Genomic DNA, 144,179 nt, shown 5'->3' on the forward strand with positions numbered 1-144,179 from the left:
TTATCTCATGTACCTTAAGCCAAAATTTTTTAACCTTTCCACATGTCCACCACATATGTAGTAGTGTTCCTCCACATTTCCCACATCTCCAGCATTTTATTTCTGGTAATTTATAAATTTTCTTGATTTTTGCTGGTGTGAGATACCACCTGTTTGAGATTTTGAAAAAATTTTCTTTGAGAGCTTGGGAGGCAGTGAAGTTATTTGTTCTCTCCCACGTTTTTAACCATTCCTCATATGCTATATTATGTCCTATGTCTTGCGCCCACCTTATCATGTTTTCTTTTATTATTTCTTTTTCCAAATCTCTTTTTAGCAAAATTTTATAAAATCTTGTTATTTTCTTTTTTTGTGGTTTCCACCAAACTTCATCCAGTTCGTTTATTATCGTTTCTATTCCCCTGGTCTTGGTATCTTCCTTAAATTTTAATTTAATCTGTGCATATTCCAACCAATTTAAATTGTGTCCCTCCTTACGTAACTCATCTCTTTCTTTTAGTATTAATTTTCTCTTTTTATCCATCTTTGTTATAATTCCATATGTGAGCCATTTCGACTCTGAATTTCTTTTTGTAAAAAAAGCTTCCTGTGTCGAGGTCCATAAGGGCAGCTTGTTGTAAAATTTCTCCTTAATTTTTCCCCAAGTTGATATTAAAACCCTCCTTATATAATGACTTCGAAATTCCTTATCTAGCTTCTGGTCTTTATATAATAGATAGGCATGCCATCCTCGTTTTAAGCCCTCACCTTCTAGCGCCAGCAAATCCACGTCTTCCAATTTAATCCATTCCTGGATCCAGTTTAATTTGCAGGCCCACATGTACAATTTAAGATCAGGTAGTGCAACCCCACCCCTCTCTTTACTATCCTTAAGGACCTGCCATTTTATTCTTGGTTTCCCCCCATTCCAAATAAACTTTCTTATCTCTTTAATCATTTGATTTAAGGGTTCTTCCTTAGTAATAATTGGTAGATTATAGAGCAAAAACAAAAGTTTAGGCAATAGAGTCATTTTTATAAGGGAGATTTTCCCCAAAATTGATAACCTTAATTTATTCCAATTCAAAAGATCCCTGCGTAGTTCCGTCCATTTCTCTTTATAGTTGTTTTTATAAAGTTCCCTATTATTGTTGGTAAACCAAATACCCAAGTATTTGGTTTTCTTTGATATTATGCATCCTGTTTTCTTACCTAGTTTTTCCTCTTCTTTCTTTTCAATATTTTTAGTGAGTAAATGTGTTTTTTCTTTGTTAACTTTAAAACCGGCAAATTTGCCAAATTCTCTAAATTCACACATTAGGTGTTCAATTCCTTTTGACGGCTCCTCTAAAATTGCTACCAAATCATCTGCATATGCGAGTATTTTCCTCTCTTTTCCTTTTATTTTGTTGCCTTTTATTTTTGTATTCTCCCTTATTGCATTAATTAGAACCTCTATCGAACTAATAAACAACAATGGAGAAAGGGGGCAACCCTGTCTAGTGCCCTTATAGATATTAAAGGGCTCTGATTTTTCCCCGTTAATTTTTATCTGAGCAGATTGATAAAGATATATTTGCTTAATGTTATCTATGAACTTTTCTCCCATTTCCATTCTTTTTAACACTTCAAACATAAAAGACCATTTTATATTGTCGAATGCCTTTTCGGCATCAACAAAAAGCAAAGCGAGCTTCTTTTGCTTGTTTATGTTGTAGTGTTCCAAAATATTTATTAGTACTCTGATGTTCTCCTTAGCCTGTCTCCCTGGTAGAAAACCATTTTGTTCCTTTTTAATTACCTTAGTCAAAACATTTTTGAACCTCTCCGCTAGTATCGTAGTAAAGATTTTATAATCAGTGTTCAGGAGAGATATTGGTCTGTAATTTTTCACTGAAAGTCTATCTTTACCTTCTTTAGGTATAACCACAATTGTTGCGTTATTCCATGAGGCTGGAATTCCTTTCTTTGCTATGGAATTTAGTAACTTATGTAGCGGATTCAATAACTCTTCCTTAAATATTTTGTAGAACTTAGGGCTATAACCGTCTGGCCCAGGTGACTTCCCATCTTTCAGTTTCTTGATTGCGCATAAGATTTCTTCTTTACTTATTGGTAGATTTAAGTTATCTCTATATTTTTCAGGTATTTTTCCTATTTTTCTTTTATCTAGATAGCTTTTCCTTTCTTTGTTATTTTCCTTTAAAGGGTCGTCCTCTTTATATAACTCCTGATAATATTCTTGAAAGGCTTTTCTTATTGTATTTTGTTCATGTGTAACCTGCTCCTTATATTTAATTTCATCTATTGTTTTATTTTTCTTATCTTTTCTTATTTTTATCGCCAGCCATCTACCTATCTTATTTGCAGATTCAAAATGTTTTTGTTTCACTTTCTTTAGTTCATTTGCAATTTCTTCTGTGATTTTTGAACTTAATTGTTGCTGAAGCAATTTGATTTTGTTTAGGGTTGTCTTATTTTGCGGATGTAATTTTAAAAATTCTTCATTCTTTTTTATTTCATCTAATATTATATTATATCTCCTTTGTTTTTCTTTCCTTATTTCATATGATCTTTGAATTAATAACCCTCTCATTGTTACCTTCCCCGCGTCCCAAATCGTTTTTATTGGCATATTATCCTTGTCATTTTCTTCAAAGAAAAGCCTAATTTCTTTTTTCATTTTTTTTACAAAAGACTCATTTAGTAACAGCTCATCTTTTAGCTTCCATTCATAGCTCCTCTTATCCCATTCTTGTAAATATAATTCAATAAGATTATGATCAGAAAAGGATCTTGACGCTATTTCCATCCTATTAACTTTAGGCATCAGCCCTCTGGAAACCCAAAACATATCAATTCTTGAGTGTGATAGATGACAATCAGAAAAAAAAGTGAAGCCCTGTTTATCTCCATATAATTTTGGCCAAATATCTATTAAATCCTGATTTTCTATTAGGTCCTTTCCACTTTTTGGAAGTTTCCCTTGATTCTGATCAATTTTTTTGTTTGATTTTCTATCTCTCATTGGCTTAATGACACCATTGAAATCTCCTACAACAATAATATTGTCTTTATTTACTTCACATAGATAATTATTCAATGTACAGAAAAAATTATCTTTCTTCTCAAATGGGGCGTACACATTGATTATTATTATTCTTTTCCCCCCAATCAGGACTTCTGTTACCAGAATTCTCCCCTCTGAATCTTTATGTATTAGTTTTGCTTGATATTTTTTATTTATGAAAGTTGCTACCCCCTTTTTTGGTTTTTTAAAACATGAACAAAATCCTTTCCCTAAACTCTGTTCCTTTAGTAACAAATCCTCATCGTTTTCTCTTATCCTAGTCTCTTGTAAACATAAAATATCAAAATTGTTCTTTGCAAGTAGGTGAAATATTTGCCTTCTTTTTTTCCTTAGATTTAACCCTTTCACATTCCAAGAGCCTATCTTTATAGTCATGGTGATTTAGTACTTTACAGATCCTCTTTTTGAGATTTCTCCCTCTAATCTATGCTAGATCGCCTTTCTTCTCTTTTTTCGTCTGGGGCCTGCGATTTTTCCTCCGTATTTTGTCCCCTTTTAGCTTCCTCTCTTGTTCTTTCCTCTGTCTTTACTTTGTTATACAATTCCCTTGCTTTCTCCACTGTATTGATAAAGTATCTTTTTTGCTTGTAAAAGGTTATAATACCTTCTACTTTATCCCATTTATATCTGATGTATTTTTCCTGTAATAAGTTAGTAAGGAATTTGTATTCTTGTCTCTTCTTTAAAGTAAGTGCTGACAAATCTCTGTAGATCTCTATTATATTTTCTTCTATAAACAATTTTTCTTTAAAGCTCTTTTGTATTATATCCTCTTTTATTCTTATATTTGCAAAGCATATCAATATATCCCTTGGCAATTTTCTCTCTCTAGCTACCCTCGAGTTTATCCTGAAGATTCTTTCTATTTGTGTATCCAGATACTCCTCCTCAACATCTATGTATTTTGCCAAGTAAGGTACAATTTTCTCAGTAAGCTTTTCTTCTACTTCTTCCGGTACATTTCTTAACTTCATACATTTCTCTCTATATCTATTTTCGTAGAAAAGAATCGTTTGTTCATTCTGCCTTATGTTTGTCTCTAATGACTCTATTTTTTGTTCCAGTTTGTTTGTCTTTGAGGAAATTCCTTTCATCTCAGATTTGACCCCCTCTACCTCTTTGCTCACTTTTTCGATTTTTCCAATCAGTGATTCTAATTCACTATGTATATCTCTTTGAATTTCTGCTCTATTTTCTTTTAATTCTTCCTTTATCTCTAATTTAAATGATTTCTTAAATTCCCTTAATTCATATAATATTGTAGCATTCAAATCCTCCTGTGTGCCTATTGGGTCGGATGTATCGCTGTGGGGACTATCCATTCTCTGTGATTTTACTATATTCTTTTTCTTAGGCATTCTTGATATTCAACTTACAAGCACCTTTCCTTTCTTCTTTTGATAATATGCCTTCCACAGTAGTATAAAAATCTTACGTTCAAAGAGTCAAGAAGAGAAAAAAAAAGAAAGAAGCTATTTCCTTTTCATTTCTACTAAGTCAGAAAAGGGACTAGTTCCCAAATGGGAGTACCAAAACACTGTCGGGCTGCTCTTGGGATCCAGAGGACCCAATCTGAGCCCCCCCTATGGACTCACCTTCAAGGAGTGAGTCTCGTCTCCCAATATCCCCCCCCAAAGAAGGTTGGGAGAAAAAAACAGTGTTAGGAATGGTATTGGTGGTAGCTACCAATACCTGTTGTCCCCGCCTCCCAGTTTAGTACAGTTGTAAGGCGATGGCACAGTTTTTACTCTTTTGTCTCAACTAGTTCTGTCTTTAAATCTGCTAGTTCTGTCGCTACTGCTGCTGCGCCGCCGCCTCAGGAGTGCCGGTGTTGGTCCTGGGCTTTTTGGCCCCTGGCCTCGCTCCTCCCTCGGTCGCGCCTCCTCTGCTGCTGCTGCGCCGCCGCCTCAGGAGTGCCGGCGTTGGTCCTGGGCTTTTTAGCCCCTGGCCTCGCTCCTCCCTCGGTCGCGCCTCCTCTGCTGCTGCTGCGCCGCCGCCTCAGGAGTGCCGGCGTTGGTCCTGGGCTTTTTAGCCCCTGGCCTCGCTCCTCCCTCGGTCGCGCCTCCTCTGCTGCTGCTGCGCCGCCGCCTCAGGAGTGCCGGCGTTGGTCCTGGGCTTTTTGGCCCCTGGCCTCGCTCCTCCCTCGGTCGCGCCTCCTCTGCTGCTGCTGCGCCGCCGCCTCAGGAGTGCCGGCGTTGGTCCTGGGCTTTTTAGCCCCTGGCCTCGCTCCTCCCTCGGTCGCGCCTCCTCTGCTGCTGCTGCGCCGCCGCCTCAGGAGTGCCGGCGTTGGTCCTGGGCTTTTTAGCCCCTGGCCTCGCTCCTCCCTCGGTCGCGCCTCCTCTGCTGCTGCTGCGCCGCCGCCTCAATCTGGTTTCTTTTTCTATCAAGGAAGAGCACTGTGCCAGTAGAAGCGCTCATGCCAAATAACAGCCTTTTATGCAAGAGCTCCAGCTTTCAAGCTGGTGTACGGTGGGCTGGTATACAACCAAAGTGCTGTCTATTGTTGAGGTATGACTGAATTGCCAGATATCCTTTACACAAACTGTAAGTCTTAGAAGAACCTGCCAATTTTAAGGAAACATTTTATGTTTTAGGATACCATATCAGAACAGAAAGGAATTAGATCATGGCATTCCAGCTCTATCAAAGAAGACATGACCCAAGAGTGCCATAATTCAGAATTTTGAGGTGGTACGCCCAAACCTTGCCCACTTTTTTGTTGCAGGAAACAGCTGTGTAGCAAGCAGGTTTTTTTTAATAGCAATGGATTCCACTGCATCTTCCTTCCTTATGAGCAGTTTATAACTCTTAGTTGAGGGTTCATTCACACACATTTTCAAAGACTCTACAGGTATATCTCAGTTAACAAAGCGGATGTGTTCATGGACATTTGGCACCATAAGCAGAAATAATGTGGAAAGAATAGTGATAGGTTTTTGCAACAACATAAGAGAAGATCAATTTAATATTTTTAGCCAACTCTTTATCCAGAACAAACAGTACACACATGTGCAACAAAATAACCAGATCAGGTGAACCTTAAATATTTTGAACCTTCTAGACATCACTAGGAGAGCCAGTGTGGCATAGTGGTTTGAGCGTTGGAGTCCCAGGTTGGCCATGAAACCTATGTGGGCAAGTCACATGCTCTCAGCCTCAGGGGAAAGCAATGGCAAACCTCCTCTGAACAAATTTTGCCAAGAAAACTCTATGATTGGTTCACCTTAGGGTTACCATATGTTGGAAATAAGTTGAAGGCACACAACAACAATAACAACAAAACACTTGCAGGCTTCTTCCAAAATGTATTCTGGTATTTTTCTTTCACTAGCTTACACTTTCTTTATGATTTACATTTTGGTGGACAGACTTTCAGATTGATGTGTTTTTAACATGCTAGTGGCAGCTAGAGAGACAGGCTCATCTGCTTTCATTGTTTCTCTCTGTTTTGCTATTTATATACAGTATAGCATTCTAGATTCTAGAAAAAGTTGCTGATTACCGTACCTTATCTGTTGTAGGCAGGCATATATGATTATGGTCAGATTATTATTATTATTATTATTATTATTATTATTATTTTATTCACTTATATTCTGCCTTACTCCCACTACAGGGCCTCAAGGGGGCAATTAGGTTAGAGTCTTTGTCAGCTCAAGCTTTTATTGCATTGTTGAATGCAAATATGCTGCTGCAACCCAATGAAGGTCTGCATTTCTCCAGCCCTCCTTCACCATCCTCCCAATGTCAGAGCTGCTAAAAAACCTCCAACTAGACAGAGGACAGAGAGGAAAGGGGGGCTGGGGGAAGTAAAAGGACAATGTAAAAAAAAGAGCTTCTGTGTCAGAGGCTGTCTTAAGTTACTGAGGTGTGCCTGTACTTTAAAGTGCAGTGAAAATCCTGTCTGCATCTCCTTGACCACAGACAGGCTCAGCTTCTTATTTACCATACTACTGCAAAAATACGGATTCAGTTGAAAATTTCAGATGCTGCCACACTACAGAATTAATGCAGTTTGACACCACTTTATCTGTCATGGCTCCGCCCTTTGGATTCCTGGGATTTGTATCTTCTTGTGGCACCTGAGCTCTCTGGCAGAGAAAGCTAAATATCTCATAAAACTACAAATCCCAGAAGTCCAAAGCATTGAGCCATGGCAGTTAAAGCAGTGCCAAACTGCATTAATTCTGCTGTGTAGATGCAGCCTTCATCCCATCACTTTTATATTGAAATTAAAGGAAAAACCATTGTCAATAGAAAAGTGCTAAACATGGCTGTGCAGACTAGTCCTATGGTAATAATAATAGAAAAAATCTTATCAAGCATTTCTATTTCTCTGAATCAATTGTATACCTGAGTGGAAAACAGAAACTATAAGGACAATAGAAGAAGTTTAGAGTTTTGGTACAGTTTTTTCACAAGGATATTAATGAGTATGGAGAAATTGTGGAGCAGGGTGTATACATTTTATCCTATTTTGTGATATATGTTGTAATAGATATAATGCAGGGGTGAGACTGTCCAGTCAAAATTGGTGAACATAAAAAAAAATGGGAGGAATCATGTGCTAGAATTTGCTACATGTTTCAGAAACAACAAAAATAAATTGAGTGGGTGTTCTTATATTTCTCAGTGGGACTTCATGACTATGCAAGCTATTGATAAAAGCATATGTGCGAGTTTGTTCCAGGAATGAAATCACTACTATTTCATATCTCTCGCTATGTATCCAGTTAAAATATTGGACATTTGGTACCTCTGCAGCACAGGTTTGATTAGCCAACCAAGGAAAAGGAACATAGCAGACAAAATATGAGCAACAGCAGTGGTAAAATTATGTGTGAATACAACTATCATGTATCAGCATAGTCCAGAATTGTGACAGGTTGTGACAAGGCCATTGTGCCCTGACACAATGAGTACAAGTATATATGTGTGTTGCTCCAGTGTGCAGATTCTACGGTGTGGATAATTAGAAAAGAACAGAAAATAAAATTATGAATATCTTATTGTTCTTGCAGGGACGTAGCCAGGATTTTGGGAAGGGAGGGGTCCAGACTAAGTGCCTCTGTTATAATGGGGCTTGGGCACGGTGGTGCGGCGGCACTCACCATTCATTGTATCTAATGGAAGGGGGGGTCCAGACCCCATGCCCCTCCCCCCTTGGCTACATCCCTGGTTCTTGGACAAATCCATGGCTCAACCACTTCTGAAATACAATATTGTGTATAATTCTGGTCACAAAATCTGAAATAGAATATTATTAACCTGGAAAAAGTACAGAATAGGGAAACCAAAATGATCATGGGATTAGAGCACTTCTCCCTAGAAGGAAATGCTACAACAGCTGGGGCCATTCTGCTTTGAAAAAAAGACAAGGCAAAACATGATAGAGGCTTATAAAATTATGCATGCTGTGAAGAAAGTGGCTAGGAAAAAAAGCACTGAGGGAAGATTAGAAAATCTCTTCCTTTTTGCATCATACCAGTACTCTGGGCAATTTCCTGAAGTATATTCAGGATGTATAAAATGGTCTTCATCACGTTGTGCATAGTTAAACTGTGTAATTCACTGCCAAAAGATATAGTGATGGCTGCCAACTTTGTCAGCATGGAAAGCGACTTAGATAAATTAATGGGCTTGGGAGAATACTACAGGCGGATTTTAAACCACAATTAGACCCAGAAAAAAAAAGCAGCTTTAGTGATACTTATTGCAGGACAACACCTCTGACCTGAAGCTGCTGTGTCCCCCATGGTGGTGATGGTTGTTAACTGCCCTCAAGTTGTCCCCAACTCATGGCGACCCTATGGATGAGACATCTCCAAGACCCCTTATCCTCTACTGCTCTGTTTAAATCTTGTAGGATCATGTCCATGGTCTCCCTAATTGAATATATCCATCTGGCATGTGGTCTCCCTGTCTTTCTACTGCCTTCTAGCTTCCTTAGCATTATTGTCTTTTCTATTGAGTCATGCCTTCCCATGATGTGGCCAAAGTACAATAGCCTCAGTTTGGTCATCTTGGCTTCCTGGGAAATTTCTGGCTCTTTTCTGCTCAAGAACCCACTTGTCATTTTTGGGATGACCATGGTATCCTCAGCACTCTTCTCCAGCATCACTTTTTCAGTATCACATCTTTTTATCTCCTTTCTTCACTGTCCAGCTGTCATATCCATACAGGTTGATGGGGAAAACAATGGCTTGGACAAACCTCACTTTAGTATTCAGAGTTATATCATTACACATAGGAATCTTGTCTCGTACTTTCATAGCTGCTCCTTCTAATTCCTAGTCTTCTTCTGATTTCTTGACTTCAGTCTCCATCCTGATCAATGTTCGATTCAAAGTATAAGAACTCTTTAATTATTTCAATTTCTTCATTGTCGAGGTTTAATTGGTGTAGTTCCTCTGTGGTCATTACTTTTGCTTTTCTTTATGTCCAACATGAAGCCTGCCTTTGCACTTTCTTCGTTTTCCTTCCTTAGTAATTGTTCCAAGTCTGTGATGTTTTCCACTAGGTGTTACCTGCATATCTTAGATTGTTGATGTCCCTTCGTCCTGTCTTCATTCCTCCTTTTTCTCACGATACTGTCTTCATATGATATTTTTTGCATACAAGGAGGATGATAATACACAGCCTTATTTGACCACTTTATCAACTGGGAACGATTTTCTTTCTCCACATTCTAACAGTAAAGATTTTTCATCAGGACTATCAGATGTGTTGGCACTCCCATGTCTTTAAGGGTCACTCATAGTTTTTCATGATTTTGTGATCAATCATGCTTAGGGCATCTCTTTTTATTGACAAGGAGAAACCCATCAACAACCTCCCAATGGCCTGTAGTCCCATGTGCAAAACATCACTGCCAAGGCAGTTGTGATATTGGCAGTCATTTAGTATTCTCCCCTTCCTCCTCTCTCTTGCTATTCCCAAGCAAGTTGATTGCTGTTTCATCCTGGCTTTCATAGTAGTGCTCTGGAATTGCATGAAAAAGTTAAAATAAATACAGTAACAATAAAATAAACTCTAGGTAGGGCATAGGGTAGGGAGGCAAGGAGGTAAAGGGGGAATCAGGAAGAGAGCACAATGGTGGCAATAGCAGCCCCCAGCTGTGCCATTGCAAAGACATGTAATGATGGCTATTATATAGACAGGCACAATTCCATTTTCATCGACAAGAGCAATTGCAGCAAGAAAGGGACATGTGCAGTAATGTCCTTAAGCCCACTAGTGTTAATTGGCTGACTGGCTATATAGCACCTCCAGTCTCAGAGGCATTGGTGGGGAATATGTAATGGAGGCTGAAGTTGCCCTCATTCCTACTAGAAAGCATCCCATGGTTGGCACTTGTGTCAACACACTACCAAACTAGATGGGGCTTTAGTCATGGCACTTCTTTCCTAAAGGATACGTTTCACAGAGGAGTTTATCAGACAAGGGAAATCGGAAGTATAATCCAATGGCAATCTGAATGCAATCATGGGGTTTAACGTTATTGTGTGTGATTTCGTATCAATTGCGTTTAGTGACTAAGATTTAAAGCTGTAAGCTGGGTCTGTGGTTTAAACCTTCCCACAACTATGAACATATCATGTAGCTCTAAGCAAATCAGTGCCCTTCTGCTTCTGTTCTCCTTGCTTAATGCAATTAGTGCTCCGTATCCACAGATTTGTTTTTAATCCACGGATGGTTTGAAAATATTTCAAAAACGTATACATTCCAAACAACAACTCTTGATTTTGCTATTTTATATTAGGGACACAATTTTACTATGCTATTGTATTTAATGGGACTTGAGCATCCAGAGATTTTTTTACCCAAAGGGGGTCCTGGACCCAAACCCCAGTGGATACCAAGGGCCCACTGTATAGAAATAATGTATTTGTGTCCTTGCAGATTACTGGAATGAGTACAGTGACCTACATCACATTGAAATGAAAGAAATGCTACAAAATGAAATGACTGACATAAACCCTTTGTTTTTGTTGTTGTTGTTGTGAGCCTTCAGGTTGTTTCCAACATGGTGATTCTAAGGTGAACCTATCATGGGGTTTTCTTGGCAAGATTTGTTCAGAGGAGGCTTGCCATTGCCTTCGTCTGAGGCTGAGAGAGTGTGACTTGCCCAAGGTCACCCAGTCGGTTTCATGGCCAAACTGGGAATTGAACCCTGGTCTCCAGAGCCCTGGTCCAACACTCAAACCACTACACCACACTTGCTCTCACATAAACCCTACCTGTAATATATGTGAAGTGACTGGAATCCTTGTGATCAGTAGTAAATGTACAATGATTCAATTGAGGAGAATAAAGGAGAATGGCAAAGATGTACTAAGAAAAGAAATGACAGTGAATAGTAGTAGTAGTATATGGGTGCAAAGAAAATGATATGCTGGCAGCCTTTTCAAATGGTCTTTAAATGTTTTAATTAAACAGAAGCCCTAAAGACATAAAAGTGAATAATAATAATAATAATAATAATAATAATTTGTTTTATTTATATACCGCTATTCCAAAGATCATAGTAATAGTAACACACAGGTGGATTACTAGTGGTAGTGGTAGTAATAATAAACAGGTGCAAAGAAAATGCTTTGTTAGCAGCCTTTTGAGTGTACAGTAGTTTAAACCTTCATTTTCTTTTTAACCTGTTCTTTTTCTTCTTCTTTGAACATTCACAGTTTTTGTAAACTCTCTGGAAACCGTTTTTTTATAACAGTATTTAAATAATTATTAATATTTTAAGACATAAAAGACATGGTAGTAGTAACACACAGGTCCATAGCTAGTAGTGGCAGTAGTAATAAATAGGCGCAAAAATGCAGTCTTTTAAATGTAGTTTAAGCATTTATTTTCTTTTTTCCACCTGTTCTTTTACTTCTTCTTTTTGACATTTCCTTGATTTTGTAAATTCCCTGGAAGATCTCTTGAGTATCTAAATATTTTTAAAATAGAAGCCCTAAAGATCCAGTTCGAGGCCACTTTATGTCCTGGTTCAGTGCTGCTGTGGAATCCTGGGAATTGTAGTTTATTGTGGCACCAGAATTCTCTGACAGAGAAGGCTAAGTGTCTCACAAAACTACAGTTCCCAGAATTCCCTGACACTGAGCAAGGGAAAGCAGTTTCAGATTGGATCATCGCTGCAGTGTGTTTGGGACCTTTACAGTAGTTGTTACTGAGGAGGGAAGGGCTCGACCCCTCTCCCAACAGTCAGCCTGAGAGAAGAAGAGGAAGCACCACCATTTCCTTCGCCTTCCCTCATGCAAAGAGAGACTAAAGCCGCCTTTTCCCCGCCCCCTTCTCTCTGGCTCAACCAATCACAGCGAGCCTTCGGTAGACCGAGGCAGTCTCCTGAGGGAGAAGAAGCCGGCTTTTCCCCGCCCCCTTCTCGCCATCTCAACCAATCACGTTCGCATATCGGATCCTTGACAAAGATACAGTACTTTCAGTCGGATTCCAAAGAAAGTAGCCGCCTTCTCCCCGCCTCCTTTTCGCCGTTTCAACCAATCACGTTCGCATTTCGGAACTTTGACAGCCAAGCCTGAGGCGGACGCCAGAGCGAGTAGCCACCTTCTCCCCGCCCTCTCTCTCCGGCTCAACCAATCACTAACGCGGGTGTGAGAGTGTGACTGGCAAGTTGACCAATCACGAACGGAATTGGTTAAACCGGAGAGAGGGAGGCGGGGAGAAGGCGGCTGTCAAGGCATCGACATGCGGCGGTGAGTAGGCGGGGCTTGACGCAGTCACGTGAGCCGGGTGCCGGACAAAATGGCGAAGGTGTCGGAGATGTACGATGTGACCTGGGAAGGTAAAGCGCTTCTCCGGAGGGAAGGAGGGAGGTTGCTTGTGTGTGGCTGAGGGGAGATACCCCTTACTTCGAGGAGCCCTGTCAGCCAGCCGCCTTTCTCGGGCCTCCGGCTGTTTCCGTTTCCTTCATTTGTATGCCGCCTTTCTCCAGAAGGGACCCGAGGCGGCTGACAGACAACCCTCCCCCGCAACCGAAGCAACTGAGCTTTAAGTGGCGTTCTCCAGGCTCCGTTAATTCGGAGACCAGGGTTCAAGTCCTGCCTCGGCCGTTTAAACCCAGTGGGTGACCTTGGGCAAGTCACACTCTCTCAGCCTCAGAGGAAGGCCAGGGCAGGAAACCTGCCCAGAAAACCCCATGATGGGCTCGCTTCAGGGTCGCCATGGGCAAGTCCCGCTCCCTCAGCCTCAGGGAAAGGCAATGGCTCATACATCTCTTATGGCATTAAAAAGTTATTTTAGGTTCTTTTGACCCTTTTGCAGGTCTGCGAAACAGCATTTCCGCAAAGTGACCCGAAGCAGCTTTATTTTGGCCTGTCTGTTTGCGCCCTTAGCGTAGATCTACACACTCTCCACAGTAAAGCCTCAGGAAAGGAGATTAAAGGGCTAAACAACACTTGGGAATTTATCAAATTAAAGACCTCTTTAAGAATAATAACCTCAAATCAATTGAAGATCCCTTAGCATCAGCTCTAGACCCATCACTGATCTCGTGGTTTCAGTTTAAGCAAATGAAAACTTTTTTCCTCTAGCTCACTTAAGAAAGAGGAAAGATTGAGATCTAGGACTCCCTTCGAAATTTCATGCAGTGATCCTCTTGGAAATAGTAAAGGTTCAGTCTCCCAAATGTATCATCTCATTTTGCCGGATTCATATCGAGAGACCATATAAGTCAAAGCATTGTGGGGAAGTGAACTAAACATACCAATTCCAGAAAAGACTGGTGTGCTGTTTGGTCATCTTCTGCCTTGAAGTCAAGATCAGCTTTAACCAGAGAGAACTTTCTAAAGCTAGTACATAAATGGTATCTGACCCCTGTTAGGAAATCACAGATGATAGAATCTGTATCACCTTTGTGTTGGAGAGTTGTCCAGTCTTAGGGACTTATATCCATCTGTGGCTACACTGTTCCAAAATTACCCACTTCTGGCACGATGTGGTCAACCAAATTGCTTCAAGAACATGGCCACAGAGTCCGAAAACCCCACAAAAAACTATGGATGCCGGCCATGAAAGCCTTCGACTTCAGATTGCTTCAATTACAAAATAAAAAACAATTTTTTGCCCAGCTCTTTTGTTACTTTCAGTATACACAAAAGGTAATAAACCTTTAAAAAACAGAAAGTTGATATCTTTTTGGCTGACAGCAGCTCGTCTAGAAGTGGCTAATAATTGGAAAACAGGCCTTGTATCCCTGGATAGCTGATGGAAGAGAGTTTGGGATCAATGGCTTATGGAGAAATTAACATATAATATGAAATATAACTCAAAACAACAAAATCAAAGACCTGTTCAGGAAAAATGGTCTCCTCTTATGGATTACATTAATACAAATTTTACATCCGTTTCTCCTCCATCTCACCACTGCTCTTTATGGTCAGATTTATTTTAAACGAATTGAATTGTGTAAAATTTTAATAAGGAAAGTTTTTAATGACATGAAACTTTTTTATACCATTGTTTTATGATTGTAAGATTTTGTATGATATATTTTGAATTGAATTAGAAAAAAAAAAGGAAAGCAATGGCAAACCTCCTTTGAAGAAACATGCCAAGAAAACCCCATGATAGGTTGGCTTTAGGGTTGCTGTGGGCAAGTCACACTTTCTCAGCCTCCAGGGAAGGCCAGGGCAAACTCCCCTCTGGAGAAACTTGTAAGAAAAACCCTTGGTAGTGTCAGTATAAGTCGGGAACGACTTGAAGACGCACAACAAACAAACAACAATAACCCCACAAAACCCTTGGAACCATGACTTCCTTCTGACTGTGTTGTTCTTGTTGTTGTTTCCAAATTAGGTCAACTCTATCATAGGGTTTTCTTGGCGGGTTTCTTCAGAAGGGTTTGCCATTGGCCATCCTCTGAGGCTGAGAGAGTGTGACTTGCCCAAGGCCACCCAGTGGGTTTGACATGGCTGAGCCAGGATTCGAACTGTAGTCACCAGAGCCCAGTGCTCAACCCACTGCACCATATTGTTTCCTGTCATATTATGGGTTCATGTGCACTGTAGAAACAAAGCAGTTTGCCACAACTTTTAAATGTCATCTTGTGGAATCCTGGGATTTGTAGTTTCGTGAGGTCTTTAGTCTCTGGTGCCTCAAAACACTAAAAATTCCAGGGATTCTGTAGGATGGATCCAAGGCAGTCAAAGTGGATTATTAAACTGCATTATTTCTACAGTGTAGAGATGCACCTGTAGTTGCACTTTGAGAAGTAAAAGGGTGAACTGAAAACTCAGCTTTATTGAGGGCTTGGTTTTCCAACAAATGTTCCAATAAACCATTATTATAAGGAGTGTTTCTCATTTGAGGGATGGAAAGCTTGTACTTTATAGGACTGGTAGATGCCCCTCATTAAAAAGGATGTTCTCTCTTTGACATTTGAGAAGGTTTCACGTTTATATAGACTGAACAGGATGGCAAATCAATCAGTCATTCCTGTATTTTTGACTCTGGGCCCTTCAAAAAGACAGAAATGTGTACATTGTGTCTTTTATGAATGTGGACAGTATGTTAATTTTACAGAGGATACATGAGTGAGGTCCAAAACACACTGCAGAAATAATCGAGTCTGAGGCTGCTTTAACTGCTCTAGCTCAATGCTAGGGAATTCTGGGAACTGTAGTTTTGTGAGGCCTTTAGCCTTTTCTCTCAGAGAGCTCTGGTGTCACAATAAACTACAGTTCCCAGGATTCCCTAGCACTGAGCCAGGGCAGTTAAAGCGGCTGCAGACTGGATTATTCCTGCATTCTGTTTTGGACCTAAGTTAACTGACATCAGTACTTTAAACTGGTATTTCAGTAGAACACAAGCTTGTTAAAAGCTGCTTCCTTATTGTCAGTATTTTGACTGTCCCTTATTGCTATTTAGAAAATGTAAAAGCACTGTACTACTTTTTGAACACATTGAGTGTTGAACCTGGAAGTGTGAAGGGCCTTTTGTCCACATACCTTTGCTTGTTTGTTTTTACACACTTTCCTGAATGCTTTTTCTGAAAAGAATATGGTTTAATTGTTTCATCCCATCCTCAGCTTTATAAACAAGTCAAAGTATTTAAAACACTGAATGTTCACATTCATTTCTAGCTCCCTGTGTCTTCTTTTGCCTTAGTATGTCACTCTCATTGTTTGGATTGTAAGTTCTTTGGGACAGGGAACTCTCTCCTTTCCTAATTAAACTTGTAAAGTATTAGGTATGGTTATAAGGCTGTATAGGAAATATTATTGTAGCAATAAAATAATTCATTGCAGCACTCAGTGGTGTAATTTTTTGTTTTGTACAGTTGTCCATTTTGTACATTTGTGGCTTTGACTTTTCCGGATTTGATTATTTGTGGTTTGATTCATATGTTCTTTCTAGGAGTGACATTAGACTGTTAAAGTTAAGAAGGTTGGATTGGTCTTCGGACTAAATTTCCAAGAAAGAGTAAAGAAAGTAGAAATTAGTAAGTGAAAGAATGTAAAGAGAAAGTCTATCAGTGTATGAGAAAGTAAAGGAAATAAGGAGGGAAGAAAGAAAGAAACAAAGAATAAAAAGGCATGAAGATATTTAAGAAGTAAGAGAAGGCAAGAGAAAGAGCAGGGAGAAAGTAAGAGAAAGTAAATTTGAAGGAGAAAGAGTAGGTTTGAAGAATATAAAGAAGGTCAAGAGGAATGGGATAGTAGGTTAGAAATAAGAAATTTGAAAGAAAGATATTGGGAATGATCCGAAAGTTAAACCGACCAAATAGTATGTTTTAGTCATTAGTCGTTTTATTTTTATAAATTAGAGTAGGGATATATTATAGTATGAATTTGAAAGTGTTTAGTATGTTTTTCCCTTTTTGTTTTTGGTATGCTTATTGTTATTGTTTATGCTAATTTGAGGATGTTGTAATGGTTGTTATTGTTTTTTGTATGTTATGGAAATTTATTTTATATATATATATATATATACACACACACACACACACAAATATGTTCTCTCTATTAATCTCTTGGTCCTCCTGTGCAACTCTGCCAGACGTTGACCATAGAGTTATGCTGGAAAACCTAGACGTTCCTAAAAAAACGTCTTTTCTAGGCATTTGTAGGTCCTCCAGCATTGGCAGATGTTGACAGTAGAGTTGAACTGGAGGAAGTGTGGTGGAGTCTCCATCTTTGAAGGTCTTTAAACAGAGGCTGGATAGCCCTCTATAGGGGGTGCTTTGATTGTGAGTTCCTGCATTGCAGGGGGTTTGACTGGATGGCCCTTGGGGTCTCTTCCAACTCTGTGATTCGATGACCTGGTAATTCCTGGAGAGGTATTCTCTTAGGTAAAAAGAAAGTTTTTTTATTTGCAGTTTTTCCATATTCACAGGGGTCCTTCCCCCTCAACCCCAGTGGAAATGGAGGAACTACTGTATACCAATGTGTTCTGTCTATAAATGTTTTTGGAGAGTCTCTCATTGTTAATTGTCTCTTGTTTGCTTTTATTTGATGCACATGTTTGATGCATGCTGAAGTTCCAATAAAGCAGTTTGAAATTTCATACTTTCAGTATTCGTTTTTGTGGATGCAATATCCTTGTGTAGAGAGCATAACCAGATCACTAAATGTTGCTCAGATATTCCTTAATAATTGTATTACTAAATTCAGAGCAATTTAGCAGACAATTACTACAGATGCAGTTATTCCAAGCCTATCTGAGTGTTAGGGAATTAGTAAATATGATTTATATCATATGATTCAATTCTATGATTCATATCCTAATCTACAAGAGGAGTAGGGAATAGTGGCAATCTAGATATCGAAAGACTACTAACGGCTTTAGCTGGTCTTTCCAGTGGTGAAGAATGATGAATTGCATCGTTTAGAGGGCCACAGGGTCACCACCCTTGATCTAGAATGGCTCTCTTGCTTATTGTTTAAGGTAGATGTGCTGAGCTTAATACATGTTTATTAGTTGCAGTCATATCCCACCTTTCCCCCAGTGAGCTGAGGAAGTTGCTCATGGCTCTCTTCCGCCCCACTTTATCTCACAACTATCCTATGAAGTTGGTCAGCCTGAGAAACAAGAAAGGCCCAAGGGCACCCAATGAGTTTCTTGGCTCCTTTTGGGACCTGAGCCCAGATCTTATAAATCTTGCTCGAGAGAGAGAGATGGACTTATTATCTGTCTTTTATGTTTGTGTCTTTTTCTCCCAAACAAGAATCGTGTTGGGTAGAATGAACCAACATTATACTTAAAACAACCCTATGAGTAATGTTAGGGTATGAGCATATGTGTAAATGAGTTAGCAGGAGACTGATAGTTGCCTAAATCCTGTTGTTGGTCCTGACTAGAGTAGACCCATTTCCTTGGTATGATTTACATATGAGTTAATTCATCATTCAACAGTTGATTGAATTCAGCTGGGACTAAGCAACAGGATGCCAGGCAGCATGTGTGCTTGATCCAGATCACTCAGTCAGTATGAAGATCTGAAGTGGAAGTCCAGTGTAGTCCTGTTCATATGTGTGCAGAAAGCTCTCTTGTTCAGATTTATTTCTCTGTCCATGAAAAGTGCAACAGAATTGGAGACAGAGAGGTAGTGCACTCCCTCTTTACAATTGATTTTGCTTTCAAAACAAGTAAATAGGACTGTTATGTCCACTACCCCACAGCAGTACTTTCTAATAGTTATTTTCAGATGCTATGCTTTGCATGAAGGCCAGCATAGTGTAGTGCAGGGGTCGGCAACCCCCGGCCCGCAGGCCGGATGCGACCCACGGAGGCGGCAGGACCAGCCCCAGCCCGGTCCTGCCGCCGCCGCCTCCACCTCCTCCTGGGCCGCGCGACCGCGCTGCCCTCCTCCTCCTCCACCGGGCGGAGGAGGAAGAGGAGGGCCGCACGGCCTGGGGCAGAGGAGGCAAAGGGGGAAGCCCCGTGCTGCCCTCCCTGCCTCCCCGCGTGGGCCCACGCCACCCACCTGCTTCTCCTCTGCCTCCCCCGCCCCCAGGCTGTGCGGTGCATGGAGGAGGGGGGAGGAGGAAGAGGAGGAAGGGGAGGAGGAGAAGAAAGAAGAGGAGGAAGAGGAGGGGGAGCAGAAGGAGGAGGAGGAAGAGGAGGAGGGGGGAGCAGAAGGAGGAGGAGGAAGAGGAAGAGGAGGAGGGGAGAGCAGAAGGAGGAGGGGAGGAGGAGGAGAAGAAAGAAGAGGAAGAGGAGGAGGGGGAGCAGAAGGAAGAAAAGGAGGAAGAGGAGGAGGGAGGAGCAGAAGGAGGAGGAGGAAGAGGAGGAGGGGGAGGAGGAGGAGAAGAAAGAAGAGGAGGAAGAGGAGGAGGGGGAGCAGAAGGAAGAGGAGGAAGGAAGAGGTGGTGAGTGGCCAGAGGCTTCAAGGTTTTTTAAATTTTTATTTTGGGTGCTTTTAATGCTAACAAGTCTTCCTTGTTTTGACAGTGATAGGGCGGTGGTGGTGGTGGTGGTGGTGGTGGTGATGATGATGATATGAGTCAGCTTGAGAGGCATGGACGCACTGTTTCTGAAGCCAAGAGAGTGTGACTTTCCAAAGTGCCTTTTCTGTGTGTTTTTGGTTCTTTAATGGTGATATTGATATCAGAAAGCCTCTGAGGCAAGGCCAATGTAAATTGCTGTGATTTTTACAAACTGATGCGCAGTGAAGAAAAACCAAAGTCCCTTGACCAAGTACACACTTCTGAGAAGTACACTTGGTGCAAGAACTGTGAAACCACCTTGACATGTTCAATATGCATAGCCATGTGAATCCATGTTCAGTCTGAAACCCAAAGAGTTTGGTTATGCAATAAGCCTCTGAAATATGCAAGAGGCCATCTTAAGTAAAGCCATATTCAATGCCCAAATATGCTGTTTGGAATGGAGGGGGGGGGGGGTTGGCCAGAAAGGGAAGTCCATTTCTGCCATCTGTCTAGGAATAATGCCCAAATGTCCTCCATTTTGATCATGCCTAAGAAACATGCATTTATATTAACATTTTTTAAAAATCATCAAAAAATTTTTGCATGTCCTCCATGTTTAAAAAATGTGTCCTACATTTGAAGATGTTGTCCTATATTATTTAATTATTTAATTATTTATTTTTTGGCTCCCCCCCCCCCCCCGGTTGTCTGGGGGACACCAACCCGGCCCCAGGCTCAAAAAGGTTGCCTACCCCTGGTGTAGTGGTTTGAGCATTGGACTAAGACTCTTGAGACCAGGATTCAATTCCTGCATAAGTATAAAAACCCACTGGGTGACCTTGGGCAAGTCACACTCTCTCAGCCTCAGAGGATGGCAATGGCAACCCCCCTCTGAAGAAACATGCCAAAAAAATCCTAAGTTAGGGTCACTTGGAGGCACACAAATGACATGGAGGCACACAAGAACAACATCAACTAATGCTGTGCTTTTTTTTTTTACTGTTGGTTGAAAGTTAATTGAATAGATACATGGCAAGACAATGAAACTATATTGAATTTTAAGGCCCTTGCATATTTAATTGAAAGTAGTGTTGCCAATTTCCAGGGAATTCCCTGGAATCTGGGGAATTTAATTAATTTCTGGGGATTTTGACTGAATATTCCAGTAAATATTGGGGAATTCCAGGGATTTGGGGTTTTGGTAAAACATTCCGGGAAATATCTTCGAGGCTTCTTGGCAACACTGACAAGCCTGCAGTTTTAATATTTTGTTTCCTTTGTGTGTGTGATCATTGCCCTCCACTTTCCCAGTTTTTTCTCCCAAAGAATGGTTTGCACTTCATAATGGAAAATTCTAACTAGATTGTATGGCCAGTGTTTACTCTTTAAAAAGCTAAGATAGACTTGTAAATAGTTGTGTGTCTGATTGCTAGAAATGAATCAATCTTCTGCAGATGATCAATAATAGAAACCTTGGTTCTTCCTCTGTTGCCACTTTAGCCAGGCTTGCCCAGTATGGGACTCATAAAATGCATACCATCTTTATATGACAGGAGCCCACAAAAGTTCATTCAATTCAGCTGTCTGTCTGGGGCTGCAGAAACAGAACCTTATCAGTCATCAGACTTACCAAAATACTGTACTTGGCTAGCGGGTTGTATTTGGCTCCATGTATCACAAGTTCTACAGGCTGGTTCTGGTCTGAAAGCTTAGTATGGCCCGTTGTGCACGGGCGGAAAGTACATGTGCGGCACGTACCAGGGTTAGAAAGGGGCGTCCTTTCCGGACGCCCCTAACCCTAGTACGCGCCAAGTGCGTACAAAATGGTGGTGCCCATTCTACATGGACGCCGCCATTTTGACGTTGAGACGCCTAGCGTCTGCACGTCACGTGGCGGAAATCATGCCGCGAGTGCGCCATTGGCGCTTTGCAGCGCCATTTCCGCACTGCAAAAAGAAGCCACTTTTTGCGGCTTCTTTTTGCTGCACGAAGGAGCCGTGCGGTTTGTTTGCTGCGGCTCCTTCGTGCAGCAATCACGGGCGCCGGCAGAGCGCCCTTTTTGGGTGCTCTGATATGTGTATGTAGATGAGTATGGTTTTATTTTTTTTAAAATCTGGTAACTTTTTGAATTTGCAATAGTCCCTCGACATTTGCTGGGGTTGGGGTGAAGGACCCCCACGAATGTGGAAAAAACGCAAATAAAAATATTCTTTTTACCTTAAGAGAACATCTCTATAGGAATTTCCAGAAATTCCAGTGCAACTCTGTGTCAATACTTGCCACAGGTTGAGCATAGAATCATGTTGGAAGAACCTACAAATGACCAGAGAAGTGTTTTCTTTAGGAACTTGTAGGTTCTCCAGCATAACTCTATGGTTAACGTCTGACAGAGTTGAGCTGAAGGTCCTAGAGATTGCTAGAGAAAAAAGATTTATCAAAACTGCAAATAATCAAATCTGCAAGAGTCAAAGCTGCAAATGTGGAGGGCCAGCTGTATTTGTAAGCTCATCTACCTAGATTTGCTTATTTGTATATCTGTCAATTTCTGAAAGCAACTAACTACTCTAAAGGCACTGGATCTCTCCTGGAAACAAAGCAGGGTCAGCTGTGGTTAGTACTTGGAGACTGTAGGCTATATTTCAGAGGAAGGAACTGGCAAAATCATGGGGTTGCCATAAATTCATAGGCGACTTGAAGGCACATAGACACACACACACAATTTCCCAACTTAATAATTAGCATCTTGTCCTATATTGTCTCAGAATAAGGAAGTAACGTAGAATTAATTGTCATACATTAACTATGGTCTAATATTTAAATACGATTTTACAGTTGCTTCATGTTTTAGAACTTTATATGGCAAAGTCTTCATGCATTTTATCTTCTGGTTGTAATTATAATACAAAACCATACCACTATATAGGAGGTTCAAAAGGCTGACAGTTCAGCTCCTTGCGTAAGACAGCTGCCAGTTCCCTCTGTGTAAACAGAGCACCAATTACTATGATACCTGAGCAGAGTGGAAATTGTTTCCACATGGCTGTTTTTCAACTTGGTTTCTGATATAGGAAGCAGTATAGTGGACTGAGCAAATGAGGTCCTCTGTCCCACATCAGTTTTCCCAGACCCTAGGGAACTGCAGTACTTTTGTGGAAGGGAGGCTTCATTGCCATAAAACCAGTTTGTCTTGTTCAGAAGAGCTACTGGAAGCACATCTTATGAATAAAGTATGCTAGCAGCTGTAAGTGTACCTGTAGTTGCTTTCTGACAATACAGTCAGCCCTTCTTATACAGGGATTTTTTACACACACACACACACACACACACACACACACACACCCGACTTTTTTCAGGCAAAGCATTCTCTGAAGATGCCAGCCACAAATGCTGGTGAAACATCAGGAAGAAACTTTTCTGGAACATGGCCACATAGCCCGAAAAACCCACAAAAAACTATTTTTATACACAGATTCAAGCATACACAGTTTGAAAATGTTAAAAAAAAGTATAAATTTCAAATATCAGACCTTGATTTTCCATTTTTATAAGGGACATCATTTTGCTATGTCATTATATTTAATGGGACTTGAGCATACATGGATTTTGTTATATATGGGGGATCTTGGAACCAACCCCCAGCGTATAACAAGGGTCCACTGTATAATGCTCATGTCGAACAAAGTGTCTGTGAGCAAATAGGCTGTTCCATGAATTAGGGAAAAATAAGTTGTTGACTGGCAAGTTATATGAATTAACAAATATCTTCTATTTGTGGGTCACCAGAGAGACAGCAATATAAGTTCTGTTTCACCACCCTGTGTATAGATAACACCTACTGGTTGTACATAGCATTTCACCAAAGGTTCTCCTTCACTTTCTACTCAGTTCCTTAACACAACTGAGAACTGTTTCATTTCAGCAATAATTGGCTTGTTTTATCTACTGTTTTATGCTTTCAGAATTTTGACAGCATGCTTTTAAAAGTATTTTGTCTCATATAGATTTTTTTATGAGCCAACTTAGTTATGATAAGGCACATGGGATGCAAATTTTGAAACTAAAATGGTATTGGCCATTTTTTTTATGAAAACCTGCTGATTACTTCATCAGTGTCCAGCTGCTTTTGCTCAGACATTTACAATTGTGTAGGAGATAGAAAATAAATTTAGTTTATTTTAAAATATGTGTAAATTTACAAATGTGACTATGGTCCAAAACACACTGCAGAAATAATCCAGTTTGAGAGTGGTTTACCTGCCCTAGCTCAATGTTAGGGAATTCTGGAAACTGTAGTTTTGTGAGACATTTAGGCCCATTACAGACGGTCCTATAGTACAGACTGGGTCCGTACTAGGGTTAGAAAGGGGCGTCAATTCCTGACGCCCCTAACCCTAATACGGACCAAGTCCGTACAAAATGGTGGCGCCTGTTCCACACGGGGGCCACCATTGCTACGTCACCACCGCGCCGCCTCCAAACGAGGCGGTGCAGTTGTGACGTACTGGTGCCGCACCAGGGCGCATAGAGCGCCATTTCCGCGGCGCCAGAAGGAACTCCGAAACGGAGCTCCTTCCGGGATTTGCGTCGCTGGTGCAGCCTTTAAACATGCTGTCCTTGGGGCATGATGCCTCAAGGACACCCTTTACAGCCCGCGGGGAAGCAGCCTTTTGCCGCTTCCCCGCGGCCTGGAAAGTGGCAGATCGGGGCCCCAGAGGCTGCCATTCTGGCGGGGAAAGGAGTGCCTACAGGCCGCCCCAAAGGGGCGGTCTGTAACGCGCCTTAGCCTTCTCTGTCCGAGAGCTCAGGTGCCACAACAAATTACAATTACCATGATTCCCTAGCACTGAGCCAGGGCAATTAAAGTGGTCTCAAACTGGATTATTTCTGCAGTGTGTTTTGTCCCTGTGACATTGTTGCTCACTTTATATTGTTATAGTATTCATGTTTTCAGAAATCACTCCTAACTTGGTTTGTGCAAACCAGGGGTGGGAATCATGCAGCTCTCCAGGGGTTGTTAGAATTCTACTTCCAGAAACTCTACCTAGCATTGCCAATAGGAAGGAATGCTGGCAGTTGCAGTCCAGCTAAACTTGGAAGGCCACAGGATTCTCACCCAGTTCACTTTGCAACATTACAAAAGCTCTCTGTCTCTCCTCTCTGTATTAATGAAGTTATTAATAGTGGCCTAAGTTACAGGATTGAACAGCTTACCAACGTTCGAAATGCTCTGAAGTTTCAACACTCTGTGAGGCAAAAAAATATACAGTCGGCCCTCCTTATACGTGGATTTGCCATTTGCGGATTTGAGCATACGCGCATGGCAAACCCGGACGTTGTTCCCAGTGGTGGTGCGCGTGCACGCGCGCCACCATTAGAAACAAAGTCCCCCTCCTCCCCTCCTCTTTTCCCCCTCCTTCCTAACTTCCCTCCCTCCCTCCCTCCCTCCCTCCATACCTGGGTTGCCGCGCCGCCGCCACGTTCTCGCTGCTGCTGCCGCCGCCGCGGCAAAATCCAGGTGCTGCTCCTGGAGGCCAAGAGACCTCCAGGCTGCACCCGGCCCTTTCATAGTGGCAGCGGCGGTGAGGAGGACGAAGGTTGACCTCGTCCACCTCGCTGCTGCTGTAAAAGGCCCGGATGCAGCCTGGAGGTCTCTTGGCCTCCAGGAGCAGCACCTGGCCATTTTGCGGCGGTGGAAGCCAAGGCCGCGAGGAGGACGAGGCCAAGCCTCTTCTCCCTCGCGACCTCGGCCTCTGCCGCCGCAAAATGGCCGGGTGCTGCTCCTGGAGGCCAAGGGGCCTCCATGCTACACCCGGCTCTTCTTCAGCGGCGGCGGCAAGGAGGACGGGGCCAGGCTTCGCCCTCCTCACCGATGCTGCCACCACAAAATAGTTGGGTGTAGTTTGGAGGCCAAGGTGCCTCCAGGCTACACCCGGCTCTTCTTCAGCGGCAGTAGCAAGGAGGACGGGGCCAGGCTTCGCTATCCTCGCCGCTGCCGCCGCTGCAAAATAGCCGGGTGTAGCTTGGAGGCCAAGGGGCCTCCAGGCTACACCCGGCTCTTCTTCAGCGGCGGTGGCAAGGAGGACGGGGCAAGGTTTCACCATCCTCGCCGCCGCCGCCGCAAAATAGCCGGGTGTAGTTTGGAGGCCAAGGGGCCTCCAGGCTACACCTGGCTCTTCTTTGGCGGCGGTGGCAAGGAAGACAGGGCCAGGCTTTGCCCTCCTCGCCGCCGCCACTGTTAAAGGGCCGGGTGCAGCTTGGAGGCCTCTCGGCCTCCAGGAGCAGCACCTGGCCATTTTGCGGCGGCGGAGGCCAAGGCCGCGAGGAGGACGAGGCCAAGCCTCTTCTCCCTCGTGGCCTTGGCCTCTGCCGCCACAAAACGGCTGGGTGCTCCTCCTGGAGGCCAAGAGACCTCCAGGCTGCATCTGGGCCTTTTACAGCGGCGGCAGTGGCGGCGAGGAGGATGAGGTCAACCTTCGTCCTCCTCGCTGCCGCTGCCACCATGAAAGGGCCGGGTGCAGCCTGGAGGTCTCTTGGCCTCCAGGAGCAGCACCCGGATTTTGCCGTGGCAGCGGTGGCACCAGCGAGAACGCGGCGGCGGTGCGGCGACCCAGGTAAGGAGGGAGGGAGGGAAGGTAGGTAGGTTATAGGAGGGAGGGAGGGAGGGAGGAAAGAGGAGGGGTACTTTTCTGTCCAATGGCGGCACGCGTACACGCGCTCTGCCATTGGACAGAATGGGACTTGAGCATATGCGGATTTTGGAATACGTGGGGGGTCCGGAACGGATCCCCCGCGTATACCAAGGACCCTCTGTATATCTTTACCAGATCCTGTGAAAACCTTTACAGCTTTCTCTCAGGCAAAGGATCATGGAGTGTGTTTTTCCAAATAGATGTGGTGGGAGAAGACTAGATGATGGGATAATTGGAAGGAGAGGAGGTAAGACTAGACCTTTTAACTAAAGCCAATAAGCAGCAGGAAAAAGTGTTTCTTCCTCGGAGAAGTTGGGGGAAGACATTTATATCCTCTCCCCTGCCCTTCACCCCCACTGATCCTGTAAAATTGGAAGTGAAGGGGCAAAACAAGGTAGTAGCCTCTTCTCCTCAGAGAGAACATGACATGGAGTGAAGACTTGGCTTTGTAAAAACTTCCATGGCATTGTGATTGTGGTAATGCAGGGAAGGTGAGGTGCTCTCCTCTCATCTTCCTAAGTAACGCTGGGAAATAAGATATTTATTGTTTCCATCTTCCTCCAGTGTGCTCTAAGTTGTTTACATGATGTCCTCTCTACTTTGTCATTACAACATGTCTGTGAGGTAACAGATCATCCAGGCTCCTCTCCAAAAAAGAATTAGTAAAACGATATATGGAAATGGATCTTCTGTTTTATAGTTGTATAGGAGTGCATTTAAAAAGTGTGGGAGTCAGATATCATCAGCAAAGAATACAGAAAATAATGACACTAAATGTGATCCAACAAATGAGGTCTAATTTATATCTTAGAACAGGTATTCCCATAATCTGCCCATAAATCTTATTTATTTATTTAAGGTGTACTGTCTGTGTCCCAATCAAGGCCAAGGATGACTTACAAAAAAATTAAAAACTAGTTTTATAAAAGGAAATTTGGGTAAGTTGCAGTGAACGCTTTCTTCCCATTCACAAATGTTCTACCTGTTAAGTATTTTCTAGTAAGAAAGAACAGGAGGGAGGACCCTTTTAGAAGGAAGAAAACATTCTCCCTGTTAGTACATTCAGACATGTCAACACATTCATCACAATTTGGCAATATACAATGACATATTCCACATCAAGTGTTCAGTGATGAATATAGTTTTTGAGTACTTACCCACCTAAAAGCCAGTTGGCAAGTAAAACTTAATGTATTTGGGAAACTATTCTTGCCAGCATACTTCATATTACTTTTAGTTTTCTAGTAGCAATTATTTATTTTAATGTAGGCAAAAAAAATAATGGCCACAGAAGATCCACAAGAATTCATCCTAGATAATGGGAAAATTGAAATATTCAAAGAGCTCCTATACCTTGGGTCAAATATTGTTAAGAATGGTGACTGCAGTCAAGAAATTAGAAGAAGACTAGGGTTGGGAAGGACAAGCCATGAAAGAACTGGACAAGATCCTAAGGTGTAAAGATAACAATCCGATCACCAATGTGAGGATCGTCTTAGCCATCATATTTCTCCTCACCGTGTACGGAAGTGAGAGCTGAATAGTGAAGAAAGCCGAAAGAAAGAACATAAACTCATCTGAGATGTGGTGTTAGAGAAGAGTGCTGAGGATACCATGGACGGCCAAGAAGAGAAACAAATGGGCTCTAGAACAGATCAAGCTCAAAGTCTCCCTGGAAGCTAAGATGATTAAATTGAGGCTACATCGTGAGAAAACATGAATCAGTGGAAAAGATGACAGTGCTAGGAAAGGTAGAGGGCAATAGAAAGAGAGCAAGACCACATGCCAGATTTTTAGACACAGTCAAAGAGGCCACAGGCCTGAGGCTGCAGGACTTGAGCAGAGCGCGGAGGACAAGGGGGTCTTGGAGAGGTCTCATCCATGGGGTCGGCATGAGTCAAGGTCGACTTGATGACAATACGAAACAATATAATTCCTCGCTGACAATCTGTTGTAACATCTCAAGATTCTGCTATCTCATTTCTAATGACATTTGTAACATGGCCTTCCAGTATTGGAAGTCTCGCTAAGGATTGGGGTAGAGAAGGAGATGGTGGAATAGGCCTGTATCTTAATAGGCCTGTATCTGAGAGAGGGGGTGAAATCTGGGTTGTATTTTCCCCTCTATGTTGAGAGGTATTTCTATGGAGGGATTGTATAAAGAGGAAAAACATCCACCTTACTCTCCATGAAAAACATGCCTCAGCTTTGGGTCCAGAAAAAAAGGAGAGATTGCAAACATATTGTTGGACATTAATACCTTTCCTGTCCGCACAGCTTTGAAGATATCCTCTCAAATACTATGGCACATCATTGTTCATTTCTGATTCTAAGCTAGATGTTTTATATTTTATGTTAAGACTCCACACCTGTACATATGTTAAGTGCATGCAGTTGGATGCAGTTGGGGTTACTTCCAAGTAACTGTTTATAGTTAATACCACTGGTGTTATAAAGTAATAGCTTGTAGCAATCTGATGCATGGTTATTCAGGTACCATCTGTTGAGGTTAATGGGACCAGTTGATGGCCTGCAAAAGAGCCTAGGATTTGCTTATATTGTTAGCATAGTAATCATCACCATCACTACATTGTTGTTCATGGATTTAGCAGCCTTCTTTCAGACTCAGTCCTCCAAAAGAGCAAAAGAAAATAAATAGCCAGAAAGTTCACAACCATATTCTGGAAAGAGGTTGGTCATTTTGAAGGGAAAGTGTCCAAATCTAAGAGGAACAATAAAAGTTAATAGAGATAAATTGCCCAAGCAAGTTTTTTCTCCCTCAATGATTGCTTTGAATAGAAGGTTCGAAACAACATGTTTGCTGCTATTATTGATATGACAGGTGTTGGGGATGTCCGTTTCACAGACTCACTGGCAGAGTGGGGTGCTTTCTCTCTGAAAATTTTCAGGGAACCAACCACATTGGAGTCAGGGAAGTCAGTTCAGATTCCTTCTGTGATAGTCTGTTTTGATATTTTTGAGTAAGTGGTTCCTATTGGCCCTCTCTTTATCTTTTTCCATTGTACTTCTGCCTGCCTCTTATTGGCTGTTTTCTATCCCTAGGTGAGTGGATAGATGGATGGATACACTGAAGGCAGGGGTTGACTCCCATAACTGTAGAGACATCAAAGCAAAATTAGAACTTGCAAAAATGCAACTCGGAGAACAGCAAATAATAATAATAATAATAATAATAATAATAATAAATTATTTGTATTTTCCTGCCTTTCCCAGGTGGATTGAGGCGGGATCACAATCTAATTTAAAAACAATACAGAATAACACACAGCACTTCAATAAATAACAGTTAAAAATTAAACAAGATATCACTGGCAACACTAGAGTTCAGGGAGGTGGATTCGTGTCTTACAAAAGATCAGGTGGGTATGCTTGCCGGAAGAGCTCCGTCTTAACTGTCCCCCTGAAGGTTTCCAGGGAGGTAGTAAGATGGATCTCCTCCGGGAGACTATTCCACAATCTAGGGGCAGTTATCGTAAAAGCTCTTTGGGAAGTTGAAGCTTATTTGGTTGTTGTTACTTCCAACGAGTTCTTCCCAGTCGATCTAAGAGTGCTGCTGTTGCTGACTATGCCCTGGTACATTGCACCTCCTTTATGGCTGTTCCCTCTTCCTGAATATTGATACAATAAAACCTACTTAGGGCCAAAACAGACTGGCCCAAAGGGACAGGTGATGCCTCCCCTTTAAGCACCAGATTGGGGCTGCTGCAACTGCATGCCATGGCCCTGTTTTGGCTTTTTTGAAGCTCAGAAAGAAGCAGCAAATTTCCACTCCTTTTTGCACTGGGAAAAAGGGTTCCCTTACTGCTGCTGCAGGGCCTTTTTGATACTCCTGTGGTGTGCGCCATCTAAAAGCCTCACTGATGGAGTGCCAAAAAGCTGCTGTCATGTAAACGGCCAGGTGGCTTCACGGTGGCTTCCTGCCGGTTTGGGGCATGCGTCTTGCATATGTCATGTCCCCAAGCTGCCTGGAAGCCAGCATATTTTGCTGGTCTCTTCTGGCCTTAGATTATGTATATTCTTATCAATACCAAGTGATTAATGATATAACTGTTAAAATACAATTCATAGGATAAGATCCCAATTGTAGTGTTTAGGATAACTGGTTTCAGCAGGTATAATACCGTACTTTGCGGATGAGCATAATGATCAGCAGACAGAATTGAAGCCTAAGATACAACAGATTCTTCTGCTTTTGTGTTCCTTCACAAGTGATGAAATAAAATAAATAAACTCTTATCAGCATGTAAACTGTGTTCCAAAACAAACCACAGAAATAATCCAGTTTGATATTGCTTTAACTGCCTTGGCTCAATGCTAGGGAGTTCTGGGAGCTGTAGCTTTGTGAGACATTTAGCCTTCTCTGTCAGAGAGCTCTGATGCCACACTAAACTGCAATTCCCAGGATTCCCTAGCACTAAGCCAGGGCAGTTAATGCGGTCTCGAACTGGATTATTTCTGAAGCGTGTTTTGATGTATGCTCCAAGTTTCATCACTGGACTAGTAGGGCCATAGTTATTGTAGATCTGTAGGCCTTGTATCAGTTATAGCATCAAAATCAGAATTGAACTGAACAATTTTATATGGAAAATGATGTTCAAATAGTTTGCAAGGGACTGTTGTGTGGCCTGCATTCTATTCTTGTGAGCCAGGTCATAATAGGCTTCTGACTATTTGAAGTGTGACAGCTCTTTGCAGATTCAGTTGTGCGAGAGAGAGAAAAAATTCTTGCTATCTATACTACCATGGACTCAAAAGAGTCTGTGTCCTATCAGTCTTATTATGAGTCTTCTGCCTATATTGCTTCAGTCACTGTCTCACTCATTGCATCACTGCCAGTATGCTACTGGCAAACTGAGTACTGGAGGTACTATTCAGAATTGTGACTATTCTGTGCAGATACAAGGAAAAATATGGAGTTTCATGCAGGGTAAAGGAATTATCTTCATGCAAATTTCATCATTGATCTCAGTAGCTTTAAACTGAGTGCTTAGTGAACTGAACTATTTTTTACTGATCATCTTTAGATGCAAACTGGTTTGATCTTGATACTGCACAGAAATAATTATTTTTATTTAACTGAAGTTATTTACAGTCATGTGGAAGTAATCCCCACTGAAATGGGAGTAACTTCTTTCTAAATATATACCTCCAATTGAATGTATAGCATTTTAATCTGCTCATTTTCTTACTTAATGACCAAGTGACAAAATATGGCCTGTCTCCCCCCAGTTTTATTAGATATTATATAGCTTATACAGTCGTCCCTCCTTATCCACGGATTTTTTATCCACGGATTCAAGCATCCACCGCTTGAAGATATTAAAAAAAAGTATGAATTCCAAATAGCAAACCTTGATTTTCCATTTTATATCAGAGACACCATTTTCCGCATCGACAGATTTTGTTATCCACGGGGGGAGGGGGGTGTCCTTGAACCAAACCCTGGCAGATGACAAGAGCACACTGTTTATCAATACAGAATCATTAATGCCTTTGAAAGTTGCATTAAAGACTTGTCATAGTAGCCAAGTAAATTAGTGAAGAAAACTTTCATTTATCTGTGAACGTTTAGAGTCTAGACTTCGGACTGTTAGTTTCTCTCTAATATGTTTGATATTCATTTCCATTTTTGTCCAGTTTTTAATTTCAGAGGTCGTCTTAAGTCAAGAGCCATTTAGTTTTATTCAGGCATATGAAATGTAACCCTGTGGTGGTTTTGGTTGACTTTCAAAATAAAATATAGCACAGTAACAGGGTGGTTTCTTTCCCCCCAAAGAGAGATCTGAGATCATTATTTGTGGATAGAAGCATATGTGGGGTGGGAACTCCAGAAAAAAATGTTTAACCTAAAACTGTCAGTTAGCTGGGGTGTTTTAAAATGTCAGGAAGACCAACAGATTAAGAGTTGTGTGTTTTTATTTAAATATATCATTTAAAAATAATAATGTAAGCCATTTTGTAAATAGCATGCATATAATAAATAGAATACAAAGGTGTTTGCAAGCATTGTGAATTGGGTCCCCCCCCCTTCATTATAGTTGCTGTTGCTTATCTTTTTGGTCATACATCTGCTAGTCTGGGAGGAAAAAGCCCTCCTGCTTCAGGATCTTGTCCATCTATTAAGAATGAAGAGGACATGTATGGTTTTTTAAACCCTGTTGGATAGCTTTCAGTATCTTGTCCATAATAAAAAATACTTTTTTATCTTAAATATTTTCATGCATGCTAATGGTGTATACTGGTTATTAGTATATTTAAACAAGCACTTTTGCAATTTAGTTTTCTGTATTCTTCCCAATTATAATACTGTACTTTTGTTGTATTTAATATTTTTAATATTTTGAATTCTTTTATAAATTTGATGAGTGTTTAAAATGGTCTTCTTTCTTATAATAGTTGGTGTAACATTAATAGTAAAATGACCAATAAAAATAATAAAATGACCTTTAAAAATTGATGGAATATGTTGTCATATTGTTGTCATATTGATTTTAGTGGAAATATTACTGTAAATTTCTGTTTTCTCCCTTAGTTTATGCTTATACAGTTGGTCCTTATACACAGATTTTTTTATACACAGATTCAAGCATACACTGTTTGAAAATGTTCAAAAAAAGTATAAATCTCAAATATCAAACCTTGATTTTCCATTTTTTATAAGGGACACCATTTTGCTATGTCATTATATTTAATGGGACCTGAGCATACATGGATTTTGTTATACATGGGGGATCTTGGAACCAAATCCCCAGCGTATAACAAGGGCCCACTGTATATTAGTTGAGGGAATAATAGGAATAGAATCTTCATAAATTGCTATTATAGTTTTACAGTTGTAACTAGAATAAAAAGAGAGGGAAACCAATGGCAAGTGAATAATCTGTAGTTTGTCGGCATATTGAAAAAAATCTGAGAATTCCTAGTTGAAGCTGTAGTGACAAATGGAGGGTGTTCTGTCTCATGTTATTGTAGCTGATAAAGTGAAACAATTAAGCATTGAGCCATTTTAAGGTGAAATTGCCCCAGACTCAACGTTCAATTTAGTTGCATGTTTGCATTAGGAAGAACTTTCCAAAGTGACAATAAAATGCAACCAGTTCTTTAACGGAGGGTTTAAGGAACAATAGCTTATCAATAATATGATAAATGCACTGTAATTAGATAATACAGAAATTTGGAAGTTCAGCTTGTTTATACAAAAAGAGACTTTGGCATAGATACACTGTGCTGCTACCAGAGTGGAAAACTGCATTAGCACTGTATTTAGCTAGTATGCAAGAGTGTGCACATACAATATTATGCAGCTGGTTCCATGAGAAAAACTTTGCTGGACTGAGCTAAATCTAAAAATTCACTTCTGCTAGTGCAGTGTTAAATTCAAGCCTTCATACTAAAGATTATTTTTGACACTTCAAAAGAGTTTTATTCAGAACTAGCAACACAGAATCAGGAGTACTGTAAATCAGTTGCCGTAGTCATGCATTGATGTAATGGAAGATAATAACAACAGAATTTGAATAGAGGTGATCTTGAGCAGGATCAGAAGCTTTCAGTTTCTCAATTTTCTCCATAGCAAGTACAAAAGTAGTTACCTGGCTGTGTGTATATACTTGTTAGCTAAGTGTGAACAATATTCCCTATTCTAACAGAAGCAGACACCTGTTGTCAACCTCATGGTTTTAGTCTTTATTTAAGTGGTTCTGAATAGTTAAAGAAACAGAGATAGATATGGTTGTAAACAAATGATTTTATTGGAAGGAAAACAGGCATCAGTATCAGCCCAGGCATATGTCTATCTACTATCTATCAACCAGATTGGTTATTGGTACATCTAGGAGTGATCACATTACACCAATATTAAAATCATTCCACTGACCATTAGTTAGTTTCTGGGCAAAGTATGACGTGATGGTTGTTACATTTAAAGCCCTACTGGTTTGGGTCAAGCTACATACAGGATTGCTTCATCCCAAATAATCTGCCCCACACACTAATACAATGTCCTCTGGAAGACATTTACTCCATCAGCAAGGACTGGGTTGGCAATGGTCACCCAGATGACTCTTCAGCTCCCCCTAGACTGTAGAACGACCTGCCAGAAGAGATTCAGTAGCTGAATATGTTTTTTTAAATCTGAAGCAGCATTAAAGACTAGTCTTTTCTGGCAGGCCTGTCCAGGTGATTTTCAAATTATGAATTTGAAAGTATAAATTTTAAAGTGTGGACTGGTTGTTTTAATATGTATTGGTCTTTTATGTTCTTTTAAACTGATGTTAAATGTTTTTAACTGGATTATGTGTTTTTGACTGATGTAATGTGTTGTATTTTAATCTGTTGTTATTCCCCACCTCAATCCATAGGGAGCAGCAGCAGCAGCAACCACTGATATAACCACCTAATAGGCACCTTACATGATGGGTCATCTCATAGACAGAGAGAAAGTGTTGCTATGAAGCTATCTCTCTGGTGCCAGAATGTTCATCTCTATACAGAGACAAGATTCCCATCTTGTAAACACAATTTCATCTGCATCTTACACTTCAGTGCTAGCTGAAATATTTTGTATTAAGAAATATTGGTTGATGTGTTAGGGTTCAGGTTACATTACATAAGTGATGGGTTTGTTGGCTACTACTAGCAAATATACAAATCCAATTAGCTTAGTTTCGCTTTTACAAGTTGCACCAAACATGGTTTTAAAGCTTCAGGTTTGGAATTACTAAAAAGTTATGCATCATTTTAGCAGGGAGAATTACACATTTCTGTCTATTCTAGATATATTTTTTCAGCCTGCATATTCAACTGAGATTTGCATTTAATTTGCTTTGTCTTTCAGAAATGCGAGATAAAATGAGAAAATGGAGGGAAGAGAACTATCGGAACAGTGAACAAATAGTAGAAGTTGGTGAAGAGTTAATTAATGAATATGCAGCTAAGCTTGGTGATGACAGTAGGTCAAATCTCTTTTATGTCTGTAACATTCTTTATTTTATCCATCTGGCTTTTTATCTCTTTGATTATTGTTACACTCACTGGAATATTTTACTTCTGCTCTGCAGTTCTGGTGCATTTTGATGTATGGTATGCCCATAACTTTTGTAACCTCAGTATCTGCTAGTATTTTTCAGTCTTGATCTGCTTTCCAACTGAAGGGTGTGGGCAGGATATATACCTAATAGGATGTATGTCTGGCCACCAGTCAGGCAAATTCTTTTGAGAGAGTCCTTGGCCAAGCACCTTTGGACAAATTTCACCCAATGGTTGTCTTCACTCTGGAGTGATGGCTGGAGTTTTAAATGCAGAAGGAAGGTTTGTCCTGAAATTAAACATAGCTTTAGCAACATGGAATCAGTATAAGGGTTGCTTTTATTATATTTTTGGGCATGGGAGACTAGGGTGTGCCTGGATTTTCATTACATACAGTCTCCCTGAACAATTCAGGGATATTGTGAGTGTGGAGTACTGATCTTTTCTAGACAGAAACTTGGCACATGATATCATATACCAGAAGGGATTTGTTTAAAAGAAAGTCACAATAATGCAATACTTCTTTATATATATGCACAGGATAAAGAATCTGAGTGTTTTATGGCAAGAAAACTTTATAAGGTTGACTAAGGCTCTTATTTAGGCAGGAAGGGAATAAGTTTCAGTGATTTGTTTTTAATGAGCTCATTCTACTTTCTATTTCTTTCCTTTCTATAATTCAGTTAACTTAATTCAGACGGCATGAGGAGTTTATTTCTGGCAAAGGCCTCCAAGATCAGAACGGGTGTACCCTTTATTTAATTTTAGGAAGTTTTGGTCTTACTAACACTAAAGAGACTCAAAAAGAAAAGAGCAATATTTCTGAAATAAGTTCATTTGTTTGAACTTGAGCCAGAAGACCATACCCTCTGGGATAATGCCAGAGGTTGTCACTAATATATCAGATAATGGGTGTTAGAATTGCCCCTCCCTAAAACAGTGTGGATAATACACACATGAATCTTACATATAAGAACAGATCACAGTCACTTCTTTATTTCCTTCTTTATTTCATAGTTTTGCAGGTGAAAGTTGGAAGTCCTGATTAAAATTTGGTTATATGTCCTTCCTTCCAAACCAAATGTAATATGTGGGTGGTGAAAAGGACAGCAATCTCAACATGTTGAGTGTGTTCACCTCTGGGGCTTCACTTTGTAAATTATAATGTGGATTCATAATAGCTTTCTGATACTAAATAGATAATTAAGTTCAGTATTTTTTCCTTCTTAATAAACACAGGCCTGGTACAGACTGCCCAAAAAGGGAGGTCTGTTGGCGCCTAGTTTTGCTCCGCGGGGAATCCGCAGCCTCCAGAACGCAAAAAGCGGGTTCTTCTTGCGGTGCGATTATGACACCGCAGTGCGCCAATGACGTGCAGATGCTAGGCGTCCTACAAGTAACAATGGCGGCACCCATCTGTACAGGGCACCGCCATTGTTACGCCTTCATCATGTGCTAGGGTTGAGCGCCCTCGGCCAACCCCTAGCACATGACAAGGGTGCCCAGTAGTCCCGACTGTACCAAGCCACAGCCAGTATTTGTTTCCCCTGATTAACAGTGTGCACTTAAGTTATATATTGGTACTTTGGTAGTCTGCAACCTTTTTTTTTTGTGTGTGTGGATATTTTGTGCTGCCACATCCATATCTGTTCTTACAGACTTTGCAGTGTATGCCTTAGTTCATCATAGAAGATAACCTGATTTTAGTCCAGGATATTATAGAGATTGTCGGTCCATATATTCCCAGAAATTGTGAAAGCATAAATATGTATTCATGCTTTCCCCCATTTCTTCCCTCTTCATTGTTTTACACCCTCATGATAACAAGAAGTGTTGAAAGTAAATGGACTAGATTTGGTCATTTTGGGGTGGTGAAGTACTTTAAGAAAGCATATGTGCAACAAAGCACGAACACAATATTGGCAAGGATTTGTATGTATGCTTTAGCCTGGGATTAATAATGAGCTGGACCACAATCCAGTGAACAACTTTCTTACTTTGTCTTTTTCTGACTTGTTTCCCGGTGAGAAGCTGTCTCCACAAAACTTAATATTAATTTCTAATAATAAACTAGTGAACCATTAGTGAAATGGTTATTTAAAATAAATGAAGAATAGCACACCAACATTTTTTTAAAAAAAACCCAAAACTTCTAGTACTGTTCTACCAAGTCTTAGCCTGCTTTTTTTATTAGGGTGATTTTGAATCATTGCCATACTTTATTTGGTATCAAAAAAATCTGTTCAGGTTTAACATTTCAGTATTTATGGAAGTACATATACAGCACAGCATTTAAAAACATTTTGAGAAGTACATATTAACTTGGACAGCATGTGACAAGCACAGAAGAAAATGTAACTGATTGTATTTCATAAAATTCTAGAGTTGGAACAGACCCCAAGAGCCACCCAGTGCAATCCCTTGCCACGCAATCAAAGCACTCCCAACAGATGGCCATCCAGCCTCTGTTTAAAATACTCCAAAGAAGGAGACTCCACCAGTCTCTGAGGCAGCATGTTCCACTGTCAAACCTTCAGGATCTTCCTAATGTTTAGGTGGAATCTTTTTTCCTGTAGCTTGAATTCATTGCTCCATGTTCTAGTCTTTGGAGCAGTAGAAAGCAATCTTGCTCCATCCTCAATATGACTTTCAAATCTTTAAATATGACTATCATGTCATCTCTAAACCTTCTCTTCTCCAGGCAAAACATACCCAGCTCCCTAAGCTGCTTCTTATAGGCCATGGTTTCCAGACTTTTCACCATTTTGGTCACTCTCCTCTGGACACACTCCAGCTTATCAGCATCCTTTTTGAATTGGTGGTGCCCAGAACTGGACACAGTATTTCAAGTGAGGTCTAACCAAAGCAGAACTGAGTGGTACTATTACTTCCCTTGAACTAATATATTTCTATTAATGCAGCCTAGATTTGCACATCAGATCGTTGACTCATGTTCAGTCTGTTGTCCACTAAGACTCCATATCCTTTTTGCATGTCCTGCTGTCAAGCCAGGTGCCACCCAGCCTGTATCTATGCATTTCATATTTGTTGTCCAAGTGTAGTGTACTATATTTCTCCCTTGAAATTCTCCCCCGATTGAAATTCATTTTGTTAGTTTTTGCCTACCTTTCTAATCTATTAAGGTATTTGAATTCTGATCCTGTCCTCTGGGGTATTAGCAACCCTTCCTAATTCAGTGTTACCTGCAAATTTGATAAGTATGCCCTGTATTCCATCACTCAAGTTATTGATAAAGATGTTGAATAACATGTGGCACCTGGCTGGTCACTGCTTTCTAGAGAAAGAAGGAGCCCTTGTTGAGTACCCTTTAGGATCAGTCAGTCAGTCAATTACAAATCCACCTAACAGTTAGACCGTTTAGCCCACATTTTACTAGGTTTTTTTGCAAGAATATAATGGGGGAGCTTGTCAGAGGCCTTACTGAAATCAAGATACACTACATCCACAGCATTCCCTTCATCAACCAAGCTTGTGACTCTATAAAAAACCCCAAATAAGATTATCCTGACTTGTTCTGTTTTTGAGAAACCCATGCTGACTTTAAGTGAAAAAGGCATTCCTTTCTAAATGCATACACACTCTCTGTTTAATGATCTGCTCTAGAATCTTTCCTGGTATTGATGTCAGGCTAACTGGGCAATAATTATTTGGGTCCTCCTTTTTTGCTTTTTTGAAGATGCGGACAACATTTGCTCTTCTCCAGTCTGCTGGGACCTCTCATGTTCTGGAATTCTCAAAGATTATTGACAGTGGTTCTGAGATTACTTCTGCCAATTCTTTTCATACCCTAGGATGTAGTTCACCTGGCCCTCGTGACTTGAATTTGTTTAAAGTATTTCTGTACTACCTCTTTACTTATTTGTATTCCCCCTACTGCCTCATCGGTTCCTTTTCCCCCAGGGTGAGCATTGTTCTCCTTTAAAAGACCAAAGCAAAGGAGGTATTGAGTAGTCTTACCTTTTCTCTGTTCGCTGTTAGCATTTCATCATCTTCTTCACATAGTAACCCTATCATTTCCTTGTTTTTCCTTTTGTTATAGGCATAACCGAAACAGCCCCTTTTAATGGTTTTTAACCTCTCTGGCAATTCTGAGCTTATTCTCTGCTTTAGCTTTTTATGACTTTCTCCCTACTTGACCTGGCTATTTATTTGAATTCTTTTCTGGTGATTTCCCACTTTTCACATTTCTTTTGAGGCTTAGCACAGTTGAAAGTTCTTTGGACATCCATCCTGGTTTCTTTAGACGCCTCCCATTTTTCCTCCTAATTGGAATTGTTTGAAATTGTGCCTTTAATATGTCACTTTTGAGGAACTCCCATTCGTCAAGAACCCCCTCCTCTATTAGTATTCCTGGTCATGGAATCACCACCAGTATTTCCCTAAGTTTACTGAAATCAGCTTTCTTAAAGTCTAGAATGCATTTCTGACTACACTTGGCTTCCCCTTTCTGCTGTATAACAGACTCCAGGAGTACATGGTGACTCCCACCTGAGGACCCTGCCACTTCCACCCCGTTAACCAGATCATCACTGTTGGTTAGGATCAGATCTAAAGTAGCTGATCCCCTAGTTGTATATTCCAACTTCTGGACTATGAAATAGTCTGCAAGGCAAGTGAGGAATTGGTTGTACCTTAAATTTTTGGCAGAGTTTGACTTCCAAGAAATATCAGGATCGTGGAAATCCCCCAATACCACTATATCTCTCCTTTATGAATGTGTGGCCATCTGTTCCAGGAAGGCATCATCAAAGTCCCCAGTTTGGCCTGAAGAGCTGTAGGATACCCCCCCCCCCCACACACACACACCACATCCTTCTTGTTTCTCTCTGTCTTAAGTTTTACCCAGAATCTCTCAACTTGGCTTCCAGGATTTAAGTCATGTATTTGTTCACAAGTGTACACATCCTTAATGTATTATGCTACTCCACCTCCCTTTCTGTTTGGTCTTTTCTCTGAAATAGGTTATATCCCTCTATTACTACATTCCAGTCATGAGACTCATCCCACCAGGTTTCAGTGATGCCTATTATATCATATTTGTTTTGCTGTGCTAAGAGATCAAGTTCATTCTGTTTAATTCCTATGCTGAGTACATTAGTGTAGAGACATCTAAGACGATGAGCGATTCCCCCTGTCTGACTTTTAAAGATGTTTTCCTCCCACTGTTGGGTTCCTGTGCTGTTTGCCTTGTTCCCTGTATAATGTTTGGCCTATTATCTCCAGCACTTGAACTCCTGCCCTCAAGAATACTGTCTCCCTCCCCCACATGACTGATTTTAAAGCTCTCTTGATCCAGTCTTTCAGACTCTTAGCAAAAAGAGTAAAAAGAAAAAAAAATGATCTGTATGTGTTAGCAATTGTTTAGAAAAGTCAGTTACCTGTATTTCTGATTGGTATATTTTCTGTTGTCTAGTTTGGATAATATATGAACAGGTGATGATTGCTGCCCTGGACTGTAGCCGGGATGACTTGGCACTGGTAAGTGTTCCATATGACTTTTATAAAATCTCAATGTCTTGAAGCACTGTTTGCATACCAAGGCATTCTGCTAATCTTCCTTGCACTATATCTCTCATTTACTATTCTGAAAAATAGTTCTTCATGATAGGTGAGTTTTCTGGAATAACATGGAATGTAGTGTCATGGACATCATTCAGGAGAAGAACTGATAGAAATTGGAGTGGCTGTCCTTTTTAATATGAAATTTGGCTGGTCAGTTAGGTGATGGCAGGGAAGGATCTACTTCATTCTTCCAGATTTAAAACTTCAAAATATTATTGCCGCAGGAACTATCTTGTTCTTCCAGAGTTCAAAACACCTGATAAGTGAGGAAAAGCCAAGATAAAAAGAAAGTTTTTCAGTAAATCATTCCCAGTAGATGGTTTTATAGCTTTTTCTTGAAAGGTCCAGTGAGGAAGAGCTCCCCTCACCCTGCTGGACACTTTAAAGCACAAAATGTACAGTTAAAAGCACATTTTGGAACATAAAAGGAAAAAAAAACCACCCTGTTATTTCACTATTATCATATTTTCCATTTGGGTTTCCAAGTATATGGCTCACTCTAACATTATCCCCAATCTATGAACCCTACACACAAACACCTGAAACTTCCGTGCTTGCCCACCACTCTGTCTTACCTAGACTGAATTTTACCTTTTTGGCTGCCATCCAGCCCACAGCTGATTGGAGGCAGTGATTTAGCATTTCCACAGCTTCACCTGAATTTGATGAAACAAGGAAATATTGCTAGATGTAATTAATATTTTGATAACACTAAAAAAACCAGATATTAAATAACATGAGGACAAGAGACAGCACTTGAAAAGCTACCATAGAGCAGAACAGTAATTTTGTAATACCATTTGGAACCACCTGATGAGATACAGCTTCTCACTTCCAATCCCAGACAGTTTGTCCAGGGGGATACCATGGTCTGGAATCATCCCACTCAGCTCCCCTTCCCAAAGTCGGTCACGATGATTAAAATGTTTTGTACAAAATCCTGGAGGTGGGTTTTGTTTTTGTTTTTTTATAAAAAAACAAGTGCTAAAACAATAAGGAAATGTATTGCTTTCACACCTCTGTATTAGACCAGCTACTTGAAAGGCCTGGATCGTCTTGTACAACCTTTTGACGATTTAAGGCCAGAGTCACACCTTGCATGTTTCTGAACCATTACCTGCAATTAGCAGTGGTCTGGATGGGAGCCAAAATATTCTATTGGCCTAAATACCCTAAAGGCACTTGGTCCTGTATGATCTTGGAAGCAAAGCACAGTCAGTCCTGGTTCGTACTTGAATGGGAGACCACCAACAAATATCAGGGGCTGTAGGCAATATTTCAGAAGAAGGAACTGACAAAACCACCTCTGAGTATTCCTAGCCTAAGAAAACCCTATGAAATTCATGGAGTCACCATAGTTTGACAAGTGGCTTGAAGGCACATACACACATTATATTTCCCAGCAGAGAGGGTCCTGTCCTCCTGCAATCTGAGTTTAGCTCCTCCTATTTGCTCCTGTAGGCAGGGACTGTAAACAAAAGACCGGCCCCTATATAGGGAGGAGCTAGCCCCCCTGAGCCTCAGTCTTGTTCCTGCCTATGCTCCTAGCAGGATGTGTCTCTTCGAGCCAGCAAGGTTTTTCCTTCTCCGAAAGCGGTTTGAGAGTTTTCTTGGCCTTCCCTTCTCCTCTCTCCTGCCTTTCCCCCCTTCTTTGGTGGTGGCTATGGCAGAGGACCCCAAGAGCACTGGCTAAGGGTCATCCTTAGCTCAGGCTTCCCTAGCTCAGGGTCTGCCAGCTCAACAGAAGGAGCTGGCTTCAGAGAGAGACCCATTGGGATAGGTTTGCTGTTGCTCTGCAGCTTCTTCACTATTGCCACTCCAGTCCTTTTATTCTCTTCATTTCTCTTGCTGCCTTGGGAGCATGAAGAAGGACTTAACATGGCAAGGGCTCCCAGGATTGGAGAAGGGTCTTGGCTTTGCCAATGACTCTCCCTCTCCTCCAAGCTGCCCCCTCTCATGGTGGGAGCACAGGAGATTTCTGCAAACAGCATTGCAGCACATGGGAGCCGTGGGAACAGATGGTGAGGGGTTTCCCCTCCATGTCTCTGTTTCTCCACATCACCTCTGCCCAGCCTGTTTAAGGCCAGGGATCAGTGAGGAAACTGGCCAGAAGTCATGGAAACTTCCCTCCTCAGCATCTCTGCCCAGCCAGAGTTCAGAGGACAGGCCAGCCAAAGCCATGGCAAAGGATTTCTCTGCATCACCTCTGCCCAGCCTGTTTAAGGCCAGGGATCAGTGAGGAAACTGGCCGGAAGTTATGGAAACTTCCCTTCTCAACATCGCTGCTCAGTCCATTTGGGGCCAGAGTACAGGGGACAGGCCAGCCAAAAGCCATGGCAAGGGTTTTCTCTGCATCACCTCTGCACAGCCTGAAACAGGGCCAACGCCAGGGAGTCAAGCCAGCCAGAAGACACAGGATAAAGGTGAGTACCAGGGGCCCTCTCTCTCTAGCCACCATATATCCGTTGCCAGATCTAATGCCCTCGCTCGGGGCAGGCATGGCCATGAAGCCTCTGCCATGGCCATTGCAGGCACCATGCCTAGCATAAGGTTTGGGACTCTGCCAGGAGGGCAGATGGGGACATAAACCCTTGGTCTCCCCCTGCCTTCCCTTCTCTGGCCCCAATAGCACCCAGGACCCCAACAGGTGTGGGGATCCTTTTGCAGACTGCTAAGCACATAGTGGTGTTGCCAGGGCTCCTGCACTTTCATTTTGAATTCTTATAATGTGATGGTGTGTAAGGAGGCAGAGGATTCCTCTTCTATGTTGTACAGCTGTAAAGGAAGCTGGACTTGGCCCACCAGGAGCTGAAGCTTCCAACTCTAAAATGGTCTTTTTTGGCTGCCACAGACCATCCCACAATAAAGCACAATATGGCTTCATGTCCTCCACAGAGAGAGCATGGCCTCTGCCACCCACTTCTAAACATAGGCTGGAGGGCCATCTATCGGTTATGCTTTGATTGAGAGTTCCTGCATGGCAGAATGGGGTTGGACTGGATGACCCTTGGGGTCTCTTCCAACCCAAGGATACTATGTGAGAGCACATGGATACAAATCCTCCTGTGTTCCCTCCCAAAAAATTACAACAACAAAAAGGGTTAAACCACTTGTGGATATCATGGGTGGAGAGTTCCCTTCACCCCCAATTGTGTTTGGCTGCCCCAAACTAGGGCACTCTTGAGAGAGCAGCTTGAGCGCTTGGCCTCTCCTGTCCATCAGAGATTACCCTTTCTCAGGATACAGACATACCTCAGATAAATGGGGGGCCATGTCCCACAGCAGCCCCTCTGCCCTTCCCAGCTACCTATGCAAGTGGGAAGGGAGTTGACGACCAAGCCAGCTTCTATCATGCAGCCAGGTTACTAAAGCCTGCCTGAGATAATAAGGGCTAAGCTTGTAAACCCCAGCTTGAAGTTGGGGCTGTTTCAAACATAAATAAAACAAAGTGCCCTGTGAGTATCAGGGCTACACTACAGGCCATATGCAGCTATCTACCCATGTTTAGCAATGCTCTTCAGTCACTGCTAACCCAGGAGCAGTTTCCTCAGTGCCTGGAAGAGGCTACTGCCCAGGCAGCCTCCCTTGATGGGACAAATAAAGGAGGGGAGAGCCCCTAGACCAACAGGTCTGGGGGGTTCAGATTTACAAGAGATACTGGTTAGCTTTTTCTGGTGTTCATTTTATTACTGTTAGCCCATGAAGTTTGAGTTGTGCTGTTTCTGCTCACCCCCCTCTCCTTTTTCCAGGCCAGAGAAGATGCCTGGAAACTAATTCAACAAGGGAAGGGGCTAGCCATAAGCCAACATGATGATTTTTCTTCCTTCCTCATGGGCCTCCATCTCTGTCTCCATTGGGGCCAGAGCCCCTTTTGCTTTTGCTGGAACAGCCTAAGACATAAGATGAGCACATGGTTCTACCTCCTTTGTGCAAACTGTTATCAGCCATAGCACTTCTCATTAAGAGCATAAGCTTTAACAATTCAGATTCATTTAAATGCTAATAGACAGGGTGACTCAAGCAAGGAGAAGGCCTCTGGTCACTCAGCAGACCTCTAATGCTTACATGCATTGAGGATCTTTGGTAAAACATTTCATATGAGGTGATAGATATATTGGATTAAGGTGACCAACCAAGCTCCACTTTATTGTCATAAGGGTTATGTTCCTGTTATAAAACACAGGGAACCTCAGTCAGCTATCCTCAGGAGAGGTGGCTTCCCTTGCCTTCCCTTCTTTCTTGGAGAGATGTCTGTTAAAGGGAAGAAACTAAAAAAATACAGTTTCTTCCATGAGATGGTTCTCACTAATACAGGGGGTTAAGAAAAACTCTTATCAAAAACAAACAGACAAACAGACTCCTCTCCATGGGGGGAGAACCCCCCCCCCCTTCCTCCATGAGTGTTTTAAAACAATATAGTCAGTTTTTTCTGCTAAGAGGTTGCTTCAAATCCTATTCAGACATCCTACAGAGCCCTGAGGAGTCTGCCACAAAGACCACAATTGCCTCTTACCTTGTCTAGATAGTTACATTTTAAATAAGAATGCCTGCTGATGGGCTTGCCATTCAACTGCTTCCTGACTTGGATAGGCCTATTGTACAAGGTCTATCTTGCATATGATTAATTGGGCTCAAGGCCATGAAGGTTCATGCTGCCAATCTCTTTCTTTTAGTGGTCTCAGGAAGCTACAAAATTCCTTTGCATATTGTTGGGCATGCTTTGATTGTGATTTCCTGCATGGCAGGGGGTTGGACTTGATGGTCCTTGTGGTCTCATCCAACTCCATGAGTCTATGGTTTTATGGTTATAAGGTTAGCTGATGTGTGGGTGAGTGTCTTATCCCTGGCTGGGTTTCATGCCAAGGTCTGGCCCAAACAACACCATTGTCCACTGCCTTCTGAGGCTGGGAAAATGGACTTCCCAGTGCCTATGCCTTGTTTTTCTGCTAGCACAGCTTGTAATATATATATATATATATATTCCAAAAAACAAACAAACTGTGATTTTACTATTTTATACAGGAGACTCCGTTTTACTATGCCATTATATTTTCTGTGACTTCAACTTCCATGGATCTGGTATCCATGCAAAGTCCTAAATCCAACTCCAGTACATATCGAGGGCCCACTATACTATTTAAAATTTAGGTTTGTGTTCCTTTGACAGAACCTTTTTGTGGAGAAGATTCTCTCCTCGAAATTAGATACCAGAGGGCTATCCTTGCCAAGCCCTCTGTTCCCATTTCGTGACTCCTTAATCAGCAGTTCATTCAGCCGGGAGACCCCTCAGCCTTCATACAGGTTGATGATAGCCTGCTACATGGAGTTGGGGTGATTTTTGAAGTCTCTAGACTAGTTCATCCTCAGATGAAATCAGACTTAATTCTGACCACATGCCCTGTTAACACAGAGTGCATCTATGCTTCTGCATGGATTCACCAATGTCTGTGAGATAAAGATTAATCCAGTGTCTTCTTTGCCTAACCATGGGATTAGTCTTATTTTACACAGGTTCACAGATGTTCCAGTAAAGAACTGCACATTGTTTTGAAATTTTAATTGGAGGTCAGACATTAACATTCCTCTTTCAGAGTGGTAAGTCTTAATTACTGCAAATGAAATCACCTTAATATCACCTTCATTGCTATAACCAGTTGACAAGGTGATCAGTGATAGACTGGAAGCTGCCATAGGTCCAGATTAGATCAGGTTCTATTCTGATTGATCACATAATCCACTGCTTAGGCAAGTTCTCATCAACTGCTTCAGGTTTTCAGTGGCTGACCTGCTATAGTCCATCCAAGATGACATTAAGAAAGGACTTGACCCAACTTGGTTATAAGGCAGGTGTCTGCCATCACGTCGTTTCTGCTCCATACGAGAGCAGCTAGAATGGCAGCCATCCTCACATTAAGAGGCTGTTGAGGGGAGTTTTCCAACAGGGCCAGCCCACCAGACATCGTTTTCCATCTTGGGATGTGAACACGGTCTTAAAGGCTCTGACGATTGGGCCGAGCAAGTCCCTTCGGGAGGCCTTCCTCAAACACCTCTCCCTCAAGGTCATCTTCCTCACGGCCATTCCCTCCGCCAGATGGGTGTCAGAGCTGGGGCCCTGTCGGTACGTAATGACTTATATATTTTAGGCTGGTCTCAGTGTGCCTTCGTCCAGATCCTACCTTTGTGCCTAGGGTGAACTCAGCCTTTCAGGTGTCACAGGACATTCTCTTGCCTTCATTCTGCCCCAGTCCTAAGAAGGACTTGGAAAAGACCTGGCACACATTGGCTGTGCGCAGAGCCCTCAAAATCTACATCAAGAGGACTTCAACCTTAAGGTCATCTGAAATGTTGTTCGTTTCCTTTTTTCCAGGCTCTTTGGGATACAAGTTATCTGCCTCAACTCGGTGGATCAGGTCTTGTATTCAAGAGAGCTACCGAACTCTTGATCTCTCTCCACCCGAGGGGGTGATGGCGCACTCAACCAGAAGTGCATCTACCTCTGCGGCCCTGGCCACTAGCGCCTCCCTGTCAGACATTGCAGGGCGGCCACATGGAAGTCACCTTCGACCTTCATAAGACATTACAAACTGGACATGTCTCAGTCCGCTGAGGCGTCATTTGGAAGGAGGGTACTCCAACAGATTGTGTCGGGGCCCACAGTCTCCTAGCAGCACCTCCCTCCCAGTTCGAGAGGGCTTTTGTAAATCCCAGATTGCAGGAGGACAGGACCCTCTCTGCTGGGAAAAGGAACGTTGGGTACTTACCGTGACACGTTCATTTGCTGCAGAGAAGGGTCCTGGCATCCTGCCCACCCGGGTGCTGCCTGCGGCCTCCGACCCTGCCTGCCTGTTGGTGGACCTGCCTTGTTCTTCTTGTTGTTGCTGGATTGGTTTTCTGAATTCTTGTTTGTTCTTGGACTAGTTTTTTCTAAGGTGTTCTAGTTAACCCTTAGCTGATGATACTAAAGTTCAGTTCCTTGATTTACCTTGCTACTCACTTGGCTTGTTATTGACTGAGGCTCAGGGGGGCTAGCTCCTCCCTATATAGGGGCCGGTCTTTTGTTTATAGTCCCTGCGTACAGGAGCAAATAGGAGGAGCTAAACCCAGATTGCAGGATGCCAGGACCCTTCTCTGCAGGAAATGAACGTGTCACGGTAAGTACCCAACGTTCCTTTCTCTTGCATTCAAATGCTATTCCTAAAACTGTGTAATTGCTTAAATAATAATAAATAATAATAATAAAATTTATTTATATACCGCTATTCCATTTGATCACAGCAGTGTACAAAAACTGCAGTAATGATACAATACAAGATAAAAATTGCAATAATTAAAACTTACAAAACAGTGCACAGTATACATAAAATAAACATTAAACCAAGCCAGCAATATACTCGAAGATGTTAATCATATAGGGGGGGGCACACATATCATGGAACATCAGGGAAGGCTTGGTGAAACAAAAAGGTCTTCAGTCTCTTTTTAAAGAGATCCAGGGAGGTGGCGATGCAGAGCTCCTCGGGATGGGTGTTCCAGATCCCAGGGGCCGAGATGGAAAATGCCCTTTGAGAGGTTGACCTATATCTTGTAGAAGGGATCCCCAATAAACTCTTCCCAGAGTGTGTGGGGCGGATTATATGGGGAGAGGCGGTCCTCCAAGTACCCTGGGCCCAAGCCATTTAGGGCTTTATAGGTTATAACCAACACTTTGTATTGTGCCCGGAAGCATACAGGCAGCCAATGGAGATCATACAAAATTGGTGTTATATGGTCGGCCCTGGAGCGTCCAGTGACCAGCCTAGCTGCCATATTCTGTACAAACTGAAGCTTCCGCGTTTGGTACAAGGGTTGCCCCATGTAGAGCGCATTACAGAAATCCAACCGAGAGGTTACCAGGGCATGTACCACTGTTTCAAGGTCCCGCCGGCCTAGGTAGGGTCGCAGCTGGCGTATCAGCCGAAGCTGATGGCAGGTGCTTCTGACCGTCGCATCCACCTGAGAAGTCAGCTGGAGCGACGAGTCCAAAAGCACCCTCAGACTGCGAACTGAGTCCTTCAGGGAGAGCGTGACCCCGTTCAGGACAGGTGGACAAATATTCCCCCCCCCCCCCCCCCCGGGCCGGGAGAACCTATCACTAGCACTTCCGTTTTCTCTGGATTCAAACTGAGTTTGTTTTCCCTCATCCAGCCCATTACCGACTTCAAGCAGGCATTTAGAGGAGAGATGCCATCCCTAGTCACTGCATCAGTCGGAGACACAGAGAAACATATTTGGGTGTCATCAGCATACTGATAACACCGCGCCCCGTGTCTCTGGATGATCTCTCCCAGCGGTTTCATGTAAATGTTGAATAGCATGGGGGACAGAATGGCTCCTTGAGGGACACCAGATGTAAGTGCCCTCTTATCGGAGCAGACGTCCCCCAGCTGCACCATCTGGAATCTACCCGAGAGGTAGGAACGGAACCACTGGAGCGCAGTGCCCCCGATACCTAACTCCCTCAGGTGATCCAGAAGAATACCATGGTCAATGGTATCGAAAGCAGCTGAAATGTCCAAAAGCAGTAACAGGGACACGCTTCCCCCGTCCATGCCCAGACGGAGATCATCGACTAAGGCGACCATGGCAGTCTCAACTCCATAGCCCGCCCGGAAGCCGGTTTGAAATGGGTCTAGAAAATCTGTTTCTTCCAAGATCCCCTGAAGCTGGAAAGCAACCGCTCTCTCGATCACCTTCCCCAGAAACGCCCATGGCTCTGGTAATATTGTACTACATAAGTAAATCTGAAGAAGTGAATTGATATCCATAAAACCTGATGCTCAAATAAATAAGTTAGCCTTCATAGTACTTTTCTTCCTTCTCCCCTTCCTCCCTTTTTATGTTTAAATCTGTATCATGCAAAAGTGGCTAAAATGATATGACTACAGCATGGTGGGATACTCTTCCCACAAAACTTTCTTTGTTTGTTGGATTATATCCTCCCTTTTTCCCAAAATGGGATTCACCAGTATCACCTGCCTCAGGAATGGTAGCTCATATGTCTCTTTTAAAAATACAGCTAGGAGAATCTCAACACAGAGACCAGCCCAGACCAGCTCAGCCCACTAGGTGTAATACATTAAGACAGGGGTAGGCAACCTTTTTGAGCCGGGGGCCGGGTTGCTGTCCCTCAGACAACTGGGGGGCCGAAGCTGGGGGGGTGGAGCTTCCACCCCCCCAGGGGGCGGGGGCTGCATGCTGTGGGTGGAGCCTCCACCCTCTGGGGCAGAGCCTCCACCCTCTGGGGCGGAGCCTCCACCCTCTGGGGGTGGAGCTCCCACCCCTGGGGGCGGAGCTTCCAACCCCCAGGGGCCAGGCCACCTCCTCTTTGCCGGCCCCTGACAGGGCCCCAGGCCCTGTCAGAGGCCGGGAAAGAGCCGGCGGGGACCGCCAGCGCTGGAGGCCTCCTCCTCTTTGCTGGCCCCTGACGCCAGAGGCCCGCTGCCACCGCCGGAGCCCTCCTGGAGGGCCCCTGCGATGGCAACTGGCCTCCTAGGGGCCCGCTGCTGCCGTCGGAGCCCTCCTGGAGGACCCCAGCAAAGGCAATGGGCCTCTGGGAGGCCCACTGCTGTCGCAGGCGCCCTCTTGGAGGGCCCCAGCGGAGGCAACGGGCCTCCCAGTGGCCCGCTGCCGCCGCCGAAGCCCTCTTGGAGGACCCCAGCGAAGGCAACGGGCCTCTGGGAGGCCCACTGCTGTCACAGGAGCCCTACTAGAGGGCCCCAGCGACGGCAACTGGCCTCCCAGGGGCCCACTGCCACCGTCGGAGCCCTCCTGGAGGGCCCCAGCGACGGCAGCTGGCCTCCCAGGGGCCCGCTGCCGCCGTCGGAGCCATCCTGGAGGGCCCCTGCGACGGCAACTGGCCTCCCAGGGGCCCGCTGCCACCGTCGGAGCCCTCCTGGAGGGCCCCTGTGACAGCAACGGGCCTCGCAGGGGCCCGCTGCCGCTGTCAGAGCCCTGGGCGCCGCCATTTTGGGGGGGAAATGGCGGCGAAATCTCGCGCGACCTTCACCGCCATTTTTTGCCCAAAACGGCGGCGCCCAGAGCGGCGAAAAGCCGCAACCAGCGGTGGCGGCGGCGGCGGCAGGAGCAGCCAGGGGCTGGCTCAAAGGCCTCCGCGGGCCGCATCCGGCCCACGGGCCGGATGTTGCCGACCCCTGCGTCAAGACCTGCAAGGGCTGAAGATAGAGGAATTTACTCTAAAGGTGCTGCTGAAAGTATGACTCCTAAATATCTTGGAAGGCCCTCCCTCATTTTCTTTTACATTGGAGGGCCTGTGAGAATGTTAGGAGAGAAAAAGTTACAATGCACTTCGGTATTATGCTGCTGCTGCTAATACTGTAATATTGCAGAAACAATGAAAATTTGTCATGTCTGAACAACAACATTGATAGTGCATGCATATTGATACAAATACATGGAAGTTCTCTACATCAACATTTTCTTTCACTGTAAATGGTTTTTAACCAACAAATTCATACTTGTGACTTTTCTTTTCTTTAAACTAATAATTGCAACAACAGTTTTAAGCTTGAACTTCTGGCCCCAAAGTGTCCTATAAGAAACTCAGCATGATTCAAGTGGTATAACTGTTTGGTCTCCACACAGAAAACAGTTTAAAGGCTTAATGAAAACTTTAGATTTTTATTGGTCCTCATACTTGAGAGGACATTCAAAATAACCATAATTCTGACTGGCTTTTTGCCACAGCTGCAGACACCAGATTCCAATACAATGTTTGTGATCAAACCTCCTGGCTTTAGAAACCTCAACAAATGAATGGCCTGTGTTGTGAAGCAATAGTGCCGTCATATCCACAGATAGACGTTTTAGACCTTCATTTGCCTGTTCACCTGAACGTTTGGCCCCTTAGGGCTGTTTTCTTCCACTGCGGAACATCTGTTTACGTGATTTAGGTTTTTATTTTCCAGCTCCAAGTCTTTCTCATGTACATGTGCATATGCAAATAGTGTATGAATTTGGTGAGATCACTTGGTTTTTGGCAGCCATCTGTAGTACTTGCATGTCAGAAATTGGAATCTGGCTTGTTTAAAGAAACCCTTTTAGCAGTTTCCTTTCTGTATTTAAAAATTATCAATTTTCTTCAGCTACCTCAAAATAGAAAAAAAGGCAAGAAATGAAGGGTAGGGAAGGAGGTAAGCTGTCACATGTGCAAATTAATTACATTCAGTATGTATACAATCTACAGTGCCATACTACTTGGACTAACTGAGGTCTACTACCTATTCTTCCTAATCATACTTCCCTTCCTTGTGGCTTTTGTTTTGAGATCTGGTTTTTCTTCTTCCATGATCTCTTTGAAATACAGAACGTCCTTTTATAATTGTATTTTTTTCTCTATTCTTTCATTTCATTTCTTTTCTTCCATGCTTTCTTTTACATATTGAAACTTACATATTTCTGGCTCAAGTCACCCTCTGTCTTGATTGCCTTTCCAAAATATATTGTTATTGAGATTCTTCCATTTAACCTTTTTCTAATTACATCTTGGATCAAATTTCAACAAACAGTTCAGCACAGTTAGTTTCCAATTTAAAAATGCCTGCTGATGCCTTTAATACCTGTTACAGACTTATCTCATAAGTAGTTGTTTGACCTTAATCAAAAGTCACAACCTAGATTGTACAGTTGTAGTGTAATCCTACATATGTCTCCTCAGAAGCCCCATTGAGTACATTGGGATTTAATATCACATAAATGCGTATAAAACAACACCCTTAATTTAGGTCTTTAGATCAAATCTAGAGTTAAGCCTGGTTATTGTAAACCCGGGGAGGCGTTACAAACCACTGCTTTGCGGCGGTCTCCCGGCCATGCTGTTTGCTCTGCGAGGGAGCCGCTGCAGCCAAACCGCGCGGCTCCCTTACGGAGCAAAAAAGAAGCTCCAAAATGGAGCTTCTTCTGGCGGCATGCTAATGACGCCGCAAGGAGCCAATGGCGCACTCGCGACGTCATTAGCGCCGCGTGACTGCGGACACACAGCGTCCGTTACGTCAAGATGGCAGCGGCCATGTGGAACGGCTGCCGCCATTTGTTACGGACAGAGTCCATAACAGGAATAGGGGTGTCTGGAAGAGGCGCCCCTTTTTTAAACTGGGACATCCTGAGGATGTCCCAAGTGGCGGTTTGTAACCCGCCATCAAGATGAATAAAATGTAGTCACATTTTTTATGGATGTCAATAATTACTCTAGGTGGAACTAACATTTTAGTCCTTTTTTGTTCTGATTTTCTTGCATTGCATAACTGTTCATAGGAATGCAAATTGTGGTATATGCTTGAAACATCCAAAATAGTTTTATCTGTAAAGTGTAGTTTTGTTTCTCATATATATATATATATATATATATATATATAAATTGACTACAGGATATTTTCGTTGTCTGGGTTTTGTCTGTCATGGTGTCTCAAACTTTCCTAGAAAATTGTTGGTATGCTACTTTGGCTAGTACTAAGAGGCCACTGCCAGAGGATCATCTCTGTTACTGTACTCAGATAAACCACACTTGATTGTTAGTTTCTGACTTTAGAGAAAAAGGTTCCTTACCTCCTGCTTTCATATGTGTGGTGTTTTTCAAAACACAGTTTTGTCTTCAAGAACTAAGACGGCAATTCCCTGGGAGCCACAGAGTTAAGCGGTTAACTGGCATGAGATTTGAAGCCATGGAAAGGTAACTTTGTTTTTGAAAAAATATTTTCCAACAACTGATGGTTGTATTTGTCTGTCTGGCTGTCTGTAATCCAGAAGCAAAATTCCAGGAAGGGAGCAATTTTTGTATAGTTGGTAATAGATGATCATCAGTTGTATAAAAACAGACTTTAACTAGCATGGATATAACTAAAAGAAATGTTATTTCAAGGTCCAGTTACTAAAAGTTGTCAACCACCTCTTAGATGTCAGTAGCAAAGTCCAACTCTTTCAAAGGTGCTTCTGTGATTCATATAGGGTGCTATATCTGCTATCCTAGTAAGAGTTACAAATCAAATGTGGAATTTGAAATCTTGAGCATTTATGTTTCTTTCTAAAGGAGATTTTTAACTTCTGTTTTGAGATACAGTTTTAGAAAATCAATCCCACATCACAGAAATCAAAATTATTTGGAACTCTGCCCTTACACTTTTCATAAATATGTACTCAGCATATTAAAGCAGTTGTCTAATTTGGGGTTACAGCATCAATTGAAAATTGAAGTATGAGAGAGATGTATTTTTCAATGTGTTAAAGCCCCCTCCCCCCAATTATCTCCATCAGAAAGTCATATATGGATGGGGTAGAAGAGGATACCAATTGACGATGTGCATTTGGGCTAGTTGCTTCATAACAAACTGAGTGCCCCTTACCCCTGTTCTGGCTGTTACCTGGGTTCCAATTATAGCTAGAATACCCATTTGAAAAAGTTTGAAACTGTGGGAAGCAATCAAATTTATTTATTTATTTTAGAATTTCATATCTCAGCAACTTATGATAGCTTACAGTAAAAGAAGAAGAAAAAAGCCACCCACACATGTTCAATAAAAAAGATGAACACAGTATACTGTCTAGGTAAATTCACACACACACAAAAAGCAAGCAGTCCCAGTTGCATCAGAATATACATTCAATTAGTTTCATGAACCAGATGCAGATTCATGCAGATGCAGATGCCTTCAGCAACTGTGTCCCTGTGTGTCTTGCATTGTTGAGGTGAAAGAATATGGAATTATACCTAGTTACTGGCTAAGTACTGGAAACCGGAAAGAATACCCAGCATAGAGGAATGGATAGGGAAATTGGTAGAATTAAAAGAGATGGACAAAATAACGTTTTGGAATAATAGAAAGTCAACAGATTATTGGGGAAAAGAATGGAAATGGCTGATAAAGTATTTAAATAATTCATGGGGATTAAAAGGTAACATGTAAAGATACTTAAAATATTTAGCATATATAAATAATACTTTATTCTGTATTAAGATATATGGGAGGGGGAATGATCAATAAGAGGCAGGGCAAATATGGAAGTTAAGAAGGTTTATGTACAGATGTATGTACAGATATAAAGAAATAATATTGAGATGTTAATTTGATGTATTTTGTACATGATGAAAAAATCAATAAAAAGAGGGGGGAAAGAGAAAGAATATGGAATTGCTAGAGCTATGTTGAATTTACCTGCATGTTTTTGTTCATGCATTATGCTAGATATGATGATGCAATCCAGCTGTATGATCGGATTTTACAAGAAGATTCAACTAATACTGTAAGTTGAATTGAAAAGTAACCTTAGAGCTATATATTTTGTGCTAAAATTCTAAAATTCCTAGTTTAAAATTCCAAAGTATAAAACATGAAATATAATTAATTTAGGATAAGAACACACTGACATAAAAAGCTGGCTTCCAGCTGCCTTGGGGGCATGGTGTCCACATGGTGCACACCTCCAAGAGGCCTGGAAGCTGGCTTCATGCTGCCTGGATGCCCAGCTTCTGGGCACTCCGGCAGTGTGGTGTTTAGACCTTAAAGCCAGCTTCTGGCTGCAGCAGGGCTGAAAAGCTAGCTTTTTGCCAGCCCAAAAAGAGTGGCTGTTTGCCACTTCTTTTTTGGCTGGCAAAAAGGCAGATTGGGACCACGGCATGCTGCTGCTACAGCCCCGATCTGGCTTTGTCAGGAGCGACTTCAAGTCGCCCCTTCAGGACGCTCTGTTTTGCCCTTCTGTCAGCTTTCCCAGATGTTGATACCTTTCTCTCTCTGCCTTTCTTAGCTATTTAAGACTTAGTGCTTTTAGCCTGTGCTGCAGTGCTTGAACTAGTTCTTAGTAAGCATATACAGCAGACCCTTGTTATACGCTGGGGTTTGGTTCCAAGATCTCCTGTGTATAACAAAATCCATGTATGCTCAAGTCCCATTAAATATAATCACATAACAAAATGGTGTCCCTTATAAAAAATGGAAAATCAAGGTTTGATGTTTGAAATTTATACTTTTTTTTGAATATTTTCAAACTGTGGATGTTTGCATCAGTGTATAAAAAATCCGTGTATAAGAAGGGCTGACTGTAATACTAATGTCCATAAATGTTCTCATTTCCAGAAGGCAGATCAAAAGAACAATATATTTTGATGCACTTTCCAATAGTCTAGTTTTGAATTTATTATATCTTATAAGAGAGGCAAGTAGCATATAGCAAATTAATGCATGTGTTTTACAGAATGCCTCCAAAATGCATTTTAAGAATATTTACAAAAATGTCAGTTTACTAAGAATGGAGTGAATGTAGCTTTGGGGGAAATGGGAACTTGAGCAAAATCAAGTTTAACAGATTTGCCCATTCCTATTTACAGGAGTTTCTAGTCATACTGGAGTCTCATAAGATCACAAAAACACTGGGTTAAAAAACCTGAATTCCTGAACCATCCCCATGGCCTGGGCTCTTGAATCACAGAGGCAGCCACTAGTCAAGAAAACTCTTTAATATAACTTTTCTTCTGCAATAGAAAAGAAGACCAATTGTCTGAAGCTGCAGTAGCAATAGAGCTATAGTGACATCAGAGAAAAATGTCTCCGATTGTTTAAAGAAGTACATTTCCCTATCTTTGGAGTTAAGATATGAAAATCTTGGCCCTCATTTCCCCAGGATTGGTAACTAAGCTTGTGAACCCTGAATTAGAGTTCTGAGGAAGTCTTTAAAAGGCATTGTTCATGTTCACTGATGTTCCCTTTCCCACTCATTTTATGGGTGTGATAAAGGGTAAGTGAGACTGCTTTATGCCTCGATACTTCTCAGGTGAGAGGCACCTTGCTAAAATATATCAGGAAGTTGTTTCAAATCCCATTGTTTGACACCTCCATTTCATCCTGGGACCTTTCATCCTTGGTCTCATCCTTACTGTATTCAAAGAAGGGAGAAGAGTGCCCACAAAGGCAAAGGAAATCTTGGCTGCAGTCCTCCAGGAAATTTGAAACAGGGTATTCACTGGTTATTAGAAGTGGCTAGCCTTAGGCATGTCATCATCTGCCAGAATTTTTGCAAAAACCATAGTGATTCTGGTGACCTATCTGCATATATTCACATTTGTCCTTGCTTGGATGCTCTTCTGATCTCGTCCACGTCCTAAGACATGGATGAATGGTCAGTTTTGAGGATGGTATGGCCCACAGTATTTATTTATTATTATTCACAGTAATTGAATTGCATTACTTTATTGTAGCCGAGTTATTAGAATCATTGAACCCCAGCTTTGGTAATTCTAGTAGCTCGGTGGTGGCTCAGGAAATCATGGTTCTTGAATCAGATCAATTTCTGTTGCCGTTCATACAGATCTCTTGTGTGATGGTATAGTCGACCACTCGGATCTGAGCTGACTCCCAGCTTCATACCTGGATATTGAATTATCATTGCTGGTACAGATTCTATCAGTAGAGTCTTCAGATCTTCTAGAGGGCATTTGTCGGTTGTTGCCAACAACAACCAACAAAGTTGGGAAAACATTTCAACATATCCAGGGCCACCTCCACATTTCTTCAGTTTCTTCAAGAGGTTCTGGAGAAAGGGATTTAAATTTAAAAGGTAGTCCTCTCCTCTGCCTGTCTTCAGCCAGTAAGGTCTTTGGGGAAAGAATGACATAAAGTGGATATCAAGAGAGCCTAGAAGACAAAATGTATCAGACAATGCAAATAAATATGTCAAATACCAAATAAATAATAAGGACAAGCTTTCTGAACACATTTTTAGTAATATGATGTTGCTGTCCCCTTTGCTGTTTGTGCATTCTTTTTCTTACAAATAAGCCCTGCTTCTAATGGTTGCAGTTCAAATCATTGTGCGCAAACATCCTAAAATTGTCAGGTAATAATATTCGAAATAGTAGTACTGTGTAATGAAATAACAGAACAATTCATTTTTTTACATTTCTTACCCTTCTTAAAATCTGGGCAAAATTGAGCAAATGCCTTTTCTTTAGACAAGTGTGGCTAATTTGATTTTTCTGTGTTAAAGAATGAAGGTTAAGTAGAAAGTTTTGATAAATTGTCAGGTATTGGAGTTGTTTATATGTCATCTACCTGTTAATTATTTCCATGTGCACATATGGCTGCTGTAGGAAAATGAATGCTTCATGGTTTTAAACTGAAACTATTGCTGAGTTTGTCTTGGCACTAACTTGAGTTTAAAGCAGTCTCTTCTGGTGTGCTGACACATGGAGTTGCTTAGATATATTAAACATTTTCTCTTGTTTGGCAAGTGAGACATAGACTTTTGTTCACATAAGTCATGTAAAAATCACGCATTGCAGGAGCTGACAGTTTCAAACAGGAAAGATAGGGGCTGCCTAAGGATTAAAAACAACTTTAATATCCATCAGCTTTTTCCATTAGGGTACTGAAAGCTGTAAACTTTCGCTTATGTAATAGAAAAGTGCATCTTAGTGCCAGTCATTGTTACATACTGAAGCTGTGAAATGTGGAAAGGGACATACATTTTAATGTTCAAAAGAGATGTTAAATTAGATTTGGGTTGTTGTTGTTTTTCTAAAAAAAATCATATAAAAAAGGAATACTTGAAACACTAAATTAAAAATGGGGCATGTAAAAATCATAGTCCATGTACTATGTAATATAGCCTTGACGTGAGGTGAAAAGCAGTTCTCAGCAATGTGTCTTATGCATGGCCAGATTCTGTTATAGTCCATTAGCCCCAGCAGTTGAATCCTTGAACAGGAATTCATCTCCTTCTCCAGCCTCTTGATGTGTGCCTCATAGATTTCTACTTCGAATCTTCACTTGGGTTTAAAGCCTTCTCCAGAAAATAATTCTGAGTTGCTGGAAGAGAGCAGATGAAGTTTGGTTATGAAAGTGAATCATATCATGGGAAACTGAGCGTACAAGAGGAAATGTGCCTTGCATTTGTCTTTATAAATTTCAGAATCAAGTCATTATATAGGTACCACAACAATCCTACCTCTCCAAACAGTCTGAGGTTGTTTTAAAAACAAATAACTGTCTTGCTGTTAGCGCAAGACCTTGGGGCTTAATGAGTACAGATTTTCTAGCAGAAGAAGAATGTGTGTGTGAATTGCGCAGAAGCTTTGTTCTGACTTTTTGAAATGTTATCTACCAATTGATATAAAATCTGTACCTTCCCAGAATAAAGGGCAGTCCATTTCTGTAATGAAGAAGAGGTCCTTTTACATGTGTGTAACTAAAACAAAATGTCTAAATTTAGTAGGAACTTGTATTCCAGTGAAGGGCATCTGTGTGTACCTCTTCTCGAACTATTTGATATAATTCACTTTTCATGACTAACAGGCATATCCTGCAGTTCATTTTTAATTACGGTATCAGAAATTATGAATTGAATTTTGGCAAACAAGAGAGAGTTTCTAGAATCTTCCTTTATCAGGCAACCTCCAAATCCCATATAAAATATAATAGTAATAATAAATAATTAATAATTTGTTTTATTTATATACCGCTATTCCAAAGATCATAGCGGTGAACAGCAAGTAAGCTAATTAGCAAGTAAGCTAATTTGCCCCCAATAGTCTGGGTACTCATTTTAGCGACCTCGGAAGGATGCAAGCCTGAGTCGAGCTTGGGCCCTTTTGCTGGTCTTGAACTCGCAACCTTGTGGTTTTGAGTGAATGGCTGCAGTACAGGCATTTAACCACTGCGCCACCAGGGCACCAGGCAGGCAGGCATACAGGGCACAACCACCAATGCAGGAAAGTCAATAATGACTCCTAATGTGCACTGATAGTCCAGTATACTGGAGTACCTGGGTTTTGATATTGCAACTTGCTAAACCTTTAGGATCTTGCCATAATGATATAAGATCTCCACTAGGAACCACGATTTTGGAGAAGTTTTTTTTAAAAAAAAACAAAACAATAATCATGTACTTACAGACTATTTACTAGTTTTTTTAACCAGTTCTCTAAAGAAAACTGGGTCCAAAGTGTTGGAAGATTTTTCTTAATGATGGAGTCATCAACTCCTTAAAACTTCTGCTAAAAATTTCCTCCCCCACAAACCATGTCTCAGTCTGTGTTGCTAATGAAATTCAGAAATTGACACATGTTCAAATCTACTTTGAGTCTACTTAAGCTAATTTTTTTAAAAAAATCATAACAAATGAAGGATTAGTTCTTGAGCCAAATTGGGATTACTAGCCCATTTAAGAGGTATAGCTTGGAACAGTTCATTGTTTAATAAAGAAACGTGGAGCATGCTAAAGTACTTCGGCTCATTTGATACCGATTATACCATAAGTGTTTCTTTAAGATGACCTATATCTTTCCATTAAGAATGATGGCTTTACAGAGCCAGCTAATAATCTCTGTAGAGTTTTGTTCTGAATGCTGGGAAATGGATAGGGGGGAAATTCCGTGTCACCAGTTCTGCATGGTCAAGCAAAACGGATCTGATTGCAGACACATTTTGACCAGGATCCGAAATACTTTTGCATTGAAAAGGGAAAAATTCCTCTTGTACGTCAAGCTAGTTCTCAAGAATCTCTTGTTTTGAGAATAATTCCAAACACTTTTATAGACCCTTTCTACCCTAGCATTGAAGTAAATTTCTTACCTATTTATCAGAAGAAGGCTACTTTATCTGCTAAGTTACAGTTCCATAAATCAGTTGGTATGAATAGAGACAAGCTTCTGTCTTGCATCATTTTTGACTTTAAACATATTTTTCTACATTTCTTACATCCAGTAATGAAAGAGATTGTTTCATAGAACCAGAAGGATTAAAACTTTATCTTGAAAGCATTTCATGATAGATTTGATCCCACAATACCTTACGTAAATTGCAAAATGGATGTGACTCTCAAGTTTTCTATTTTTCACTTAGCTTGAAAAGAATATAGTCATGGAAGGCTGGTGCAAGACTATTTAATATGTTGTTTAACATCAAGATCTTTTTGTTTTAAATTGTTTCTTCTAAAGTTTACCATTTAATTGCAGCCATGATGTTGTATAAAAGATGATAGTTCAGTTACTAAACTTTTAGTCTGGAATGCTAGCTGAAGGTTGACTTAAAAATTATTTCCCATACAGCTAGCTTAGACTCATTGTACTTATAACATAGTAACAGTTGTACGTGTTTTCTTAGAACCATGGGGATACTTGCATAGCCCTGTACCTTCAGCAGATTTCACATGTTTATACCACTTAGAACTTTTCCAACATGATGATTTGCTTTTCCTATTAGAAAATCAGAGTACCGTGTGACTTTGATTATCTAAATCTGTCAGTCAGTATTTAAAAGTATTGTGGAACTGCCTCTTCCAATTACAAAACCAAATTGGTCTGGAACAGAACTGCACAGTCTGAATTGCTTCAGACTGGTCTGGAGAGAAAAAATTGTTGGTGGTGATGGTTTTAAAGAAAAGCAAACAGTTTACCTTTGAACTGCACCATATAGGAAAAACTTCATGGTGAAGAGGACGCTGCCCATAGTCAGCTCTGGCTTCCAGTAAGGGACATGAAGCTTTCTAGCACTCTACATTCACAATGCTGGGAGGAAAAATGGTATGTGATCACTGAACATTATATATTCAGTTCTTTTATGCAGGTTCTTGTGCTTTTGCTAGGCTGAGCTGGTAGCTAACCTGATGACAGAAATGGTGGGACATCAGGTTGTGCTGAAGCGCAAGAAAGTGATGTGGTAGCCAGCTGAGGAAACTCAGTGAAATTTCTTGATTACATCAGTGCAGTTTAACCAAGTTTAAACATTCAGATAGATAAAACTTGGGTTTTTTCCTCCCAGTACTGAACTTATAAATTGACAGTGTCAGTTAAAATATATCTATTGATACTTAGAAGTAATGTTTGTTTTTTTTAAAAAAATAGTTAGCAATAGTGTTGTTTTGCAATTTTTTCAAAGCCCTGTAATTCTCCCCCCCCCCCCCCATTTTTTTTAAAATTGCATTAAAGAAGTGATGGACATTTTAGATGCCTGGAATTCAAGAAAGTTGATTGTAGAGCAATGAATTCTATGCACTGCTTAATACAGGTGACCTTAGAATCAGGTATTACTCCCTCTCCACCAGCTTTGTAGCCCTCTGATCAAATGTCTGGTAGGGGTTAGTGCCAGATAATGATCAGTTGATACATGTGCTCTAGAAAAGGATATAATGTTTCCCTTAGTAGGAGGCTTAGGGCTCTGAATAGCTTCTGTTGTGTGGGAATACGGCGGTTTACAAATAGAGCAGCAGCCGCTGGAAACTCTAAATCCAAACCATTTGAGGAGGCCCTCCTTGTGTATTTCTGAAGGAATGGCATTCAGAAGTGGAAAGAAAGAGTCCCTGTCATGGTGATGAACTATCTGTTCTGTTGCAGCAATTGCAGTTTGTTTGTGCGTATGTGTTTTTTTAAGCAGGATCAGTTAGCTCAGTAAATTTCGCTGGCAATTTATGCATGCTCCCAAACTAAAATTCATAAGGTCTATCTTTTAATTTATTTTCCCATTATGAAGTTGTTAATTTGGTGGAACAGATGCCAGACAACTTACTGTGTTAGAAACTGAAATTTTCCTAAAGCTTGCTACTGCCAGGAGTCATTTGCACAGCATTTGCCCATCTTTTCGTATGGTCAGTGCCACACATGGAAGAGGCTGCTTTAGAAAACCCTGATTTCTGTTTCTGACAGTTTTGCAATACTGCTCTTAGAAGTTTTCCCTTAATGCAGAAAAAGATCTTGGAAACATGGGTGGGGTATCTGGATTTCCTATACTACTCCAGTGACTGACTGGCTGACTGACTGACTGTGAGATAGAAAATGGGAGGCCATATGAATGCTACACTGGTAGATGCTGGACTAGATGAAAACCAGAATCCCCACTGCTTTGTAATTATCAGAATCTGGACAGACACTTATTTGGATGAAGTGATGCATACAGTTTGCACATAAAAAGTAAAAAAAAAGTAATGCAACAGCAAGAAGACTTTTTAAATCACTCAGCAGGATGTCAGAGGGTACATTTATAAACTCCAGCTGAGTTGTTGCTCAGCAGTAGAATGGTTCTGGCACTGAGATAATAATTTGCACAGCCAAAATGCCTTTTTTACCAAAAAAAAAATAAAAATTATGAGCACATAATCCTCTGTTAATTTCAACTCACAGGCAGCAAGAAAACGCAAAATTGCCATTCGAAAAGCCCAAGGGAAAAATGCAGAAGCCATCCGAGAGCTGAATGAGTATTTGGAACAGTGAGTATTTTATAAGAATGCATACTGTGTTTTGTACTCCTAATAAATCTTTTTTTAATTAAATTGGAATTTACATTTGATTTATTTCTTTGCCTTCATGCTATTCATTTTACAGAATCCTTTGTTGTTGTTGTTGTTTTAAAAACATCAACCTCTCTTTCTCTGATTAGATTTGTTGGTGACCAAGAAGCCTGGCATGAACTTGCAGAACTTTACATCAATGAACATGAGTAAGTTATTTACAGAGTCTACTTCACAAAGGAAGGTTGGGATTAGTTATGTTTTTACATGCGATAAAGGCCCTCACAACTGTTTTCTTAAAGCTTTTATTGGTAAATGCCCAATTGTATTTTACCAGGACAAACAATATGCATATAAGTATTTCATTCTGTCTGTCCGATTTAGTCCTTGAATGTTTTTTTAAAAAATGAAATGAGTGAAATTTTATTTTTAAACTGCTTGTAGGAATACAATCTTATTTTTAAAAGTTTATTTAAACAGATATATTTTGAACAAACTGGTTGCCAGCATTACTTGGTTTATTATGCTAGATGCAAGTACAAGTGGTCTTAATTTAAGAAACACCATCTATAAATTGCATTTAAAGTTTAAGATTTGTCTTCTGTGAGGAAGCAATACTACACTTGATCTTAGACAAAAAGCAGAGAAGTGATGTGGGGAAGCATACTAAAGACCCGATTTGGATGTATATATTAAGAAAATAGTAAAGAAAAAAAATTAAAAGCCTTTACAATAAGGCTGTATGGTCTCCAGGGCAAAAGACAGTGTTGTGACAAGAATGCTGAGTGTTGTAGGAACTTTCTTATTGGATATTTAATGTTTTTGTTAGCTTTTTATTGCTTTAGTGACAAGAGGAAATCCCAGTGTGAGTGGATTAGTTCAAAGCTTTGGTTTGAGTTTTCTAATATCATGGTATTAATTCTAATCTTCATTCCAGGGCCAATTTTTGTAAGCTTTTCCCACTCCTGCCTTTATTTTTTGAACCAGGCCTAAATTATACTAGGTTGTTTCCTTCCTTCCTTCTTTCCTTCCTGTCCTTTCAGATAAAATAATGAGATTCTTAGGAGAAGGCACTCATTCCCAATGGAGACCCCATAGAAGGGTGGGGGGTCTCCTTCTCACAGAGAAGAAATATTGTGAGCTTGTATTGGCCATTTATTTTAAAAGATAATTTCATCTTCTAGATTTTTAGAGAAAAAAATGTTCATTAATAGTATAAAGGAGTTATTTAGTTCCAAAGCATATTAATTAATTGTTATAGCAACATGTAGTAATGCAAAATGTGTGTCTTGATTTAAATAGAACTTCCTTGAACATGTAGGCAAGGAATTTAAATTTCCATGGTTTCTGTCATATCAAGATCAATCTACCTTGCCATAATACCATTAAGTGGAAGAAGTAGCAGTGTGTCCGTACATATATTTGTAGGACCTAGAGACTGAATCTGATCTTGGTCCCAACTAGAGTTAAAGTCATTGAAAGGAATAAGATTTATTAGTCATCCCTTTTAATAGTGTCATTGATTTCATTATGTCTGTTACCGTTGGGATTAATGTTGAATTTAGCCCAGAGAGAGAGAGAGAGAGAGAGAGTGTATGGTGAACTAATCACAACAATATTTGGAAGTGATTGTACATGTTTACTCCTTATGCTAACAAAGAAGAGGCATTAAATTTCTCTATTAGAAATAATTAATAATAATTTGTTTTATTTATATACCGCTGTTCCAAAGATCATAGCGGTGAACAGCAAGTAAGCTAATTAGCAAGTAAGCTAATAATGTCTTCAATTAATACTAAAAATATTGGAAATCTTTCCAGGCTTCCAAAAATACTATGTATAGTTTAGTGATGTTTTCTATATGGAACTTTTCTGACTTTAATAATTACTTATATGACTCTCAAAGAAATTAAACATTTACAAAAATTGAAACAGTACAAGCCCTTTGTGCAGGCTTATGCTCTTTGTATAGTATAAAACAGAAATGAGCACTGGGATGTTAAAAATGTGTTCAGTACAATTTGAATCATGTTTTAAAACCCCTCTTTTAATTTTGTACAAAATGTATAAGAAATAGTTGAGCAATTGCATAAGACTAAATATAATTCACCTGAAACATATAGCAAAAAAAGATTTTTTAAAAATGAAAATATATTTAGAAATAAACCTACAGATACATTCCAATTCTGTTTTCAGTAATAAATGATCAATTATTTTCTATGTTGTTATACTGGAGTGTTTTGATACTAATCACTCGTGTTTCTGAATGCATTCCACACTCATATTTTGATCATTTGGATTAGCTGAATAATTCATACTAGATTTCTAATGTAAGTGAATAAGTCAATAATATTGTATAAGGGGAAATATAGATAGATAGATATTCCAGTAATGTAGTTCTGTTCTTAATTAAAATCTCATTTTCACAAAGGAGTGTTAATATTAGACCTGCAAATTTGGGCAGCTGGTGATTTGATTTTTCAGACTCTGACATATGCACAAGAAAAATTCTTCCCCAAACTGGCACCCCCTTTATGTTTTGTTCTGTAGTGCCCACCAGATCTTGCAATAGGCCCTACTGCCTGTTAAGGAGGAGATGGATTCTGCTGTAAAATATCTGCATGACATCAGATTTTACAAGGTTTCTCTTTGGGATTCAAGGGTTCATTGTCTGCATTGAGACTCAGAATTGATTCAGAAAAATTGAACTACATGTTTCAAGATAGATAGGAGTTTTCTAATCTGATTTCCATGCCCATGCCCCATACTGCTAAAGCCAGTTATTGTCTATGTAATTTCCAAAAGAGTGGTTTCCCTGTTCCTCATCTATTGATTTTCCCTATGCAAATTATTCCTTTATATACCATATATACTTGACTATAAGTCGACCTCATGTATAAGTCAAGGGCAGGTTTTGGGGCTAAAATTATGGATTTTGATATGACCCATGGATAAGTCGAGGGGGTAAAACTTAGGGGCATGTAACAGAGGATGTAAAGGATGATGCTAAGGAAAATAATAAATAATAAATAAATAAATGATGTGAAAGAAGTTAGAAAATTCTGCCAGGCATAATTTGTGCCCATCCTAAAGGCTGGATGGATGAGAGGGATCCATGCTTCTTTTGGTGCTCCCAGGATGGGCTAAGCTTTCGCCTTTTACCACTTTATTCAGAGAAAGAAGATGACTCATATATATATATATATATATATATATATATATATATGAGTTAAAACACAGTAATTACATTGATCCATGGATAAGTCAACCCAGTTTTTTGGGGTCAATTTTTTGACTAAAATTGTTAGACTTATACATGAGTATATACAGTAGCTTCCAAGTCCAGAAGTAAAGCAAGAGAGCTGGGATGAGAAGAATTTTCAGAGAAGAATCTGTGAGTGTAGCAGACAGGTTAGGCACTTGGTCCTTCCACATACTGCTTATATCCTAAAACATTAATATCCACAAATAAAACTCTTCTGCATGTTGGTGGCCACTGCCATCAAGTTAATTCCAGCCACCAGCAAGGCTTTCAGAGTGGTGGCTCTGGAATTATGAGTTCTTTGCTCTTGAAGAAACATCTGTTTTTAAGTGAGTTTTGGAAAGATAGGATTAAATATGGTTTTGATAATAAAGGTGAAGGATTTTGTACATTGCTTTGTTTTTTAAGTATTTTGCTTTGACTTTCACCGCTAGTATTTTATTCACTGTGGGCTTTAGCATCACTTTGAATAGTTTTTAACATGCTAATTTTATGTAAGCTGTGTTGGACATCATGGCTTAAATACAGTTGTGTGCTTTCATTTGCAGTAGGGCTTTTGATTCAGCAGACACTTCTGCTAGTGGAAGAGGAAGCAGAATGGGATTTTGCTAATAAGCTTCTTTTCAGTGCAAGCCCTCTGGAACTACTGTATATGGTGGATAGCTGAGGGAACTGGATCAAAATCCCTTCCAAAAGCATAACCTAATTTTTGTTGGGGGGGGGGGGACATAACGTAAAAATGTGTTAATTGGTAAACTGGGAAATGCAAGTCCAAGAAGACATTGTTGCTGAGATAATGCTCATTTATTTTGTGGCAGAATATGTCTTTATTTTGTTCTTTTAGAAATGAATAGTATTTGCCTGAAAACCTTTTTTGAAAACTAGATGTCTTCTGTTGATTTCTGGTTTTGGATAGAGACTCATCCAATAATTTTCAAATTATGTTTGCCACACCTGTAGGGGTGTCCGTCTTCTAGTTTAACATTTGTTGGTTAAATTTTAAATTTTTAAAAAAGAACAACCGAAAATATATATACTTAAAGCCAATTCTAGATGCAAGTCAACTGCTTTTTTGCATACCTTGCTATACCTTACCATTCAGCTGTTCAGGGATGTAAGGTCATACTGAGAACTATTGTGAAATCATCTGCACATGGGAATGAATGTCTGTCAGCAGCTTTTCAGTCAATGTATCCCTTCTTCAACTGCAATATTTATAGGAATCAGTGCTCACTGTCTTTGCTTAGACTAGTTTACACTGACTCTTTCTTCACTGTTTTAAAGAGGTAGCCATGTCACTCTGTTTTCACTGTAACTGACACACACACACACAGATGCCATTGTTAAAATTAACAGCTTCTTTTGGCATAAGCTTTCATAGATTTTATGGAAATGATTGTAATTCTCAAGAGCTCATGCTAAATGCTAAAATAAACCTATTAAGTTTTAAAAAGTGCCAGAAGACACCCTTGTAATTTTACTCCACAAGGTATTTTAACCATGTGTGTTTGTGAAGAGGGGGTGAGCTTTCTGAGAAGGCTTACATTTCATTAGTCCTTTTCCCCCTTCTCCTGTAATATGAAGAATGGGACTTGTGAATCTCATCTTCAGTGGAATTGTTGAACCCCAGGTGGCCCCTGGAGCCATGTATTATGTTTGTGGTTGAGTTTGCTAGTCTCTCTTTGCATATTAACAGCAGGAGACTGGTAGGCAGAAGCCTGGCTATTTGTACTTTTGCTTTCTCTCTTTCTTGCAATAAACACACACCTGCACGCGTACACACATTTTTTTGATGTAGGAATTCTGGTGAGAGCCAGATTCTATAGTGGTTGGTGCGTTGGACTATGACTGGAAGCCAGGGTTTGAATCCCTGCTCAGCTATGGAAACCCACTGGGGGACCTTGGGCAAGTCATACTCTCTTATCCTCAGAGGAGGGCAAAGGCAAACCCCGCTGAACAAATCTTGCCAAGAAAAGCCTTATGGTCACCCTAAATTGGGAATGACTTGAAGGCACACGATAACAACAGAAATTCTGACAATGGATCTTGATGCTAAAATTAAAAAAAGACATCTGTGGAGAGCGAGTGTGGTGTAGTGGCTTGAGTGTTGGACTAGAACACGGAGACAGGGTTCGAATTATTGCTCAGCCCTGGAAATGCACTTGGTGACCTTGGGTAAGTCACCCACTCTCAGCGTCAGAGGAAGGTGAGAGCAAACCCACTCGGAACAAATTCTGCTAAGAAAATACTGTGCCTTAAGGTCACCATAAGCCAGAAATTATCTGAAGGCATTGAACAACAAAACAACAACAGTTAATCAGATCAGGGAAGGCCTGTGCTTTTGCTTTTTCCTCTCTTTTAAGTGTTGCTTTCTTATTTGTTTTTCAGCTATGCAAAGGCAGCATTTTGCTTGGAGGAACTCATGATGACTAACCCCCACAACCACTTATATTGCCAACAGTTTGCAGAGGTGAGTGTTTCAGAACATTTTGGGCAGCTAGCAGATGTTCTGGCTGAGTAACAAGTTGGCAAGTTGTGTTGTTTCTACCATCTGCCCACTTCTTGGTCCTATAGCTACCACTAATATTTCTTTGCCACACTTGAATCAACCTTCCTCCCCCTGTTAAATCTGGCTATGTTTTCTTTTCTTACTCAGAACTTGTCTTTCAATATGTATATCTCAAGAGAGTTAGTTCTTTTTGGGATGGAAGGAATGCTTGAATTATGTATCAAATATCTCACATATTTTTAAAAACAATTCAAGCTGTATTAGACTGGTACAATTTTCATTAAGGAGGCAAAATACAACTGTTTCAGTTCCTGAGATTTTTGATAATGATATCAGAACTTTTCACATTGTCATGGTAGAAAGGTATGTTAAAGTAAAACTTACTTATCAGTCAAAAATTTATAACAGGTTAAATATACACAAGGAGGTCTTGAAAACCTTGAATTATCAAGAAAATACTTTGCACAGGCATTGAAGCTGAACAATCGAAACATGAGAGCATTATTTGGACTTTACATGGTAAGTCTGAAGGTGTTTTAGTTTTTATCCTAAAATAATTGAATGTTATATTGAAACTTGGGAAAATAATGGAGGGTGTGTTTTGAAAAGGAGAAGTTTACTAAGCTCATGGGGGAGATTAATGAATCTATGTCACGAATTTCTCCCTTGCTATGTGATAGACTTACTTAATGTCAGCAAATTCATCTTTCCTGCCCCCTGTTTTTGCAGTTAATTATGCCTTACTTTCAGCTTTTCCAGTCTTGATTGGGTGCAATAAACGACTGTGTGATATTATATTTCTGATGTAAAAATTATTGTGAAGCATGAAAGTGCCTAATTATACCTATTACGGTAAATAAATTGTTCTGTAGCTTATTGCAGATTTTCAGTGATTAGACCTAAAAATTATCTTTTAGAAAAACAGATCTATTTTGATTCCCAATACTTACTTTTAAAGTGATGAAAGAACTAACTCAGCTTACATAGATGGCTCTAATATAGAGAGAAAGTATACTCTTTCATATAATGAGCATGGACCGCCCTTGTTTCATCAAAGCAAAATAAATTTGTGCTTGTGGTTTAAGTACAGTTTTCCTGCACTGAAATCTGTATAAGAAATTATCATAGGTAACCTCTAATTGTGACAAAACTTGTGAAGATAGAGAAATAAAGCCAGAAAAATTAGGACCAGAGGCAGGGCAAGTGCAGAGGAGTACATGTACTGAGAACTTTCCTGCCCAGCATTACATTTAAATGCCTCTTGTCATGAATCAGTTTTCTTCTGCTGTTGCTTCTTAGTTCCCATGCTGAGAATGGAGGGGATATATAGAAGCCTTTCTTTGACTCTTTCATCCAGAATAATTTGTTAGCAAGAAATTATATAAGAGCTGATTACTGAAAAGCACTAAGACCAGGACTTAATTGGGTATATGTGGTGATGGAAGAAGTATATTAACAGACCTAGGAGGAGGTGATTTCTCTCCCCATGTTAGAGACAGTGCACTCAATACAGGACCCTCTCCCTTTTTCCATGCTACCTATATCATTCACAGCTTTACTTTGGTTTCCCACTCGTTTGGAAAGATGCTGAGGGTGAGGTGTGTCTCTCTAGATGCAAGTTCCTAGTGAATGTATCCAGTTAGGTCTGGTTTAAATGTCTGGGTGAGAAAATTAGACCTCTTTGCTGTTATTGGAGAAACACCAAGGAACTTCTTTCTAGATCAAGGCTTTTAAGACATTCTTAGGTTTATCACCCATGCAAAAGCAGATCTGGTGTAGCTGCCTTGTTTTATCAGTGTTGTACTTGTTCTGCACTGCTAAAAAAGACTCATAGAGTTGATAGATTGCAAAGATCACATTAAAAAGCTTTGAAATAATTCTAGTTGTTACTTGCAAATAGAATAGACTTATTGATTCAGGGGGAACCTGGAGAGTCAGCTCTTATGTAAAATCCATTGATTCAGTAGGCCTACTTTAGTTGAACTAATGTATGGCTTGGGTCCAGCCTACGCTATATGCCTTGGGTCCAGCCTACTTAAGGGAACACCTTCTTCCTTATAATCCATCCCACACGCTTAGGTCCTCTGGGAAGAACCTATTACAGCCTACTAAAACAAGATTGGCCATGGTCACCCAGAGGACCTTCTCATTCGCCGCTCCTAACTTATAGAATGGCCTGTCAGAGGAGATTCGTCAAATTACATATCTTGACAGCTTCAAAAAGGCTGTCAAGACGGATCTCTTCTGATGGGCCTTTCCTGACTGACTGTCCCGCACATATGTTTTAGAATTAATGCTGTGGTTTGCCCTTTTTATACCCCATGAAGCCCTGTCATGAATTGTATAAATGGTTTTATAGATTTTATAGATTTTTAAATTTTTAATGTTATTATGTTAAATTGTATATTTAGTTTTGGATTGGTTGGGATAAGGGGAAAGGGGTTTTTAATTGTATGTTATTAGTTATTTTATTAATATTATGTTATATATTCCATGTATGTAAGCCACCTCAATCCACTGGGGGAGGCGGGGTATAAATAAACTTATTATTATTATTATTATTATTATTATTATTATTATTACATGTAGTTAAAATTTGTTTTTAAGAATCTTTTAAAATAATGTGTTTTGGGGATTTGGATTCCTGATTTCCAGCTTTTTAAAATAGTGCTACAAATTTCTGCTAACACTTCATAAATTTCAGTGTTCTGGAACAGTATACTTTTATTGATGGCAGTAGAAGAGGATCAATTATTGACCAGTAATTCCATGAAATTTTATGGTAGCTGACAAAACCTTTTTGCTCTTAGGGTTATTTGTGACTCTTGTGTTACTATCTGTTGACAAGATTTGAGATTTCGTACATGCTTCCAAATCAAATAAAAATTCCCTTAGAACCAGCAGTCAGGACATGCTGTCTAAATATTAGCATTTTCTAGAAACATGATCATTCCTGCTCTGTATATGTTAAAAGCAATTCTGCTTTTGAAGTTGTCCTAACATCTTGTATTTAAGAACTTGTAACTGAAATAACATGATTTTTATGCAGTCAGGCCTTCATTTTCAAATATATTGCCTCCAGGGTTCCTGAATTGTTACTATAGCAATGACTGCTATCCAAAGTAGCTGCTTGAGGTATCCCGTGAGGCTTACAGAAGATCCCTCTCCATTATTGCAAAGAGACTTAGAAATTCCCTGGAGTTTCACAAATGCTTTGCCATATGACATTAGGAAATGCAAGGTGTGAAGCACAAATACAGAGATATGCAGGACTTAGTTGCTAATTCCTGGTGGAAACGTTCATTACCATACGTACCAAGTTACTCCCATTTAATGGGAAGAAATCTTCCATTTCTAAAAAAAATAGAATCTTACTGAAAAGAGCTTGCAGTTTTTGGTTTAAGACAGTTGAGAAGGTGATACTTTATTTTAATCATTCTGTTTAGAAGGTTCTCTGTGTGTGTGCACAACATTTTACTGTGTATGATTCAATTGCAGTCTTTTTTCCTATCCTAGTCTGCCAGCCATATTGCTTCTAATTCCAAAGCAAGTGCAAAAATGAAAAAGGACAATATGAAGTATGCTAGTTGGGCTGCAAACCAAATCAACAGAGCTTACCAGGTGAGCACTGAACTAAACCCTGCAGTGCATTACTCTAACCTATATGTGTTGGTCTTTTAAACTTGTATATGTGCTGCAGAAGCAGGAATTTGTCTGAGCAGAGTCAGAAAGACACTATGCATATGCAGATCTAATAATCCAAGATACATAATAATAATAATAATAATAATAATAATAATAATAATTTATTTCTATACCGCTGTTCCAAGGATCACATGGATTACTACAGAAGGCCGGGGACAGTATTGTTTCACTTTGAAAAATCTCTTGAATGGAGGGAATGCAAATAACATTCTTTATGTAGTTTTGACTGTTGAACACTAATGAATCCTTGTGCATTCATAGGTTCAGTGCTTATTCAGCTATAAATATAATTAATTGCTGTCCTTGTTACCATGTTCGATCCTGGCAGTTTGACCTGAAAGCCAGTATGTTTACCTTTCTTTTACAAATAGGACTATTATTTATGGGATAATTGGTTGGATTAAGTTCAGTCTTTAATCACTGTTGACATTTTAAAGTTTTAAACCAACTCTCTGGCCCTTACAGAACAGAATAGCTGTGTAATAGCTAGCAGCTTGAAGAGAAAACCATCATATCTTTTACTATCCTATTATCACAAAAATGACTTTCTTTTTCAAAATAATTATTACTAAGTGATTACCACTCATTTTTTAAAAAGAGTTTATATACAGCAATTTAATAACCTGTGTAATAATTGGATCTGCCTAAAAGAAAGGTTTTGTAAGAAAAACAAAAAAAAACACACCAACAGGTATGTTTAAAATGCATAAAATTTTAAATGAGTGACTGATTTTAATTTGAAAACATACTGCTGTGAGATCTCAGTTGTGTATGAACTCAAGCAGACTGTCATATATGCTTTATCTCTGAGCATAACAGAATGAATTAGAAAATTCCATTTGCATTTTTGTACGTTTATAATCAGGTTCCATAGCTATTGTGAAGTTATGTTGGAGTTGGATCAAAACAATTGTAAACTGGCCCCTCTCTCTGTTGATACTTACCAGAACAGTTCACATTTTTACACAACTAAAATATATTTAAAACAAATGTCAGAACTTCTTTGTGACTTCATATGTTTGCGATGCATCGCATACTTCAGCTGTATTTTAGAGAAAAAGTGACAAATACCATATCTAGCTGAAAACTGCAAGGGGAATTTGAATATGCAGGATAAAATTACATTAGAAAAATTAGAAGTTGGCCAGAACCTCAAGTTTACACCCTACTCTGCAAAAAGCTCTATAAGAATTTTTACTGACTGAAGATGAAACCTTGCTTGACATGTGTGTGCTTGTATGACTAGTCTCTGTTCATATATCTACATTTAAAATCAGCAGAGAACCTGAAGTCTCCAGTGAATAGACTCTGAGAACTTGGTAGCTGACAAGTGAACTTGTCAGCGTGAATATTCTGTGCTGCTAAAGGTTGCCATCTTGTGAGAATAACAGTGAAGTGTTGATGTGACAAATGATCCTTTCTTTTAAGAGAAGGCGTATGACATGGAACAAAAGCTCCTGAAATGAAATAAGAAGAGTCAGTGTTGGATCAGGCTTCTCTAGCCCCAAATTCTGTTCTCACAGTAGCCAATCGGTTGCCCTTGGGGAGCCTGCCTGTAATGAGTGTAAAAAGACACTTCATCTCATACTCCCAAGCACCTGACATGCAGCACCATACTGCTTGCAATACTGGAAGAAACATATAGTCATTTTGTCTAGTAGCCATCGATGATCCCATTGTCCATGCATTTATCCAGTCCCTTCATAAAGCTGACCAAGTTGGGCTCTATCATTACTGCTTCTGGCAATGGTTTCTGTAACTATGTGCTGTGAAAAGTACTTCCTTTTACCTGTCCTGAATCTCCCAACATTAAGTAAAAGTAGAGGGCAGCTCTGAAAGAATTAGACTGTCATCTTCTGGCCTATGAGGGAGTTGACCAGGCAAGCCCTGCTCCATCAGGGCTAGCCTGGAAGAAGAGACTCCTCCTTCCATAACCACCATCCTCCGGCCTGCGAGGGAGTTGACCAGGCAGGCCCAGCTCCATCAGGGCTAGCCTGGAAGAAGAGACTCCTCCCTCCATAACTGTCATCTTCCAGCCTGCGAGGGAGTTGACCAGGCAGGCCCAGCTCCATCAGGGCTAGCCTGGAAGTAGAGACTCCTCCCTCCATAACTGTCATCTTCCAGCCTATGAGGGAGTTGACCGGGCAGGCCCAGCTCCATCAGGGCTAGCCTGAAGAAGAAGAGCCCTCCCTCCAGTCCATCTGCCTTGGTCCAGGCCTCAGAGGGAGAGAACAATGCTGGACCTGATCCCCTCCCCCCACCATTCCCTTCTCCTTTTGTGTTGTGTCTTTTAAATTGTAAGCCTGAGGGCAGGGAAGCATCTGTTCCCTCTGTTGTAAGCCGCCTGGATTCCCAGTGATTGGGCGGCATATAAATAAATCCTATTATTATTATTAAACAAGAACCTAAAGAGTAAATATATACAACTGAACACCAAAATTAGAATTGTCCAAGCCATTGTATTCCCTATTACCATGTATGGATGTGAGAGCTGGACAGTGAAGAAGGCATTTGAGATGTGGTGCTGGAGAAGAGTGCTGAGGATACCATGGACAGCCAAAAAGACAAACAAATGGGTCCTCAAACAGATCAAGCCTGAACTCTACCTGGAAGCCAAAATGATGAAACTTGAGGCTGTCATACTTTGGTCACATTATGAGAAGACATGACTCCTTAGAAAAGGCAATAATTCTAGGAAAGGTAGAGGGAAGGAAAAAGGGGGGAAGACCGGATGCCAGATAGATACACTCAATCAGAGAGGTCACAGGCCTAATTTTACAGGACCTAAACAGAGCAGTGGAGGATAGGGGGTCTTGGAGATGTCTGATCCATAGGGTCACCATGAGTTGGAGTCAACTCAAGGACAGTTAACAACAATTACAACAACAACAACAAAGAGCCCCACACCCAATAGTCCCTTGCATATCCCTGAGCAATCCATAGTCTGTATTGGAACTGTGCAGATCATTTTTCTGTTTTTAGTACCACTTTTCACTGTGTTAGATACATTGCTTTGTAGAATCCACTGACTGTAAACATAACTGTATTTTAGAGTGGAGGGGAGACTGAGACAGTGTTATTAAGGAGAGTCATTCCTTAAGTTAACAGGATGCATTTTTTTCTTCAGTATTTTAGGTCAGGTCAGATTGATTCTAAATGTGCCTAAAACTGAATATACAAACTACTTATTTTGAGTTCTATATTCCTGCACAGCTGTGGAGTAGTACCTTTCAGCAAATTGCTTAAATTTTTATTAAAAACACTTTTTAAATGATAGGATTTTTCTGTAACCAGTATCTTCAGAGGCAAGACCTCCCCATCTCTCTAGCATTATTCCTGGGTGTCCCCCCCCCCTTTCTTTTTCTTTGAAAACTTTGTGTGCAGAGATAAAATTCCTCAGATTTGAATGTAGTCCAAGAGGGCCAAAAGAAGGTTAACAATTCCTGTATCTTGTTTCAGCTGGGCTATTACTTGTCTGATCACAAAATTTTGTCAACAGCTCATGATACGTTTACTAAATTCAGTTAATTACAAGAAAAGAGGAACACATTATAAATCAAGAAATCTAGTGTGCAAGACAGCACAGTGCATGGCAGAAGGGGAAAAATCATTAAACTGGAAATTTATTGGGTGCTTAGATGTTTGAGAATAGGCTGTTCTCATAAATGAAAAAAAATAATAACTTGCAATCAGGTACACCAAAGATTATAGTGTGTGTGTTTTCCGCTACACTAAAATTCAGGACAGATGGTACAGATCGAATTATTCGTCAGGAACTTCTGTTTCACAAACCTATCCAGGGTAGATAGAGTATGGTTAAACACCCTCCTCTTATTCCTGTTTACACCTACAAGAAGTGTTCTGGGTAGATGTATCCTTGGATGATAAACTAGCTGTCAAGAATCAGACTGAGTGATAGACATAGTACTACAGTTAACTGAGGAACAATCACTGGGTTTTTCTAGGTGAATCATTTGAAATAAGTGTTCAACAGCATTCTTGCTCTATAGCCAGTGGTCCTAAAACGTTCCCACTGACTTGTGTTCCTAGATATAATATGGAAGAGTTAGCAAATTTCCACCAGGATAGATTGATTTAAATCACTGAAATTGAATAAATCAGTTGAAATCATTCATAAAGCAGGTTTTTCATTCATCGTAAAGCAGGTTTTTTATTTCCTAAACTGTGCCAAATTTATTATTTATTTTATATTGTTGCCATCCTGAGAAATATTAGTATTATGTAATTGCATTTAATTGTTAAATGTTGCTATTTCAAATATTGAAATTGTTTCCCATTTTCAGGTAACATGATGTTGATGTCTTAAAATGTAACATATTAACTTTCTTTTTAGCACTCATTTTTACTTCAAAGATTTTAACCTACACTATGTATTCAGATGAAGTTGTTTTGTCTTTTTTCACATTGTGTATTAGCTGACATGGTGCTAAATAACATACTATGACGGAGACATTGTTCATGATTTTGAAAAATGTTTAAAAAGGTGTGAGAAATGTGGAGGCTTCTAGATGTTGCTTAAACTACAGTTCCCAGCATGCCTCACAGATGAACATGCTGACTAGGGCTGCTGGGAGTTGAAGTCCAACAAGAACTATGGGTTCAAAGGAGTGGTTTTCTATGTTGCCTTGTATGAAGGTTTTGGTGTGAATCTGTAAAATGGATATTGTAGGTACATGGGTCCAATACAGTGCATACTGGCATTGGTTTTATATCAGTTCTCCTGTCACCTTGTATAGGATCAGACTAGAAGATACATTAAATGTGTAGCATCTAGCTTTGAGTTGGTTTCTGTAAGTGGTCGGATTCACCAGGTTCAAGTAAATCTTTTCATCAGCCAGTTTTTCAAACAAAATGTCCTCCTTTATGGAGGAAGGGAAGAATTTTTTTCTTTAGTTCCATAGGGATGGGGTGTGGGTACGTTTAACCTTTAGCTGTAGGCTATATTACAGTAGGAGGAACTGGAAGAGCCACCTCTGAGTATTCCTTGCTTAAGAAAACCCAACAAAATTCATGGGGTAACCATAAGTTGACAGGGGCCTTGAAGAACCATACACATACGAACTTGTAATGGACCTATACTAGTAGGGTTCCTGCATGATTAAATAATCCCTGGTTCTCAGATCTTCCAGTTGCTTCTGAAAGCTTGTGGCCATGTGGTTATTACCACCAGGGATTTTAAAGTATGTTTCTTCGTTTCTCCTTAGTATGCTGGTCGCAGTAAGAAGGAGACCAAGTACTCTTTGAAAGCTGTAGAAGACATGTTGGAGGCCCTGCAGATCACCCAGTCTTAAGCCATAACAAAACTGCCCAGAAGTAGATTTCTTTTTCTAGCTCTGTGTCCAACCTCCAGTCATAAAAAAGTTATGTTAATTTTAAATTGTGAGCTGTGTTAACAGTGGATTCATGTAAGTGAAAGTGACTATCTTAAATAATGTGTTTTATAAGATATGATTCCTATTTATTGCCACTGTGATGAATAGCCACTGAAATAAATAAAATGAGTGAATTTTATTGAACATCAGTCGCTTCAGATCTTGTATGTACAGTAAATGCTTAAGCCCATAACCTGATGTAGAAATAAACTTAAGTGATGATAAAGCAGAATGATTTATTGTACATAAGTAGGAGTGCTGGAAACCTGCACATAAAAATGAATGCCATATGGTGGATAACATTTTCAAAACAGAGCAGTTGATGCAGCAGTACTAAAACTATACATGTGCTAAATAGAGGCATTAACCTATTACTGTTTCTGTACATTCTTTATTGCAAAGTAATATGAATTGTTAGTGCTATTTTTATGTCCTTCTGCAGTATGAAAATAAGTGTGTCCATACAGTTGATCAGACAAGACATAAGTACTAAGTTTAAGTTATGTCCCCACAGTGTGAGAGGAACTGGTTCTATGGTTATTTTCAAGCTGTTACTAAAGAAACGTTTAAAAATCTTTCTACCCATATTATTTTCATGATTCCAGTCTGCAGTGGCTGCTCCGTTTGAAAAGAGTGGTTTCCAAATTAAGGTGGAGTCCAAAAACAAATACATGTGTGTCAAAGGAAAAGGATCCAGTTCCAGTAAGTGATAAATTACTGCTTTGGAGACCAGTGAGCAATGGTGAAGAGAAGGTAGTCAAAGGCCACTGGCAATGTGAAAATATGGAGTCCAAAAGCTTGGAAGACCAGTATAGCTTGGAAGAAGCCTCAATGCTAAAGCTTGAATGAAAATTTAAAATGGAGCTTTGTCAATGGCTGATGACCTTAGGCCTTGCAAGTTTTTGTCCAGTTACAAGATATTAAAATACTATATTGCTGAACCTGAAGAAGCTTCACTGCGCGAAAACAGAAAATTGCCAGTATTCAAGCCCCCTTGACTTGAATGGCAGTGAATGCCCCATATTGTCCCCTCCATTTGCTGCCCACAAATGGGTGATGGATGCGGATTCAAAGTCCACAAAAACGGAGGGGCGACTGTATTAGTCTTGTATTTTATTTTTCAAGAGTTTAAACAACAAACAATTTGTAAAGTTAAAAATATTAAAAATTTAAAAAAATGTATTTAAAAACTATATACAAACCTGAATTATTTGCAATGGTAATAGATATATTAGCGAATGTTATAAAGGAAGATCACAGTTTAGAAGGAGTAGGATGGAAAACAAAACATAAAATTAGTTTATTTGCTGATGACACATTATTAACCATTAAAGATTTAATGACTAGATTGGGGAAAATAAAAGAACATTTAAATGTATTTGGTGAGATGACAGAGTTACAGATTAATTGGGGGAAATGATATTATTTAATTGCACTAAAGAAGAGGAATGTGAATTGTAAGAAAAGTTTAGAGATAAAAAGTAGTATAAAATATTTAGGAATAAATATAACAAAAGATTTAAAGGAAATGGAAGATAAAAATCTGATAGTATTAAGGAAAGAAGTGGAAAAAAATTAGAACACTAGAACATTCAACAATTGTGTTTTGGAAGAATAGCATTAATTAAGATGAAAATATTACCAAAATTAATTCTTTTATTTAGAATGCTACCATTAAAAGTTTCGGAAACCGAACTGAATAAATGGCAACAAATATTGAATACATATTGTAATAGAGGGAAAAGAACCAGACTAAATGTACAACTTTGGTATAAATCACAAAAAGAGGTAGTATTGGGACTTCCCAAATTAAGAGAATATTATGAGGCTAATCAACGGAGATATGTGATAGAAGGCATGTTAGGTGTGGGAGACTTAGAATGGTTAGACTTAGATACAGAGAAAGTAGATACAGTATGAAAGTATGGAGCATTTTTAAGGCAATTTACTAAGAAATAAATTAAGATAACTGGAAACCCATTTATGAAAAATATATTAGAAATATGATTTTAATATTAAAAAAGTTAATCACTGAAGATTTAATAATAACATCAATAATAATGGAAAGAAAATTTCCCAAAAACTTGAGAGGATAGTTAGATAAGGAGTTAAAGAAGTGGAAAATAGAAAAAATGAAGATGCCAGCCACAAATGCTGGGGAAACGTCAGGAAGAAAATCTTCTGGAACATGGCTACATAGCCTGAAAAACCCACAAAAAACAATCCAATTTTGGTTTCCATTCTTAACCTGGGCTTCATTCTGTTTTAAACTAATTAGTCCTACATTTTAATGCATCTGAAAGCATAGGGAAAATTAACTTTCTAAAGAGTCAGATGGGATAGTCTAGTTATGTATTTGTTACTCTGACTGCACTTTCAGATTTCTGCTATATAAGGCTAGTACACTTCTGAGTATTCCTTGCCTAAGAAAACCCTATGAAATTCATGGCGTCCCCATAAGTCGATAGGCAACTTGACGGTACATACAAATAAACTGGTTGTTTACTGGGCTTCTCGTATAAAAGCACTACAGGGAGAATAAGTAAAGCTTTTTCTTCTAGTGTTAGATATTCATTTAGAACAGGCCTCATACAAGTTCTCCAGGACCAGGAGCATTTCCAGGTCTAAATACAGCACCAGAGCAAACTGTTGGAATTCAGTATGAACACAACCTTTGTGTGCAAGGTCCCAAGTTCATGCCAGCAAAAGAGCACAGCTTGTTGTTTTCCTTGGAGCTATGGCATAAATGAGCAGAAATTCACAGCATTTTTCCTCTGTGGTGTGGGCATGGGGTTAACGTTTTCCCCAGGAGACAGAGGTGGAGGTGATGGCATGCAGGAGAGGAGGGTCTTTAATAGGATGCAGTTACAGTTTTAGGTGAAGCTAAGAGTCACGCACATATTGAAAGAAATATTGTGAATTGTTTGGGCAGTGTTATTCCTTGAGAAATGTAGAACAGCAAGGGATTGGTTCATAGCTTTTATGTCCTCTTGAGGTAGGAATATCACGGTATGCCAAAGTGTAGATGTGAGTAAGCTTTTAAAGAATCCCAGACATCCCCTTCTCAGTTTGCAGCTAACCATAGATTCATGGTTTTTGCTACATCAGCAATTTTCACTGCAAAGGTTACATAGTCTAACAAAGGGCCTGAACAGACGGACCAAAATAAAGCTTCTTCGGGTCACTTTGGAGGTATGCTGTTTAAATGATGCATGCGTCCTAAGAGGCCGAAAGCCGCACCAAAGCCATGCTCCAGTCCTAAGGACTGGAGCACATCTTTGGTGCAGCTTCTGGCCTCTTAAGATGCGTGTGTCATTTAAACAGCATACCTCCAAAGTGACCTGAAGCAGCTTTATTTTGGTCCGTCTGTTCAGGCCCATAGTTTCCAGGCCTTTTTTCCAGTGCAAGTGCAAATCAAATTGTAACTGACCCATTTTGCTTCGCTGGTTGAAACAGTAAATTCATAGTTGGTTCCAACCTGGGACAAACAGAATTACAAGGTGAAAGAAAATGCTGGGAGGTAATGGAGGACATAGATAGTACGGAAATCAAATACATTGTTGGGGTTAAGGGGCACAAGACCCCATGGAAGTGGGAAAACCGCAAATTAAAAATTACTACTTTTTTAACATGTGAGAATGCCTGTCTAGGAATCTTTAGGTCCTCCAGCACAACTCTGTGGTCAAGATGTGCCAGAAGTTAAGCACAGAATTTTCCTGGAGGACCTGCATATGCCTAGAGAAGTGTTCTGTCTAGGAACATCTAGGTTCTTCAACACAACTTCTGGTGGATGTTGACCACAGAGTTGTGCTGAAGAATCTAGAGATTCCTAGAGAGAACATGTTGATCAAATAATAATAATAATAATAATAATAATAATAATAATAATAATAATAATAATATCTGAATAATCAAATCCTCAAAAGTCAAAGCCGCAAATGTGGAGGGTGGGCAGTACTGGCAAATTGATTTTAGAGTCGTGTTTGAATTAATACACTCTTTGGTGCAGTTTCTTATATACTCAGCAGTCCTGACAACATAATCCTTTGAGAGACAAGATAGTGTAAATTTGAGTCAAAATGTAGGTGATTACAGGAGTGAATGAAAAAGTACAGGTTGTTTGTTTTTTTTAAATTAAGATGGTTTTATAGCTCCCTTCAAGCATTAAAAAATACTGAACAAATCAGATCTGCACCAGCAAAGGTGAGCACTTCCCAGCAGAACTATGCAGACACAATGCCTGTTACTATGCAAAATCAGGAACTGTGAAGTACCTGGAAGGCCACAAATATATTGTTTATACCTCATCCTCTTGTATGAAACTTGTTGATTTATCAGAATCCATACACAGATTGACAAGTGCACTTATCAACAGGAAGTTTTGTTTTAAATCTTATCTAGGGGTGGGGGATGGGGCAAATGGACAACTGGGTTTTTTTAAAGTCGTTCAGCTGCATTACCGCATGCCCATACAATTTTTTAATCTTCAGATTTACCAAGCAAGGTGGTTAAAAGTGAGTATGGGAAGAGATCTTGTAGCACCTACAAGATCTCTTTCCATATTGATTTTACAGACGAACACGGCTATATCTTTGAATTCTAATCTTGGTTGAAAGTGAGGTGATAGTGTCAGTTTCATGTGTCCAGAGCTGCCTCAGTTTTCCCCAAAGGCAGGTAGGTGTGTGTATGTGTAACATTCAATTTTAACAGAAAAAAATGTGTGTGAAAGTGTTCCAGTTACTTCAACAGTCTTGCCCCAAGTGTCCTTTGCCCACCTAAGATTATTGTCTCAACTAGATCTTGGCAGAGGAGAATGCATGGCAGAGCGCTGGATTAGATGACATTTGCAGTCCCTTCCAGCACTTATGGCCTTAGGTAAAAAAAGCTATCTACAATTGAGTGAAAAGGTTCTGCCCTGTATCCCCAGCTTCCTTTCTGGGTAAAACTGGACCCTCCTCTATTATTGGAATAATACCTTTTTTTATAAACATGTCTTTAGGCTGATCCTAAACCAAACATTTAATATGGTGAACTCAACTACAGCTTTAGAATATAAAGCTATAATGTTTTCTGCTATATTTATTTCTTTTTGCTTATATCTGTTTATTCTGTGTTGTTTTTATTTTGAAAATCAGAATATAGGAATTTTTAAAAGGATAGTCAGATTTATTCCTGCATCTGCAAACATACTGGGAGAACATGCCATCTAGAGGAGAAAGGTGCACGGATACTGTTTCTTCAGTCAATACTGTTTTGTAAAAATAATACTATTTTAAATGATCTGAAATTTTATCTGTTCATAGTTATTGGGCTCACTAAATAAAAGCTCTCAAAACTGATGTTCAATGGAGTCTTATTTTTCTGTGGAGCACTAAATGTATCAGATTACTGCACTGCAGTGCAACATCTAATAGTTCTTTAAAGAAAAATGTTGGATATCTGGGCAGTATATATAATAAATAATAATAATACATAATATAAAATAATATATATAATATAAAAATGACAGTAAGGGCTGTTTGACAGTGGAACACACACCCTCGGAGTGTAGTAGAGCCTCCTTGTTTGGAGAATTGTAAACAGAGGCTGGATGGCCATCTGTCGGGGATGCTTTGATATGGATTTCCTGCATGGCAGGGGGTTGGACTGGATGGCCCTTGTGGTCTCCTCCAACTCTGTGATTCTAATATATATATAAATCAACCCAGGATAAGATCCCATTATAAGTTGACCCATGTGTGCCTACAGCTATGAAAGAAAGTAAGACAGCTTGATACTTGGCACCATGGAAGGGGAAAATGCTTCAGAGTTGAACTGTCTCCCCTTGTTATTGTGTGCTTTAAGTCATTTCTGACTTATGGTGACCAGTGGGGTTTCTTGGCAAGGTTTGTTCAAGGAAGGTTTGCCATTGCTGTCTTTTGAGGCTGAGAGAGTGTGACTTGCCCAAGCCCATGCAGTGGGTTTCCATAGTCAAGCAAGAATTCAAACCTCGGCCTCCTGGAGTCATAGGGTGTATCTACACGGTGAAAATAATGCAGTTTGACACCACTTTAAATGCTATAGCTCCATCCTATCAAATCCTGAGTTTTGTAGTTGTACAAGGTATTTAGCCTTCTCTGCCAAAGAGGGCTGGTGGCTCACAAAACTATGAATACCAGGATTCTGTAGGAAGGCAGTTAAAGTGATGTCAAACCACATTGTTTTTACTGTGTAGATGTACCTATAGTCCAACACTCACAGCAGCTGGTTCTCTCTACTTCCTTTAAATAAAAATGCAGGTAGTTATTCTGTTTAGTTATTCTGCCTTGCTATTCCCCAACATGTTTTGGACTGATCATGAAATACTAACAATAATTACTTTTCTTTGGAGCCTTTTAAAATGTAAATAAATAAATAAATATTTTCTAAGCCACCCAGAGTGGAAACAAAATTGAATAATGAAGTGAGAGTAAGGAGAATTCATTGTACAAAAATGTGCACTCTGAGGCAATATAATTAGCTTTAATAATGTAGCTGAGATGCTTCTACCTCCCAGTGAACTTGCAATACTTTTGTTGCCTAACGCCTCTCTCAGTACACAAATTTAAAATCAGCTCAAATTTCAAATTCTGGAAGCTTGAAATTTTGAGCTGGGAACAATTTTCACCCCAAAAGCTGAATTTGTAATCATTTAATACAAGCAGAGGAGATTATCAGATCGACTTTCTCTTGTCCTTCCCACGTGATCATGGGAAGGACTTTCAGATGATGTCACACTGATCCTGTCATTGTCCCATCCGGGAATCACAAATGACAACAATCGTGCAAAAGACTTTCAAATGACATCATGCTGATCCTGTCATTGTCCCATCAGTGAAGTGGCATTGTCTCATCCTTGGCCTTAATTTTGCATTAGTGGAAGGACTCATTAATGCAATTCCACTTCACTGACAGGTTTATGGCAGGATCAATGTGTCAAGAGTGAAAGTCTTTCACGCGATCTCTGTCACGGATGGGATGAAGACAGGCTTTGTTCCCGTCCCTTTGTCTGATAATTTCCACAGTCTTTTGAGATTCTGGGAGGTTTACAAAATACAGGAAGAAAATACCCCACGATGAGGCCATGAGGTGAAATAGCAGGTAAAGCTGAAAGTGGTGATGAAAAATGTAATGCTTAGGATGTAAAATGTCTGGGAATTAACTTTTTTTGGTGGGGGGGGGGGGGACTGGTGCCAGGGTGACAGCACTGACTGAAAAGCAGGTCCTTGCTTTGGTGCATAAGGCCCCAAGGAAATGGCTTCAGCTGATGATATCAGGCTTCAATAGCTTAATATAGGATTTGACACTCCTAAAGGGGTTCTCCAAAGGAAGGGAGCAAACAGCAGGAACATGGAAACATTACTTTTTTGGCCAAGACTCCTAGTAAGGCCATTTGCAAAAAGAGAGAGAGAAGGAAATTTGCCCAACTTTGCAACTGGTAATTATTGATTAGCAGTGTAGGTTCCTAGTGGTGCCAGTCTTTTTTCCTCTTGTCACATGATTTTTTTTAAAAAAAGCCAAAATATAGCGGGAGAGTAGTGGCTTTTTCCATGCCTCTCCACATGCTTCGTAGCATTTCCGTTCTTTTCCTGAAGGAGATGGTTGTAGAATCGTGCCTCTTGCCGTGCTGGAAAAATCAGTTTGATAAAAGGCACGTTTTTCACCACTGTCTTCATTGGGAAAGTGCTATGACGGCATGTGGAGAGACACAGAGCTACTCCCCCACTCCATTTCATCTTTATTTTGTCATGCAATAAGGCTATGAACCATTAAGCAAGGATCAGCCACATAAAAGGAGATAATGGAAAGGTCCTAAATACCCAAAAGGCACCTGATCCCATCTGATCTTGGAAGCTAAAGAAGGTCAGCTCCAGTTAGTACCTGGATGGGAGACTACCAATGAATATCAGGTGTTGCGGGCTATATTTCAGAGGCAGGAACTGGGGAAAAAACCTGAATATTCCTTGCCTAAGAGAACCCTATGAATCTCATGGAGTTGCCATAAGTCAACAAGCAACTTGAAGACTCACATATACAAAAAGCCTTTCGTATGTCAAAGGAAAGATGGCCTACTTCTGGTGAACCAGAGCTACCATGTAATTCCATGACTAGATTTACACTACACAAGCACGAACTTGGGTCACTACCTTGGCCCAACCATACAGCTGTTTCCCTAAGAAGTTCACATTAGGCACACCAGGGAGTCTATATGCTATCTCTTATCTATTTTCCAGTATCTAGGCATATCTCCTGTTATTTTAACTTTTCTTCTTGTATCTCTGTTTAAGACCTTTTGCAAATCCCCTTTATGACTTCTCTCTATATACAGCTTCCTTTCTCACATTTTCTGGGCAATGCTGGAACCTCTCTTTCTTGGCACGTTTCCCAGACTTAGTTATCTCCTCAGATTTGGATGAACACCCATAGCTCATATCTAACTGCATACAAGTTTCAAACTACAAATTAGCAAAACCAATAGGGAAAACCTCTGTTGTCAGCCTTGGCTCACTGGTCAAAACAAAAAAAATTAAAAACCCATTCAGTCTGTATTCACATTTAAAAAAAAATAAAGTATGCCTACGAATAACTTAACGGTATGGAGCATGTTTAGCTTGCAGAAGAATAGACTGAGAGGAGATACGATAACCATCTTTAAATATCTGAAGGAATGTCAAGTAGATGGAATGAACTTGTTTTCTGCTGCTTCACATACAAGATCACAAAACAATGGATTCAAATTACAAGAAAAGAAATTCTACCTAAACATTAACAAGAAATCCTTGACTCCTAAGATCTGTTCAATAGATTAACAGACTGGCTCAGATGGTGGTGGATGTTCCTTCTCTGAATGTTTTTAAACAGAAATTGGATGGCCATCTCTCAGAAGTGCTTTAGCTGTATATTCCTAGATGGTAAAGGTTTGAACAAGATGGCCTTTGTGGTCCCTTCCAGTTCTATGATTCTACCATTCTAATTCTATGAATGAAGGAATTATTTCTTTGTCCCATCAAATTTACTTCCAATTTGAGGACACCACTGATATACTTATTTGATCTCAAGACAGGTAGAAAATTGGCATAATACTACAGCTAGGATACATTAGGTTTGTGTGGCATAGCTTCTAAGCCTTTTTTGGAAATTGATTTTATTTTGCTACAAAACATCAATGCAAGTGCCATTGAGTTGTGAAGACATTCGTGTTGTACTTGAATGAAACATAGGCTTCAGAAAATTTAAAAGGGAGGGACACATGAATAGTAATTAAATTTCACTCCTGGCAATAATGCAGTTGCTTGCTTGTTCCACAAATCCAAGAACAGCAAACAGAAACACTCAAGTTTGCCATTAAAAAATTATATTGCAAAGGAAAACTTCAGAGTCATGATGAAGACTTGAAGCCCACATCTGGCATTGTAGCAATCACAGCACAACCCTGTTATCTCATGTTTGTGCAAGATATGTACCTGTCTGAATTCACAAAGTCAGAGATTAAATACCATACCACGAGGAAGAGGCAACTTGGAACAATATTTGCATGTGTTGCAACAGCAGTGATTGAAGAACAACTCTAGACAACCACCACCCAGCTCACCACCCTTATTGCTTCACTTTTCCTGGACAAGAACTAAGTCTGACATCTTTGTGTGTTTTTTTAAATACTTCAGCATGTATTTTGAGCTACTGGGAGAGATTTCTGCAGCCTGTACTGTAGACACAAAGGCAGATTTGCCACTGGCGTTCAGGCTAAGATTTACCAAAGGAATGAAGGATTATCCATGAAAGGTATTGGATTTTTCAGTAAAGAACTTTGGTGCTTGGATGTTATAGCTTGAAGCCAGGCTGATGCAATTCTGCTAGGAACAGACATTAAAAGGTTAGCCCCAAAATGTACTCTGAAAGCAAACTGCAGCAATCAGGACTCAGTTAAGTCTGTTTGCTTAATTTGGCCTGACAAGAGCTGTTTCTGAATTTTCTTTTTCTTTCAGTGTGCATGCAGGATACTTGGAGCGTCTGTTGCCACCCAGCAAATATTCCTTTTCAGAAAATCAGACACACAGTTAGAAGGGATCACAAGGGTAATCTAATCCAACCTACTGCCATACAGGTATACATAAATAAACTCAATTATCTCTGTTTAAAGCAGAGTCCACCACCCTCTAATACAGTATATACCACTGCCAAACAGCTCTAACCATACACCCTTTTCAAGACAGAGCTCTCACCTTGAGATTCCTTCCCCTTACCCTGACGACTCCTGAAATCTGGCATGAGAAATTTGGAAATCTTTGGAACAGAGACTGGCTATTGTAATGGACCCAGTAGTCCATTTATCTGTCCCCAAGAACTTTCCAGGAGCCAAACAGACTGCTGGAATGCCTCTCCAAACCCAAAAGTAACCAGAAGTCCATTTCTAATTTTGAAAAATGGTTGTTGTTTTTTTAAAGTTAAATAGAGAAGGAGGCCCCTTACTGGAGGCTTCCAAGAGAAACAGTTCATGCTCTGAGTTTGAGGTTGTTGTTGCTGGCTGGCAAAGGGGTGTTAGGGGAATCTGGAGGGGTTTGGGGTCACAAAAACAGCCTTCAGTTGCCACTTAGAACCTCAAGGCCACAATTTCCTCACCTCCGCTCTAAAAGCAAACTCAGGTAGGCAGTGCTAAGAGAACTGTAACCAAACCAGAACCACTAAGGCCTCATCTGCACTGCAGAAATAATGCAGTTTGACATTACTTTAACTGTGATGGTTTCATGTTATGGGATTCTGGGATTTTTAGTTTTGTGAGTTGTTTAGCCTTGTTTGTCAGAGAGCTCTGGTGCCACAACAAATGACAAATCCCAAAGCCGTGGCAGTTAAAGCAGTGTCAAAGTGCATTATTTCTGCAGTGCAGATTGGAACCTAAGAAAGAAGAGGAAGGTATCATCCTACTTGTACTTTGAAGTTGGAAGGGCCAGATGGCTGGAACTCTAATTGAGCACTCCTTATAAGAGGAAAGATACACCACAACATTTTGTTGCAGGTCTCATCCATAAGTGTGACTGAGAGTAACACAGAGAGAGTTTTACCATGTAAAGACAAAAGGCATGTGGCACAGTGAATGACCAGAACTTGGAAAAGCCATTTTGGGGAACTAGAAATCCAGTATCCCACAAGATAGTGGTCTTGCTAGCTGGAGGATTCTGGGACTTTTCCAGGCTCTAAATATTACTGTATCAACTGAAACTCAATACAAATTCTTTGTAGGACTTTTGAGATAGTGTTTCTTTACACCCTTAACTCAAATTTGAAGTTGTTGACCTAACGAAAGTACACAGTATAATCTAATGAAAGTACGATGACCGCCTCCAGCATTTGGTCAACCTCTCTGTGGCTCTTTATCTTACAGTTTAGGTTGTTAGCACTGCTGTTTCATTTGGTCTGATCTGAAAAACTTTTTTAAAGACGTTTTAAAAAACTTTTTTAAAAACTTGAGAGAAATACAACACATTGGAAGGCAATGAGGAAGATTTCGAGAAACCTTTCAAAAGTGAGAATTGCATAAGGCACAACAGTGTTTATGTTCTTATGGTACATTTCACTTTGTGGTAGGAAAAAATCTGATTTCCAGATTACCTTTGGATTCATGGTTAAACTCATTTTCATGTTTATTCACAATATGGCAATGCCCAGCACATTTTCATACATTTGTGATGGTAGTTGTCTACAGTAAAACAAGATGAAATTAGAATCTTTCTCTCTCTCTTTTTCTCTGCCCCCTCCCCAATGTATTTAATGGTTTTCAACCTCTAGAAAGCAAACACCGTGGATTTTTAAAATTATCATTAAGGCAGCTCTGCTGTAATTTATGTTAAGAGGTTTTGGCCTGTTTATATATTGTGGAATTTGGCAAAATTAGTAATATGATATTCCATATTTAACAAACCTATCAAGCAATAAATAATGACACATGACTGTATGTAAGTGCTATTCAGAGGTTTCTTTTTTCGGTGCCTCTCTCCTCTCCTTTCTTTAGTGGTCGTGAAATGGTCAGGATCTTCCAATCCAAATTTTGCAGTATTAGGCAGTGTGTTGTACTCTGAACTAAACCAGATGCTGATCAGTTCTGTTCCTATTATCGACTCAATGTCGAGATGGTAACCAGACCTTATTTGCAATGTTAACATTTGGAACAAATTAACAGCAGTTAGACTGAAATGAGAAACCTCCACTTCACTAAAAGGTTCAAAACATGTAATGCCGTAAAATCAGAAAGCCTGCAGTGTGTTAAATAGAAATAAATAAGTTAACTGTCTGTCATGCTTTCCTTGTGAAGGATGTGTTGTTTCCACTTGAAATGCCCACTTCTTTGTAGGGGTTGTCAAGGGCACTTTGTGAAGACCTACCATTATAGTTTGTACCATCCTGGGTTTGAGGCTTCTGTTGTGGAAGGATGTTGGAGAAAAATTATCCCCACAAATTTCCATTTCTTTTTTCTTGTCTTTTTTAAAAATATTATCTTTATTTATTCATTTCACTTTCTTAATGTTCTTTAATAGGGTGATAATATACATCAGGAGCAAGACGTTACACTGTTTGCATCTTCTCACTGGCAAAGATCTACTTTGATTTCTCTATATATTTTTTGTCTAGACATGTTTGCTTTCTGCAGTTTTGGAATGGTAGTTAATTTTCTCATTGTGTTGCACGCCATGACCACCTATGCTTCATTTAAATATCTGATTCGTTTTTAATTATATATTTACCATTCTGTAAAAGGTTCCTCCTTTGAAATAAAATACAGCATTCAGGCTGTACACAAGACCTCTCAGAAGATAGGTGGGCAGAGCAATCCTATGTACAAAGGGACAGAGAGTCCAAGGCAGAATAACTATCACTTCATAAAGTCCTGGTGGTGTTGATAGGGCATGGCTTCTCCCTACTATTTTTTTCTGTCAAATTAATTTTTGCAGTATTAAAATTCTACATATACCAAAACTTGAATAAAACACACACACTCATACAGACTAAAACATAATACAGCAAAATACACACTAAAACACATAACAAACAACGATAAGACTCACCAAGGGAGAACAACTCTAAAAGAGGAGGAAAAGTTTCTTTAAAAGATAGCCAAGAACAAAAGGGTAATGAGAAGCCATGTACTACCCAACATACGACAATCTAACCCGAAATGATTTCTATCTTTTCCGCAAGATATATAATATTTCCTAAAATCCTACCTCAGTCTTTATTGCTGCACTGTTTAATTTATAATAACTTTCAACACCAATTGTCACTTCCCTAATGTCTGAGGAGATTATCGCACGTCTATTGGGCACAAGCTTGAACATGTGAAAATGGATCTTATCACATGCTTTTTTGCCCAACTCAACCACATCATGTACCCAATCCAGACTCCTGGCATACTTTTCAAAGGATGGGAAAGTATCGTAGGTTTGAAAAGTACGCCAGATTTAAAACCCAGCCTAACCGCTATCCTTCTAGCTCATAATCATCCTCACTCAATTCATCTCATAACTCAGTTTAATTATCTGAAATGTTACCTCTTAAACAGTGTAGGTAAGGGGGAAAACAACTACACATTAACTTCTTCCCCATCACAGTTTTCTAATTTGGGACAGGATATAGATTACTGTCTTTATGTAAACTTCCAATCAGTCATTAATGTTACAAGCTACAGGCTGTTCTTTAAAGACAACTAAATGAACACCAAACAACAGGGATGTCTGTCATGTTCGTGACTTTTGTGATGCAAACCATAACCTTTGGGCAGGTTTCCCAGGAAAGGTCATGATCTTTGTAACCTTGCAAGTAAGACTCCACTATGAATTTTCCAAAAAATGGACTTTTGTTTGATGGTGTGGAGCTAGAGGAGAGCACGTTGAGCCAATTCCATCAAATGCTATTTAAAAATATAATTGAGCCCATGATTGCCATGAATGACAGGAAGGAGCTCAGTACAAGTCACATGAAAAGGGTAGCTGTGTGTTGATGAGAGTGACTGAAAATAATTAGAACCGAAGGGGATTAGCTGATACGTGCAGTCAACCTATGGAGGGATTGATATCAAATTAGAGCTGCCTGGAGTCTAACAACACGACCACCTTTGAGATTCCATGCCTACAAAGGATGTAAAAGCTCTCTTGGGAAATATCTCTAGACTTATTGAAATGACTGAAAAGGAAAATCTTCATGTCGTGCTTCCCATAGAACCTCCAATATTGAAAGCGATAATGCATCTGAGGAATTAGACTTAGGACCTTATCGCACTCACAACTTTCAATGTTTTGGGGACGGAAGGAGGATGCTCATGTGCGTGCGTGTCCTGCAAAAAACGGAGTTTATCGCACACGAAAACGTCCTCCAAGAGGCCCCGTTCCACCCCCTGGCGTGCACCCGTTCATGTCCAGGCCTGACGAGCGTGATTTTTGCCTGACGGATTACCTTCCATTGGCAAAAAATGGCGCCCGTCAGGACTTGATGTGAACGGGTGCGCGCCAGGGGGGCGGAACGGGGCCTCTTGGAGGACGTCTTCGTGTGCGATAAACTCCGTTTTTTGCAGGACGCGCGCGCACACGAAGGTCCTCCTTCCATCCCCAAAACGTTGAAAATTGTGAGTGCGATAAGGTCCCAAGTCTACAAAAGCTTATGCTACAACATCATTTGCTAAATTAGTCTCAAAGGTGCTACAAGAAATCTTTGCATACTGATATCCCAGACTAACTCAGCAATTAAGATTTTCATACCAGTGCTTACCATGGGGTAAGTGCTGTAATACGCAGGTAAAACATCAGGGAAGCACACGTGTGTGTATGAAAGCCTGATGCGCTTCCCAAATATCAGAGAATCGTCCCCTCGCCTTCAGCGTCCCTGAATCTTTCTCAGAGCAGCAATTTCCTATGAATGGAAACTTTGCATCAATAGGAAATTGCTGCTCCCCAAACAATTCAGGGATGCTGGAGGTGAGGGGACAATTCTCTGATGTTTGGAAAGCACATCAGGCTTTCATACACGCACAGTTCCCTGACATTTTATTGGTGTTTTACCAGCGCTTACCTCACGAGAAGCGCTTGTATGAAAATCTTTATTATCTCTGAATAGAACTCCAGGTTTTTCTGAAAAATCACTTTTAGGTAGTAACTTGGTTTGCTGCTGCTGCTGTTGTTATTGCTGTTGTGTGCCTTTAAGTTGTTTCCAGTGTATGACAACCATCAGGTGCCATGGGTGTTCTTGACAAGTTTCTTCAAAGGGAATTTGCCATTGCGATCTTCTGAGGCTGAGAATGTGTAACTTGTTGTAAGGTTGTGCTCTGACCAAAAGCTATTTGAAAATTAATTTCTCAGGGCCGGCCAGTTTCTAATTCTGCTGTTCTAATGCTCCTTTAATATATATATATATATATATAAAAATAGAACAGGACGGGTTTGCCTAATATCACTTCACCAAAATGGCAAAGATAGAGATGAGGTGTGTAATGTGGCTTGTACGTAAGTGGAGTAATTGGAGCACTTGGTTGTTAGATCTGCCAAGCTGATAAGGGGAGGAAAAGCTCCTTGGGAAAAGGTAAACTGTCAAAGAAGTTGACAACGATATGCACTGCTTGGAAGAGGCCCAGAATTGTTTAAGACATTGGCATAATTGTGCCTCCCTTTTGGGCTCAAGCCTGATGATAAATGATCCCTTCTGAACCTCAGTTATTGGTATGATTTCAATCTGCTGCAGGCCAAAATGCTTCTTTCTTTCACCACTCAAATGCAGCAGGAGGCCTATTCTAATGTGAGACTGCACACAAGGAGACAAAGCTTCCCCAAGGGATGGTGCAGAGAAAATGCAGCATTTGCCTTTGGCCTTTGGCAGGCTTGGATGGTACAAGATAATTTTGCTGTCCGCCTATAACAAAGGATGAAATGGTGCTTCCCTGGTCACCAGGTCCAAATACAGATGAATAGAGTGGAAGTAGAATCTTTTATCAGTCCTGGTGTGTGTGTGTGTGTGTGCGTGTGTAAGTGCATTCAAGTCAGGCATAAGGATGTAATTCTTCAGGTTTTTTCCCCCTCAAAGGAAACAATGCATTTTCTTCCCACTGCAAGAAACTCTTCAAAAACCACCATTTTTGTGAAACCCAAGGTGCATCTACAATGTAAAAAAAAAAAAAAAATGCAGTTTAACTGCTGAAGCTCCATCCTATGGAATCCTGAGATTTATAGTTTTATGATCCCGCTGTGGGAGAAAGGCAGGACATAAATCTTTAAAATAAATAAATAAATAAATAAATAGAAGGTCCTTGGCCTTCTCTGCCAAAGAGTGCTGGTGCTGCACAAAACTACAAATCCTAGGATTCTATAGCATGGAGCCATGGCAGTTAAAATGGTGTGTCAAACTGCATTATTTTTACAATGTTGATGCACCTCTGTTCACAACTGAGGACAAAATTTGCACATGGTTGTTTTTCACAGAAAACAGCATAGAAATAGTATTTTCTGCACACACACAAAACCTCTTTCCTGTACATAACATGCTGCTTTCTATGTGAAGGAACCATAGACAAGCTTTGTGAAGAGTAGGTCCCTAATTACAGAATTTTCTCTACAAAAAACAGCTTTTTCTGCACACATGTGAATTATTATTATTATTATTACTATTGTTGTTGTTGTTGTTGTTGCTCTGGAAATCCTGTCTCCTGAACAGAAAATGCTGTTTTATACATTAAAAAAAACCTGCAAGTGAATGTCTTCAGTCCAAGATTCTTCCTGTCAGGTTTTCTCAACATGAAAAAAATATGTTTTCCAACATTTTTTCCATATTTTTAAAATCTTTCCATTCTTGCACCGGTGGTGGTACAGCATCCTTCAGCATACTTGAAAGCAGCAGGGCGATGGTGGCTGGTGGCATCCAGTATGGGTGGGGTGGTCAATCTTCTCTAGGTTTTAATTCAAACTTTAAAGGTCCTGAACCCTAACCTCCAAATAGATGCAACTCATTTAAAGCTTGGAAAACTCCTTTAAGGCATAGGATAAAAAAAAAAAAAGGGGGGGGGAATACACTGTTCCCAAAGACATGGGAACCCATCACACAATCCTGTTAAAGACAGAGATGCAGCCCCTGGAACTCAAACCAGGACACTATCCTTCAGTATTTTTAAAGCTAACCCCTCCCCCAAATAACCACACTTTGCTAGGTTTTTAATATGTTTTTCAAAGCAGCCATGCCTCCCTCTGAAATGTTAGAAGTGACTGATAGCAGTGGCTGCAATAGCATGGTTGTGATCCTTCAGAGTTCTGGAGCCCAATATTTCTTGAACATGCTCATCCCTAGTTTAGGGTGGTGTAGTGGTCTGAGCATTGGACTACAACTCTGGAAACCCGCTGGGTGACCTTGGGTAAATCACACACTCTCAGCCTCAAAAACAAAACAAAACAATCCACTGTGATAGGCTTTAGGGCCACCATAAGTCAGAAATGACTTGAAGGCACACAACAAAGCAAGAAGACTACTTTATTTTCTGGCGTATAAGACTACTTTTTAACCCAGGAAAATTTTCTCAAAAGTCAGGGGTCGTCTTATACGCCAGGTTTCATCTTATAGGGTGAGTGCTGAAACTACCGAGCCAGATTGGAGCATCTGGGGCTTTGTATACAATCCAATCCAAGCAGGCTTTGTATACATCAGGTTTTCCTGCTAAGTACCTGCATGTCATAAGCATTTGAATTAGAATTACCATATTGAAATCAAATCTGATGTTTTTTTAATTTTTATTTGGTGTGCATTGGAAGAGAGGTAGTCTTATACGGTGAGTATATCCCAAACTCTATATTTTAACTGGAAAAATTGTGAGTCGTCTTATACGCCTAGTCGTCTTATACGCCGGAAAATACGGTAGTTCTATTCCCCACAAAGCACCATCCTCCAACAAAGTGGAATAGATAAAAAGTTCAAGAAGAACAGCCAAACTTGTTACTACTGCCCCCCCCCCCCCCCATGCCTTGTTTCGCTTGATGGGAGAGTTACAGTCATGTGGTGGGCCAGCTTGTCAGGGATAGGAAAAAGCAGTTATATCAACATAATGGAGACTGTGAAGCCAAAGGCTTTCATGGCTGGCATCCATAGTTTTTGTGAGTTTTTCAGGCTATATGGCCATGTTCTAGAAGAGTTTATTCTTGATGCTTCACCAGCATCTGTGGCTGGCATCTTCAGATTCTCTGAATCTGAAGGAGGGCGCTCGCCCGGTGCACAAACAGGATGACCTGCTGCTTGCTGGTCGACCCAAAGCCCCAGAAGACCAGGTCGCCAGGAACATTGCTTGATGGCCCAGCGCGGCAAACCTGGGGCCAAGACATGATCAACCCAATAGGCATCTCTACCAATAGGTAAGGGTGCGCAGACAGCATCTTGATCCTGAGAAGTTTCAACAAAATGAGCACGCTGTCGTCGTTTCTTTGCCCTGTGCTCCTTTCTGTGATGCCTACGTCTGCTAGTCCCACTCCTGCTGTTGGTCCTATCATCATCGGAACTGGAAGATGATGACGAAGTCGAGTCGCTGGAGCTGGAGGACAATGGGGCTCTGGGAGGCCACACTGCCACAGGAGTCACATCACAAGCTGACGAAGATGCTTGGTTGGAAGCTGAGGCAACAGAAGAACTTTCAACAGCCACACGGGGAGAGGATTCAGGAGCACTTAGTTGACCGGGTGATGTGGCTTTTGCAATAAGCTCAGAATGGAATGCGACAGGTCAGACATCGCCGAATTAGACAACAAAGGAACTGCTGAAGAAGACCTGGTGTAGGAGGATCTGGATGCTGCTGTCTTCCTGGCACTCAAATCAAGAGTTGCTCCAAGGGATGAGGCAGGGGTAGCCTCTGAGTCCATCACTGGATGCCATCCCTTAGATAAACCAAGTTGGCCTGTCCCGCATGAGGAAGTGGATGCCCTGGGGGGGGGGGGGGCGCAGCTTTGTTGGGCATGATAAAGTGAAGCCCAATCAAACAATTTAATTCGGTGAGGGAACACAAACGAATAGCGAAGATGGCTGAGAGAGTGTGACCAGTTATGGGGCCAGAGAAGCAAATAAGTCCACAGTCCACAAGAGGACCAAAAGCAAAAGTTGAAAACACAACCCAATGAGAGACTTAGTGGGCTTCCAAGGCCCTGCTGGGATATGAACCCTGGCCACAAGGGCACCAATCCAACGCTCAAACCACTAGGCCACAGCAGCTCACACAATTAAGGGGTACTCACACCCTGAAAAAACATTCCTGGCACAAGATGGCGGCCGCAGCTGAAACCACCAACAACGTGGGGGGGGAGCAGAAGGCACCCATCTGCCTACCGCTGAGCCTCTGGGTCTCCGACCCAAAGCAGGGAGGGGGGAGGCCCCGATGGTTGCCTCCCTGCAAGAATTCAGCTCTGCTCAGCAGCAGAGCTGAGCGATAATGGCGCTGAGGAGGACGCCACGTGGCCTTATATAGGCCATTCTCCAAAGGTGGGGGCCGTGAGAGGAGTCACCCCACCCCCAGGAGCAGCCATCCAATCAGCTGCACTGGAGGACCGGGCGACCATTGAGAGGGTGCTCTACCTCCTAGAGCGTCACTCTGGAGGCAGAAGTCCCTCCTTCTCCCCCCGGCCAACCAATAGGAGGCTGGCGCACGCCCTGCAAGGCATGCTGAGGCTCACCGGGCCTCCATGGGCTCCAACGCCCCGGCAGCAACACGACCTGTCATTCGGGCGGCCGTCTTCTATATTAAGAACCAATTAAATAAGCTGTCCTATTAAACCACTACTAACTAAAACAGTATAGAATATATTTAGAGTTACTCATCTGTTTTAGTATTTTAATTTTTAAATAAAATATTTCTTGCCCAGTAGGTTCATTTCACGCTAAAACAAACCTTTGGAAATAAGTTTGCAAATAAAATAGAATTAAATTTAAAAAATCAAAAATAAGCAACCCACTTGCCATGGATTTGACATGCCAAAGTTCAAAACCCGCCCACACTGGTATGACAGATACAATGTCCTTAAGAATATGAAAGCTCTCTTTATTAATTCCAGGACAGTATATTTTTGGTGCAAACATTCTGAATAGGGGTCTGGACTAGTCATAAAGCTATTTCAGTTCATGGAAGATGATTTGTAGGTGGGAATTCACCACTGTACTTCCTCAGTTTGTCAGAAGTGGTCTTTCCTCTGATGTGTATAGTTTGGTGGGCTGTTGCTCTGTTTGAATCATGTTAAATAGAAAAATCTTTGTGTGACACAAAAGCCAGTTAAATGCCATTACTTTCTGGGCTACCATTCTGCATCATAAATGGCTGACACACATCTTGGAACATGCAAAAGTAATAAAACAAGAACCCACATTAGATTTCCTCCTTATGTATAACCTCCAGGCAGGTTGATGATGCTTCACCAGTGGTTTGTTTAAAGATTTCACTGTGTGTTTTCATTATTCCATGTGTCTCTTCTTGCCACATGTTGAACTATTATTGCACAGTAAAGTTTGGCCCATTCTTTTGAGTGTCACTGTGATCTTTTTGTTCAGCACATTGATTTATAGCAAGTTGGATCCTGACAGCACTTTCCATTCATGGAAAGAATCCTTCTGCTTATGGAAATAAGCTGAATCCAAGATGGCTTCTAGAAATGGAAATGAGCAAGACCCATTTTTTCCTACTTGTCTTCCCTCTTCCAGTGGATCACTCCTTCCCCCCCCAGGCTTTCTGCATATCCTTTTGCACCAAGAGACATAGGAGGTCTCTTTGTACCAAGGCTAGTAAGCCAGTATCTCATGCCTACTCCTTACAGTGTTCCCAACCAACTTCCCTGTTCATCTACTGTCCTAAATTCAATCACTGTTTTGTTGATCCAAAGTCAAAGCCACCAGTCCTTCCAGAATCCCAGTGTTGGTTCTGTGTGAGGTCTTTGTTGCACTGCACAATATCACCAAATATCCTTAGAGGCTAGAAATCAGATATAAATATCAGGCCCAGCTCTAGCCCCATGTGTGCACAGAGGGTCTCCTACATTCACCGTCCGTGTTGCTCTCAGATGCCATCTGAGCCACACCCCAATTTCTGTGGTCTCCTCTTCAGGACAGATAAACATCATCTCCTCTGCAACCCTCAGCCTCTGGTGTCCAATTTTTATACCTCCATTTCGGTTAGCTCTGTATGGTGTATCTGTTTGAATTACTATCAGGTGTGTAAGACATACTTTACTTATTTTCAAATAAAAACCTTCTTGATACATTGAATCTGAAGTTCACTCACAGTAACTGGTATAAAAAAGTAAAGGTTTTTCCTTTGATATGTTTGCCAAGTCATGTCTGACTGTAGGGGATGGTGCTCATCTCCGTTACTAAGCCAAAGTAGCCAGTGTTGTCAAAGATTACTCCAGCATGGCTGCAGGGAATGCTGTTTTCTTCCCACCAAAGTGGTATCTATTTATGTATTCGTACTTGTATATGCTTTTGAACTGCTAGGTTGGCAGAAGTGGGACTAGTGATGGGAGCTCACTCCATCATACAGCATTTGGGTCTTGAACAGCTGATCTGACAACCTCATGATTGTCAGAGTCAACATCTAACCAGTGAGTCACCATGTCTCCAGGTATACACAGGTGAAAATGATCATATGTTTACCCAGCCTCTTGCAAAGTGTCCTCTGAACTAAACAATTCCCCAAACATTTAAAAGATAGTGGCATGGTGGGGACCTCCAAGTCCCCCTACCTTTTTGAGTAGTAAGGCCACAATGGAGGATATGCACTTGATGTCTTAACTTGGGGCCTGAACAGACAGGCCAAAATAAAGCTGCTTCGGGCCACTTTGGAGGTATGCTGTTTTAAATGATGCATGCATCCTAAGAAGCTGGAAGCTGTGCCGAAACCAAGCTCCAGTCCTAACGATTGAAGCACAGCTTTGGTGCAGCTTCTGGTATCTTAAGATGCATGTGTCATTTGGTGTCATTTGGCCCTTGGTTAACATATTCTGGCTTTAAACATGCATGCTCCTTGTACCAAAATGATGCAAAAGAATGTAAAGTTTCTGTCTGGAGAATACCTGATCTTTGACTGATCTAAAATGAGGTCATTATATAGAAGATTGCATTCTTGCATTGGAGCCCGATAAGGTTTTAAGCTTTTCAGTAGAGGCCCTACTCAGTCCTTCTGCCACCAGAGATTAGGGCTCCCAGGTCTCAGTGACTGCCCACTGTTTTCCAGTCCTCAGAGCAAGGAGAAATTTCAGTTCAAGAGTAATGCCTTGAAAAATGTGTGTGTGTGTGTGTGTGTGTATTTCTCAGACTTGAGTCTTTTAAAATATCCAAATAGCATATTTTATGCAACTGTGGTTGATGGTCAGTGAAATCCCCTGGGGCTGCCCCATATAACATTACTTAAGCAACAACACTAGGGTCTGCCCCGTGTGATATCACAAGAGATTGCCCTAGGTCTTTGGTGCTGAGATCTCAGGGCCCAGAAAAATCTTCACTTGGCAACTTTATGACTAGCTGGGATGCAAGAAAAGATGTTATCCCAGACTCTGGAACTCCCTGTTAAAGGCAGGTAAGTCTGTTCTTTCTCTGTGGTTCTTTCTCCAGCAAGCAAAAACATTTTTATACAGGTAGAACTTTGGAATGTAAGTTGTTTCTGACTTAATACATATTTTGTATTTATTATTGTTGCTTTATTATTAGTATTAGTATCATTAGTCACAATGACAAAATTTTTGGGGGGAAAGGGCATAAAAGCCTATACTCCTCAGATAATTAAGAATTGCTACTACAGTGAAAATGGAAATCCTATAGTACGAAGGAAATTCTAGCGGTAGCTCCAACCTGTTGGTAAGGCCTTAGCAATTTTTTAAAATGTTTGGTTGGGTTTTTGGACTGTAATTTGTACCATTCCCTAGCTTGCATGACCCCCAGGATATTCTGGGAATTATAGACCAAAAAGTATGAGCTTAAGTCCAGTACGGCCTTGCATATAACCTTAAGGCTTTCAGTGGCAGGCCCTACAGTTTGGCACATTGACTTCCCTTGCTGAAACCAACTATTGAGGAACATCTGGAATGGTTTATTATTAATTCTGGGAATGTGCATTTATAATGCATTTTTGGGAACCCTTGCTATTATTCCTGGAGAGTGCTGTAATGAACAATTTTATGCTTGTTCTATTGGGAGACAAATTTCTACTTAGAGATTGTTTTTCAGGCCTAATTATATTAGTTGCTATCGCCTTTTTATTGCCAGAAAGTGTGTCTTAGTAAAAAGAGCTGCTGAAAAAGCTGCCAATCTCTGTTATAGAGAAATCAGACTTCCTAATGTTTTGGAATAAGATGCCTGAAGACTTCAGCTTAGAAACCTGGCATCTCTTACTAGGCTGGAGGGAGCAAACACACACACACACACACACACACACACACACACACACACACACACACTTACTTTTCCTTTTCCAAATATCAGATGAGCAAAGGAATCAATTATTAGATGTGGAGATGTAACACTTGCTTATTGTGTGCTTTCAAGTTGTTTGTGACTTCTGGCAACCCTAAAGTGAACCTATCACAGAGTTTTCTTGGCAAGATTTGTTCAGAGGGGTTTTTTCTTTGCCTTCCACTGAGGCTGAGAGAGCGTGACTTCTCCACATCACACCTTCCATGGCCGAGAGGGGAGTCAAACCCTGGTGTTCAGAGTTGTAGTCCAAATGCTCAAAAACACTACCTTATGCTGGTCATCTGTAACTATTGCTACTAATAGAAAAGAGAGATTCAGGCACCAGAGGAGACAGGAGAATCCCAGACCCTCAGATTTTCAGACCAATCCCTGAGGCAAAGAGGCTGTCCTTAATGAAATTTGAGGGGTGAAGAATGGGCTAGATCTCCTCTGTAGATCTAGAGGAGTCATTCCAAAGCAGTATATAGTAGGGCAGGGGAGTAGAATTGTAGAGCTGGAAGAGACTTCAAGGGCCATCCAGTCCAACCCCCAGGAATACACAATCAAAGCACCTCTGACGGATGGCCATCCAGCCTTTGTTTAAAAGCCTCCAAGGAAACAGACTCCACCACTCTCTGAGGGGGTGTCTTCCGCTGTCCAACAGCTCTTACTGTCAGGAAGTTCCTCCTAACGTCAAGGTGGAATGTCTTTTCCTGTAGTTTAATCAATTGCTCTGTGTCCTATTCTCCAGAACTGTAAAAAACAAATTTGCTCCATCATCAGTGTGACATCTTTTCAGATACTGAAGACATTATTGCACAGGCCCCTGGAATGGGCTTGGTGCCTTACAAAAGGGGGCGTGATGGGAACGGAAGGTGGCATAGAACGCACAGGCGAATGCCACCACCGCCTCTGGAAGTTCCCATCGCGTTCCGGAGGAGGCAATTTTCAGGAACACTGTAGTGTATCCACACTACAAAATTCTAACACTTTGGCACCACCCTAACAGCCATTCTGCCATCCTGCCATCCTGTAGAATTGTGGGATTTGTTGTTTCATGTGCTACTTAGACTTCTCTGCTGGCAGTTCTAATGCTATGTATGGTTCAGAGGAATCTCCTAGAGAAATCTAGTACCTCACAAAACTACTTCTAGAATACAGTGAATCCTTGGTATCTGCTTGGGTTTGATTCCAGGATTTCCCGTTGATTCAAAAATCCATAGATGTTTAAGTTCCATTAAATACAATGGTGTCCCCTATGTAAAATGGCAAAACCAAAGTTTGTTTTTTGGAATTCATGTTGTTGTTTTTTGGAATATTTTCTATCCATGGATGCACAAATCTGTGGATTAAAAAACTCATGAATATGGAGGGCCAACTGTACAGGGCCATTGCTATTACAGTGGTATCAGACTATTATAATTATGTGCTGTGGCTACATGCCATGATCATGTGATTTGAATGTCAAGCTCAGTACTGGCAGCAGGTTTTCATGCCCACCAACATTTGACAGATGAAAACCAGGACATGTGTGGCCAAGTAACATCAGTCTGTGGTCAAGACAGCAAAAGTTATTAATGAAGAACACCCAAGGTTGCAGAAGTTTGTTTCTGCCTCAGCTTAGTGGAAAGGGTAAGTTTTTACCCTCCCCCTTTCTCCCCCTTGTTGAGTTAATGAAATGCAAGTCACTTTTGCACTTTGAACTCAGTTTGCAACAATGGAAGTAAGCTGGGGACAAATGAGTAAAGGGGGAGGAAACTGGAGCATTTTTAATGTATCTGAAAAAATGAGGTGACAGATTCATCATGACTGTCCCTGCCGAATCTGGATAACTGGAGGGTATAAGTTTTTTTGAAGGCTTCTGATAAGCTTTAGTGAGGCAGCCACTCTTCTTGGAGTGGTTAAGCAACCCAGAGCTCTGGGCTCTCCTAAGAAGTGTGGCTAGCATTTGGCTGCTGGCCACATCCCTGCATCATGTCACTCTCTCCTCATTTTAAAGCTGCAGAGCGAACAGCAGGGTTTTGTACCTTTTTAAAATAAGCGGAAACAGGAGGAATCCATCTGTTTGCATAATATAATAAAATAAGAGACAATATTCTCCACAGCAACTAAGGTAGTCGGTTACTAACCAATAACACAACATGCTTCTTTGGGCCTCCCCCCTCCCCCCCCCATGTGCAATGTAATCAAATTGTAAAGAAAGTAACACTATCATGTTAACATTTAGAGTAATATTTACAAGCCTTGCTGTTGAAGGGGAATTTGAAGGCCAAGCGTTCCCTTCTTTTGCTTCCTTATTGGAATTATATATCATACATTCCAGGAATGTAACTTTACTTTCATCATCATCATCATCATCTCCACTTTTCTCCCAGTATAAGGACTCAATGCAGCTAACAAAATTTAAAACAGTACAACTTAAAAAACAATGCAAAGTATTAACATGTAAACAGAAAGTTTAAAAAAAGAGTAAACAATTTTAAAAAGTTAAAAATATTACAAATTAAGATTTAAAATATACTAAAAGCTCTCTACGAAATTCTATACAAACCTTGCACAACATTTAAACCTTAACCCTAGTACCACAAGCGGAGGCCAGCGACCTCAACTCCTTACACAACAGCAGCAGCAACAACATCAAACAACAATGAGTTTTCTTTACCCATGCTACCCCTCTAAGGCATACCGCTCCTTCTACACTTCAATTGTTTCTGTGCTCTCACCACTCCACTATGCTTGTCTTTCAATCTGGATTTAGGAGATTATCACATTGTATTTAAGGTGACTTATCCCTGACAGGATACAGTTGCATTCTATTTTAAAAGTGGGTGTTATTGCATGCAGCCGTGGCCAGGTGAGTGCAACCTGTATATAGCCCAGATCCTAGCTGTGCTTATCCTGTGATTTTTCAAAAATGACAAGCTCCCATTTTTGAACAGTCACTGGATAAGTGCTGCTGGGATCCGGGCTGCAAATGGGTTTCCCTCGCCCAGCCGCAGCTGTGTGCGATAACACCCGGTTTTAAAATTAAACATGACTATATCCTGTTGGGGATTAGTCACTTTAAATACAATGCAACAATCTCCTTAGTTTGGACATATGGGGCACACCTCCAAATGAAACACTCTCCTCATCACCCTCCCCTTTGTGTGGTTCAGTTGCTGTTTCACTTTTACGCAAATTAGGAATCTTCACCTATATTGTGACTATGAAACGACCTGCCAGAAGAGATTTAATAGCAGAATATATTGTCTCAATTTAAGACAGCATTAAAGACCAGTCTTTTCCAGCAGGCCTATCCAGAATAATCTAAATTGTACATTTTAAATGATTAATTTTAAATGTAAATTGTTTTAATATACATGTGTCTTGTCTGTTCTTTTAATTGATATGTGTTTATAACTCATTTAATGTATTTGTTGGTCTGTTGTTGATCTCCACCTTGATCCATGGGGAGAGGCAGGTAAGAAATAGCATCAATAGTAGTAGTAAGAATAAGAATAAGAATTGTTATTGGAGGAATAATCAACAATGTACAGGTTAGAGAAGAAGCATAGTAAACAGAAACCAGCTTCTCCACACCAATTTCTCTATCTGGATTGATGGAATATTATTATTTAAAAAGCAAGAGTTAAAGTTCTAAGGTTCAAAAAAGTTATTAGTTACCATTACAGTCCATTTTTATAAAAGTAATTATTTACTTTCTAAATGTTCAACAATACCTATAGTTGTTTAGTTACTTTTAAAAAAACTGTACAAAATGCATCTAAAGTATAGAAAGTTATGATATTCAACAAAAATTTCAGCAGCTGCAAAAGTGCCTCTTCCTCACAAGTGGCAGCAAGATTTCACAGATGAAAACTTGCAGACAAGTGTACAAGCAACATCAGAGTGTTGATCAAGATGGCAAAAATTGTTGATCGGGAAGAACAGAAACTAAGAGATGCTGCAGCAGTTTGCTTTTTGCTTTCTGCTAAGTTAACTGAACACCAACTGCTTTTGCACTTCAAACTCAAATTTGCAGCAACTGAAATAAACAGAGGACGAAGGAAGAAACTGGGAAGGAGAGAGAAACTGGGACATTTTAAAAGCATTGTACAAAATGGGATGACAGAGGTTTAGTTGGGATTGTCTCTGTCAAATTGTGACAGTTGGAGTCTATGAGCTTGGTTCCTCTACTAGTGATGGACCTAGGACAGTAGAGACCTGCATGGTCTCAAGAATGAATTAACTCCTTTTCTGAAGCCTTCATTATTCCAAAGGAAGGATTTAGAGGAAATTAAGGACAGGTGACTTGAAAACACACACACAAAACACACACACACACACACACACACACACACTCCCTCCCTCACACACAAGGAACCCTTCCTTGTTACATGGAGTAACACTGCATTAACTGCAATGGCTCATTGTTATAGAATTCTGTGATTTGAAGTTTCATGAAATATTTAGCCTTCTCTGTCAGAGAAGCTCATGTGCCTGAACAAATGACACATCCCCAAATTCCATAGCATTGAGTCATGGCAGTTAAAGTGGTGTCAAACTGCAGTACAGATGCAGCCAAAGAGAGTGTGACCTGCTCAAGGTCCTCTATTGGGTTTCCATGGCAGAACAGGGATTCAAACCCTGGTCCCCCAGAGTCCTAGTCCAACACTGAAAACACTGCACCACATTGGAACTCCCCTTTATTGCACATGTAAGCCAAAACAGAAACATTCCTGACCAACCAACCACAGCATTTTGAGGAAAGATGCACTCGGTTTAACAATTTGTCTTGCTCAGCATTGTCATTTTATGTGATTTTTGAAACCACTGTCAAAATTGTTCTGTTTGCTTCTTGTATGGTTCCCAATTGTTCCCATTAATTGAATTCTGGTTCTTGATCTTGGGCTTTCCCCCCTTACGAATGGATGAGCATTTTTATATTTCTAATTATGACATTAATTAATAAGTCAAACTTATTAAAATTAGGAGGGATATCAAAATAGTATAATAGTAAATACAGTTTTTAAGATATAGCTGTGTTAGCTTGTTGTGGCAAAACCCCCAAAAAACTTTTGTAGCATCTTGAGAACTAACATATTTTTATTTGGCCTAAGATTTTGTGGTTTACAACCCAAGCCTCAGACAAAATCACAGAAGCTTATGCCAAGGAATTTTTTTTAATCTGTAAGGTGCTGCAAAATATTGCGCTGCTTTCATCACCAAACATGCACACAGTTCCTTAAAATATAAGTTGTGATAGTACCGTATGGTGTATTTAAATCTAAGGAGCTGTGCTTTGAGAATGGATTTGACTGGGTTGAAATTTAAGTACAATAAACCATTTATTAAATGGTAAACAACCTGCATTTTTAAGTGCTTACCTGGAAGTAAAACCCATTTCTCTAACTTCTGAGGAAACCATGTGTAAGATTACACAGACAATCTTTTAAGTTGCTTTTTGGGTCTTATGAGGAGCTATTAACATTCTTGTAAAACCATTAGCACCAAAAGTCCCAAATTGATGGCAGCAGTAATGTTCATTAAAAATGGAGTGATTCTGATTTATATGCCTGATAATTCAATATTTCAGGAAAGGGCTTTGATCTAGAGAGCTGTGAAAACAGGGCAGGCATGTTAAAGATTATCATTACAGATAGAATCCTTTCAACTTTTACTAGTTTCAGATCTGACTATTTAGAAACAAAACAACACCACACAACACAGACACCCAGTCACGCATATACAGGAATGCCAACATCACTTATGCTCTCCGTTCACAAAGCAAATACTCTGGATTGTGAAATGCTGATGCCATAAAACTCAAATTTTCTTACTTATTACAATTCAGATCCAAATCTCTTCCTCCCCTTGCCATACCTCCAGCCATACTTCTATCCTGTTATAAATCATTATAATAGAAGAGCTTAAGATCCTGGGCCCTTTCACACTATACAACTATTATGCACTACACAATTATAGATATAATTTAGTTAACGAAACAGATGTGTTTCTGGTCATTATTTCTGTAATGGAAAAGTTGAAACCAGAGCCAGAAATAACATGCAAAGAGAATTCCAGAAATTCCAGAAAGCAAACCTTGTTTTTGCCATTTTATGTAAGGGATGCCATTTTAGTACAATGGGACTTGAGCATCCACAGATTTAAGGGTGTGTGTGTGCGTGTGTGTGTCTTGGAACCAAACCCCAGCAAATAATGATACACAAAAACATTCTGAACCTTTGAGAAACCACTTGAACTCTTCTTCCAAAATCCACACTGAGGTGATTTTATTTATTTATTTATTTATTTATTTATTTATTTGGCAGCCTTCACTTTTCTTATGATTTCTATTCGGTGGCCAAACTTACAAACATCTGCTATTTAACAAGCTGGGAGCAACTGTTCAGGAATGCTTACCACCTCCTCCTCTTCCTTCTTCTTCTCTCTCTCTTTTTGCTGTAATGGATTCTAGTGGCAGCTGCTGTTTACCTTGCTTGTACAGTAAGTAGGCAGCCACCCACAGCTCCAGAAGGATGAACTAAAGCAGGATCACATTCTTTCCCAGATTCAGCTTTATTGCATTGTTTACTGCTGACATGCTGCTGCAACCTGACACTGAAAGTCTGCGTTCGTCCATTCTCCCCTCACCACTTCCTCCAGTGCTGATGCTGCTAAAAATATCCAGCTAGACAGAGGATGCTGGGCAGATGTAAAATGACTTTGAAAAAATTGACCATATTTCTCAGTGGCTTTGTTAACTGAGGCACATCTATATAGTACCTTGAATCAACTTTAACTGCCACAGCAACTTCCTATGGAATCCTGGGGTTTATAGTTTGCTGGGGAACTAGAGTTCTCTAGGTGAGAATTATAACTATCCCACCCTAAACTATTTGGGCTATCCTTCAAGGCAGGGGTGAACAACATTAGTCCTTGAGGGGATCAAATACACCCTTTTTGGATGGCTTTCTGCAGATGGTTACACCTTTTTTCTTGTTGTTGTTGCTGTTGTTGTTGCGTACCTTCAAGTCTTTTCTGACTTATGGTGACCCCATGTCAAATCTATCATGGAGTTTTCTTGGCAAGATTTGTTCAGGGGAGGTTTGCCATTGCCTTCTTCTGAATATAGGCCCGAGACAGACTGCCCGAAAATGGCAGTCTGCAGGTGCCCTTTTTAACTCCAGAGGGATGCTACAGCCGCCAAACTGCGTGACATCCCTCCGGAGTAAAAAGAACCCGGTTCTTCCAGGTTCTTTTTGCGGCACCTGGGTTATGTTGCAAGTGCACCACTGGTGCATCCATGACGTAAGTGATTACAGTGATGTGCAGATGCTACGTGTCTCTTCTGTCAAGATGGTGGCACCCATGTGGACAGGACGCTGCCATTAGGCTGCCACCATTACACACTAGGGTTCTGGACCGTGCAGTTGCTGCGTGGTCCAGTACTGTAGTATCGCCGCCACCACACCACTTTTGGCCCATCTGTCTCGGGCCTAAGAGAGTGTGACTTGCCCAAAGTCACCTAGTGGGTTTCATGTCTGAGTGGGGAATTGAACCATAGTCTCCAGAGTCATAGTCCAGCACTCAAATTATTATACCACGCTGGCCCTCACCCTCTTTCTTATGATTTCATAATTCAGTGGCTTCCCAGCTGTTATATAGGTTCATTCTAAAAGGCTGAAATACCCTTTATAATGAAGTCATAATTATTGCCAGCAAATGCTTTAAACTAAAATATGCTGGCTCCCCCACCCCCCCACCCCCAGTTATTGGTTTGCCTTTGGCCTTGCTCTCCACTGAAATTTGGCCCTTGAGAAATAATTTGGCTGTCAGACTGAAATGTGGCTTTAGGGGCTCAGTCCCTTGTCTTAGGCAGGGAGTCGGGGTTAAGTTGCCCCCAAAGATTTGTGTACATAAATATTCACTTAACGTTAATGCAAAAGAGGTATGTCTAGCTTGCCCAGAGTTCAACTAGAGACTGTAAGGCTCTGGTTCATGGTTAGTTCATGTTTTTAACAAGTCTTAGTTCAGTCTTATATAGATTGCACAGATAATGTGAATGTGATAAGACAAATTTGCATTTCTAAACAGCATCTTTGAAAACACTAATGTTGTTTTGCCCCAAGGCAAAAAGACTGGACCAGAATTTCTAAGGGTTAGTTTCCTTCCCCCTCCCCCACCCTTTCCTTTTCTGCTTCAACCTGCATGGCAAAAAATGTAATGTTTTGTTCTGGAACTGTTCTATATACAACCTGTCCATTAGTCACCTAATCCATTTTTTATCACTTCGTACTTCATTTTCTTCCTTTGACCTTTGAGGATTCCTGAGGAATTCTAAAACCCATTAGTATCTATGAACACTCTCAGCAAATCCATAAATGATTGCTTAATGGTCATGGCTAATCAGCATTGAGCAGCCTTGGCACAGTTAAAGATCCTGCTTCCCAAGGTTTTAACTTTTAGTTGTGGATACCTATAATTTTTCCCTTCCTTTGTGCATTTATAACATTTTAAAAACAACCAAACAACAAAATATCAATTGAGTTAACACATGGAATAAAACAACAACAACACAGAAAGCCAACAAAATGCAGTACCCGGAAAAGTTAATTTTTTGATTTTCACACCCAGAATCCTACAACTTCTATGGTATTCTGAGAGCTGTAATCTGAACCTTGCTCTATTATGAAAAATGTAAGAATCACACAAAGTTGGTGATAGTGGGAGTAATAGTAAGGAGAAGAAGAAGGAGACAATAGGACTGTTGCTTGGTTTTGTGTATGTGTGTGTTTTCCTAACACAAGGGTAACCTTTTAAAACATTCCCAAAATGCATGTCTGGTAATACAAAACCTGAAATAACTAATAGCCCGTACAGACAGGTCAAATAAAGCTGCTTCGGGTCACTTTGGAGGTATGCTGTTTAAATGATGCATGTGTCCTAAGAGGCCAGAAACCATGCCAAAGCCATGCTCCAATTCTAAGGACTAGAGCACAGCTTTGGCTCAACTTCTGGCCTCTTAAGATGCGTGTGTCATTTAAACAGCATACTTCCAAAGTGATCTGAAGCAGCTTTATTTTGGTATGACTGTACGGGCCCTAATTAGTTACTAAATAAACCTCTTGGGATAGAATTCAGAGACATTGCCATATTAGTCTGGAATATCAATATGCAAAAGGCTCGTGCAGCACCTTTGAGACTAACTGGGGGAAAGAAGTTGTAGCATTAGCTTTTGTAAAACTTTTCAGGGTAAATATGGAGTGCTTTAATCAACTCTCCTGCCCAAAGTATGTCCCTGAGTTCTTCCACATGAGGAAGCACTGCTTTAGAGCTATTGATTTAATATAAAATACAACAAAATACAAAATCCACAAAAGAGGAATAACTTTTGGTCAACCAAAATGCAGAAAATGCATCATGCAAGCTTTTGAAGCTTCTCTGGCTACTTCACACTGACATTTCACATAGGCTTCCAACTAATGGCGACCCTATTACTCATTTCTCCTGACAAGATATGTTCAGAGCAGATTTGTCATTGCCTTCCCGAGGTTGAGAACATGTGACTTGTCCAAGGTCACCCAATAGGTTTCATGGTCAAGTGGGGAATCGAACCCTAGTCTCCAGTGTCATAGTTCAATACTCACATCACTTCGCCATGCGTCATAGTTCAACACTCAAATCATTTCTGCTTCATCAGGAAAAGATGTTTAAAACTGTACAGGAGAAAAAAGGTGAAGTTGCTAGAGTTACAGGTCTACATTCTATTTCAGATGTTACGTTTGTTGTCATTTAAGATAGTATTGATGGAATGCAGTGCAAGCAGAGGCCACTCCTTCTTGGCTATGTAATGACAAGAGACAAAGGGCAATAAAAGTCAGGTAAATTTCAACTCCATTAACAACAGAAAAACATTGACCTGAGATACTTTTCTGAGATGCAAAAGATTGAGCTGTTCCTGACTTGTGAAAAGCTAACTGCTCCTTTCTTTGATTTCTTGGTGAGTCAGGTGATCATAAAGCCCAGGGTTAGTTATAGAGCTAGTAATGCATAAGTTCATCAAAGTTACCTTCATGGGCCCTCTCTCTGTGCAGGATTGCATCCAGAATCTCACAGCTTCAACCTGATTTAATTATGTGGGGCTCTCTATGCATGGAGAGACTGCAAGATCCTGGTCTTGGACCTGTTCCAATCTCCCCCTGTTACCTGGCCCTCCATTTCCTCACTGGGGCAGCTGTCTGCATGGGAGTCCTGCTGAGCTGCCTGGCACTGCTGCTGTGGGTTTCTAGGTTACGAGGTCCAAATGAAGCACCCAGCAATGATCAGATGGCTGTGAACCTCATTCTGATGACAGAATGAGTGACTGGCAGCAGTAGTAGATATGCCAAGTAGCTCAGCAGGAAGCCTATATAGACAATGCTCTGGTATGGGAATGGATGTCTCTGGATCTTTAGCCCAGGGTATGAGGTACATTTTTAGAATTTGTTTTAAGTTTGTAACACCACAGTTCTGGTACTGAATGTGCCAGTATGAGGTTTCCAGAAGAGGAACAGTATGAGATTTCCATGACAAGGAATAATGTAAAGTCAGCTCCAGGTATGTAAAGCTTTTACCTGCTCCAATGCATTCCCATCAATTGTCCATTGTAATTTAGAAAATATATTTTCAAAAATCATCCAAAGTTTATTTTGAAGTCATTTGTTTTACAGTAATCTAAGACTTTTGAAACCAGATGTTTCAATCCAGGTCTAGTATAACATCATCTGTGTATAATAATAGAGGGACATTTCTTAAACCAAGTTTAGGAAGTTGCCCATTGGGGTCATGCAAATACTCCTCTAGGTTGTTTATGAACAGGTTAAATAATGTTTGTGATAAAATACAGGTCTACCTAATGCCTCTGGTCATACAGATTTCCTGAGAAAGTCGGCCCTGATTCCCATATCTCACCTGAAGCCTGAAGCTATTGCCATACAGGGCCCTAATAAGGTAAAAAAGCCTACTAGCTTCTGTATGGCCATACAATTTATCCCATAGTCTAAGGCTAGACATAGAGCCAAAGGCAGACTTCAGATCCATGAGTGCACCAAACAATTTGCTCTGTAAATGTTTTAAGTATTTCTCCACTAGATGGAATAGAATTAAATAGTGATCCATGGCAGAATGATCTTTCCTAAAAGCTACTTCAGCCTCTGAAAAAACATTTTTTTCACTCTAGGGATGCTGATAATTTATTGCATAAGTATCTTGCATATATCTTACCCATAACAGATAACAGACTGATGGGTCTATAATTGCCAGGGTCTTTCTGTTGTCCTTTCTCATAAATTGGCACCAGTATGGCATGTTTCCAGCTAGCAGGAATTTTATCAGTGCAATCTATGGCTATAAAAAGGGCTGCTAAAAGGGGGTCCTACCACTGTTGATTATTTTTTTATTAATTCAGTTGGAATATAATTGATTCCCAGAGCTTTATCCCCTTTACAATGTTGGATTAATTCAGTAACCTCATCCATGGTTAATGATTCCCAAAGAAGTATAGAGGAGGGAATACCATCTAGGACAATATCACAAGCTGAATAAGTGATATTTGTACAATTGGCCCTTCCTATACATAGATTTTTTTTACATGGATTCAAGCATCCACAGTTTGAAAATGTTCAAAAAAAGTATAAATTTCAAATATCAAACCTTGATTTTCCATTTTTTATAAGGGACACAATTTTGCTATGTCATTATATTTAATGGGGCTTGAGCATCCACAGATTTTGTTATCCATGGAGGATCTTGCAACCAAATCCCAGCGTATAACAAGGGTCCATTGTATCTGTAAAGATGGATCTAAAATGCTCCTCCCAATTTGCCAAAATGGCATCTCACAGCTAGAAGAAGAGTTCCAGACACAATCTGCCAAAAAGATTTTACATCATTTTCTAGAGAGGTTGTTAGCAATCTAGACTAAGAATTTTCAAGAAATGTATGCTCCTTTTTGGGCTAGTAAGGTGTTATATCACCCTTTAGGTGGTGATACATCTTGGGAGGATGATTTAACCCTTACTTTAAATTAAATTAAAATATTTGCTATATTAAGACCAGTTCAGTATAACAATACAGCCCCCCTCTTATAAGCCCATTCTTTAAAAAAACTTTCTGTTTGAAAAGCCCATCAGACTATAAAGGTCTTGCTCAAAGAAGGACAGAAGGTGTGACCTATTCTGGCCACCCTAGGAGGGGAGTTCCATGGTCTAAGGGCATCCACCAAGAAGGCCATATCTCACATCTCCACCAACTATACCTGTGAAGGGGATTGGGACCGAGAAAAAGGCTTCCCATGATTATTGTAGAGCCCAGGCAGGCTTATATAGGGAGATAAGTTCTGCCAGACAGTGTTGATGTAAGCCATATAGGTCTCCATAGGTCATAACTTGTGCTTTGAATTTTGCCCATAAACAGAGTGACAGGGACTTACTGCAGTAGGGGAATTAATTTATGGATCCTATCCCAAATTCAGTGCTAATTCAGAGGCATCCCGTTTCCATCTCACATAAATCTCTGCTGATTCACTGCCAGGGCCCATCCCAGATGCAGTCAGGTTCGTCTAAGCCACTTTGGCAGCCATTTTTAGAAGCTGGAAGCCACAAAAGCAGCTTAGAAGACCCTGGCTGCATCTGGTACGGACCCAAGCAATGATTCGACAGCAATTTATGTGTGATAGGAACTGGCTGCCTCCTGAATTAGCACTGAATTCGGGAAAGGTAAGCTGCTCCTTTAACCCCATGCCATAGGATGACCTATGGCAGAATGATCTTTCCTAAAAGTGTCCTGTGTCAGACCATTGGGGAAGTGCATCATGTCCTGCCTCCATACATCCCAGTTTATGCCATCTGAAGCAGCTGCCTCACTCTACCTAAGAGTAGAGGTGTCCCTGCCTTCCAATAGAGCTAGGAAAAGTCCCCCCCCCCCCAACTATAGCTCTCAGGATCCCCCAGTCCCCATGAACATTGTGGATTGGGATTTGTGTAGTTAAATAAAGAGGCTTTTCCAAACTCTGTCTCATGTTGTCATTTTTAGAAATACCACTGAATTTTATTTCTTTGCAAGCAATACTGGTACCTAGACTTGAAACAGAACAGATCCAGCAATTATCCTACCATTCTGACAAATGGTAGCTAGATGAATAGCAAGGATAAAGGCAGATCTTACATAGCCACAACTTATTTCTTCCCTTGCAATTGCACCATCCATATCATCACTCACCTCAAGCCAAGAAGAAATACCAGAGCTATCTGCCAGCATAAATTATCAAGTGGATTCAGCTTCTATGGTTCAGGCCAATAAAGGAGAATGCTTCTCTGTTATTATCAGCCTTTTCTCACTCTTTGTTGAAATGCAAATAAAACCATCAACAGGCACATTAAAATTTCATGTTAATCATTGCTATTAATGTTCACTGTTTCAGTGTTGAGAGGAATCCAGCTCTGAGAAAATTCTTAATATTAGATTCCCTCCGGTGGGCACGTGGTACCATGTGTGGTGGCAATGCCCAAAAATAGAAAAAAATTCTGCAATTGTGTACATACAGTGATTTGCAACATACTGGAAACAAGATAGGATAAGATACCAGAAATATACCTTTTAAATATGATTAGCAAGCTACCTACAAAACTGGAAAACCAAAACCAGAGGAAGACTGCTCCTGGCACAGAACTGGGAAACAAAAGCATTCCCACAACAGACGAATGATTACTCAAGACATGATTAAAATGGATTGTTTAACAAACTTGACATATGGAAATCCAGAAGAAGAAATCGAGAAAGAATGGGAAATTATCAATATATATATTGCAAAAATAGATGGAAATAGAATGGAAACCATTGGAGGATATAAAAATAACAAGATCCTGAGGAAACAATAGAAATATTGAGGTTAACCTACCACATAACAATAAGTGGAAGAAGAACTAACCTATAAAAATCAAACAAGACAAATGTTATCAACTGAAGCACAAAAGATGAAAGACAAAAAAGGAGAAGAAATCAGTAACACCTAAGAAGTAGAAAGTTTATTTGTCTTTTTTCATATAGAAATTTCAAGTAATAGAATGACAAACATAATTGTATATAAGAGAAAAAGATTAATTTGTATACATTCATTAAAAAATAAAACAATAATAAAAATGTTAGATTCCCTGAAAAAGGACAAAAAGACACTGCACAAGTATAGCACTATTACTACACTTTAACTGTCATGGTTGCATCCTATGGAATCCTGGGATTTGCTTTTTAGGGAGGAATATTTAGAGTTCTCAACCAGAAAGCCCTCCCCACACTACAAATCCCAGGATTCCATAGGATGCAGCTGTGACATCTGTGGCTTGAAAATGTTCAAAAAATTCCAAAAGCAAACCTCGATTTTGCCATTTTATAATAGTATCACCATTTTACTAGTCACTGTATTTAATGGGACTTGAACATTCATGCATTTTGGTATCCATGGGGGGGGGGGGGGGTCCTGCACCTGAACATCAGCAGCTACCAAGGGCCCACTGTACTATAGCTGTGAATTTTGCAATTAGTCTCTCCCCCAAGAGACTGTTTGGATGAAGCATATTATTCTGCCCCTCTATGATATTCACTAGCTTTCTTTTTATTTCTAAACACACTTCTTTGTTACTTAGATGAGAAATCAGGCTCTGAAATTTCAAAGGTGAATTTGAGTTCAGGATCCTACCCCCAGTATGGTGTGGGAAAACCCACTATATCTTTTAATTTCTGATTAGCCACCATTTTTCTAGAAGATTTCCCTAGGTGTTTAGGTTGCATAGGGCGGCCTTCCTGTCTTCTAGTACTATGTTCTGTATCATAACCCAAGAAGGCAAGGAAGCATCTCCCTTGTTGACAAGGCAATTGGCATATCTTCTGGTCCTCTCATGCTGAGTTGCAGTATGGCAAGGAAAAGCCATTTACACTGTGGAGGATGCCCTCTCTTCCTTCATTTTGTTGTAGTATAGTATGGAAAATCAAAATGACAGGAATTTTTGTCACCCTGAAGAAGTACAAAAGTAAACAGTCAGGGTGACACAACACACTCTTTTGCTAGGGCATGTCCTACATTTGAGTCTTCTGTCCAGGAGGACTTCCAAAATGTCCTCAACTTTGAGCATGACTGAGAAGTCCATTGAGTAACACTACATTTGTTGTTCTCCTTTGAGAAATTCATCTACTTGGCAGCCTGTCCTCATTGTAAACAGTGGTGTAGGATGGTTCCTTCTCCAATTCTTTTTTTTTTCCCTAGGAGCAGGAGCAGAGAAGACATCCTCCAGAAGTTGGGGTACATTTGTTTCTCAGAGAGGAAAAGGACGTGAAACACATTAGGCAATGGGCTGCTTTAGGACACAATGCAAATACTGGAAGTGTTTTTTCTTTCATTTCAGTGCAATGGACAAATGAAAGGGATAATTTAAATGTGGATTCAGTCAAGGGCTTCTTGCTAGTAAAGTACAATTACTACTACTACTACTAATAGCACCATAGGCTTTACATAGCGCTTTACAAAGGAGAGAAAACAATAATCCAAAATAGAAACAAAAGCCTGCCTACGGTGCACAATCTAAAACCACAAACAAGATTATAAAATTAATAAAATATTACTATAACAAAGTTAAAATACTACTATAAAAGTGTACATTTTAAGCACTTGTCTTGCACAGAATTCTAGATATATATTGCAAGCCAACAAGACATTTTAATGAAAATAAGTTCATCAGAAAAATATGGTTGAGTACATGATGAAATACAGCATATGTAATACAGCTGTAAATAAACAAATGAATTTATATTAATGTTTTTAGCTTTTATTTTGTAAAGTCCCACATTTTTCTTGAATGTCCTATATTTTGCTCTCCCTGAACCCAACTACACTTGGTCACTACTGGCTCATCTTGTTTGGGCAAGGCTCTGAAGTGTGTGGTTGCTTCCCAGCTCCGAGGCTCCTGGATGAAATGGATCATCTATATCCATTTCAGTCTGGCTTCAGGCCAAGCTATGGAACACAGACAGATTGTCTTACCTTGATGCATGACTTATGCAGGGAACTGGACATCAGGAATGTGTCCTTATTGGTTTCACATAAGTTATACCAGTATTTTTAAACTGTGAGCATTGGTTCTGTGGAAGTTGGTGGAGCTGAATTGCATGTCTCCTTATTCAGCCTTGGGGCTGTTGAAATCAGTGGTTGACAGGGGTAAGAAAATGTATAGCTCCAGCCTAAATGAGCAAATTTTTTCCAGAGTGATTCACCGCCATGTTGTTCTTGTAAAAGAAAATTGGAGAGCAGTTGCCAAGCTTGAGCGAGAAAGCATTCTTCTTCAGGGAATCTCTTGTGGGTGTGATGCTGTCTTTGAGATCATCTTATTGAAAAATCAATGTCCATTTGGATGACCAACACATATGGCCATCATCCAGTTTTTAGTCATTCTGGGTCATCTGATGAGAGCAAAGCACATCTGATCAGGTTACCTGGTTTCTCACTTATTATTGACAAAGTAATCTTGTTTCTCAGTACAGATTTCGACCCTGATTACTCTCTATTAAATCTCTCCCTTAAGAGGTTGCTATCAAATGGATGAGATATGGTTAGGTTTTGGCACAATCAAGAACATATAAAATGTTGATAGTCCTTTGGAACAAATGGATAAGGTATTAAATATGGACCTGAAATGGAGGTACACCCATGGTCTGCCCATCCATATCTTTAGATAAATATGATTTTTGATTAAGATGATTATACACCCTTTCTGCAGGGATGGGAAGCAAGATGCTGGCACAGCTGCACTTGGTCAGATGCATCAGTCAGTGGGTGTGCGTGTCTTGAAGCCTTGAAAGGCAGGCTTGGGCCCATTCTTTAGGGGAGTAGCTCTTTCCTCAGTACATAGTCATTTGGGAGGATCAGCCTGGGATTTATTGAATCTAAGGAAAATACTACATTTTTAAACCACAATTACAGCTGGAAAAAAAACAGCCATGATGATATGTATCATGCAACAATGTGTCTGACCTATGACTGCTGGGTCCTCAAAGTGCAGTTAGGGAGTTTTTATACAAGGGAACCCATCAATGAAAGTAATGTCTAGACTGAGGGAAGTAATAATACCACTCTATTCTGCTTTGGTCAGGCCTCACTTGGAATACTGTGTCACATTCTGGGCATCACAATTCAAAAAGGATGTTGACAAACTGGAGCATGTCCAGAGGAGAGTGACCAAAATGGTGAAAGGTCTGGAAATCACCAAGCCCTATGAGGAGAGACTTAAGGAACTTAAGACTGTTGTCTTAAAAGAGTATTTAACATCCCATTTTGGGAGAAAAGCAGGATATCAAGCAACCAACCATTCAATCAATCATTTGCCTATCACACACAATATTTGTTAGTTGATACATAGTGGTGGTTTGTTAGAACCTGCCAATATTTTATAAATAATGTGCAATAGCATTTAAAATATTCAAGTATATAACAGCTGGCAACTTATAACCAACATTTTATAAATAATATATACTAACATTTAAAATAACAGCTGGAAGCTTACAACCTGCCATACTTAAGTATAGCTGAATATAATTTACAGTTATTAATAGATCATCTTTCTTGTTAGTTACCTTGCTTGCCCTCCTGTCTTTCTGTAGTCTGTGAACAGTTATTTACAGACCACTGGAAGATCAATTTGACATTGAGCTGTCAAACTGGCTCCATTGCAGACCATGGATGATATCAATCCTGTTCTTACCAGAAGCCATAACAATCCTAACAGATAGATTCATCATTATCCTTATTGAGTCAACCACTATTGTCTAGACTGCTTTGAGAGGTGGTGGGGAGAAGAGAGTTGTAGGAGACATAGATATTGTTTTCGGTTAACAAGGAAATCCATGACACACCGGTGGATCAGGGAGCAGAGCTTGTAAAAACTTATTAGTTTGAATTACAATTCCCAGAATTTCCGAATTGGATATATTCTGGTTAAAAAAGTAACTTATCTAGTCTCTCATAGGGAAATATATGGAGCATTGTCCATACCAAGTCACACTGTTTATCCACCCATCCTATGTTTGTTTATCTGTCCACTGTCTATCCATGTCCATCATCTCTAGTTGAGGTCTTTCCCATTTATAACGCCACTACATACAGATGTCTGGTAAATATTTTTTTTAAAGGGAGTCTTGGAATTGTGATGGAGGATTCAGTGAAAACATCGGCTACATATGTGGTTGTGCAAATTCCAGGCTAGGAATAAATCAGAAGAAGAAACAAAGTTGAAACTAATGAGACAGGTGATCTTGACCAGCTGCAGGGCAAATCAGGGAAAAGGTCCTAAACCTGTGTTGGATTGGGTGGAGTTATACTACACTTGTATACACAATTTGTGTGTTTTCCTGGATTTAACACTAAGCATGGATGCCCAGGTACTGGTGGTGGCAAGGAATATATTTGCCCTTTCTGCCTATTACTGGAGATGTTGAACTTGGGAACAGTGACATGTGTTTCAGCTATATCCTAGTTGGGCAACTGTGGTGAGTTCTATATAGATCTATTTTTAGAAGGCATTTGGAAACTCCAGCAGGCCTCCAGCATGTTGTGGACCAACTATTGACTGGAAGTGGTTACAGGGAACACACGATTCTTGTGTCACAACAGCTCACTGGCTGCTGCTTTGTTTCTGAAGACAAATCAAAGCGCTTCTTTCAACTGATAAATGAAAGACCACAATCTCCAATAGGATGCTCCCTGCATTTTAAGAACTTTTGGTTGCATAACCATCGGAGGAACTTTTGATGGGGAGGGCTTTCTTGGGGGTTGCTCCTGAGCTCTGCAACTATTTAGAACAATCTGACAGGGGAGGCTAGGTTGGCCCTTACCTGATGCTCTTCCACTTTACCTTGGCAGACCTTTGGAATTTAAGTTGGGTTGCTGTTGAAGGGGAGTTCAACTGGTTGGGTAACACTTGTTCATAGTAATTGTAATGGTTTCTGTCTGATCTTCTGACTGTTCACCAGCTTGAATACCATTATTCTGACAGAATGGCAGGATATAAATCTGATGGTAGATAGATAGATTCTCCAGTACCACACTGCCTGCAAAGCTATAGCTTGAGCTCACTTGAAATACTGTCTACAGTATCACTGTATCTGAAAAAGAATTTTAAGCTACATAATGTATGTTGAAGGAAAATTTGGTAGTATATTAAAGATGAACAAATTTTGTTTGGCCTAAGCTTTTGGGACTCCAGCTTACTTGCACCTGATGAAGTGGTCTGGAGTCTATGAAAGCTTATGTCAAATAAAACATGTTAGTCTTTAAGGTGCCAGCAGACTCTTGGTCTCTAAGGTGATGTATCAATATCAAAGGAGATGTTGTAGAACTGGCAAAAGAGTACAAGCAAAATTATTAAGGGCAGGAGTTGTGAGAGGTTGTAACCATAGCATGCCTATTCTCATTAATTGCTAGTTTACATGTCTCTCTACATGGGTAGGCTTACCCTGTATTCATGTTATTTCCTGTCCATTGGTCCTAGCTGTACTCTCTCTTTTCCTGCATCAGTACAGTTGCAGTTTGTCTGTTTGTTCATCCTCCATTTTTAGTCTGCAGTTTTCTGTCTCTACATGTTTGAAGAGCACTGGTTATAGCACCTCTCACCAAGGTTTCATTGTTACGAAACTTTTAGTATTTGTAAATAAATCTTACTCCCTGTGTATGGGATGGTGGTGTGGGACTGGTTGTTGCTCACCTTCTGCTTACAAATAATAATCACCCTGCTTGTGAGATTCCCCAAAAAAGCAATATCCCAAGAAGTTCTCCCCATCTCATGATATTGGGCCCTGGGGCCATCCAAGAAGAGTTTATGCTTGCATATGTCACCAATAGAATTCCAGCCATTATTTCTAGCACAAGAAACCAAATGCCTCTCAACATTAGGTGGTAAAAAATACAAGTAGACGGATGCTATTTTGTTCATATGCTGCTTGTGGACTTTCTGTGGCCATCTGGTTGGCCACTGTGGAGATAGAATACTGGACTACATGGGTCATTGACATGATCCAGTGCAGCTTTTCTTGTGCTCTGATGGCTCTAAGACTTCCTGTTATTGTGTACCTTCAAGACATTTCTGACTTACGGTGACCCTATGGCAATCTATCATAGGATTTTCTTGGCAAATTTGTTCAGAGGGAATTCAGATACAGTGATATCTTTGCCTTCCTCTGAAGCTGAAAGAGTGACTTCCCCAAGGTCACACAGTAGGTTTTGGTGGCCATTCAGGGGTTTGAGTCCTGGTCTGCAGAGTCATAGTCCCACACTATACCCTGCTGGCTCGATGGATACACTAAATGTTAAAGGAAAAGGTAATTCCCCTCCCCACAATACAAATATGACTTGTTGCTGCCCTCTTCTGGATTTTATAGATAAAGCACTGTGTTAAGAAATGGGAAGATTGTTGGATTTAGTAAAGGAGAAATAACTTTTAATAAAGAGACAGGAAAGGTTCCACTGTTGCTGTTGGCTCAGCTACTTTCAGTTTCTGGGCTGGCAACACTTTCTCTCTGGCAGTTTCTAGTTCCTTGCTCAGTGAATTCAAACTGATCTCACAACAGAAAAAATCAAGATGTATTAAACATGCAATCATTTCATTCCTGCAAATAATAACCTTCACAGTAGAATGCACTATTACGGCTGTGGTTCCCAAACAAAGCAAACCAGAATGCTAACTCTTTATCTGGTTTTGTGCTTACAGTAACATAAAGCTAAAGCAATTTAACAGCACATATGAGTGTATTAATTTTTTATTAGAAAAATCTTTGACATTTGCAATTATATTCCTGTAGTTTGGAAATTAAATGATGGTCAGTGTGGTTGGATCCTGAATGTTTAACCATTACTGAAAGTCATATACTTTACAGTTGGAATGATAAACATTCACCATCCATTGTTTCATGGTCAGAAAATCTTGCTGATTTAGCTATACTTGAACATGCATTTTATAAGTGTCAGCTTCAAGAAAATGTATGTCTGGACATAATGAAAACATATCCAGAGGTATCCATGTTGGCCATACAACAAAGTACAGTATCATCCAAATTCCACAAACAGTGATACCTTTATTGGACCAACCAAAATGCAGATTATAAATGTTGCAAGCTTTGAAAACTCCACTGGCTTCTGCATCAAGCAAAGGTGTTAAAATCTTACAAAAGAAAGAGAGAAAGAGAGAGAGAGAGAGAGAGAGAGAGGATGTAAATCATAGTCCTGCATTTGGTCAAGATGTTGTGGTTATTGTCCTCAGTTCAGATGGTATAGAAGGCTATTCATGCAGGTGGGCCTTTCCTCCTTCTCTCCATGTGGGTACTGGAAGATTCGGTCCAGGAAATAATCTTTAAATTCCATTAACAAGACAAAATGCTACTGCCTTTGAGATCCAGTTTGTCTCAAATCCCTTGTGACCCCATGATCAGAAGACCATCTTGAGTACCAAGGCTGAAGGAGCAGTGGGAAATAAATAATTAAATAAATTAACAAAACAATATATGAATTGTGTACTTCAAGGCCACAGCAGAGATGCCACCCCTGTGCAAATCACCAGGGCCCTTTGATACTGCAAGTATACTGATAAATATGTTGACTTGCTCTTCCTTTTTGTGGTGTAGGAACCTAGCCATATTGTTTCCATGTCATTTCTGTCTCTGACGCCAAAAGTTATGTCAAAGAAGTCATGTCCAGGAACACATCTACTTTGTTAACTGAGGAATGTTTGCAGATATTTGATTGATGAGCTTGTACTAAGCTAAAACTTTATCATAGTGCACAAGACCCATGGTATTGTCCTGTAATACATGGTAACATGTTGATCTGCCTGAGCATTGCATGGCTAAAGACATTCAAGTGCTAGGGCATTTCACTTCATTGGGAGCGGTCTAGGTAGGCAGTCTTCATATCATTACTTCCTAGGTCACCCCTCCCCGATCCTGTTCCTTCCAGATGGGCTGGATTACAAACACCACCATACCCAGGCAGCATGATCAACAATTGTGCATACTAGATATTGTGGCTGGGTGGGTGGCTGGATGGGGTTAAATCCAACTGACCCAGAGGTCACCACATTGGGGGAAAGTGGGATAACCTACACCAGCTACAAATGCAAAAATAGAGGCAGGACTATTTGGAGGTGCTCTGGGACGTCAGATGAGAGGTTTGAGTGTTGGACTAAGAATCTAGATTCCCGGCTTGGCCATTAAACCCACTGGGTGACCTTGGGCAATTCCCATGCTCTCAGCCTGAGGGGAAGGCAATGGCAAACCTCCTCGGAACAAATCTTGCCAAGAAAACTACATGACAGGTTAATTCTGCAGCTGACTCTCTACTCTCAATCACTTAAGACAATTTAACATAGCAAGAAAGGATGCATCTACACTGTAGAAATAATGCAGAGTAGCTATTGCACATTTCATTGTTAGTTTTCACAATTTTGGCCTAAATCCTATTGTTATTCCTGACTAGAGTAAATCCATTGAATTAATAGTTTTTTTGGTTTTGTTTTGTTTTTACATGTTGACTCACCACCCAACAATTCATTGAATAGGTTTCTTTTAGCTGGGACTCACCAAGAGGATTCCAGCCATGGTGCTTTGTTTCAGCTGTACAACGCTGCTGTTCAGCACAAGGGTTGCAAAGCAAAATTAATGGATAATTCTGTTTGCAGAGATTTATTTTATGCCACCCTCTTCTAGGATACCAACCTTATTTTTAGTCTTCTTTCTCTTCATCCATGTGTATCCACCAGCCTAAGGGAAAAGGATCTGCCAATAATTATATCAATTCATTTTTGGGATGGTACTGTGCTCTGTCAACCTAGCTCTACCTGTCCCTCTTGTATTTATAATGATGGATTAAATGTAGAATTTCCCCAAGACTTTCACAAGAGGGTGCTTTTGCATTAGAGTACACATAAAATGCTTTAAATTGAGAAGTAGTATCTTGTCATGTACACCTTTCATTAAAATCCTTTATATGCTTGTAAATCTTGAACATGAATGAATATGGAATGAAATTTAATTATCATTTTGTCAAAAGATATGTTCCAAGAATGGTGGTTTTTGATTTGTTTTGGGCAGCTTTTTCTTTTCTTTTTCATTTTACAACAGCAGGTTTGGGGGAGGAAATTACATTTTAAGATGCAATTTTGATCTAAAATGACAGTTTGGAGAGTGATATTATTGTGATGAATATATTCATTTAAAGACTGGAGAGGAAGAGATCAGCACAATGTTTGAGGAGAATTCAGATATTGTATATCATGTTTGCTTCAGTGAACAGAGGATTGTTTTAAACAAGTCTTGATGCAAGAATCCTATGTTGCTGTTGGGGAAAATAACTCGATTAGATACAGTATTGGAATTAATGAAACCCATGATCTGAGGTAGGCAACTGCAGTGGGTTGGAGGCCAATTTTCTGCCTTGGGGGTCCTCCAGAGGCCACACAGTTTGTCAAAAAGCATAAATCAAAAGGAAGCAAACTGTGCCCAGAAGCCCATTTCTAGTTTTGAAAACATGGGTTTTTAAAATGTTAGAGAGTGCATGGTCTTCCCTTCAAAACCTATTTAAAAGAGTAAATTCTGGTCTTGGAGGCTACCAGAAAGCAATTTATTGCCTTTTATTGTCTCTACCTCACAGTGGCATTACTAGGGAGTGCAAGGGGTGCAGAGCATACTGGGTGACACCACTGCTTCTTAAACACCTCCCTTTGGGCAGAAACAGGCTGTGGCATTCAGCTGTGTGTCCCATTAAAATGCTAAAGAGATGGTGTGAGTGGGATGAGGCTCAGTGGGAGAAAGGAGAACCCCCCTCCTTTTTAAAAATAATTAAAATTTCAAATTTCAAAAAATTATTTATTTTTTATTTTTTTAATTTTTCTTTAAAAACATCAAATTTAACCATTTTTTTTACTTTAAGCACATGAAACTATTTATTTGTAAATACATTTAGGCTTTTTGTATGATGATGTAATTTGTAAGTATAATTTTAATTGTGCTAGTTGTTTATGTCACAGCTATTGCCATGAGAGCCTTTTGGCTGAAGAGTGGGGTATCAATACTCTAAATAATAATAATAATAATAATAATAATAATAATAATAATAAGTGATATATGGGAATTACGATTAATGGGGCTGGGAAAGTCATAAAGTATCAACAAAGTTTTAAAGCTCAAAGTTTAGTCAAAAGTTTTATGCGAAACTGTAATCTATAAACCACTTCTAGAATATAGTAACAGATACTGTAAATCTTTGTAACTGTTTAAGCAAATAAACACCGTATCAATTCTGAATACCAGTCATAAGAAAGATACTTTAACCAGCCATCTTGTAAATAATGTTTTCTTTTGTTTTGGCTCAACATGTGGTTGCTTGAGGTATTTTAAGTAAATATAAATAAAACACTACCAGGAATTAATAATACTTTTAGTGCTGAGAACACTCAAAATAGTGAGTGCTCCATCTTCTTAAAGAGTGGCACCTGAGCAAGGGAAAAAAAGTGTGGAAGGAACTCGAGTGAGAGATCTGAGTCTGAGGGTCTCACCACACAATTTGGTTCCAAGCAGTGGGGTAAAATAAGAAAAAAAAAAGATTTCACAGTGGAAATATCCCATGGCATCCAATGAGTTATTGGTGGCAGCTATGGAAGTAGCCATCACATATTGGTGGCAGAGATGGGATAAAAAGACCCATTGTGCTGCTATCAGAGAAAAATAGTTGGGTGAGTGAGACTTACCGTCACACCAGTTATTGTCCAAGGTCTTATGGGTGGCAATAATCTGAGAGTCTCTTGCTTTCTGATTACTTTCCAAAGCCCTTCCAAACCTCTTGGCAAAGCATAATCCCCCAAATTAATCAAGATGCAGGAAGCCTTAGGTTTATAAGCAAGGATTAAAGAGCTAGTGAAAAGTGAAGGACAACCTCTAAGACAGAAAGCCCAGTGACAGTGCTTTCTGTAAACAACTAGGGGCAATTCATGGGGATAAGCTCAGAGTAATGAGAAGTAATGAAAAGAAGTAAGATAAATACATATGTTAGGGTAATAAGAATGTCCTCTGGCTGGTGCTGCTAGGTGCTTTTCTGCTGGTCTTATTATAAAGTGCTATCAAGACATTTATGTCATCTCTTAGAACAAAAATGCTACCCATTTATTTTATAATTTCAGTGGTGTCTAAAGCTGCATCTAGAATCAAAGAATTTAGAGCTGGAAAGGACCTCAGAGTTCACCTGATCCAACCATCTGGTCAATGTAGAATATAGTCTGCCCTCTGCATCCATGGATTCAACCACGGATTCAACCACCCACAGCTTGAAAATACCCCCCTCCAAAAAAACAAACCTTGATTTTACCATTTTATATAAGGGACACAATTTTACTATGCTGCTATATATAATGGAATTTGAGCATCCATGAATTTTGGTATCCATGGGGGTCCTGGAACCAGATCCTGGTGGATACGAAGTTCTCACTGTATTTACATCTGCAGCATGCTTGACAGATAGCTGTCCAACCTCTCATTAAGTTGCAATGAAGCAACCACTAACTGAAGCAGTCCAAGATTACTAAATTGAGGCTGTCATACTTTAGCCACATCACAAGAAGGCATAAATCATTAGAAAAGGCAATAATGCCAGGAAGGTGGAAGGCAGTAGAAAGAGAAGAAGATCATAGGCTAGATGGATAGACTTGATCAGGGAAGACACTGGCCTCAGCCTACAGGACCTGAACAAAGAGGCTGAGGACAGAGGGGCTTGGAGATGTCTCATCTGCAGGCTTGCCATGAGTCAAAGTCAACTAGAGGGCTGTTAACAACACCAACAACTTGACAACTGCCATAGCTTGCAAGATAATAATAATAATAATAATAATAATAATAACAATAACAAAGATTTATTTATATTTCCCGCCTCTCCCTACAGATCAAAGCAGGATTACAACAAAAATAAAAATACATAATACAAACAATAACAACATAATACTGTCCCCTTACATCCCCCTAGCATTGCATAATAATAATACTCAATTACAATAAATAGTTAAATCATTAAAACAATTTTTCAAAAGCACAACAAAATCAATATAATACAAAATAATTTTATATATTGATATTACGAAGGCAAGTAGGCAAGAAGTCCAAGCCTCCATCCAGTGCTGAAACCTCTGTTTTAGCAGTGCATGTTGTTCCTGGGAAGGTGGGGGAGATCCCAAAGTCTCGTCCTGCCTGTAGCCTCCATCTCCCCAGCTGTTCCTTGGGAGGGTGTGTTCTTCCTGGGTGAGTGGGGGAGATTTTTAATGTCTCCCTCCAGCGTCCGGCGTGCAGCCTCCCTCTCTGGCCAACTACTGAGTAGTCAGCTTAACAACAATACCAGAAGAGGTTCTATACCTTTCATAGACAGCTTATGGGCACAAAGTAGCCAGTTCCCAAGCTGGATGAAGCTGAAATATCACTGAATCTCTCTTGGGAACTGCTCTGATGGAAGTCTTTGAATTCACCGCTGGCACTTTCACTGTCACTGTCCTGGCAGCTGTTCTCACTTGGATTAAGCTGTCTGAGATCTTTCAAGAGATTCTTTCTTTTTCTGAGGTGCTGATAAAGATTGTGATCATTCTTCCAGTCTGAACTGTAGTGATGACAGTGCAGTCTATTTTTTTCAGATGATGTGGCAGTCCATTAGAAAGCATGTCCTGTTTCTTTTTCTCCAACAGATTCTGGTAGTTTTCCACAGGGTCATGGGGCTTCACAGGTACATCCTTAGATGCAGTTGATAATCTTCTAAGTCCTTGGAAGTTCTTTATCTTGAGTTCCAATAGATACAAGTACTGTATGAACAAACTCTCCAGTCCACACTGACTTCCATCACCATTCACTATCTGTTGTAACTCAGCAAAGATTTACAAAGTATCCAACTCACAAGCCTTCCAACCTACACAACACCAACCAACCAAGATGTGGAAGCTTGCTACTTTTACCTAAAGGAGGTGTGATAGCCTCATAACTGGGAGCATCATCTGATATATGTATTCCTTCTAAGCTGCCATTAGGGAAAGAGGAACAGGACAGAATAATGTAAAAGTTGAAAGTTTTACCATGCAAAATTTACACAGAGAGGGGAAGGGGCTCTGTCACTCATTTATAGTTAGCTCTGTTGGAATTCCCAAAGGAGCCTGTAATCCCTCCTCTTTGTGGAACTTGACAGCAACCTTGCTCTTATCCATCACCAGGTGTGGTGCCTCTGCCCAAGTTTTGCCCAAGGCAGATGTTCAGCTGTGTCCATGACAACCACTGAGAAGGAAGCACTGTCTTCCATGCAAGTCAAAGACGTCTGACAGCTGGATGCTTAATATAGCTTAGAACTGTATATTTCATATGCACCTGTCTGCAAACCTGACATTCTCTTCATGAACAGGGATAAACTTGTCTTAATTTAGGTGCCTAGTTACCTTCCACCAGAATGTACCTCATTTCAGCACATCCTATTGGCATTATTGGCATCCAGAGGCATTATTGGATATCTTAGACACATTTCATTTGTCTCTCAAAATAGAGCAGAAAGTAGTTTTCTTAATCTTCCTGTGCTAGGATTTTTTTTAATAAAAAAAGAAAGCAAAATGGGTAACGTGAGGACTCAAGTGTATTGAGGGTTAGAAGCAGGGTGTGCACTGTGGTTAGAGTTAGGGTCAGTAGTAGGAATTAATGTACACTTCTTATTTTTCCAGAACCAAAGATTCCTGTCTGCCTTCCCTCTGCCACTTCAAATGGGGCCAGCTACTGACAGCCACAGTATATAACGTCTGCTTCTTGACATTATAGTCCCATGCAAAATGTCATTTTTCTCTTAATGCATTATACTGATTGAGCAAAAGGTATCTCTATAGCAAAAAGAAATGTACATGTTGGGACAACTGTTTATTTTTTGCTATACTTTTTTTTAAAAATGTACAGGACTAGTGGCTACAACTTGAGGCTATTGTTTACAACTCTATCACACTGTGCCTGGGTCTAGAATCTGTGATGATTCCATGATAAATTGTGACTCTGGATGTACCATCCTGGTATATGAAAGTTAAGCAACCCCACCCTTTATTGAGCATTGCTTTGTGTAATATTTACTGTCATATACAGGGATCCCTTAGTTAAGAATTCCAGGATTCACTAATGAAAAATTTTGAAAACCTTTATTTAGAAACGACCGATGCTCTCCATAGACATTTGTTGTCAGAACTAACCAGCAAGTGTTAGCAAAACCTAGTTAAAGCACACGCAATTTCAAATCTCATGTGGGCTACTATCTCATTCATTACAACATCAAAATATCCTTTCTCTTTCCCCTGGGGTGCCCACTCTTCTCATTTGAGATGTTCTCAAGAGACTGAACTTGGATCTGTCCATCACAGCCTCCACTCCCATCTCATCTTCTCATTAACCACATAGAAATGTGATCAACAGTTCTGGCAATTAACATACCACTAAATAGCCCATCAGTTAACAACAATGTTGTCTAAATACCAGCAAATAGCAAGCAGAGGAAACCCGTTTAGCCCAACATTCCAAGCCATGGCAGGTAAGCTGAAATACTCATGAACTTATCATGAAGAAAGAAAGTGAACCGGATAGTAGTGCCTTTCTATGTAGCTTACAACATGATGCCATAGTTCTTCAGCTCTTCCTGTGGGAGATGGTCATAAAAGCAAGTCTTTTGTTGAATAGATTATTCTCAGCTAGAAAAAAAGACTTGCTTTTATGATCATCTCCCACAGGAAGAGCTGAAGAACTATGATGTCATGGAGTAAGGAATGTAGAAAAGTTCTACTGTCCTGATGAACTTCTGCTTTCTTTCCTTGTGTGATACGTTCCTTAGCTTCTGACACTTTCAGACATTTACATACATACAGGTTGAACATAAAAGGAGCATCACAGCCTTATTACTAGCAAAAATGTGCTGCTGTCTCATAGGTTTCTAAAAGTAGAGGCATGAACTTGTAGTGCTTCAGTTTGTGTGCATTTATGATTGTTCTTCATGTTAATCAGATGAGAAATGACAGAAAAACAGGAGTTTCTCTCTCTCTTTTCCCTAGATGTCAGTCTCTCTCTCTGTGTGTGTGTGTGTCCTGTCGACATTACAGTGGATTCTCCTTGGGAGTGGGGTGGCTATGGGTTCATCACTTCAGAATTTGCTACTACATCACTGGCCTTCATTTGTGCCAATAAAGTAGAAGTAGGGAACCTTTGACCCTCCAGATGCTTCGTTCTAAAATTCCTGCAATCTTCTACTGTGGTAAAAGATTAGCCATGATGGTGAGAGCTGCTTCAGGAAAAGAGGTCCATCATTATTTTAATTTAATATATCATATAATTTGCTATTCTTTCATGAAATAATCTCCTTACTCAGATGATGTTTTGTGGATCTCCCTGGACAATGGTTTTCAGGAAATCTAGTTTTCAGAGGAAATCAGATAAGCTTGTGAATATTTCATTCCTTGAAATGCCCCATTGCATCTGTGGAATCTGAAGGGCTGTGACTAAGACCACAAAACTATTGGCACTGAATTGCCCATAAATATTCAGACAGACTGTCAAGTATCTTATCACTGATTTTGCTCATCATGAGAGAAGATTAAGCATGTTTGTCTGTGGCTTTATTGACAGTTATAGAGCTTCTTCCTTGCAGATAATTGCACCATATAGTTGTCTGAAAGTAACTATGTAAATATCAATATAGCCACAGACAGGCACATTTTTCTTATTTCCAACTGGTTGGATGAACAAAGGACAAGCCACTATGTGTTTTTCTGTTAAAATATAGACATCATTGAAGTGTGCGTTGCAATTTACAGTATGCGACTATTTAAATTGAGGGGTGTTTTTTTAAAATAATGCATTTGTAAATTTCATTGAGGGTGGCCAGATAAAAGAAAGGAGAAATGATACCGAATACTGGATCTTCTTTTTAAAATATCATCACTATAGATAAGGGGAAATGATTCCCCTTTAACAGATTTACTTTCTTCATATGTTTAGGAATGGGGACATGCCTCAGTTGTTAGGAAGGATTTAATTACGGGATTTTTTGAATTTAGCTCAGATTGCTGAGAGGGAGGGTCCTAACAACACCCTTTCGAGACCGGGTCCCAAGATGTCTATGAGAGGTCCACAAGAATCCCTTGAGAGATGATACTGAGACAGACTGCTCCAATTAAGTCCAAATATTTATTAAAAAGGGAAAATAAACACACAGCAAAGGGACACACATACATGCATACACGCAATTCTCAATGAAGAGGGAAATTCAGGAAAGAGTTGAGAGAGGTAAATCTAGGGGAGATACTTACTTCCAAAGGCTTCTCCGGGAACATGTGGATGTAGATGATGAAAGGATATGGCCGTCAAAATGTGGGGGGGAAATGGCTGAGGGAGCTAAAATCAGAGTTCAGTCTGACGTGAAGCCAGGCTGTATTTTGAATGTAGCACACCGGTGTGTGCTAGACTGAGGCTTACATAGACAATTTCTCGCCTCTAGCGATTAACTGCAGCTAAGACAAAGGGTATAAAGACCTGGGCTTTTGTTAAACCAAGGTGAAGAATAGTCTTAGCCAAGCCACTCAGATCTGAACACAATCGGGGAAGGCAAACGGATGAATAGTTGGCCATTGACTTAATCACTGGGCCATCAGGTGTGAGGCTGAAAACAAACAGCAAGTATTGTACTGGTTTTTAGAGGAATTTCCAGGCCTTTTCTCTAGGGCTCCTACCCCCTCCTTTGCAAGCTGCCTACATGACATCTCTGCTTTGGAGAAATGGCGGTGCCCCTAGGAGGTCAGCTTGGGGTCAAAGTGAATTCCATACACACTCCAACATTTTATATAAATCTATATGCTCTAACACAGTGTAGTGCAGTAGTTCCACATGCAGAACTATGCTGGACTGAGCCATATACCACCCCCACCCCAGACTTACCTTATAGTCTCTGAAGGTCCTCCCCAACACATATACATGGTCATTCTATGTCTCATGGGAGCAGCCAGCATGTGAAAAGTATCTGGTTATGCAAAGCAGAAATCTGTTGGGTCCTCTGGAGGTATCAGTACTGATGCCCTCATTTTACATCTGCCTATAATGTCATATATCCTCCCTACAAGCAATAAAATGGCTGTGTGGGATTCAAAAGCTGTGCCGTAGGTCAGAAGGAGGGAATGTCAGCCACTGTAGTGTCTAAAAGAAACATACACAGGGATAAGGGAAACCTACATGTGTGTATGTCCCAAACAAGATACTAATCGCAGAGTGGAATCCTGTTGGCGTGACTGCATTCCCCTATAGAAGTGCCTGGCTATTTTTGTTTAACATGAAACATCACGTTGAAGGTAATGGAAACACACTGCATTGGCATGGGTCTCGACACATTGGCACATTTGATGACTTAGTTCAGTTGTGCAATGTTGCCATTCAGCACAAGTGTTGTATAGCAGAACTAATGTGTAACTCCACACTGGGTTCTACATTGGTGGTTTGGTTCAGTTGCTCAACATAGCCATGCAACTTGTTTGTGACATAGCACAATTAATGCATTACTTCACATGTGTAGTATCTCAGTCCTTTTCAATGGAGACCCATTTGTTCATTTGTTGTTGACCTTTCAGCAAGTTGTATGAACTTGACTATTAAAAAAACACTGATACTAGTTGCTGATACATAGTCCCAGTGTGATGTATTCTTTTACTGGTGATGGTATTGATTTGTTCACATTTTGATCTTGTTTGATCCTGTTTGTTGATCCCTTTTTATTGTTTAATAGAACTTTTGTAAACTGCCTCAGTTGGTTCTCCTAGGCCTTAACATTTGGGATGCAAGATAATTTATTTATTCAATATGTGAGTTGGATAGACACCAGTTGTATGCAAAGCATTGTAACTGAACTGCATCTTGCATCTGTTTCTATGCTACTGCTCCCTGGAATGCTACCAGCCAACATGACTGTCAAGAACCTCAAATAAATGCAATTGGGACCAAGACTAGACATCATCTGATGCCGTTCATATGACAATGATCACAAGAGCAAGAATTAATTTAGCAAATTGTAGATGCAGCCAATTAGCAGTAGGAGCTCTAGTGTGGCAAATTAGGAAAACTACTCCACTGGGAAAGAGATCTGCTACATTTCCCTCCTGAGTCTTATCAGTCTCAGAGAGCTGAGTGCTGAGTAACCCATGGTTACAATCCTTCCAAAAATGTTGTGCAATTGTTTAGTTTTAAGAGAGAATGGAAAAGGTACTAGGTCTCATTTTGCAAGTGCAGTGAGGTGCTCTGTCAGAGACCTCTGGTGCCACAATAAACTACAGTTCCCAGGATTCCATAGCACTGAACCAGACTAAAACTGCATTATTTCTGCAGTGTGTTTTGGCCTTTATATACAATAATTCTTGCTCATCCAAATAGCTTAGGAGAAAGCTTATATTTCTTTCTTTACTTCTCTTCTGTCTCTCCTAAGCCTAGGCTCACTTTCAAGAATAATAACTACTGATCAAAAAGTGTTTTTTTAAAAGTAATATTTGCAAATTCTGGTCCCTGGAGGACGGATTCCGGCAGCCTGCATTCTCACAGGCTATCACTGTGAAACCCATTTCCTTTTCATTGCGGATGCATCTGAAGAAGTACAACTCACAAAAGCTCATAATAAGATAAATTACTTAGGTCCAAAACAGACCAGCAGTAAGCGCTGGCTTGGTGATGGTGCAGGGGCATGGCATTTAGATGACACATGCCCTAATGCCACCCCCAAACCGGTGTCACACCACCAACCTAACCAAACAGTGGGCAGCATTGCAGTGCCCCGGCAGTGTGGTGTTTATATGCTGCACACCACAGGAGTGCTGAAAAGCTGTGGTGGTGGCAGAAAGGGTGCCCTTTTGCTGGCTCAAAAAGGAGTGGCATTTTGCCACCTCTTTTTGAGCTGACAAATAGCTAAATCAGGGTCACAATGTGCGGTTGCTATTGCCCCGATCTGGTGCTCAAAGGGGCAGCCTGAAGCCTCCCCTTCACACCCATCTGCTTCAGCCCTTAGTGTCAAAATGTGATGTTATATTCTACCTTCCTAAAACTGCTTTTTGCTTCCCCCCTTCCCTTCTATGGCACTAGAATATAAAATTGAACTTCATCTTTTTGGATTGAGTTTGGTCCTGGGTGGTCCCAAGCAAAGGTTTCTCCAGTTACATGCTACCTGATTCCTCCAAAGCAACAACTATGGATATCAGAGACTGAATACAGGCTGCTTCTGCACTGAAAAAATAATGAAATTTGGCATTGCTTTAACTGCCATAGCTCAGTGCTATGGCATCCTGGGGTGTGTAGTTTTGTGAGATATTTAGCATGTCCTTTCACAGAGCTCTGGGGCCCCAATAAACTGCAAATCCCAGAATTATTTCGCACTGAGCCATAGAAGTGCTTTATTTCTGCAGGGTGGCAGCAGCTGTGGTCTTTCAGATAGCTTGGACCTAAGCCAAATAGAGCTTTATACATCATAGTCAGCACTTTTGAATTGTGCCTGGAAATCAACTGATACTCAGTGAAACTATTTCAACAAGAAAGTCGTATGTTGCCTGTAACCATCCCTGGTTAGCATTGCAGCTGGAGTATTTTGGACCTAGTGAAATATCCAAAAAAACTAAAAGTGCTACCTAAGAAGTTGCTTTGGGGGGTAAGATTCAGCACCTTGAATAGCTCCCCCAAAATTCAAAATCAGACCAGGAGTTGAATCACTACCCCTTTGACATGGCAGTTACCAGCCAACATAGGAGTGGAGGAATGCTGAAATTGCTTCATGACTGAGACATTCATAAGGCCATACTGGCTTGGGAATCTTGAGTGTTCTAGTCCATAAAACTAACTTTCTCATGCTCTGCCTGTCTTTTACATAAAGCACAATGTAGTCCAAATACCTTTTATCCCCTGGTTTAGACTGCTCCATTGTGATATGCTCTAGTTTAGAAGCCCCCAAAAGTAGAAATATCTTCCCAGTTCTTCTTGCCAGACTCTGATTTTTTTTAACTTTATTTTTGCACACCAAGCACAAGAGCAAGAACTTAGAGGCGGCTGCTTCAGTTCCACTGCTTTTTAAAAAATACATTTGATCAAATTTACCTCTGGGTTGGAACTTGTTTCATTTTCTTCTAATTTGTACTTTTCTTCTTGTCAGCAAGGATGTGCACTTTATTGGATGATTACTGTAGGCAATGTACGCCCTCGTTCCTGTGCATGATTAATTAACAAGTCAAGTAACCTGCCAGAGGTGGAAATAGCTTGAATGTGCAAATGACACATGCGTATGTGTATCCCCCTGTCATTGCATAACCAGGGTGAAATGCATGCAGAAAATGTCTTTCAAGTCACAAGCTTGCAAGGAATGTACAAAATGTAGAAAGTTTTTATTTAAGTCAGAGGAACAAACTGCATATGCTGTCCACCAATAACATCGAAGCCATGTGTAACAACATTTAGGAAAGGCCAAGTGCCATTAGTTGAATGCTGGATTGATTGATTGCATTGCATTTATACCCTGCCCTTTAGCCTAAAAGGCTCCCAGGATGGCTGACAAGACAACTAGCATGACAGTCCCTGTTTCCAGACTTATAATTAAAATATAAGACATAGCACACAAGGAATAAGGTAGGGATGGGAAAAATTCAGCTTGTAAGCCAGATGTGGCCTCAGTTCTTTTTCATGGGTCCTCTGCAGTGTTCCCTGGAATTTTATTTATTTATTTTTAGAAAAGACAGTGACATCACAATTTGCCACTGAAAGTCAGTGAGGAAGAACGATAGTGAATTTTTCTGGCTCTCTACACCCCTCCTCTTTTTCAATATAAAATTGATACCAAAAGGTCAAAAAATTGATACCAAAAGTCAAGAAGGTGCCCCCACTGCAGAAAACCAGCTATACCATTTAAGGAGATCTGTGACCATATTTGGAGATCCAGAAGGCTCAGCATGGGGGAAGCTCAGGAGCACAAGCCAACGATAGATCAATCAAGACTGGACTCAGCATAACCCCTTCACTGATAGGAGTGATGGTGGATGATAGACCTGATATTGATAAGTTAACAAAAATCCAAGAATATTTCCCTCTGTAAGTAATACTTCATTGTCCAGAGACATTTGCACTGATTGCCTGGCCATTCACAAGTTCTCTTCTCATTCTTCTCCCGTGGAAACTTCAATCTAATTTGAAAATCTGCCCTGGGATATTCTTCGCCCTATAAATATGGCTGCTCAGACACTGCCAGTTCAGCATTGCTTGAGTTCAGACAGACTCTTTATCAGTATCTTGCTTGAATCTTAAAAATTGCTGGCCACTCCATCATTTGCAGGCAGCTGGTGAGCCATTTCACTTCACAGTGTCCCCTGATTGAAGCCTTGCTTCTGGAATTGGTACAGAATCTCCCTCTGCAATCCCCTGAGCTGTCATCTGCTACCATCTTTTATGTTGTTAGTTCTTGGGTGTGTGCAAGAGTGAGTGTCTCTGTGTGAATGGTGATTCCCCTTGATTTGCAAATAAAACTATTTTGAATTTGCACTCTGGAATTCTGCTTCTCAGAACTGATATACACAGGCTTGAACCCAGCTTTGAGTTGCCCAAGCCCTCAGCTGCTTTAATTGAGCTACTAAAGTTCTCCTATTTGAATATTGATGTAGATGCCCTCCCAGGACACTTGTAATTTGGGTAACGCAATGATAAAAAAAACCAAATTAGACTATAGTCAATGAAACAGATAATACTTGGGACTGAAATCCTACATTTCACTCTGTGGTTTTTAACTTTATGAATTCAAAGTTATATTGCAGAAATACAACAAAACCCTCTCAGTGAACTGCAAAGATTTATAGCCAGGCAAGAGTCCTTCATATTTTACATTTCTGATGCACATTTGGCACTCCACTCAGGCTTTGACAATTCTTAGTTCATGTCCTGATGCACATTGAGGAGCACCCTGATGCACATAGCCATGGCGGTGTGGCTATATGGCACTCCTTCAGCATTGTGTCATCTGGACACAGAACTGGAGGCACACCATGATGCCGTGTACCATTTGGAGCAGCGCATGGCATCAGGGGACCCTGGGGGGTTGGAGTCAGACATGCATCGTGAAGACTGCTCCCATACCAGCTTTTCCCACCGGTCTGTAAAAGGACTTACTTATCTAATTTATGATTAGTTAATTTCAAATTATAAATCAATTAAACATATTAATTTAATTAATATTATCAATGATTTTTTTCTGATCTGTTTGTGAGTTTTGTACTCATCTATTTATCTATTAAAATGGGGTTTACCCCACTTCACAGACTCTAGAATTATATAGTGAATGATCAGAAAGTCATACCGGAAATTCATCATGCAATAAACCTTTTCTGTACCTAGTAAATGAAATTAGGTTTGATTCATGAGCTCATTTGGAAGAGCGAGGAATTGCATGACATCATTTATGAGCTAGGCAAGTGGGGACTCAATGAAATATTAGAAAGTGCAAAGTGATTCTGTTAATAAGAAAACTGGAGAGGAGAAATGAAACAAAAGATCAGCAACCTTCCCCTTTGATTGAACACAGGAATTTAAGAGCTAATGTATGAACTGTGCATATCCAGAGTAATATCCAAAGGCAAAGATATTGCTGTTATTACACCATCCACCTGCAGTTGTCCCATACAATAATGTATGTTGTTGTTGTTGTTGTTGTTGATATGTGCCTATACTATGATGGAGGTCTAAATATCCTAAAGGCACCAGATCCCATCTGATCTTTGAAGCTAGTCAGCTCTGGTTAGTATTTGGATGGAAGATCACTAATGAATACCAGGATTTGTATGCTATATTTCAGAGGAAGGAAAACCACCTCTGAGCATTCCTTGCCTAAGAAAACCCTATGGGTTTGTTATAAATCAACATGTGACTTGAAGGCACATTCACACACAACATATGATATTGTTGGCAAGATTTATTCAGGGAAGATTACTATTGTATTCCTCTTAAGCTGAGAGACTGGAACTTGTCCAAGGTCACCCAATGGGTTGCCATAGCTGTAGAGGGATTTCAACCCTAGTCCAGCACTCAGATCAGTACACCAAGATATATCAGTCAAGGAATGCAGGGAAAAAACATTTCATCCAGGATGGATAAAACTTCACTCATCCAGGGGAAAACTCCATTGAATACAATGATATTGTGTTCTGAAAGAGCAGCTTTCTTAATCAGGTCAGTATAGAATAGTGAAATAATAGAGTCAAAGAGATGAAAGGGACCACAGTATGATCGGTTTCAACCCCCTGCCATGCAGGAATTCACAGCTAAAGCACTTCTGGAAGAAGACAATCCAAGCTCTATTAAAAGATCTCCAGAAATGATGAGTCCACATCCTCTGAAGCAGTCTAATCTACTGTGGAACAGCTCTTACAGTCAAGAAATTCTTCCTACTGTATAGGTGGAATCTCTTTTCTTGTAATTTGAATTCATTGATTCATGTTCTTGTCTCTGGAGCAACAGAAAACAAGCTCACTTCATCTTCTATACGACATCCCTTCAGGTATTTACCATATCATCACTCTGCCTTCTCCATGCTAAATACACCCAGCTCCCTAAATCATTCCTCATTTTGCTTGGTTTCTACAAGTTTTACCATTTTGGTTGCCCTCATCTAAACACATTCCATTTTGTCAATATCCTTCTTGTAGACATAGTTTTCCATGTGAGGTCTGACCAATAGCCATAGCAAGTACATTTCAAAGCAAAAATGAATGTACTATTCTTTCTCTCAGTATTTCTGCTGATACATTCTATATCCCATTGGCTTTCTTGGCCCCCACACCACACTATTGACTTAAGTTCAGCTTGTAGTCTACTAAAACTCCTGAATCTTTTTTCATATGTACTGTTACCAAACCTCGTGTCACTCATCCCGTATTTGTGAATTTAATCTTTTCTTGCCCAAATGTGGCACCCCACATTTACGCCTGTTGAAATTCATTTTGTAAATTTTGTCCCAGGTCTTCAATCTGTTATGGTTCCATTCGCAAGTATTCTTTGGGTATTGTCCATCAAATAGTTGCAAATCCATCTAGCAATAGCACTGTATAGCCCACATTTTACCAGCTTGCCTCCAAGAATATAAGGGAGCACCTTATCAAGATACTGTATACTACATCCACAGCATTCTCCTGATCTATCAAGCAAGTTACTCTGTCAGAAAAAAAGATTAGTTTGGCATAACATGTTTTTGTTAGTAACTACAGCATTTATTTTGAGGTGCTCACATTCTGCCTGTTTTTTTGATCTGTTCTAGAACATCAAGCTGACTGATCAATAGTTTCTTCTCTCTCATACACTTTTGAATATGGGGATAACATTCTTCCTCCTCCAGTCTGCTGGAACCTCTCCTGTTCTCCAAGAATTCTCAAGCATTATTCATAGCAGCTCTGATATTATATCTGCAAGTTCCTTTAATACCCTTGGATATAGCCCACTAGGCCCTGGAGACTTGAATTCATTTAGAGTAGCTATGCATTATTGTACCACCTCATTACCTAATCTGAGCTGAAGTCCCTTTACTGCATGATTTGTTCTATTTTCACCAGGCAGAACACTGATTTGTTTTTGGGAGATGGTTGCAGCAAAGAAAGTACTGAGTGGTTCTACCTTCCTTCTATCCCTCATTAGTATTTTATCATCTTCTGCACCATTCAATGGCTCTACCATTTCAGCATTCTTCCTCTTGCTCTGAACATACTCCCCCAAAACCAACCAAAACAACAATACCTTGTTATTAATTTTTAATCTCTCTAATAAGCCTGAGATGACTGTGACCTTTTGTTCTTCTGACTTCTTCTCTACAAGTACTGGCTATTCTTTTGTATTCCCCTTTAATGATTTCTCTTTGGTTCCAATTCTTATATTTGTCTCTTAAATCTCACTCATCTGGAAATTCTTTATACATTGTCCCTGATTTCTTCAGAATTTCTTCCTATTGAAATTGTTTGGAACTGTGCCTTCAGTATTTCACCCTTACAAAACTCCCATGCATCATGAATACTCTTCTCTTTGAGCATTTCTGACAATGAGCTTTCATCCAGTATTTCCTTAACATTACAGAAATAGGCTTTCATTATGATTGCTGTCTTTGTTTTTTTCCTACAAAGACTGAAGTTGCTGGAGATGCCTAGAAACTATGAGGATGGCTACTTCTTTATGGATGGTAGCTGGTGCAACATTAGCTTTGGTGGAAAAAAATGTATTTTTGCAAATATTTAGACTCCTTTCTCTCTCTCTTGGTATTATTTATCATGTGAATTCTATAATAAGCAGATAATTTACATAATATGGAAATCTGACAGCCTGGAAGGTAGCAACTAGAATCTAACCACTTTGACAGACATAGATTCCCTGTGCTTGGTAAGGGAAAGTCAGGCTAAATGAACATAGAGGCAGGGGCAAGATGGAAGGACCAGTGAGTGAGAAGATAAATGTAAAAGGAGAGAAAAGAAAGAGAAATTAGGTAAGGGAGACAAATAAATTTGTAAGCCAGGCAAGGCTAGTGCTGGGCAGATGAGAATGACAATGAAGAAATATCAAAACAAATAAAAAAAGGGAGGGAGGGAGAGGGGAGACAAAGAAAATCCTGGGATGATGATGGGATTACTGGATTTTTAACCCAGGATACTTCTGCCAGTATTCCAGCATCCCAGCTTATTTTAACTTCATTATAATCAATTTGTTTCTAAAGATAATAAATAACCATTATAAAATAATGTACTAAAATAAACATATCTTCATGCATCCATTTGTATAGTTAAGACCTCTCATGTTCAAAGTAATAATTTTAAACTCCCATTGGGAATAGAGTGGGTATATTTGGAATAAGAAATACTGCACTGAAATTCTCCTTAACCGCTACAAAAATACAATTTAATTGAACAATAATCAAGGCGGTTTTATTCCTTGGATTAAAACTGCATTTCTTTTTAAATCTTCCCAGATGGGCATATAATATAATGAGTAATATAATATTCTCTTTTTTAAAATCCTCCCCATCCTCATTAAACACTTACTAAATGCTAACCACTCACTAAAATTTTGAAAATCAGTCATATCAGCTACAAAATGATCCTCTGATTACTTCTTGTTCACCTTTGAGCTCCCCTCACACTCTTTTCAGACTGGTTGCTTGGTGCCTATCTTGTCTTCTCATCTCATTGCTTCCCAAGTCATCATCTTCTTCCATATTGTCAGCAATGTACATATTATCATTGCTATTTCCAATGTCTCACTTTCTCCATCCTCTTCTGTCTTATGTTTAGTCATGCAGTGTGTCACAGAGACCTGTTGTCTTCTGAAACTGTCACCAGATGCCCTTTTCAGAGAAGTAGCCATGTTTAATCTCATGCAGCATAAAAAGGGAGAAGGGGTTAGGAATAGGAAAAAAAAATAACATAGCAGTACCTTTATTACAATCTATCTTCCTATAATATGTGTTGTGCAGCTTTGGACTTTCCTTTCACCTCTGAGCATGTCCACAGTTGAACATCTTTTTGGCTTGAGTCCACTTGTTTCATTAGCCACAGCACTGCTCTTATTTGTACTTTGCTGTACCCCTGAAGCTTGTTGAGTGCTATACCATCTGGGAGTGTTAGCTTCTGGTACCATCTCATTTCATTTTGGATTGCCTTACTGTAGGATTTCCATGGAAAAGGGTATTTAAAAGGGACACATACCATGCCTCTTTCTGCTCAAAGTACTAACAAATATTGGCAGGTGCCATTGCCATAATCTCTGAGACATCCTCCACCAGTGTCCCCACTACTGTTGCTGCCCAGTACCACCTAGTACGTTTAGTCTAGCTTCTCAGCAAAGGCCTCTCTGACATGGGAGACCCTACCAACAGCACTACTGCCATCAGCATATATTCTTGCCTCACAGGAGAAAGTAATCTCACTGTCACAGAAAGATAGTGCCAAAGTGAGCCAGAGGATCCTACTAAGCCTAAAATATAGTGGGAGGAAACTTATCTGGTTACTGCGATAAGTCCTGAGCTGCATACCGATTCTAGATTCATTGGCCTAGAATGATAATATGCATATCTTGCCTTGATTGAATGAGAGCATTTCCACCACTCTTTGGTTTATTAGCTTAATTAAACTAGTCAAAAATAGATCTTAAAGTGCCTCTTATCTTGCATTCTTCCATAGCACTGTTCCTTTGTCTTTGGTACAGTAATAGCGAATAACTTTATATACCACAGGGGTTTTCAAGACATTTTGTTGCCTGATACAAAGTGGAAAATAGTCCTTGTCCACCATTCTGAAACACCTTCCATTTCATGAAATCGAATCTTGTTGAATCTTGTCAAAAGTGGTGATGGATGGAACTGGCTGCAATTCAAGGCTGCTTCAACTTTGTTCGGTAGCAAAACCCAACATCTGTTACTGCTGCAAGGTAAGCTTCATTGGTGGTAAATAATGCTGTAGGTGTCTACAGCAGAGGAAATCTTTTCAGTCCTTTTGCTGATAAGATCCATATACCCTCCAACATTTCAAAGATGAAAATTTGGACATGTGTGGCCAAGCAACATCAGAGTGTGATCAAGATGGCAAGAACACATAAACTAGGAGAAGAAGAACACATACTGTAAACTAGGAGAGGCTGGAGTAGTTTGCATTTTCCTGAGCCTACTGGGAAGGAAAAGAATCCACTTGCTCCTTTCCCTCCTAAATTAATTAAGTGCAAATTACATTTGCTCATTGAATTCATTTCCAGCAACTAAAGTAAGCTAAAGACAAAGGGGGGAAGTGGGAGGAGGGAAAAGAAACTGGGAAATTTTAAAAGCAGTTGAAAATTGGGCAGTCCCTGCCCAATTGAGTTGGAAGGTAGGTCAGCATCACCTTGCAGCATGTAGGAAAACTGGACTCCTAAACCATATTTATAGTTAAATGTATACTATAAACAATGAGTTGGGTCCCTAAAAAATGAACACTACTCAGACTGTCCTAGGGCAAGCACTCCCAATCCTTGTAGGTGGATAATGAAGACAGCACAAACAAGTTGCTAAAAAGAAATATTACTCCCCCAGGCCTAATTCCCACTTATCTCTTGATTCGCTTCCTGCACTGATTCCTGAAACCAGTTCAGCAAACAGTGTGGTTCCCACTATGTTTGCATCAGTTTCAAGAATCGGTGAAGGAAGCAACAGCTGCAGCTTCCCCGCCATGCCTCCCTCCATCCTCCTGGTCATACCAGGGGTGGAAGAGATGCCAGGGAGGAAGGAGAGAGGCAGGCAGGAGAATGGGGGACTGAGGACAGAGCAGGCATGGAGACTGAGAAAGCCGCTGTCAGTGGGAACCAGGTCAAATTCGAATTTGATTCAAATCCACCTGGTTCCCACTTGCGCTGAATCAATTTATTTCCAAATAAATCAATTCGGCCCAAAATACACCCCGTTTTACCAGTGTCTTTTTGACATGTGTTAAATGGATAAAACTTGGGTTAAATGGGTAGAAACCATGCCCTCCCCTTTCCGAATTGCTTCAGTGATTCAAATTAAGTGGGAACCATCATTTGGAATCACGATCCGGTTTAAGCCATCATGGTAACAAGGCCCCAGTTCATTCACAGTCTGTGGTTTGTTCACAGCCTTGAACTGCAAGGCTAAAGAGAAATAAAACATTACCACACAAGCCTAGTTCTCATTGCATTCATGTCAGTTAATAAAAATG

At 40.3% G+C, this 144,179-nt stretch overlaps 1 protein-coding gene across 2 annotated transcripts; it reads left to right on the forward strand.

Annotated features, from left to right (window-relative positions):
- The first annotated feature begins 12,775 nt into the window (after positions 1-12,775).
- Positions 12,776-78,063, forward strand: LOC149317575 (ER membrane protein complex subunit 2). 2 transcript variants are annotated; one of them, XM_089517837.1, is made up of 11 exons: positions 12,776-12,881; positions 35,014-35,127; positions 40,639-40,703; positions 53,426-53,511; positions 55,022-55,079; positions 62,944-63,029; positions 63,200-63,259; positions 68,701-68,782; positions 69,230-69,340; positions 72,338-72,442; positions 77,752-78,063. In XM_089517837.1, exons 1-11 carry the CDS (start codon positions 12,842-12,844, stop codon positions 77,836-77,838), a joined length of 894 nt encoding a protein of 297 aa, XP_089373963.1. In that variant the 5' UTR covers positions 12,776-12,841; the 3' UTR covers positions 77,839-78,063. The 2 variants fall into 2 exon arrangements, with proteins under 2 accessions (XP_089373963.1, XP_089373964.1); XM_089517838.1 differs by lacking the exon at positions 69,230-69,340.
- Positions 78,064-144,179: the final 66,116 nt, after the last annotated feature.

Source organism: Sceloporus occidentalis, unplaced genomic scaffold (genome assembly GCF_023333645.1).
Source record: "Sceloporus occidentalis isolate IW3139 unplaced genomic scaffold, rSceOcc1.0.p SCAF_3, whole genome shotgun sequence".
Taxonomy (NCBI): Eukaryota; Metazoa; Chordata; class Lepidosauria; order Squamata; family Phrynosomatidae; genus Sceloporus; species Sceloporus occidentalis.

Bases quoted from the DNA above. Each gene is read 5' to 3' on its own strand.
- LOC149317575 (XM_089517837.1), top strand. From the start codon at position 12,842: ATGGCGAAGGTGTCGGAGATGTACGATGTGACCTGGGAAG. The intron at 35,128-40,638 runs GTAGGTCAAATC...TCTGTTGTCTAG, and splicing joins AGCTAAGCTTGGTGATGACA to TTTGGATAATATATGAACAG. The intron at 53,512-55,021 runs GTAACTTTGTTT...GCATTATGCTAG, and splicing joins AGATTTGAAGCCATGGAAAG to ATATGATGATGCAATCCAGC.